The sequence below is a fragment of the Thalia democratica genome, chromosome 4 (genome assembly GCF_965202585.1).
Source record: "Thalia democratica chromosome 4, ktThaDemo2.hap1.1, whole genome shotgun sequence".
Lineage (NCBI taxonomy): Eukaryota > Metazoa > Chordata > Thaliacea > Salpida > Salpidae > Thalia > Thalia democratica.
This window is the reverse complement of record NC_139168.1, coordinates 45,628,236-45,729,535: the sequence shown is the minus strand read 5'-3', so window position 1 is coordinate 45,729,535 and position 101,300 is coordinate 45,628,236. Positions and strand designations below refer to the sequence as shown.

At 24.7% G+C, this 101,300-nt stretch overlaps 6 protein-coding genes across 7 annotated transcripts; all 6 read left to right on the top strand.

Annotated features, from left to right (window-relative positions):
* Window positions 1–10,973: 10,973 nt before the first annotated feature.
* On the top strand, window positions 10,974–11,775 carry LOC145834301 (tumor necrosis factor alpha-induced protein 8-like protein 3). The gene has a single exon (XM_082941698.1). The coding sequence runs from the start codon at window positions 10,995–10,997 to the stop codon at window positions 11,553–11,555; it is 561 nt and encodes a 186-aa protein (XP_082797824.1). The 5' UTR covers window positions 10,974–10,994; the 3' UTR covers window positions 11,556–11,775.
* Window positions 11,776–16,682: 4,907 nt separating this feature from the next.
* LOC145834152 (cilia- and flagella-associated protein 74-like) lies at window positions 16,683–51,798 on the top strand. Its single transcript, XM_082941514.1, has 36 exons — window positions 16,683–16,775; window positions 17,699–17,806; window positions 19,629–19,755; window positions 20,124–20,208; window positions 20,542–20,660; window positions 21,286–21,459; window positions 21,724–21,820; window positions 24,342–24,479; window positions 27,147–27,286; window positions 27,354–27,447; window positions 27,535–27,690; window positions 28,794–28,985; window positions 31,337–31,525; window positions 31,930–32,048; window positions 32,304–32,370; window positions 36,825–36,914; window positions 37,852–38,073; window positions 38,179–38,325; window positions 40,141–40,266; window positions 41,045–41,101; window positions 41,493–41,557; window positions 41,715–41,843; window positions 42,567–42,828; window positions 43,197–43,391; window positions 43,485–43,593; window positions 43,962–44,068; window positions 44,128–44,324; window positions 44,681–44,812; window positions 48,661–48,826; window positions 49,826–50,104; window positions 50,201–50,270; window positions 50,326–50,480; window positions 50,730–50,844; window positions 51,087–51,217; window positions 51,455–51,598; window positions 51,703–51,798. Exons 1-36 carry the CDS (start codon window positions 16,724–16,726, stop codon window positions 51,796–51,798), a joined length of 4,851 nt encoding a protein of 1,616 aa, XP_082797640.1. The 5' UTR covers window positions 16,683–16,723.
* A 13,520-nt stretch (window positions 51,799–65,318) lies between these two features.
* LOC145833863 (gamma-tubulin complex component 5-like) lies at window positions 65,319–68,403 on the top strand. The gene has a single exon (XM_082941094.1). It carries the CDS (start codon window positions 65,386–65,388, stop codon window positions 68,095–68,097), a length of 2,712 nt encoding a protein of 903 aa, XP_082797220.1. The 5' UTR covers window positions 65,319–65,385; the 3' UTR covers window positions 68,098–68,403.
* A 2,343-nt stretch (window positions 68,404–70,746) lies between these two features.
* Window positions 70,747–77,368, top strand: LOC145834367 (glucosamine-6-phosphate deaminase-like). The gene is given in 5 exon segments (XM_082941781.1): window positions 70,747–70,947; window positions 72,264–72,313; window positions 72,315–72,556; window positions 72,559–72,710; window positions 76,902–77,368. Coding segments are annotated over 5 exon segments (573 nt in total). The 5' UTR covers window positions 70,747–70,872; the 3' UTR covers window positions 76,956–77,368.
* A 7,028-nt stretch (window positions 77,369–84,396) lies between these two features.
* Window positions 84,397–85,945, top strand: LOC145834366 (zinc transporter Slc39a7-like). Its single transcript, XM_082941780.1, has one exon. The coding sequence runs from the start codon at window positions 84,415–84,417 to the stop codon at window positions 85,681–85,683; it is 1,269 nt and encodes a 422-aa protein (XP_082797906.1). The 5' UTR covers window positions 84,397–84,414; the 3' UTR covers window positions 85,684–85,945.
* A 128-nt stretch (window positions 85,946–86,073) lies between these two features.
* On the top strand, window positions 86,074–97,630 carry LOC145832924 (protein O-glucosyltransferase 2-like). 2 transcript variants are annotated; one of them, XM_082940125.1, is made up of 11 exons: window positions 86,074–86,249; window positions 89,820–90,028; window positions 90,944–91,140; window positions 91,333–91,410; window positions 93,150–93,374; window positions 93,838–94,017; window positions 95,722–95,837; window positions 96,061–96,154; window positions 96,705–96,794; window positions 97,003–97,113; window positions 97,191–97,630. In XM_082940125.1, the coding sequence occupies exons 1-11, from the start codon at window positions 86,086–86,088 to the stop codon at window positions 97,206–97,208; spliced, it is 1,482 nt and encodes a 493-aa protein (XP_082796251.1). In that variant the 5' UTR covers window positions 86,074–86,085; the 3' UTR covers window positions 97,209–97,630. The 2 variants fall into 2 exon arrangements, with proteins under 2 accessions (XP_082796251.1, XP_082796252.1); XM_082940126.1 differs by lacking the exon at window positions 86,074–86,249 and having other exon boundaries at window positions 89,820–89,939.
* The last annotated feature ends 3,670 nt before the right edge of the window (window positions 97,631–101,300 follow it).

The window sequence follows — 101,300 nt, the reverse complement described above, 5'->3', positions numbered from 1 at the left end:
ATCTATTCAAGTATGAGTTTTTAAAGTTTTTTAAAGTTTTATGAGTCAAATTTGTAAATAAATTTTAATCAGTAAATTAATTGTTAAATAAAGTGTTACTTTATAAGTATAACTATAATACATAGCCATTCAACAAGGTCCTCAACAACAATTTTTTTCTTACCAAGATTTGAAAACGGTAATGGTCATAAATCACTAGCTTATCAAGGTAGACAGTCCTACCTTTTAAGTTGAAAGACCAAAGCCATCTAGGAAGGTTCCAGGTTGAACTAAAGGATAATTTACAAAATGATCAACTAATTCAATAGAGTTTACAAAAGATGAACAGGAACATATTTATTTATTTATAAACAGTAGATTAGTACTCATTTATCTGAGTAGGTATTTACACTTTTTGATTATACTAATTGGGTTTTAATACCATTAGTCCAGTCTAGTTTATAGAAAGTTTTAATATGTTTTTAATTTTTTTTCTGTTTATAGTTTATTAGTGTAATAGTGAACAATTTAATATAATAGTGTACATTTTATCTGTGTAAAGAAATTTATTAATCTCTAAATATATTTTTGCCAGAAAAAATTGAAGTAATATACTTAAATTATGAGCTGAAATTACTGATTAAATTTAAAACTAGTAATAGATTGACTTATTTTATGATTACTATAGTTTTATATTTTATTTATAATTTTTATTTCTTTCAAAAAATACTTATTTACCAGTTTAAGTGCTTTTTTGTGTTTGTTTGTATTATTATTTTGGTTTAGTTAAACTCCTATATTTAGACATTTATTCAAGTTTGTAAAAACTGATAGTTGTTTAATTTAAGCAAAATTTCATCTTTATTTTTTTTTTGATTTTGTTGAATACAGCTTTATATTACTTTTAATTTTTTGAATATTGCAGCTTTATTTTATTTATTTATTATTATTATTGTTTTTTTCAAATGTTATATATTATATTATCATTACTTATTTTTTAATAAAATTTTAAATTTTATTTTCTTAAACCTACCTTATAACAACTTCAAATTTATTTAATAATTTAATCATTTTTTCCCTTTTTTAAAATCAAACAAAAGGTTAATTTATTTGTTGAAATTATTGATAATTTTAAAAACTATAAACATTTAAGATTGAAACTTTACCTTTTAACGTAGAATTCAATATAAACTTTATGTGTGTATAATGTTAGATACTACTATAAAAAAATTCTTTTTATTTTTATTGGATATTTTTTGTTAGAAAAACATTTAATGTTGTAGAGTTTAATAGTGTCATTTTTTAAAAGATTTTTTCGTTTTAGAGTTTAAATTTTGTAAAGTTTTAAATTTATTTATTTTTATTTTTTAGACCATTATAACTTTTATTAACGTTGGGTATGCAACTCGATGACCGAGGGGTCTTTTGTATATCCAGGTCCTTGAACCATAAAATGTGTGAGCAATTGTTTGTTTTTGTTCAATAAACCACTAGTATACAGTAAAAAAAGAATGTTTATCTGAAAACAAAAAGTGTTTTACAACTATAAATTCTTGTAGTTTTTGTAAAAAAAATTTTAACGTTATTTATAAACATTCTATTTAACCTTTTTTACGACTCTTATGTGTAAATTATAAGAGACTTTTTTAGATTATTTTTGATTAGATTAAATGATTATTAGATTTTTAGATTGTAAAATTAAAAAATGGCTCACTAAAATTTTTCAAGCAGAAAAACGTTATAGTCAATATCTCGTTTTTTGAAAAATTATGTCTAATGAATTATTATTTCAAATATAAACAAGAAATTAATTTTTATTGCATATGATCTTTACGTTTAAAGTCATAGACAAGTATGCTAATCTTTGAATATTTTACATTTATCATTTTTTTTTAAGTAAAACTCTAAAATTTGTTCGTTTTCTTTCATAAGATTTTTTATAAAATAAAACCTAAGTCGAAAAAAAAGAATTAAAGTAAAGTTCCTTTTTCTTAACTATCTTAAGTGTCTCTACACTTTTCAAAAAAGTTAAATGTATTGATGTTTTTATTTTAAGTAATTAATAAAATTTGATAAAACTTATCGATACTTTTTTACTATATTGTAATGTAATCTTTAAATCTGTTTTTTTATTACAGTATTTTTCTCATATAATATTTTTATATTTTATATTTTTTTTTAAGTATAGCTTTAAACTTATTACTTTTTTACAACTAAGTTAAGGAAATGCTGTTTGATACTATACGTATATTGCAATATTGAAAATTAAAAATTATAAAACTAAGCAATAGGGGGCGTATCACAGTTAAGTATTACAGTACGTGATAAGAAGTTAAAAGCAAAGTTCTGGTAAAGCAGTAATGTAGTAATCGTAACAAGCATAGTGATAACAACTTAATTATAAGGTTTAGTTAAGCTAGATTAAGAAAATTTTTAAGTACTTGTAAAGTTGAAGCTAAGCATACTTTTAATAGAAATAATTTTTGTATTTGTTAACTTGACTAGCATTAAACAATAATTATACAGGTTTTTTAGAGTTTTCCGTTGCATGAAAGGGTGTTTTATTTTTAATACTTTTAGATACATTTGTTTATTTTGAGTAAACTAAGTTACGTTTTCATGTCTCTTGGTAAAGAAATAAAAGTATTTTCAGTTGAATTATTATAGCGTCTGTTGATTTAACTTGATAAATAATAATTATGAAGCCTTCCGTCACCAGCAACTAAATTTTAAAGGAAACTGCCTAGATACTTTACGTCATGATGTTACGTCATAGTAACTACTTCCTATCACCGAAACTTGAAGGTTTATATTAAAGAATTTTTAATGAAACACTAGAATAAGTATAAACACTTTGAATTAAGAAAGCAGTTAAACTTTCAAGGTATTCAACTAGAATTAATGTAGTTTTTAATATATGTATTTGAAATGGTACAAAACTTATTAATTTTTATAGGAAAATATTTATAAATATAATAATACAAATACAATTGTTTATAAAACATAAATTTAATATAAAAATAAAAGTTAAGCTAAGATGAAGTTACATAACAATGAGATTAAAAATAAAGGTATAGTTTACGCTGAAAAATTATATGTTATTAATTTTAAATGTGAGTATTTTTAAATAAACTTAGATATCAGTTTCCAACAAACGTATCGTAAAATTTTCCTAAAATCGCAGCTATTTAATAGTATTTAATAAGAAAATATTTTATTAAGTTTATTTAAGATATCTTACTAAAAAGTTAATGAAATCTAAGAAGTATGATCAAAAAACTAAACGATATTATTATCAAACTATTAAACTAATAAACTAAAAATTAAGTCAATTTAGGCTTTTATTAAAGCTAATTCATTTAATCAAACTAATTTAGCGTGTTGTGTAAAGATAAATTTTCTTTGCAAAATTTAAATTTTTATTAATAATTTTGTTTAAATAGTCTTAACTGTATTTCTATTCTTCTATACGTTTTCATGAAAAAGTTAATCGTAATAACTTTTACATATATATGAAAAAATGGTTTTAATCATTCTCTAGTAATCGCTTCTGCATGAGTTTTATTGATTTGCGTTTTCACGATTTATAAAAACAACCTTTTAGACTTGTATTGGACTTGTAATCTCATTAATTAAGTTTTATAATATGAGAGGTAATAAGTTTTAGTTTTGTTTTGAGACTAACTATTGAAAAAACATATTTTCACAAATTTTTCAAACGTTTAAATTGATTTCTAACCTTCCGAAAAATATATTACAAAGCTATATTTAGATACTGCACGAAATTTATCAATTTAAAATTCGTTTTTTTTACGTCACTTAAAGCTACAGCTTTAACAGTTTACAATCTTTGTCGATATAAAAACAAATTGAAAATATTAGGTTTATGCATGAATAGAGAACGTTTGATAATTTTACTTTTAAAGTTTAAATATAATAATATAATAATATTATTGAAAGTAGAAGTCAAATTATTGGTGACAAATAAAGCATACAACTTTATGAAACAGAATCTACTACTTAAAGAATATTATTTATTTTTGACTAAACTCCAAAGTTTAACGCCTACTTTAAATATTATTATAAAACTCCTTATATTTTGGTTAGACTAATTGGTTTAAAAAGTATAGTCTCAGAAGGGATAAACAATATTTATTTTATTTTTACGGGAAAACTTTTTTCTTTAGTTAAATAATTGTCAGTCTAAAAAGTTTAACTTACCGGATACATTACAACATTATATGTTTAATCTAAATAAATGATTAATTTAAATTAATCTTTCTCTTTAATTGTTTGTTGTTGAAGTTTTATGTAAGATCCGTTTGTTTCTTTTTGCTATTTACATTCTCTTAGAAAAGATCCCGGAATTAATTTTAATTGTTATACAACTTATGACGTCATTATTTAAAACTATTTTTTATGATAAATGAAATACACTCAACGTTTTAAACAACTTTTATATATCTTTAAAAGTTCAATCAAAAAGTAACTTTTTTCTCTAGTTATCTATAATCATGAAAGAATGAAAAAAGTACAAGTACTAAAATAATGAATATTCTTGAAATATCTTGTTTTTCGATACTTTATCGAAAGTTAAAAAAAAATTTATTAATACAATATTAGATAATTTAAAAAACTTAAACATAAATTATAAAAGCTTTGTTTTAGAAAATCATACATTAAAAACAAATATCTATAAATTATTTTTATAACCTTATTTAAAAAAAAATTTTTTTCATTGTTTTATTTTTTTTTTCTGAAGGCAATCGATTCTATCAAATAAAAATAGTGTTTTGAGTCTAAAAAGGATTAATTCAAGCAATATTAAAAAAAAAAAATTCTTAGATTAACAACGTTATGTCCAATACTACTTCTAGGCTGATACATATTTTATCAAGAATAGGATTTATATATCAAAACTCAATTGTATAACATTTTGTGTCAATAATTTTTTACTCGATAGAATAAACAGTACTAAACAATTAATTAAAAAAGAAAATACTCAATAAGTTCTTATTGCTTACTTTTTTTAAAGAAACTTAGTTCGAAAGTAAGTTTTATGAATATTACATAAAAGTCACTGAAAAATACATGTTAGCTTCTTATGTTTTAATTGTAGTTAAATTTTGATAAAAATAAGAGTTCTTCCATACAAATTCTAACAACTTCCATTCTCATAGACAAAACTTTTAGATTAATAATTAATGATTTTACCAAGAACAAATTATTTTTGTTCAAAATACTTGTTAATTAAATATATATTCTTAATGATTAAGAATTTTTGAATATTTTTTACAAATAAAAATATAAAATAATGAAATTTTATTATCTTTAAAAAAGTTAAAAACAGAGCTGTACAGTGTACATTTATACGACTTTTTGATAGTAATACTAATTGGCTAAATTTAATTAAATTTTACAGCCACACTTTTAGTTTTGTATTATAACATTCGACAACAGTTTATATCATAACTTTTTTAAAAGCTCTATGGTAAATTAGTACCTACAATAGAACTTCATCACGAATCAATTTTAACTGATAAGTTTAAATGTTGAGTTAAAATTTTCTACTCGATTTTTTAATTTTAAGTTATTATTTCTTTCTTAGACGTCTAGTGTAAATTACAAAGCTTGTTTTAAAACATAATGTGTTTTAAATACGTCTTTTTTTTACTAATTTTATGAGCTCAAATACTTTTAAAGCTGATATACAAAACAAATGTTTAAAGCAGAGGTAATGTTTTCAATTATATATATATATTTATTTTTTACATTGAAGTATTTAAAACTTGCAAAACTTTTTAATAACATCTCATGAGACTCTATATATTTTTTACTACTAACGCTTAGAATTTAACTAAGCATTAATGTTATTAATATTTATACATTGAGTAAATAAATAAAAATATAATTTAATGTCCTGGAAAAACAAATTATAATTTATAATTTGTCCTGGACAAGACATTAAAAGGTACTCGTGGTGTGCGACTCAATAAACGAAAGGTTCTTCGTGCACCAGGTCGTGTGATTAAATACTTTAAGGGTTTTTTCGTTCAAAAAATTAGTAATAAGTTAATAATTATAAAAAATTCATGTGTGTTTATACAACTGTAAGCTATGTTGTATACTTTAATGAAAATGTTTTTGTTATGTTGTAATTGTACGTAGATCTTATTTACTACGTAATATAGTAGGAAAATTGTTGATGAAAATCTTAAATAATTGACGATATTTTTGAAAACAACTTAAAATATTTTTCTAAGATATTTGTTAAAACTTGACATTTAAATCTTCGTCGACTACAGCAGTATAAACGTACTTAAGTAAAAATAATTAACAAATATATTTTGTTTGACTGATTAAATTTTAATGTAATAAGGTTATTTTCAAAAGAAGTTTAAATTTGTGTTGATAATTGAATTTTTTTATCATTAATTTCTAATCAAGTTATTCAAAAAAAAATCTGTACCTTTTAGTACAAACTGAAAGTTTTTAACGTTTCAGTTTATATTGAAAATAAAAAAAATTGAGTTCGAGTTTGTAGCTGAATTTGTTTTTTATGCAGGTTCAAAAAATAGAACTTTATTGGAACTTTAAGCTAGAGTTTTTGACTACAACTTCTGAATGTTTTTATATAGTGTTATGAAATTTTAAATAAATAATAAAAACTAAGTTTTTCCTTCAATAAAAAGCTATATCAATTTTTAATTTTTTTAACCTTAAATTCGGCCTATTAATATGTTTTTAAAATAATCAGGTTTTTTTTTTGAAATTTTTATTGCTTTAATTCGTAAAATCAATTAAGAATAATTATATAAGCACGTTTAAAAACATGTAAATGTAAAAATTTAACAAGAAATTCGTTTATTGTTAATTAAATTTTTGTTTTAAAGTTTTTGAAACATAATTAGTAAGTTTACCGCGCTTTTTACAACTAAGTATAATACAGCTTATTTTCTCCAAAAAGACCAATTAGGCAAAAATTGTATTAAAATTTACTTTCTAGGTAATAAATAAGCTTTATTTAAACATAGGGTTGATCACGCCAATTCGACCATCAGACCACAAGTTTCGGTAGACTGAGACCGGTTTCGTCCTTATTAGGACTCATCAGTCAGTCACAACCGAAAAACTTGTAGTCGTCAATCTACAAACGGTTTATCATGCTTTCACATGAATCAACTATTTGCTAGCAATGATCAGTGACGTCAGCATTGTCATTTGCCGTGCAACGTTTAAAACATTGTCCACTAAGCAAGACATCTGGCACGCTCGTTTTAGTACGATCAACAAAAAACATCGGCGAAAGTTTTTTGTTGATCGTACTAAAACGAGCGTGCCAGATGTCTTGCTTAGTGGACAATGTTTTAAACGTTGCACGGCAAATGACAATGCTGACGTCACTGATCATTGCTAGCAAATAGTTGATTCATGTGAAAGCATGATAAACCGTTTGTAGATTGACGACTACAAGTTTTTCGGTTGTGACTGACTGATGAGTCCTAATAAGGACGAAACCGGTCTCAGTCTACCGAAACTTGTGGTCTGATGGTCGAATTGGCGTGATATTGTTTAACTTGAGCTTGTCTCACGGCAAACGAAAGTCCAGGCTTCTGCTCTGCTGACTTTCGCCGATGTTTTTTGTTAAGCTTTATTTAAATTAACTATAAGTTTAGCTTTTAGATTCAGCTAAAACATTTTTTTCGTATGTATATAAATTATTATTGAGAAGCTAAACTTGTAACTAAGATAAAAATGTCGTATTAAAAATGAACAGACTTAAGAACTAAATATAATAATAATAATTGTTATAAAACTTAAAAATATAAACAAATATAAAGATTTTAAAAAGTTATCTATAACATATATGACTTAAATTTAATTCCTATTTCTTAAATATTCCTAAAAAAACACATTTGAGAAATCGTAAATTAACTGTTTTCTTAAAAACTATTTTATTAATTAAAGTTTTTTATTTGCTTAATTATGATAAACTTGTGTCTTATTGCTTTCTAAAAATATTGTCGAACAGTTTTATCATCATAATATACATTAAGTATTTCGATTAACTAACTTAAATAGTTCAGTAAATAATATATTCTATTATGTTTGTGGACGTTTTTTGGGTAAAATTAGTCAATTTTGTAAACTGTTTTTTTTTCAGCTTATTTAAACTCTTAAAATATCTTAATGTAATTAAAACTAAATTAATTATAAAAAAAATGAAAAATAGTTTATTCAAAAAAACTCTAAGAAGCTTCTTTTACTTAAATCTTTTTCAAATTTTAAAAAACAATATGTTTTTTTAGTCTGTTTTATGCTTTGTAGCGTTGATAAAAAGGAAGTTCCTTATATAAAATCGGTACATAAGATCGGATTTTAAAGTCTTTCCTGGTATTTTATATATAAGCTGCTGTTAGAAATAAAATGAAAATTACTACAAGAATTAAACTGTTAACAATAGGTTTAGTGATTGTTTTTTAATCTTACTTATGTTATTAAAACTTTTTTTGAAATGGCTAACAATATATTTTTCGTGTACAGTTTTTTTAGTATTAAGTTGAAATTAATTAAAATTTTTGGTTAATACTAAAAGCTTAAAAACCAACATTTAATTATTTGAATATCTCTAACGTGGTGTATACTTGGTTCTAAATATTTTTAGCAACTGTACACATGAAAAAATGTGAGTAAAATTTATAAGCTAACTTTTTTAAGTAGCAAAGCAACATGTTTTTAGCAAAAAAGAGTTGTCTATTTTGAATTTTTAGCGTCCTTATTATTAAGTAGAAAACTTAATATGACATAGTAAATGCATGACTAATTTGACGTTATATAAGAAAACTTTTAACGAATGATTTTAAAATGTGTGAAAATAAATTTTGATTTACATTTAGATATTAAAGTACGTTAAATGTCGAGCTACTTTGTTATACTAATTTTTTTTTAATCATGTTTTTTGTGTTTGCATATTTCAAAAACCAAACTGGCGTCTAATTAGTATTATTTTGTTTTGCTTTATAGAAAAATTGATTACTTGTCTTTACAAAACTTTTTTTTTTTTGAGAAACTTTAATCTAATAATTTTTTTATTTTTCGTTGCTAGTAGAAAGTCGACTTTACTAAATAAACTTATTTTACTATGAGAATATTAGAAATATAATCAGACAAAATTTGTTTATATAGTTTAATTTATGTATGTTGTCTTATTCATTAATTTCAATATTAAATATCAAATTTAAATTTTATGTTTAGAATATGTCAGGATAATTCGTTTTAAATTTTATTTTCAAGCATAGGTATTGCGTTACAATGCTATTCTAACGTTATGATATCGTTCTACTACTGCGTAAATTTTATAGTATAATTTTTAAATTTGTATACAAATGGTCTTAATATTTTTGATCGTTGTATAAACGAAAACTTTGAGTAACTTATAATAAATATTGAAAAATATAAATAAATATTAAATATTAAAAATATAAATAAAAAAAAAAATAAAAAAAGCTCCTTAGCTAAAGTTTGTTTTATAAACTTACACATTTTACTTGACTTTTTTTTCAGTTAAATTTTGATAAAAAACTTTAAATAATTTTTGACATAAAATCGCAGTGTTTTTTTTTGTTTTGTTTTGTTTTAGTATATTCGAATAAGTTTATAAGAGTCTGTAAAAAAAGAGTTATTAATAAATTGTAACTAAAGTACTTTTTTTAATGTATGTTTAAACCTCAATTGACGAACATGCTAATAACTCTAAAAAACTATATCAAAAAGAAAAATTTTCAAATCTTAGTATTTTTTTAAATTTACTTGCTTTTTATGTACACAATTGTAAACTTTCTGAAAGGATTAAACAAAACTTATTTAAAAAATTATGGAATTTATTTTGAAAAAAGAACTATTTTATATATTATACATAATGGCTAAAAGTTTAACAAATTAGCTTGAGTATAATTATAGACGTTCAACAAAGTACAAACAAACAATTTATTTGTTTTTAATACCATTTGAAGTTCAATTTATTTTAATTTCAGTTTTGTTTATTTTAGTTTCTTAAAAAAATTTATATTTAGTCTAAAAGTTTTAAGGGTAATTTAGGTTTTAATTTTTGATAAATATTTTATAACATAAAAAAGTCACATGCATTTACTTTTAAGATAAATATATTCAAGTTAGAGCACAAACTCTTCACGAAACTGAAACGTATTTTTTTTCACGATAAATTACCAATTGAAATTAACAAACCTTAATAAAGAGCTCGAATTCTCTGGGGAAACAGTTAAGATTAATTTTTTTTTTTTTTTAAATACGCAGTATTTACATTTTAAAAGTACCTAAAAGTCCATTATAACCCAGTTATTTTGTTTTAATATTTAGCTACTTATTATATAATTTTCAAAATTTTAATACATAACTTCTTGATATTTTAGCAATTAAAAAAAAAAGAAAAAAAAAAGAAGTTATAAATTATAAATTGAATTTAGCACTTATTAGTATTAAGGTTCAGTAAAAGCTTACGTAACGAAAAATGACGTTAACAAAAGTGAAGAAGTAAAATCAAGTGTAAACTCGTAAAATACAAAACTGTTCTTATTAAAATAATGATGAATCATACTATAGAATTTAATTTTATCTTAATTAAATCATTATATTTTATGCTTTTCTGATGTATTAAAGTTAAAAAAAAACGTGTTTTTATTCATTCCATGAAGCTTTTCATGAAAAACTGATAAAAATTAAATATTTATTGCTCAACATTATTATCTAGTTTTTTTTCACAGTTAAAGTAACATTTCTAATTTTTTATGCTTTTAAATTTTATCTCACACATAATTTTTTGTGAGAAACTTAATAATTGCTACTTGCTAAATTTTTCTATATTAGATGAAACAACTTCTACTTAAAACCTCAAAGTTTATGAATGTAATAATTAATAATACTTGTCTTATTGTTTTTGGTTACTGAATTTATTAAACATTGTTTCAGGAGTTTTTTTAAATTTTATAAAGCAAAACATGGCAGAAGAAGTAAAGTCTAAAGATCTAGCAACACAGTTGCAAAAGAAAATACTCACTAAAATGGCATCTAAAAAGCTATCCAAACTGTTAATTGATGATAAGACAAGTTGTATTCTGGATGAGTTGTACAACATAGTTAAAGACAATGAAAGCAAAAAAAAAGCTAACAAAGTACTAAAAGACTTAATTAAGATTATAATCAAGATAGCAATTTTACAAAGAAATGACAAGTTTAATGATGAAGAAGCTAAAACCGCAAAACTTTTACAAGCTAAAACTAAGCTCACAGCATTGACTGTTATTAGTTTTTGTGAGGTAGAACACTCATACGATTCCCTTTTTCTAAGCAAACACATAACTGAGATGCGTGGTTATGTACACAAGTTGGTTGAATGCCACCTGAAAGGAAAGTCAAAAGAAAGCATAAACACAGTTTTTAATTTACTAGGAGATACAGATTTTTTAGACAAGCTGTTTAAGCCAGACGGAGCGTACAATACTCAATTTCAAAGTATATACTCTAATATCAAGGAACTTGTTGACACTGGAGTTCTCTAACTAAATCATACCTTAATTAAATGTTAAAATTTCCATTCATAGCTTTTGAATGCTGCTGCTGCAAAGAAAAAAATACGTTTTATTTAAATTTAATGGTTTTTTTGTGCACCTGATTCTCTTTATAGTTATATTAAAAACTTATTTTTAGAAATGTTGACTTTTTAGATTTTTAGCTAGTTTTCTAAATTTGTTAAAATGAACTTACCCTTTTTAAAATATTCTAAACAATAATTCGAACTAACCTTTGAAGGTAAAAGTTTTTTTTGCTAAAGACTTCATACTTCATTTACTTCATTTAGATAAAACAATATCAAATTCATGTAAATGGTATTTTGAATTTTAAAAGTTTTTAAAAAACTTTTATCCATTTAAAGCTTGTTTCAGGTGTAAAAGTGTTTAAAATCTGTTGATTTAGTTTTATCTCTAAACTAGAGCTACGATTGTTGAAATATATTACTGACTAATTTTTGATAGCTCAATTTTCCTAACTTAATAGCTCTTTTTAAATTCTATTATTTTACTGTAGCATGAACACTATTAAATGAAATAAATTAAGACAAGTTTTATAATTTTTTAACGTTTTAATTTTTCAACTAAGAAGAAGCTCAAAAAAAAGTTAATACAATAAATTTATACCACATAATAAAATAGAAGCTATTACGTTCATCAAAATAAACGATAGTCTATAACTTAAGCCTCAATAACTAATTTTTTTATCTACACGCTAAACTAACAGTAATTGACTTTATCTAAATTGAAAGTGCTACTTATATAAAATAATAAACTTTAAAAAATTTTAATATTTTTTTTTGTGATTTTTTCTTTTATTCCTGTAAAAGTTAAAGCTTATAATGTTGAAATTAACTGAAACTGTTTAGTTTTTTTATTTAATACAAAACACAACTAAACGTATATTTTAACGACATTAACTTTGTAAACTTTTTATTAAAGTTTGATATTTAAAAAAATCCGTTTTTTTAATAAATTTTTCGATTTTTAGACAAAAATTGTTGTATTTCATATAACCTAGTCTTTATTTTCAAATCCAAACTTTTATTTTTATATTTTTTCCCTAAATAAAAATTATCATTAAACGTATAAAAGCAACTTTGAAGAAAAAACTAGTTGTATTTAGTTTAAAATAAAAATTTAAAACACTTGTTATAAAACTTCACTAGAAAACATATATCATATTAGATGTAACAATACAGTTCATAATAGGGATCTCTTTAGTGTAATAACTGCTTGCAATATTATCTTGTTTAAGCTTATTGATCATCCAAATTACAAAGTATTAACTCATGGTCAGCTTAAAATTTGAATTTGACAATTATTAAAACACTATATTTGAAAGTGCGCAAATATGAATCGAATGTTTTCTTGTATGATTTTCGTTTATACCAGCGATGCTTAACCAAGGAAATCATACCCCTGGGGGTAAATTCTCTTGTTTTAAGGGATAATTTTTTTTGTGCTATAAGTTATGTAAGTTAGTTTTTATTAACTGTCTTTTTAATTTATAAATTTGTATTTTAACCGTGTTTTTTTAAATAAACTCTTTAAACTTAACTATTTTTTGTATTTAATAAGCTGATAGTTCAAAGGTCTAATTTTTTCCTCAAATTTAAACACTATTTTGTATACTGGGAGTAAATTTGATAATAACCTTCTGAAAAATGGTACTACATGAAAAGATTAACAACCGCTAGTTTATACTTTTAGAATCTTTATTAATGTTATACTAACAAAATTTGTATCTTTTGTTATTTCATTGCGAAGTTAAAGAGCTAAAAACTAAAAAAATAAAAACTAAAACTATAAAATAAATAAATTACTAAACACTTTTTTTTGATGATAACGCGTATTCAGTACAGTTAGTTTAAGATCAATATTAAATTTAATTCAATTTTCTGATCTTAAATAAACTTATAAAAAGTATTCTAATTTATCTCTATAAAATTATAGCTGCATTAGTTTAACAATAACACTGTTTTGTTTATATTTGTGTATAAACTTAAAAAAGATCCTTAACTTTAAGGAAAAAGTATAAAAAAATAATAAAGCTGAAATTGCATTAGGATTATATTCAAAAAAATGCATTAAACGGTAACAACACTACTGAATGATAATAAATGACATAATAAAATACTTTTTTACGATTCACAGTAGAATATCCCTTTTTTTATCTCTTTTTCTTAGGTTCCGCATTTTTAAAGCCAAAATCACTGCAGAAAGGCGATTTTTTCCTTTTTGGAAAGCCGGGTGTAAAAAAATTATATTTGGATGATATAATGTTACTTTGAAATTTTTATAACTTTAAAGTTAATTAGTTATAACTGTTATTCTTAATTGTTTATTTAACATTTATGCTTTTTTGTTTTGTTTTAGTGTCAAACTTTTTACTGTAATTTACTTGTATTTTAAAGTACTTTACGGATAAAAGTAATTTGAAATAAACCAGACAAAAGTAACAAGTAAATGTTCGAAAGAGTTAAATTTAAACTTAGTAGTTTATTAAAACGTATATAAAAAAAATATAATAAAATATATAATTTTATTAAAAACCATCCAACCAAAATACTTTAGAGCGGTTTAAAATGTTTTTATTCTTAAATTAGCACGATGCTCTAAAAAGCAGTATATAAACTTTTTTTTGTGTATTTATCAAATAGATTAAAGGGTTTTGAATTCGATCTTGCAATATATAAATACATAGTTTTTAAGACTCCTACGCCTACATACACCCATCAAGCCACATTTAAAAAACTCTAACAATATTAGATTGATTAAGTGTTTCATTGTATGACAAACAGCTTTAACTTAGTTTCAATAGCTATTTCATTTAGATATTATTTATTTTCTATTAATAGAAAAAATATAACTAAATAGTAAAAATCATACGTAATTATAATTAATTATATCCATTTTTTCTAGCTACACTACAGCTTTGTATTGTAACATAGTGTTTAATTTTTACCTATATTTACCACTGTAAGCAATTTTAATAGTAATGTAAGTACTATTTATGAATATTTTAAACTGTTTCACTAATCTAAGAGCAGAAAGTATGTCCGTTCAGTGTAGAAAGTTTACAAAGTATGAATGAAAACGATATTTAGCTGTGTTGTAACCAAAACTAAAACTTTATCATGTTTCAGATAGACAAATTGTTTTGAAAACACTTTAAAAAAATTATTTTAAACTGGGGAAATAATAAATTACTATAACAACTTGGTAGCTATTTAATTTTCATGGGCTGTGATAAAAATGCTACAAGTGAAAAAATCTTAATTATTATTTCCAATAAACATATTGAGCTTTCCTTAGTAACATCTATATTTGTTTAAACAAAAGTAAAATATTTAGTAAAAGCGTTTTATCTATAAAATTCACATATAAATTTTGTTTTCATTTAAATAATTAAGAAATAAACAATTAATGTGTTAAATAAAGTTGAATAAAATAAAAAAACTAAAACAAGGTAAAACAAAAAAAAAACATCTGTTTTTCATTACAAAAATGAAATGTTACTACTTTATTAATTTGTTAATGAAATGTTTTTAAATTATGCCTAGGTTTAAAAATAAAAAAATCAACACATTAAACACACACTTTCAATAGTTACACACAAAATAATACAGGCTAAATCACAGGGTGGACATTTTATTAAAAAACCTAGATATATATGAAAACACTGGAACTTGAAAAATTAGCAAAATTAATCAAAAACTTGATACTTTTTAAAGAGAATCTAAAAATGCTGGAGTTCTTGAAAAATCATGTAAAAGTTATTGAATTAATTTTTCTTTTAATATTAATTATAAAAAATTAGATAACAATAAGACTTAACTACTACATTTAAATAAAATAACTATATTCAGTGCTTTATTTCTTATGTAACACATTTAAAATAACCTGACAGTATCTTAAGTAATTAATACTATTAAATACAATCATTTACCTTTTATTTTATTTTCAACCAAAAAAGAATAATAAAACTTGTACAGTAAAAGACAGGGGAGAAAAACAAAAAACCTTTAAGAAGTTTCTAAAAACCCAATGACTACCCTGCTTTCATTTAATTAATACAGAAGAACATTTTGATAGTTAACCTAAGTTTTTAACTTCTGTTATTTAAAACGTTAATACTTTTTAAGCCTAAAGAAAGAAAAAATATAATGCTCACAACTTAGGTCAATGGATTGGTGTGGAGAAAGACCTTTTGGTCATCGAGCTTTGCACCATTTACTTGTAACTAACACTCTGAGCTAACTTTAAAACAATAATGAACAAATAAAAACATAAAAACTCAAATAGTAGTTATATAACATTAAAAAAAAAACTATTAGTATTAATTAAAATTGGTTTTTTTAAGTTTAAAAATGGTAAGCACCCTTTTTTAGCCCATTACTACCAATATTGACCTCTACAAGAGCAATAACAATAAATGCAACAAATATCTCAAAATTGAATAAGAGGGGAGAATTGGTAATGTCAGTATACATAAAATATTTAGTATAAACATAAAACTGAAAGAGCACCATGTATTTTTATATAGTGTCTATAAATATCTAGTATAGTATATGTTGTTGTAAGTAGGAAAAAATTTAAAGCTATTAAAAATTTGTTTAACTGTTTAATAGAATGGTAAACAATTCAGTTTTAATCAATAACATCCAGCACTAGTAGTTGATTGAGTTTCTTTAAACTACTTGAAATAAAGTCACTCCTTCTACTGAACAGCTAAACTTAGAAAATGAAATAACAAAACTTAACAAATATTCTGAAAATATAAAATAATAATAGAAGTATTTTAATTGAATTAAATAAACTGTTTGTAAACCTAAAACTAAATTTTAACAGATTAATTTAAATAACCAGAATAACTAAAATTTTTGAAATTTATACACTTAAATTTAGAATCTCAATCTTCTGAAACAGATAAACATTTATGATCTAGTAAAACAAAAAAAAACACCTGCTTGTTAAAAAAAGAAAAAGTATTTTTGACAATACACTTTTAAATTAATTATTATTTATTAATTGATTTTTAATACAACAAAAACTGAACAAAAGTTCTAATTACATTTTTTTATAAGAGTCTTCTAAAGATTAATTTTTTTTAAAGTTTAATTAGTTTTTAAATACTCAAACTGTTCTATTATAGTATGGATCACAAAGACTTTGAACAAATAAATGGCTCAAAATTGGTTATAAATTGTAAGTATTTTTTACTTATGTGTCTTGGAATTTTTCTTCAAAATAAAAATAAATTTTCAAACTTAATGTATTACATATTTACTACATTGGTGGTATGGTTAATAATTGTACTTAACCTAAATAAACTACTTTTAACAATCAGGGTACTGTAAAATTTCAATTGTAAAATTCCTCTTTTGAATGTATAAAACTGCATATTTTTGATTAAAAATTAAGCCTCTGCTATGTTCTCTAAGTTTATGTTATCTATAAAGTTCTATTTTGTACAATTATCTAACATTTATTTGAGTTTGTTTTTACAGTTATGTAGAAACCTAACTTAATATAACTCTCATTATTTAAATATCTAGATAATACAAAAATTAATAAATTGTACCTTTATTTGCTGCATTGAAATTAATTATATATTTAACAAAAACAAACTCAAGTAAATCAAAAAGTAGTAATTGTCACTATACTAACATATCTGTTTCAACAAAGTAATGTTTTAATTGAAGTTTTGTATTTTTGGTTTGTTTTTAAGAAATAAAAAATTTAAAAGGTTAACCAATAAAATAATGTTGGTGGTGTTTAGTAAATGTTTCTAAATTTATTTAACTTTTGTAAATTTTAAAGTCAAAACTGTACTTTTACTTTGTTTATCTGATAAAAAAGTTGGATGAAAGTTGTCTAAGACTTACAAAGACATTATTTTAGAAATAATACAAATTTGTGATACAAATTTCTTTTTGTGTTAGTTTTGGATTTTGTATTTGTTATGTTTTTCAACACTTCAGTCAGACTTTAATTTTTGCAAAATTTTTATGTATGTTAGTTCATTATTTTTATAACCACAAAATAATTTTTGAAAACTTGGTTTTTTAGATTATGTTAAAAAAACATAGTTTTGTTGTAAGTAATTGTAATTTTTTTTTAATGTTCAGATAATGATGAAAAGTCATACAGTGAAGAAGAATGTCATAAGAATAATGAAGATGAATATTCAGATCTTAACTCAAGCTCAGATGAAATAAGTGAAGTTTCTGAAAATGGTAAATCAAACTTAATTTTTATACATGCCTGTAGTTACTTGGTATATAAATTTTAGTTTTTATAATAGGTACAATTATGTAAATATGTGAGAACTATTGTGTTTAATTCTTGTTTCATATGTTAAGTGATAGAATCTAACTAATATTAAAAATAGTATAGCTGGTTCAATTACTCTTAGTACTGAAATATAATTTTTCTGTGTAAGTTCAACCATTTGTAATAGAGATTTATATGCTAAACTTTAATGGTTTGAAAAATATAAATATTGATTGAAAACAAAATTTAGATAAAATAACCTATGTACTTTTTATTAAACTTATAAAGGTTTGAAGAATTATGTCTAAGTATTATTAGATAATTAGCACTATATTGCACTGCATAACCATCATTGAAATTCCTAAAATAAAAAATTAAGTTTGTGTTTTTACTTTATGGGTACTTACAAACGGATGCTTTAGTACCAAAGTACTTTGAGGTTTAGTTAAACTGTTGCAGAAGTCCCTTGTGACCATTTTTACCTGACAAATTTCCAAAAAACTCAGGTTATAATATGTATTGTAAACAGTTGGTAATTCTTGTGTAGTGCAATTTAATGGTAATTATTTAAGGGCATAAGGGGGGAGGTAATAAAATTTATTTGTTCACAATGTGATCTTATTTTGTTAAGTTTTAACTATGCAACCAGTTGCTATTTACAGATTTAAAAAGTTCCAAATGGTTTTTGTGATATAGCCGATCAAAGTTGGAGGCTACAAGAGGTTCCTTATGGAGGCACAAATTAAAAAGGTTAAAAGAGACTGTTTTACAATAAATCTATCTTGATATACGTTTTTTGAGATAATTACTTTAAACTTTTAGTGTATATATATATAATAAACAATGAACTTCACTGCACAATCAATAACAACAACATCCAAGACCAACTATGACTGGTTTTGTCCTAGTTAGGACTCATCAGGCAGGCATAGTCGTGAGAAACCTCTGTTGAGGTCTAACCAAACAGGGTGAAGTAAAAAATAACTGAAGCGACCTTTTGTAGGTAACGTCAAAAAAATTGACACAGCCAAATATCCACAGCCCAATGTCTAAGACATTGTCAACTTAATGTGAACTTTTAGTCTCTGCGTTCGTTTTAATAATGTTGATCTTGAGGTGAAGTTTGTTTTAGTTTATTATCAACTTTAAACACATCTCAAATTTGTTGATGATGGCCAAAATAAATACTGGCTTAGACTTTCAGGAAATGTTCCTTGAAATATTTAGAAAATTCTGTAGCCACAAAGTTCAAAAAAAAATTATAACAAAAACAAAAATAAGAATTTCTTAGTTTTTTGTAATTAAATTTTTATCGTTGTTTGTTTTTTAATTTTGTTTATACATAGTTTTCTAAATATTGCAAGGAACATTTCCTGAAAGTTTAAGGTAATTATCTCAAAAAACGTAGGAGTATATAGACTTCCAGTCATTTGCTCTTTAAGTTTTCGCCTCCCATAAAAAACCTATTGTAGTCTTCGACTTTGACCGGCTATATCTCAAAAACTATTTTGAATTTTCAAAATATTTTTACAAGCAACTTGTAGCTTACTTAAAACTCTTACTTAAAACTCAACAAAATAAGATCAAATTACAAAAAAAAAAAGAGATTTACCTCCTCTACGCCCTTAAACTGTAAAATATATTTTAAATGAGCCAAAATTATATTGGCATTTATAATATTATTTGATTTGTTTTGTTTAACTATAACTATAATCAAATTTTCTGTTTACTGTTACTAAAGCCTATTGAAATAATTTTGTTTTACCAAAAGTATTGTAATATTAGAAAGTCAAGATGTATCAAGTATGCAAAAAATGATGAAAGATATTAACAAATTTATCATTCTAAGAAGTAAACTAGAGGAGTTAGAAGAAGAACAAGCGCGGAAAGTTTTTATGGTTGCAACTACAAGGTGTTTTTACTAAAATTCAATTATTAACACCGTATTTTTATCTTTCTAGTTGTCCTATACATTTGAAATTTGATTGTACTTGCAGTTTTAATAAATTTAACGTTGGTGCAATTAAGAAAATTAGATAGTCTAACTAAAGAAATACTAGTAGTAAACATATAGTATGTAATTAAAAACTATTTAAAAAACAAACAATATTATTAAACTACTATAAATTTTTAAGTAAATCATTAAAGATGATAGATTTAAATGGTTTGGTTAATTAGTTGTTTTTTTTACTTATAATATAGATTGCCACTTTTAAAACTTTTATCTGTTAAAACTTTATTTTGATGATGTAAGTATAACTTTTGTATATAATGTTTCAGAGAAGAACTATTGTCAAGTAAAACACGTCTGGAAGTTTTTTATAGTGAGCTACAAAATAACATGAGAGAATTAAAAATTTCAGAAGTTTGTTGTAATTGTTGTAAGCTAAAATATCTAAGATATTTTTTAAATGATATAAGCAATTGTTTTAGAAATGTTTTGTTGAATTACAAAGTATAATGTCAACTATTTAAATAAGCAACATAATGTAGTTTAAAATACATGTTTAAAGGACAAAATATGATTTTATGACCACATTCTTAGTTCAGGGGTTGTTTGTTTTATGATGAATTATCATAAAAATATTCGAAACTTTTATATTAGGGTTAAAAACATCGAGTTTGTTCAAATTTTCTGATAATGTCTTAAAACTAAAGTTTTTATCTATAATTGTATTAAGATAGTGAATGATTGTAGGAAAACAAAAACACAGCTAGAACAAGTTTGCTCAGAGCTCAAGAAAAAAGAATTAGAAAAGAAATAGTCCAAGAAAAAAAAATTCAAGAAAGTATTGACGCAGACTTAAATATTGCAGAGTAAGTAAATACTTAATTTGAGTTACTCTTGAATTACTACTCAAAAACAAGAGTAATAAGTATTTAGGTCTGTGGTGAAGCAATCTAACATTATAAATAATTGTTAGATACCTAAAATATTATAAAAAAGTTTTTTTTTTTTTGCCAGGATAGTTGGCTATTAGATTAAAAGTATCAAATATTCAAAAATTACTTGTTAATAGTTTCCTAATAAAGATCCTAACGAAACAAGTTTGTTGGAGTATACACCAATAACAATATGTTTAGTTATTAATTTTAGATTAAAAAATTACACAGTTGTGCTTTGAAAATCTTTTTAGTATTTAAAACTTAAAAAGACTACAAAATTTTTGAACATTTTTAAGTTCCACATACTTAAAGTTTAATGATCTAGTTCGCATTGCTTTTGAGAGTTTAAAAAATTTGATATAAATTAAGTTGCTAACACAATTGTTTTGATCTTTTAAATGAAAAATATCAAGAAAATAATAATTATCTTATAAAAATGAAAGACTCATCTTTTTTTGGTAAGAAATAGCAGTAAAAGTTTAGTTTTATTTTGAATAATTTTATTTTATTAGCTAAAAATTTCTTCTCAAAAAGTTATACATCAAATTAATTTTAGGCTTGAAGCACTTCGAGCTGACTTAAAACACGAAAAAATGATTAAGTTATCAGAGCAAGTAAGAGAAAAGGAAGAACATATATTAGTTGAAAAAGACAAGCTGACGGCAGAAAGGGACAGAAAACTTCAAAAGCAGATACAACAACGCGCTGACATGGTTCTCAATCAACAAAAGTAGTTATTTAAAAAACTAGTTATATGTCTTGCAAACATATTTTTTGTTTTTCATTCCCTTAAATTTAATAAACTTTATTTTATATAGAAATTTAAAATAAAATGTCTATTGGTAAAACAATACTTATATGTACTTAACATAAAAACTTCTAACAATAAAGTTATTGGTCTAACTTCTTGTCAATTATTTTATGCTTAAGTTCAAAATAAAATGTATGATTCTAAAAGTTTTTAAATAATTTAAATAATTATTTTTTATAAAAGGAGAAAACTTAAAGAAATAGAGGAGTATAACTATAACTTGATGATGTCAATCAAAAAAGCAGAGTTAGCCTACAAAAAAAACATACCTTTTATAAAAGTTTGTATTTTTGTTTTAATCTGTAGGAAAAGTAAAGTTTAATTAAGTTAATAATTGTTTTAATTCATTACTTAATAACTGTTTAATTAGACCAGACTGAAGTATTTTTTTAACATATTCTAGATCATGGTTTCCTAAAGTAGGTTTAATAGCCCCCTTAGGGGCCAGTTTGGAAATTTAGAGGGACATAAGCAGCAAAGGGGCCAATTGGGGATATGAGCAGTAAGGGGGTCATGGGCTTATAGTTTGAAACTTACACTAGATATTCTGGAGTTAATGATGAAGAGCATAAAAAAAGGTTTTAGGCGTATCTAATAATATATCATATCAATATTAATACTTCAGTATTTTTTAGAAATCTTTTTAAAGGGGGCCATAGCTTTTTTAATTTCTTTAAAGGGGGCCTTTTGAAAAAAAAAAGGAAACCCTGTTCTAGATCCAGATTATAGTAACATACCAGTTAGCACTTTTTTTTTATTGAATTATAAAATAGTAATTAGTATTAAATTTAGGGTAGTGGATAGTCAAACAAAACAAGCAACGTCCTATTTAAAGTTTATAGAGTTCAATCTTTGGTTCTAATCTGGTTCTAATCTAAATACTTTACGACTAAAATAAATTTTTGGCATTTGAGTTTTATACATTTCATGTTGATGATCTTCCATAAAAATATGTTAAATATTTTGACTCAAAATATTTTTTTTTACAATTGTATAGACTATAATTTAAGGAAAGTTTAACACTTATATTTTTGTCATATATTCAAACGTTAAACATAGACATGTGGCCTTAAGTTATTGATATGATAAGACTATTACTATAAATATTGATACAAATTATTTTTTTAATTCTAATCACTTCTAGTAACATTATACTCTTATAAAAACATTAACTTTCTTTTGTTTTGATGCTATACATTTATAAATCAAAATAACTGTTTCAGTACATTTATATGTGAAAAATAATAAGTTAAGGTAATTTAAGAGTTTATGAGCAATAACTTTTTAATTCTTTTTTTTAATCGTTTTAAGAAATATTTTTAAGTATGTTTTCTTTTCTTTTTAATAGTAAAATATTTTATATCATTTATTTAACTAAATTTGCTTTCTAGGTAAAGCGCAAAATGCAAGTATATTTAGGCCATAGGGTAATAGTTTTTTTCTTTATAAAAATTGACGTTGGCTTATCTGAAACCTTAAACTGTTTAATATTTTATACTTTTCACAGAACATAAAAGTTTAATTTTTTTAAGATATAGTTGGTTTTGTAAATGTTTTCGATACAAACGTATAAAACAGAAATATTTTAATGTATTGTCAATTTTTTTAGAATAAAAAAATAAAAATTCATTAAAAATCCGAAAACCTATAGTAAAAGAAGATTTTTTCTCAAAATAAAAAAATTCTTAAAAGTTGTACGTAAACGATTTTAAAAACAGTTAGAGTGAACTGCAAAAACTCGAAGAGAACTACGTATAAGTTTGGAAAAAAGTATACTTTTACTAAACTTAATATGTTTGCGTTTTCTTTAAATATCTTCTACAAGTAGTCTATTGATCTCTCTAAATTTTTTTCCTAATAATAAATGGTTTGAATTTTATTTAACCTGTGCAAAGTATTTGGTAACTAAAATAAATCTTACTTTACAAAATCAGATTGTTTAAAACATGTTGAAATCCTTATACCCTGTACCCTTAAAAATTTAATTCAGATATCTCACTTAATTTGCGAAAAGATGACATATGTACGTACGTAGTTCATGTAATCCGCATACAACGTTTCAGTTATCAAATAATATATGGAGATAATAAATATTGCTGCTGTTTTTTTGAGATTATTTTTATCAATTAAGATATGGTAGGCTATTTCATTGTTTCATATCAATCAAAAAAGCTTTATATCATACTGCAGCTTTGAGGATTTATATATTCTTAAAATACTTAAGTTTAGTTTTTTTTTAAGCAAGGTTTAAAATATTTACCGAGTAGTTCTGTTAGCGTTTTTTATTCTAGCTTTCTAACATTTGATCCTTAAAATTTTTATTGTTATCATTATACACATTATTTTTCTTTTAATACTAGTCTGATAGCGTATGTTTCCTATGAATGCTCCCGAAACTCTTTGAGGTTAACGTAACAAGATCGAAACCCAGTGCAGAACACATATACAAAAAAAACAACGAGTTAGATTGTATGAATGTTTGTGAATAAGCATATCAATAGATAATTTAGTTTCAAATAGTTGTTGATATTCTGTTGTTAACATTTTATTATTTTAATATTTTTTTTACTTAAATTTTTACTAATGATAGTAATTTTTTATTGACAACAAAAAAAAAGCGCTCAAAAATTTCCGTCTAGGGACCTGGTGTACGAAAAAATCTTTCAGTTATCAAGTATACACCATGGATACAGTTTAATGTCTTGTCCAGGACAGATTCTATAAACTAATATTTTACTGTTGCAATTTTTAGTTTTAAAAAATTGAAATAAATTTTTTTTTTGCATGACTTTTTCTAACAGGCCACTGCTCTCAAAGTGAAAACCAAACGAGAAGACCAAAAAACTCATGAGGAACAGCTAAAGTTGAATAAAATGAATGAGCTTATTAAATTGAAAACTAAAATAGATGAAGCAAGGGAAAATATTAAAGCTCTTAAAGTAATTTTTAGTTTAATATAAACCTAAATTTTCTCATGCTGATAATAAAAAAACTTATGCAGTGGTATTCAACATCATTGAAAAATGTGCACAGTACATTTATAAAAACAGTTATCTGCATAGAGATTGTCTGTTATGTATATTTTGAAAAGTTCAACTGTTTTTATATTTTAATTGTCTTTGTTGGTATATTACCAGGGTTGCCACTCGGTCAGGAAATCAGGAAAAGTCAGGAAAAATTTGAAAAAATTACAAAAGTCAGGAAAAGTCAGGAAAAAATGGGGGGTTTTGAAAAAAGTCAGGAAAAGTCAGGAAATTTGATAAAATAGAAAAAAAAAGTCAGACTTTGTCAGTTTAAATTTACGAAATTCCTTGTTTTCAAAGCCTTTAAGTGGTAAAAGTTAATTAAAAGTCCTTTAAAGTCAGAAAAAAGTTCCAAAATTTTCCTAAAATTTTACAAAAATATTTAGTTTTATTTCCAATGCCTTCAGCTGGTATAAATTAGTAAAATATCCTTTATAATACTGCAAAATTTTCTATTAACATATTTAACAAGTACCCTACTTGAACAAGCAGATTTTGTAAGCTTTTTAGTATTTATGATCTGTAGCAAGGACACTTCCATAGTGAAACTGTGATATATACACAAAAGTTTATCTAGCATAATTTTAGAATCAAAGAGTTTTTTGTTCAAGTAAACAATTGAGTTCTTTATAACTAAGCAGTTAGTTTAGTATTTGATGTAACAAGTTAATGTGTATACTTTACCTCTTTATAATTTTTTCAAATTTGTTTAAATTTTTTAAATAAGTTAAAAGAGAGGTATAATATGCCAAGATTAAATTTATTTATTATTTGTATTTTTTGGAGAGTAACTCAAGTTTTTAAAGTATATAAGAGTATATTTATTTGTTACAAATTTTATACTAAATGATAAGAGGAAATATTTTATACAACAGATATATAGTTTACTTTTTTATGTCTTTTTTTACAGTCACTTAAGTATATTCTTTTTTATTTTTTATTTAAGGATTTTATATTAAATATTGGGTGTATTTTATTGAACTAAGTGAACAATTTATATAAGTAAAACATGTTTTAAGTAAATACTTTTTATTACTAGATATTTTTAACTTATACGCTAAATTTTTATCACTAGATTTATTTTACAACTTATATGCTAAATCTGACTAAAGTTTACTTTTTTAGTTAAATAAATAGCTTATTACTGATAGAGAGTAAATTTATTTTTTGTATTAAGAGGTTAGATTAGATTTATTTGTACAGAAAACTAACACTTTATGTATTGGGTTTTTAAACTCAGACTAACCATTGTTATTTTTTTCAGATCAGTATTTAATTGTTTTTTTATATTTTAATTATGCCAAAGTTTACATATTTCAAGAATTCTTGGCTTTCTGAAAAAGATTTTTCTGAATGAAAGTTCCCTATTAATTTAAGGTTTTAATTTTAAAAGCTCCTTATATGTCGTTTCGTTCATTTAGATACATTTATACTAGGAAATTCTAAAAAATTGTGTTCTTTATTGTTTTAAGGTTTCAACTGTAAAAACTTGTTATTGTTTTAAGATTTTAGTTGTGAAAGTTCGTTATTAATTCAAGGTTTTAATTGTAAAAGTTCCTTATATGTCGTTTGTTTATCTAGATACATTTATGCTAGGATTTGCTAAAAAATTGTTTCGTTTTTCAGACAAGCTGTGTTTATAAGGTAAAAATAAAAGAATTTTGCTAATAGAGCTGTTTATTACAAACATCAATCATACACAGATGGTTTAAGTGATGTACTGGAAGTTTGATTATAGAATTCAGCAAAAAACTATTGTTTAAAACCTGTATTAAAGTTAGATTGGAAGTTTTATATAGTTTTAAGTGTTAGATTATGTATTTTAGAATAAGTCTAGTTTAAGAGTTTGATTTAGAAAAGTCAGGAAAACTTTGGTAAAAAGTCAGGAAAAAGTCAGGAAAAGTCAGGAAATTCTTCTCAGCTTTTTGAGTGGCAACCATGTATTACATACATATCAAAACACCTTTTGAAAACAGAATTTTGTATTTACTTAGAAGTTGTTTCTGTACCTTACCGCAACTTCTGTGCACCGTAAAATTAATAATATAAATATAAACTCTAACATGCCCAGATGCAAGTTTCGAGAATCACTGCACTAAGGTACTAGTGTTTTCTAGCTTGTTTCTCTGTAATGACTAATTTGCTTTATAACAAAATTAATAAACTTTTTCTAATTACAAGTATAAAGTAACTCAAAATTTATGTAAGGTAAGTAAAACAAAAGTATTAAACTTTATTAAACTGTAACAAACCATTAATGTTTGTGAGGTTTTACTGAACTGTTTACTAATGGAGAATTAATATAATATTTTACATACCTGCTTATTTATAATATTTAATGGACAAACATGTTTTATTAATTTGATCAACGTAGTTTTTTTGTATACGTACAATTGTAGTAAATATTATAACTTTATACTAATAATTTTTGTAGATTATTTCTTAAAAAACATTCTGTAGTAATATTCGTTGTCATATTTTTTATGTTACGACTATAAATTATTCCTTGAACAAATATAAATTAAGAAACTATTAACTTGATCAGTTTATTTGATAAATTTATTTGATAAATCTATTTTGAAGGCTCGCAAAGATGTTATTGAAAGCAAAAGAAAGGTTGCTGAGCTTGATGAAGTTAACAAAATTGTGAAAGAAACCGATGGAAATAAGCTTCTTTTATTAGCAAGAAATAAGATGGATCAAGATCTTGAGCAGAAAGTAAAGTAAGTAACTATAATCTTTGAATAATTCATTTTAAATTAAGTTCATAATAACTGATTACACTTCAAGAAAATTTGAAAAAGAACAAAAAAAAGCAAAAGTGAAAATAGTTGAAAAGCTGCTGAATGAACAAAGAAGTTATCAAAAAAGAAGAAAAGTGCAGGTAGCTTACTGAGTTTAAATAAAATTTACAGAAGAATTTCTTGGTATAATTATTAATGAAGTTCTTAATTATTTTGATGGTGTTCAGCCTTACTTGTTCGATGATACAAGACACGATTATTTACCTCCAAGGTATCAGTCAAAGATAAATGTAGAAAATGTTGACTTTAATGAAAATGGAGTTCCTGTACTAACTAAAAGAAGTCTCATCAAACTTAAACCAAAGTCTTCTTTATCTTCAACTGTGAGTAGCGTAAATAATTTAAATTATTTTAGTTTTTTATAAGCTAAAATGTTTGTAAAACTGTTATTATTAGTAATTGGACTCATTGATGTTTTTTTAACAAGTTTTTACTTTGTTGGTAGTAAGGAAAAAAATCTTTTTTTTATTGTTTTGTTTGCTCATCTAACAGTCAAGTAGATCGCTATGAAAGTTCAAATTGTTTTTTTAACTTAATGTGTAAACAATCCTAAAAACTTATAAAAAATAATAATATAACTTTAGATAAACACTTGTGTAAATGTTTATTCAAGAAAAATATATTAATAAAAAGTTTTTTATATTTTTCTTGAAGTTTTACAGTTGCAAACAAACTAGATAAATACTTAATGTCAAAAGTAAAAAGTTAATCACTAAACAATTAAAGTTTTTAAAAACAATACAGTTTTAATATATAAGTTATTTAAATAACATAGCCTTCCAAATTAAAATTAAAACTGATACCATAACACAAGACAAACACAAAAAAAGTAAGCTCTAAATTAGTTTGTTTTGTACTATATAAAAACAATTTGATATTGTTAAACAAGTTTAATTTTTTATAATTGTAATAGTTTTATCATTATACTAACAGTTTTCCAGTTTCATAAAACGAATATATTTATAAAACGAATTTATAAATAGCGTGTTTTAATTATTATTGTTGTCGTTTATTGTCGTATTTTTTAAATGTACTTTTTATTTAATTTTGTTTCAGGTAAAATTTATACTATCTTAAATGTTTTGTTTTAATAGTTTTGTTTTACAAACAACTTCAAATTCATAAGTATAATTCAACTCTAATTTAATCATTTTAAACATACTTTTATGCTTTATGACGTAAAAATTTTTAGCTAGGTTTTTCAAAATTACTGTTTATAACTAAATTTACACTATAATATTATCAGTTTTTAGCAAGTTTATTCTGATGATGAGCTAAAAGCTAAACGAAATTAATTAATAAACCTTTTTTAAATGAGTGACTTATGTTTAAATTTTTTAGTTAGAACGAACATAGTTTTAAACATAGTTTTTTATTTTATGTTCACTACGAGTCGTAAAAGCTTATTTAAAGAAATTTTATACAGAAATTTACAGAAAATGATGATACGTTAAAGCAACACGGTAAACTTCAGCCGATTGTCAGCAACACTGATGAAATTGATATTGAGTCACAAATGGACTCTTCAAGTAATATCATAAGTTCGAAAGACTCTATTGATGATGAAATTATTGTGAGACCTGAGTTTGAAGGAAATTGGGAAATAATTTGGAGCAAGGTTGGTTTTGAAACAAAATTTAAAGTAGTTCAGGGTTCGTGCGCGTCAGGCTAAATCAGTTTTTTTGAAAAAAAAGTTGAAAAACGTCAGGCTAAATCAGTTTTTTATTTAAAAATTTGAGAATCTCAGTTTTTCACAGTTCAAATGCATCAAATTTTTGATAGAAAAAGATTGAGAAATCTTCATAAGATCAAATTGAGATGTAAATTTATTTCTAAATAATGACTTAGTTATTTAAAACAAAATCAGTCAGTATTTGTAAAAATAAATGCTTAAAACCTTTTGTTGAATCTCTAAAAAAAATTTAAGAATCTTCATTATTTTGTTTTGAGTAGACTATATACGTCATAATTATAAAAATTCATAAAAAATATACAGTTCAAACATTACAGTTTAGTTCAACAACTTAGCTGTTTGTTTCAATTTTAATACTCATGTAAGCGTTACATTTTAAGTTATAATAAAACACAACAATGCACGTCGTTTTATTATAAATCTTCTGGTTATAATGTTTTTACTTAGTGCTTAATAAAATTGAACAAATGTGTTTAGTAATATATATTATATTTTTACGCTAGTAATAGATTAGTTATAACACTTATTTTAAAACTTATCACTGAATTTGTTATGTTAAGGGTATAGGGGGATGAGGTCAATCACCTTTTTCACAATTTTGTCTTATTTTATTGAGTTGTAACTAAGCTATGAGTTGCTTTTTGCAGATTTTTAAAGCTCAAAATACTTTTGAGATAAAGCTAGTTGAAGTCGGAAACTACAATAGTACTAATTAAGACCCCCCAATATCTAAAATGACTTCTTAAGGGGATTTTCCTTACTTTGAAAAAATGTCAGGCTAAATTGTTCCCAGTCAGGCTAAATGAAAAAAAATTCGCGCACGAACCCTGGTAATTACAGGATACTTTTTAAGTTTACGAGTATTGAGGTGTCAAAGTTTACAAATATTATGTCTATGCATAAATGTTATAACAAAAACGTAGTTATTAAGTTATTGAATATTTTAAAACTCCATTAATTTTCGATAATCTTTTGATTACATAAAAATTGTATTATCATGCTGGATACAAATAACTCGTTAACAAAATTTAAAATTAGTTCTTATATGTTTACCTTTAGGCCTTTTTTAGAAGTTTTTTGTTAATTTTTAAACTTAAGTTTAGGTTTTAAATACAAGATATTAAGCAAAAATATTTTGGTATAAGCTCTTAAAGAAACTATTTGAAGGATATGTTTCCTTCAATTTTTAAAAAGGTTTTCTAAATATTTTAGAAACTACTAAATTTTTTATTTACATTTTAGTTTAAGCTATTAGATTAAGCATTTTTATACTAAAAATAAAAAATAGAAGCGATTGATAAAGTTTAATTTCCTCAAAAAAAAAAAAACCTTAACTTTTAATTAATTTACGTATGCAAATATCCTAAAATTAAAACATTGACGACAAAAATTGTTTCATATCTTATTTAGTATTTATGTTTGACCTAAAAACTTGTATAATTTACACTTCGAAACTTTGTTAATGTTTTCTAGGTTAATTGCAGGTGTTCAAACATTTATTTTCAAAATGGTAAAGTTTGTTTAGTTGTGTAAAATACATTTTTATCGCTTTTTAAAATATGTAAAATGCAAGCACATCATGTTATTTCTGCACTGAAAAAAATATAGAATACTACATAATGGTTATTTTACTTTGAAACCCAGAAAACTTAGAAAATTTCAAATTTAGGCAAAAAGAAACTGAAATTTTGAAATGTTTGAAAAATATCCTTTCAAAAGCTTGAATTAGCAAAAAAAAAAACATTGAAAAACTTAAAATTTTGAACAGTTTATGTCAATAAAATATGTATATAGTGTGTTTAAATTAAACAAGATATAACTTCTATAAAAAGTAGATAGTATATATTTAATTAGAGTTGTATAACTAAGTTAAGTATTCAAAATTCAAAAGAGTAGCAAGAAAGAATTTAAAATGTTTAGAGTTTTAAAGAGTGGCAACCTCGATTTGAAAACACTTTTTATGTCTTTAGTTTGTTTTTGTATTTTTAGGGGATAAAAAGTCTTGTACTTAAAAAAGCTAGAATCAAATCAAAAAACTTGGAAGCTACACAAAAACATTAGAAAACCTGCAGGAGATTTCCAAAAAACCAGTTTGGCCACTCTTATACTGTTTTTGATTAATTAAGGTGTAAACTGTAGCAAAAACAATTTTTTTTTCTTTGCTTCCCATTTATGTCGTAATCAGGCTGGATTAAAGAAGATGCCTCAGTTTTTTAGTTTTATAAGTTAAAGTAATGTAATAAGAAATTGTTACGATAACAACCTAATATTTTCAGAGTACTACTGAGTCCTCCCATGAATCGATTGAATCTTCACAAAACGATGATTTGTCAATAAAAGAAAATAGTAGAAAAGTTATTTCAGTTGATAAAAATGCTATTAAAAAATCGCAAGTCGCAAGCTACAGGTCTTTTCCAAAAGGAAAACCACTGTTTGCATCCAAGCCCACCATTTGTAGTTTTGCGGTAACTTTTAGTTTTTACTATATGACTTTTTGTATTTTTCACCTCTGGTATTAACTATAGTTAATGAAAATGAGTCGAAGCATAAACTGGTTTATTCTTTTGATTGCCAGTTTTTAATTTTAACGTTTATTGTACTAAACTTTTTTAGTAAAAAATTTTTAAACTTTGTATGGTTTCTACTTAAGCAGTTTATAATTAGTTTTCTATTACTTCAACTTCTTTATAATCTTCCTGTTGTAGAAGGTTAGTCTTTAGGTTTTCAAACTTTTGATTACTTTTATTATACCATTTTTTCAGAAATCTCAAGACTTTGCTTATCTGTTTATTTAGAATTGTTATTTTGGCTTTAAGTGTTTTAGATTATTTACATCTGCACACTTATCATATTTTATCTTATTTACTAGGATATTGAAATTGGCCAAGTTTACACGAAGCAAATAGAAATAACCAATATTTCATACTCAATAACGTACATCAAATTTTTGGATATATCCGAACATTTAAAAGACTTCACATCTATTGAGTAAGATTAAGTAAAATTTTTTTTTATAAGATAAATAGTTTCTGTTTAGTTTGGCTAGTTTAATTTACTTTTAGTTTTGAGTTTTCTTAAAAATTTTTGAAAACTGTCTATAGGTTTAAAAACATCTTTTTAAACTGCATAAAAGTTTTTCTTTAAAACTATAATGCATTACTTGAGTAAAAAAAAATAAATGGAAAGTTTATAAGTTAAAGAAACTAAAAAATGCATCTATAAAGTTGTTATGTATTTTTTTAGTTTTAAGCCACCAGGAGCTATGTCTGCCGGAACCTCATGCTCGTTAACTATTACTTTCAAACCAATGGTTAGTCTTACTATTGGAACTTATCTTGTGCATACATTAGTCTTACTATGTGAACTTACCTTGTGTTTTACAACATATAAGAGTCTGTATATAAGAGTCAACATACAATTAAAATTTTTGCTAAATCTAGATCAGGGGTCGGTAGGCAGTTGGTGCTCGCGGGCCAAATTTCAAGTTTTAGAATCTTCGTGGGCCGCAGTTTTAGTTTTAGTGACATTTTTATAAGCTATTGGTTTTATTTTTATTCACTTACAAAAAAACTGATTTATTTTTATTTAATTTATTAACTTAAATTATTTTTAGCTACACATAGATGGTTTATTTGAGTTATACATATTTATTGGACTAAAATTTATATTAACTTATATACTTAAGTATTAATAAACTATTTACTATCTTGAACATTTAATAATTTTAACTTAATTGTTTTTTTTAGTTATTACCTAACGCTCTATAAAAACCAACCTTAAAAAAACATTTATGGGTAACTTTTATACATTTTTTACACAATCAACAACTTTTTCATGTTTTTTTAATATTAATTTTTGAAAACAATCTCCGCGTCTAAAATAACTTCCTTTTTTTCAAAAATATCAGTAATTTGAATTAATTAACTAAAAAATTCATATCTATTTGTTTGTAAAAAACTAAATATTTTTTTAAACATAGTTAATGCTTAAATACTTTATAAAATACTTTATTAATAATCAAACAGGGTTACGACTTTTAAAATCAAAAATGCCTGAGTTACATCAAATCAGCGTAAGTTTCAAAAGTTGAAAAAGTCAAAAACTGGAAAACTTTCTAACAATTAAGCTTAAACACGTAAAAAATCATCGTCATAAAATGTCCATAACATGTAGCTAGTCTAGAAAAAAAGAGTAAACTAATAGTAAGTTACAGTCTTAATAGCTATTATGAGAATTCGAAGATTTATTCAAAGAATTGAAAAAAAATCACTTACACCTGAGTTTTTTGAAATATCTTAAACAGATTTAATTTAATCTGAGCTTTTCTGATTTTCAAACTAGTCTGTTTATTTGACAACCCTGTTTAAAATACAACTCACAAAATAAAGTAACAACGAAGTTTAGTAACAGTAAAATAAATATATACAGAAAAAACACAAAAAATAACTATTATAAGGCAGCTTTGATAATTTTCTAAATTTTTTTTTTTTTATTTGTATAAAAATTTATTAAGCCATTATTGAAATAGAAATTTTTATACTTTATTGAGCATAGTAGTAAAATCATATTCTTTGTTTGTTCAATGAAAATGAAAAGACGTGTTTAGGAAGACTCTGAAGGCTATAAAACCGCATAAATCAAATTAGGACATTCATGGATATGTTTAAATGAGAGCACTGACACACAAATACTGCTCATCTAAGAATATTTATTCGAGATATTTTTACTAATTTTGACATAACCGAAGAATTTCTAAGTTTAGTTCCAGTGCAAAGTACAACAATAGGTAAAGGCATATTAAAATCAATGTTGCAATGCACCAATTTAATGGGTATTGATCTTAAAAAGATATTTTTTGTTACAAGCAATGTTGCTTTAGCAATTTTTGCTAAAAATGATGGTATAATGCAAGGATCGGCAGGCAGTTGGTACTCGCGGGCCAAATTTTAAGCTTCAAATTCTTCGCGGGCCGCAGTTTTAGTTTTTGTCACATTTTAATAATCTTTAGGTTTTAGTCACAATCAATAAAATATTCTTTTAGTTTTATTTAAGTACTTACTTTTATTCACTTTATTAACAAAAATGACTTTTAGCTATACACAGAAGGCTTTTTTAAATATTACATTTTAATTAAACTAACATTTACTCTGACTAACATACTTAAATCTAAAACTATTAACTATTTTAAAAACTTACTACACTTAATATTAGGTGGCAACCCTATGACAAAATACTAATGCTTTATTAACTAAAGAAAGACAAAAGCTTGATTTATTTTAAACTTCTAATAACTAATCAGTTGAAAACTGATTTTGTTCATTTCATTTAAGTGAAAATAATAAAATAGCCTGAATATTAAACTTCAAACTAATATAAGCTGACCTGATTTATACAAAATTTAACACAAGTCTGAGAATTTCTAAGTATATAATTACACTAAAACCTATGTTTTTTTTTTAAGTACTAAATTATTTAAACAGTTAAACAAAACATATATTATTTTTACATAATAGTATAGAAAAAAAATTGAAAAGGGCTAATCATAGAAATAAGTAGCTTATTTTTTATATTTTACTATGCTTTTCTTACTGATTTATTTTGTAAAAGCTCGTTTTTCCTGTGTGGTAACCATAACATATGTAAAATAAATAACATATCTGTTATTGTGCTGTTTTTAACCCTTAGAAAGAATGTAAACATAAAAACAGGCCATTAATACTCTTTTATTATATATTCTTGTTCTTAGTAAAATTAATTTCGTATACTTTTATTACAAAGCAGGGCATTGTTAAGTACAGCGTTGTTCTAAAAAATAAAGTTTAAGTGTATTATAATATGTATAAAATGCTATTCAAGTTTAAGAAAATTAGGGCTTACACTCTTTTATGGCAATAAATAATAATATAGTAACTAAAACATAGCTTGAACCAGCTTGGGTTTATTAAAATACTTCAAAAAAAGTTTTTAGGATTAAATGAAATTGCCTTTAAAGCCAGTGTGCGTTTTTTAAACTTAAATGTACAATTGGTATAAATATAATTTTAATTCATAGCACCTTCAGGACTTTAAGTTTTACATATAATTTAAACCAAAACTATAAATTTCCAAGACATACATCATAAATTTTCGTTGCCAATCTTCAAACCAAAAATGTTAGCCTGATGATCAAAGCCTAGTCTGAGATTTTAGAAAAAAAAAATTCAACTGATTTTTTTTAAATCAAGAAGTGCCATAATAAAACTTTCTTTAATTCGTCTTAAATTTGGCACAGGTGTTTATGTGACAATTGCCACATGTAAAAAATCCAACTAAAAACTCTAAGGTCGCATTTTTGGGCCCCATACAGTTTGCATCTGGGTGGTTTTTATAAAATATAATTCTGTCCAGATGAAAGTTTTTTCAAATCAGCTTTAATTTTACACAGGGTGTTTTTGTGGTATTTACAACTACAAAAAAATAGATGAAAACTCAAACGTAACCGTATTTATAAGCACCTTAGTGAGCATATTAGTGAGTTTGTTTAAAGTAAATAGAAAACTTATGTAGAAAAATCAAAACGACTTAAAATCAAAAAACAAACAATTTTACCTTATCTTATATTATTATTTTATTATGATATTTTAAATGTTTCTGCGTACATTTAAATATAATATATCGTGGAAATATCTATTTGAAAACTAGGTATAAATTACATGGTAAACAAAACACCTAAGTTTTAAAGAAATCAATTTTTAGTTCATTACTGTGCATTACTTTTGCACAAAATAGAAAACATTCGCATTTAGTTAATTTATTTAACATGCATTTCATAAATAACTTGCTGAATCCAGTTGCTGTTAAAACTTATTTTTAGCTCACCAGTTACTGTTGAAAGAAGGAAGTTATTATCTAAATTAAAAAAAATCTTTGCAAAAAAGCCAATCTGTCTTTTTTTAATTTTAAGTATATTAATTATGCTTTAGTTGCACTTAATCTAAATTAGGTATTATTTAAAACAATCGTTCCAACAATGAGCATCTATGTACATTGGTGTGTATAGAAATTAACTTAAAATGCACAGATAATTTATTTAGAAATTCAAAACCAAAACAAAATAAACTGTTATACCTGATGTTTTTTTATTATGTTGTTTGAAAAGTTTTTGTGTACACTCCAACATAATAAATAGTGATTAAACATCTATAAGAGATACATTACATTTAAAAAATACCTAAGTTTTTTTTAAATTAAATACCTAAGAATGATAAATTAGTTAATTACTGTCAATTACTTGTGTTCACCATAGAAAACATTTGCATTTAGTCTGCTTATTTAATAAGGTATACAAAAATAACTTACTGAATCCAAGTATTGTTAATACTTTGTTTTAGTTCATCAGTTGCTATTGTAGTAAGGAAGTTATTATCAAAACTGAGAAAAAACACTGCTAGAATGCTAATCTGTCTTTTTAACATTTTAAGCCTAAACAGTGAAAATTTCAATGGTGTGAAAATGTTATACATGGATTTAAAACGAAATTATACTAATTACAGCAAGTAATCGAAAATAAAAAACAACTTATAACATAGTTTTGTTCAGCGGGCAATATTTACATGCTCGCAGGCCGCAAACTTTTCTTTTGCGGGCCGCATTCAATTCAAAAAGTAAGCGTGCTCGCGAGCCGCAGTTTGCCGACCCCTGGTCTAGATGATGCGTTTTACATAGTTAAACTATAATTTAATGTTAGAATTAGACATAATAAAAAATAACTAAACAACTTAATAGATAAACAGAAACTTAGAAGGTGAGATATTGTTCAAAAGTGAAAATGGAATTTTTAAAATACCAATCAAATGTTCCATAAAAAAGTGTGACGTTAGTGGTTTTAAGAATTTTAAACACAATTTAGAAAATTTACAATAGTTTATATTGATATATATATAAACTGTTAGTTAAAAAAGAATCAAGTTTTTACTATATTGAACTATTTATACAAATATTTCTAATAAGTATGCAGTTCTCATAACTTTATGCTAGTTTGATATAGACTAAATTGAATACTTAATTAAATGTCTGAAATGCACATTTAAGTTTTTGAGTTTTATTTAGTTGTGATAAAGTATTTATCTACAAATAAACGTTACATACCATCACGAAAACTGTTAAACAGTTTAAGGCTTTAAAATCAATAGTCTTAGCTATAATAAATAAACAGCTAAATACTTGCTACTTGTGAAATATTTAAATTTTGTTCTTTTAATACTTTACACAAAACTCTGCAACTCAAAAGTTTGACCTCAATATACTAAAGCTGATAAAAAGTTTAAACTCTTAAGTACAAAATCTTAATTTTTATTTTTAAGGTTTCATTGTAGCTCTATTTAAAGAATTAAAATTGAAATGTAAAAAAATTGGAAATTTTAAACTTATATTAATATGGAATAAGTTATAAATAACAGAGCTTGGTTTTAAAATAAAAAATGTTACACTTATTTTTATAAGCTCCATATAAAATTTTAACGAGAAAATTAAATTTTTAATACATTAACTATTCACATTATTTAAATCAATCAAAATCCGGTCTGATCCGAATTAAGATAAATTAAGGTTTTCAGAACTAGTTTGCTAAACTACACTACCAATGTAACTTTTTTAGTTGGCGGGCCAGATTTACCATAAAATTTTTACGCAGGCCGGACTTATTAATTTTAGACATAGTATATTGATTACAAAAAAAATATAATAACTGAGTGTTTTGTTACAAGTTTTTAAAAGTAAATTTTACTAATATTACAAATAAGAAATATAATAGGTCAGAATTGATCCTCCAAGAATCGATTTCGGTAAAGAAACAGTTGGAGAAAAATCAAGGGCAAAAATAGTTTTAAGCAATAAAGGAGTGCTTTCTACAGAGTATGTTTTGTACAAATACCCAATGAATCCTTCAATTATCCCTACATTTTCCGATAGTGAAGTAAAAACAGCTCCTAAAAATAACACGAAGGAAGACCGCGGTAAACCGTCTACGGCTTCTGTAAGTATAACTTTTCTAGTGCTTTAGTAAATAGTGGTTAATAATAACTTTTTACAATATATTTACACTGCCTGCAAAGTTTGGACCGTTTTAATTTTAATTTAGACAGATAAGAACTCGTCTAATGAAGAATTAGTAGACAAAGTTGATTCAGAAACCTGTAACTCTGAATATTTAGATGCTTCAACAGACGAAGCAGTCAAAGGTTCTGAGATTTTTAGCGATGAAATCAATTTAGAAGGTTGCGTACCAGTAAGTTAACCTATGTCATAAAGTATATTAACAAGTTGTTTTGTTATAAGTATTTTACAAGTTTATAGTTTTATAAGTTGTGTGTCGGATAAAACAAAAATGTAAATACTTCAATCATTAAATTTAGTAGCTACTCCTTTTGTTATATTTTTTAAGTTACGTAAATTATATAAGAAACAAGTCAATTTATACGGCATTTTCTTTGCAAAACTATGCTTGGTTTTGTGACACGCCTACCGAACACAAACTATGAGTAGAGTTTAGTTGTAACCCAATTTAATTTTTCTAATGTTATTATTTTTGCTGTCAGAAAACCATGGTCGAGTCAATCAAAAGCAAGTACAAGTAACAAACAGATTATGTCTGTTGCTTCATGGTCTTGTGTATTTTCCTACTTTGCAACGATATGCAAGTTGATTCTTAACTAAACCTTTTGTCTTTCAACTGCTTTCACAGCTAATATATTTCTAAAGCTTGTATTAATGGTTTTACATGTTGATAAAAAGGACAATTGTTTCAACTCTAGTAGTAAAAGACTTGATTTATGCTTGGACTTATACTATTCCCAAAAACTTCATTAGTCAAGTTATTTTCTGGTATACTTCAAAAATGATTAGGCATTAATAAGCTGTCTGAGTTCATTATGCAAATGTCTCTCAAAGCTTTCACAACTTATTCTCAGAAATGGTGCTTTGTACTATATTAACTTGTTTTTAGATAGTTAATGACATAGAAAAAATTCAGCTAACATTTTCTAAAAATATATATGTTCCTTGTTAGAATTAGCTTCAATCTAAAATTCAAAAGTTATACTTGTGCATGTCGATTAAGCTTAATTAAATTATTATTGTTTCAAAACATAATAATTTATTTTAAAATTTATTTGTCCAAAATTTTTATGAACTTCATCATTATAGTTTATTGAACAACAAAAAAAACCGCTTAAAACATTTGGTCCTAGGACCTGGTGCACAAAGAAACTTTCGGTTATCGAGTCGCACACCACGGATACCTTTTAACGTCTTGTCCAGGAAAATCATCAATTTAAACAATTTTAAAATTTATTCAAGCATCAGATACCTTTACTAAAAAACTATTTATAACAACTGTCTAAAAAGAAACATCCAACTGTAGTTGTAAGTTATAGTATGTGAAAGAAAACTAGATTAAGCACACAGTTTTAGAATAGATATATTTTAAATTTACTTCTAAAACTATAGTGTCATAAAAAATAGTTCTACTTTCAAAACTGGTTATTATTTAAGTTTTCTTCAAATATCTAAAAATTTATCTATAATTATTAAGTGTTGAAAGGTAAGTTAGTTCAAAAATACTATATAATTCCTAGAAAAAGTTTGATTCGAAATATTTTTAGTGCGAGAATCATTTTTACTTATAAAGTCTTTTAATGATGGAAATCATTAAAAAATTTTTGAAGTGTTTTTTTCTATATACTTCAAAAGATTGTGAATTTATGTTTGTTTGTTTTATCCAGTAGTATAAGAATAGTTTTTTAAAATGCCTGTGGTAAAAAGATAGCATAAACAAAAAAACTTTTTGTGTAATGTTTTTTAACACAGTTTTTTTTTCAAAGCTTTTTTTTTAAATTTAATTCATAGATAGTGCGTGTCGACAGATAAATAAAACTTTAAAGATTTAAAGCATGTATGTGATAGTGTAAATCAATGTAAAGTCTCTTCTTGTTAACATTAAATATTTTATTTATTACTTAACATGTATTTTTCTATATCCTTGTTTAGTTTTTGTTTAAACTGCACAACTCAAACTAACTCATATCTTTAATTTTATGTTTAGTATCACAAAGGAGTGTTGCATCACAATACAACATCAACTGTACATTTTGAATTTACACCAACAGTCGCTGGAATACACCATAAAGCTAGATTTATTTTGCATTTCGAAGATAAGAATACAAACGATGTATGATATATTTTTTGTAAATATTTGTTAATAATCATTTTAATTCATTAGCTATTTTTAAATATCTAATTTTTATTGACTGTAAAAATTGATATTTAATTAATATTAAAGATCAGGATATTAAAAACATTTTTTTTACTGACATAAGTAATTCAACTTTGTAAGCTAGTTCACTTAATTTGTATCACTCGTTTAGTGTAACTTGATTTTAATATGACTTTGAAAATAAAAACAAATAGTAACTGGTTTAAAGTAGTGATAGATATAAGGCAGAAAAAAATATCACAAATAACTTAGTAGCAAATTAATACTAACTTATATGTTATACACCTTTAAATACACAAAAAGAAATTAAAAGTAAGTTGGATAAAATTAAAAGAGTTTATTGTGATACTTATACTAAAAATAAAACTATTATAAAATCCATAAGTAAAGTTCCCGCAGTTTAAGTCCTTTAAAACCTTATAAGGAAATAATACAGTTTTTAGATAACATATAATAAAAACTTGAAACATTATATTAACTACAAAACTCTTAGTATAATTCTATAATATGAATTTTTATGATAATTAAAGTTTAACGTATATAACTTTTTTTTAATGAACTTTCGGTCATCAAGCTACACATTACATGTTTACAATGATTATTTCTTTTAAAGTTATTTTTTAGCTAATAAAAAGCCTAAACTTAAAGAAAAAAAAGTTACCATTGTTTATTCAGTAATATGTTTACAAAAAGTTATGTATAAATTGAATTCTAAGCTAAATACTTTTTCTAGATTACGGTCGAAGCAACTGGATATTCAAATGATGTTCCAGTTTGGGTTGAACGAAAAGTTTAATTTTGATAAATTTTACGACAATAAGGAAACATTTTTATGTTATAAAATTAAATAGGAGGAGTAGAATCTGTTTTTCTTTAAAAAACATTCATTTTTGTAGTAACTTATAAGCAGTAAATATCTTGTACTTTAAATAAAATTATCATTTACTGTTTATAAAGTTGATATACGAACACCAACAATTTATAAAATGAATAAGTTTTAAACTTTGTTTAAAATATTCAATGTTTTTGAATTGAAAATAAAATTAGGAGCTCAAAGTTAACAGTTTTTTATAGATATTTATGGTTTGTAGGTGTTAACAAGTTTTTGAAAATTTTGATTATAACTATTGCTCTTATTTTATTAAAACTCAATAAACTAGTTTATAATTTACTTTTTTCAGGAAATAGATATGCGAATTTGTACTTACGACCGACTTTACCAAGATAAGATAGTGATAAACAATAGGTTAGTATTTTGCTTTCGTTTTTAGTTTACTTTTATTAGTTTTTTAGTTTGTTTAGGTTTATACTTCAATTGTTAAGATTCTAACTTTTTTAACAAGTGTACATCTCATACTGATATTTTTATATTAAATCTCAAATACTTCTTTTTTCTCTTTTAGAGCAAATACAGCGTTAAAACTTGTGCTTCAAGTTCCAAAATACATGAAGAATCATATGGAAGTACTACCGAAAAATGGCTACATTCAGGCAAAATCTACTTTCACAGCTCAACTAAAATTTCTGCCAAGGTAAATATGTATCAAATACGAACAATTAAAGTTATATTTAGAAGTACAGTAGTCTTCCTTTGCACTTTAAACAAAACACAAAGGTTGTACGAAACGTACTCAACAGGAAGTGTGCATCTCATAAAGGCGTACTCAACAGGAATATTATAACTTAAACTTGAAAAAAATTATTTCGGTTGTTTTAATGTAGTTACAACTACTTCATTAAAAATTTAAAACAAGTTTTTCAATTAGTTTCCAAATTCAACTAACTTAAGAGAAATTTATTAAATTTAGTAGTTTTCATTTCCTTGGTGTATAAGTTTTGATATTTAAAGAAAAATTATTTTTTTAGTTTTACCTGACCCATAATTCTAGTATTTAATTTTTTTATAGTATAAATAAATCTTTCTATACTTGAAGAAATGTTTTACTGTTTAACTATTTTGTTCAGAAAATTTACCAAGAAAAACTTTAAAAACAAACATTTATAGTTACGTTTTTTTCACTTTATCTTTAAACTAAGGCTTAAAAGAAATAGTTTAGTGTTCGATTAGTTAGTTAGCTTTCATATAGTTAACTTTAAATTATGTAAATTTATCAAATCAGTTAATATTAGAAGAAAAAAGAGTAAAGCTTTTATTTGAGTTTCTTGGTACACTATCGAGGTTGTAATGTTTTCCATGATTTAATAAACCAAAGAGAAAATTTATTTATAACGTAACAAAAACAAACAATGTTCAGAAAGAGCCTCCAGCACGATGCGCCGAAATACTTTGATCACAGCTTGGGTGTTTTGCAAGTACCGATGAAAATTCAGGTTTCCCAGCAGAGATTAACAGTCGATTACGTTGTAAATGCAGTTCTAACGCCATCCGAGTTGTGCATAAGTGAAAAAGTTTTACAGTTTGGAACTTGCTGCGTTTGCGAGAACGTGTTTAAGCATTTAGAAATTAAGAATACGTCAATTTTACCTCAGTTGTTCGGTTTCGTTGATCTACCCGAGGTAATAACTCCTTTTATTTTTGCATAGTTTTATTTATTTGAATTCTTTTAAATGTACATGAAATTTAGCATTATACACACGTGTGCACCACAATCTTTTTCTGTTTTCATTTTTGGTAACAAGAAGTGTCATGCAATCAGTTTCACTTAGTGTCTTAAAAGTTTATTTTTATGAAACCCTACGCTTATACAATAAAAATACCGAAAGTAAACTTAACAGTCAATTAGGAACAAATTTGTATTTTTTGTTTCAATGCTTCTTATATTAAGAAATATTTCAGCCAAGCAATATATTTTTGACATTTTTATTTGCTTGTCTACTTAAATGTTATTTTAGAAATTAATTCAAGCACTTTGTATAATTGACAGTTTATAGAAGTTCAGCCTAACGACGGTTTTGGAAAAATTTTACCCAAAGAAACGTTGAAGTTAGATGTTATTTTCAAAGCTCAAAAAGCTTGCAACTACGATGTCACAGTGTCACTGAAAAACGAGTTTGGACAAAAATGGGATTTACGTGTTTTGGCTACTGGAGTCTTACCACCTTTGACCTTAAGTCACCAAGTTTGAATTTTTATGTTATTGTTTCAACAAAATTTAGAATACTCATGTTTTGTGCTTTGAGAGTATAACTTTAATATTTTAGTGCACTTGCAGGTTGTTAAGTTTGCAGCAACTGCTCTTTACGATAAAAGAAGTGAGAAAATAGAAATTATGAATACGCATCTTGATGCTAACGAATTTAGTCATTCAGTACCCAGAATAGGTCACAATTTTTTGATAAAAAGTATTTACAAACTTAACTTTACTGCAAAACACACTCAAGTAATTAAGTTTTGATAATAAGAAATTTCAAGAACAATACTCATGCTTTGTATAAAATTCTTCGCGGCAGTATAACATTATATTGTTTTAAAAGAATGGTTTGTTAGAGTGTTCATCTTGTTTTTAAAAGAAATAGCAAATGAAAACGGACAGTGTTTGTAAACTCCTGCATGTTTTATTATTACTACCTGACTGTGCGTTATTTTCTAGACATATACAAATTTTTTATAGTAATAACTTACATTAAACATATTTCTTTAATTTCTTTACGTTTAAAGATTTTTTCTTAATTATCAAAATGTTTTCTAGGGATGGGTGAAATTTTTCCGGTGGGACCAACAAGTTTCAATTTTATTGTTCCCAAGGACGCTCCGTTTCACCTGTACCCACAAGTTGGCACTGTCTACCCGGGACAGGTTTGAAATTTAGTTGTAGTTTACACAACAAATAAACTTTATTATACTTTAAATTTAAGCGTTGCCTAGTGAGCATTGAGTTTGCTCCCAAGCTTTTAGAGAAAGACATTAGAGATGAAATAAGAAAAATAAGAGAAAGCAAACTTGCAAAAAAATTAGAGAAGCTGCAGAGTAGAACAGGTTCCGAATATGATGATACTGTCACTGAAAGCTCATCGACAGAAATCCTTACAGACTACACAATCTTGGATAAAAAGTATTTGTTACAGTTTTTAAGTTTTTAATTTTCTTACATGAATCAAGTTTTTTAGTGTATGTTCTAGAACAATGCTTCTGAACCTTTTTCTAGTGGCGCAACCCTTTTCCAAAGTTCAACTTTTCCGCGGAACCCCTAATTTTAAGTTTACATAAAATGTTTAATTAAATAAATGTTCTTTTTTAAATTTCGAAAAGCTTCGCGGAACCCCATTTCAGAATCACTGTTCTAGAATATATTCAATTTTGTTGAGTCATGTTATATTTAATTTTACGTTTATATATACTTAACTTTAAAGATGCTTTATACAGAACGTGCTTAATATGCAATTAATACTTAAGTTTTGAAAATTTTAGTTCAGACGAATACGTAAATGCAACCACTTCGCTGATCCAGAGTTACCATGGTAACATGCGCACATACTCAATATCTTGCCACATAGCAAGCGGTGAATGCACTTTGAAATCGGAACAAAAAATTTCATACAAGTTAGTTTTTGTACTCGCTTGAAAGCTAGTGTTTTTTTTTTTTAATTGTGACAAATGACAAGAAAATAATAATGACATTTTATGTGCAAAACTAAAAAAAAGAATGAAAAGACTAAATGACAGACTACACCAGGGTTTCCCAAACTCATTTACTAAATCGCCCCCTTTTCAGTAACTTGAAAAAAAAATCGCCCCCCACGATTTTACAAAGTAGTTTTTCTTTTGAGTACAAACTTTTGAGCTAAAAAAAGTTGTGTTCGAAATGTAATTTAGTCTTGTACTTCTTATGCACGCACTTTTGTGTTCAAAGTAGTTTACAGGGCTTAAGAAAATAATTTACAGTTTTTTTCTTAGAAGCCCAGTAAAGTTTATTAAAATACTTAATTATTAAAAAGCCTTGAGTAATCTGTAATCAATCCTGTTTAAATATGATCTATTCTGAAACTATTGAAACTTTTAGGTCAGTGGTGGACAATTTTTGTATTCAGCAATTCATATTTACTAAAAAATAATTTCTATTTTCAACTCGTTAGAAAATGTAATTGCGGGCTGCATGATTTAGAAAAATTACAAATAAGAAAATTAAAAAACTCGAGCAAAATTGTAATAAAATGATTTAGTATTATTGTGATCTAGGAAATACTTTTGTGAACTGAAAACGAAATAAAAGCGTATATCAAAATATTAGATATCAAAAACTAAATTTTATTTATTTTGCACAAGTAGTTTTCAATTTACTTAGCGGGTCGAAATTCGACTGGATCTGCGACTGGATCTGAGCCGTCACTACCCACCTGAAATCTTAACTTAAACCTGACATTTTAATAATATCTCATATAACAAATTTCGGACAGTTAGAAGTTAATACAAAGTAACTTATTTAAGCCGCACAAAATACTTAAATTACTTTATAAATAGGCTTTTTTAAAGTATCTATACCAGAGATTAAAAAACTATAAAAGAATTAACAGTTTATTTTACACATAATGAAATATATATTAAAATATTATTTCTGATCTAGTTAAAGGAAGTTTGACCGACTGGTTGATTATCTCACATGAAAAGTGGTTTCATCAACAGCTTCAGTTAATGCAGTAAATTTACTAATTTCAATGCTAAGATATATTGTAAGCAAGTTAGTTGTAAAGTTAAAAATTTAATTTCTAACTTTTTAAACTATTTGTTTTGTAGTAGAATACCATGAAATAGCATTTGACTTGGAATAATCTTTAGGGAACTAAACCTTAATTCTAACAATTTTTTTTCTTTATTTAAATTCGAAAAAAAAATCCAATGTTTTACAGTTAATTCTGTGAACAGAAAGTAATCAATTAAAAAAAACTTTTAACTAGGTTTAAGTTTTGTTTTGTAACTGTAGCAGTCTTTTTGATGGCTTATTTAATTCTGTTTAAAAAGTTTTTTTTTCTAGCTATTAGCCTACAATAATTTAACAGAGGAAAATAGTGAAAAACTAAAAGCTAGTGTTGAAGTATTAAAATAAACTAAGTATATTTTAATTGCTAATATATATTGAATTCAGATAAAACAAAAAGTTTTATTAATACAAAAAGCTTGTATTAATAGTTTAAAACTCCTTATATTATAATAAACTTTTGAACAATAATAAATCAAGTTAGAAAATAAAATTGTGTTTAAGAAACTTTTAAATGAAAAAGTAGAAGTCATTTCAAATAGAAACCTCAAATTTATACTCTTTTAAAACCAAAAAAATCTTTTTAGAAATAAAAACTTTAATGGTTGTCAAAATATTACAATCAGATAATAGTTTTATAGTGATATAAGTTGTACACAGATTAAACTAGTAATAACAAAAACCTGTCAAATAAAGGTCTTTCAAACAAATATTTTAATCACTATGCTATAAAAACTTTTACTGTAATGTAAAACAACGAACATCAACTACAAAATTAACCAGGTCAAAATAAAATTATTAAAATCTTTAAAACATAAACCATTTAATAAACCGCTTGAGTTCGCACTTTGAAAAAAATCTAAGAAATTTATTACCATATTTTATTTTACGAAATGACAAATTTCAATATGTTATACGCAATGATGTTATGAATAAACATGGAATCCACTAAAACATAAAACAAACTTTCATTAAAAAAAAAGATCTATATAAGCTATTAAATATTATATATATTTTGTTTTATTAATATTTAGTTAGTAATAGACTTTACTTTAGTTAAATTTAAGAAAATATAAATTTGCACTTTTTTTTGGGTAAAAAGTGCGAACTCAAGAGGAAGTCTACCGTAAATAATATTTATTAGGCATTATGCAAACCTGTTGTAGAATGAATAGCTTAATAAAGTTGTTATTATAAAAAGACTACTTAAATACAATACAAACCAGCTTAAATAAGAAATACTTCAAAAGATCAAATAAAATTAAAAAACTTTCATAAAATAATGTCTGCTACTGAAGTCTAATATAATGTGAAGGATGAGGAATATGACTGCTTGCAAGTTTTTCTAATCTGATTCTTAATAAGTAAAATAGAGCCTTAAGTCACCTCCTTTATAAATATCTAGAATAGACCTTTTGCTCAAGATGTTGATAACTGAACTGAAAGCTTTCTCAACAACATAGCTAGAAGGAAAAGTTATAAACAACAATCTAAATTCCTCTAAAATGATTGGATACTTTTGCCTTAGTTTTTGTTGAGTCCAAAAGCTTTCATATCGTTTTTTGGAAGAATTTACTTTAAGTTCAAGGTCAGTTTGTAAGTCTGAGAAGGTTTCCTGTAAGTCGTATACTTCAAAAGTATTTGCCTCGAAGGGATCCATACTTTTATCTATATAATAGCTTTTATGTGTCAAATCTAAATTTTACTACTTAATATGTTAAAATTGTTAAAAATTCCAGATTTTTTCCAGGTTTTTTTTTGCTTAAATTGTCAAATTCTAGGTTTTTCCAGGTTTCTAGGTAAATTGGCAACCCTGTATAGTTTTATTTCTTAGTCTAACTTAGTGACTTTTCAAAAAGCAACTTGAAATATCATGAGGTGATAGTTAGTAATAAATAACATAGATTTTTACAAACAATTTATAACCCCAAATAACATATATGTCAGGTTATAAAATAGTGAGAGGGATTCCAATCGTCTATGATATATGTAATTGTTAAATATGGAAATATATAAATGAAAATATAATATTTACTATAAAGTAGGAGTCATAAGCACAAGATTTTTTTTCTTTTTTTTTTCATAAATAAAATAAACTTTTTTGTTTAAGTTTTACCTCAGGGTCAAATAATTAATAGCAAGCTAAAAATAGTAAAATAGCAAGAAAAAAAGTAAAAATCTTATGACAACCCAAAATTTTAAAATCTCCCCCTTTTCGCCCCCTTACTAGTTATCGCCCACCCTTTCGCCCCCTTACTAGATATCGCCCCCCAAAATACTAAAATCGCCCCCAGGGGGACGATTTCGCCCACTTTGGGAAACCCTGGACTACACGAATGGCCGACATTAGATCATAAAACAATATTTTTCAATACTTAAATTAAAAAAGTTAGACTTTCAACAGAAATCTGTTGTATTTTTTTTATTTTAAGATTTAAATGACCCATCCCTGAATAGTAAAAGTTATTTTTAGTCTAAGTGACATGTTTCTTATTATCTATTTTTCTGTTTATTTCTAGAACTTAATTTGTTTGTTTCCGTGCATTTCTTTTACTACTTCTTATTCTTTTCGTTTAAACAGCTTAACATTAAAACGTAAGTTTGTCGACAAAATTCTAGCTTAGATAAAGTACGACCTTGAGGTAGTACAACTTTTTTTCAAAAAAGGTAGAAGTTTTATCTTAGTTTTTGATAGCGCTGCCAACACAATATTCTTGCAAGTTGTTTGTCCAACAGTGCGACCCCCGGTGGTGGTTCTGTCGAACGGAGGACGCGACAAAGTTGACTTCGGTCAAGTTTCAACTGGCCTGAAGAGCATCAACAACATTACTCTGTTGAATATTTCTCAACATAATTTACAAGTATGGTTTTAACTTTGACAATTTTGAAACAATCAGTTCTGATGTCACCTATTTCTTAGTTGCTTGCTAAAGTTTTTATTATTTTATTTGAATTTACAAATGTTTATGTTAATAGTTTTTTGAAAACATTAACAAAAAGTATTTTAAGTATTTAAACTAAAAAATTTAGATCGTTAAGTTTTATAAAAACAAAAACAGTGTAAAGTAACTCTTTATAAATACTATATAAGTCCAATATATATTAGTCAGCATACTTATTTAATGATTTAGCTCTATAGTTTTTTGAATCTAGCTTTTAAACATATTTGAAGCTTCTTATATTAAAGTCTGTTTAAACAACTTAACATGATTAAGCTTAACTAAGAATGCTGATACACATTAAAAGTTAATTATGTTTTTCATAGTTATTTTTAATTTTATTGATTCAAATAAGTTAACTTACTAATAAAACAAAATAAAGCACTTTAATATTTTTACACTTTATAAAGAGCAGATTTTATACGTTATCTTATTAAAAAAGTAAAAACTGATTATTTTTTTAACTTTTCTTAAAGCTGGTTTTAAAACTTGTATTAATACTCTGTATGCAAGCAATGTAAAGAAGTTCACCTCTATAAAAATGTTTACTTACCAAAAAAACTGTATCTCAACTATGGTTGTTAAAGAATAAAATGAAAATAAATTTTTATAATAAACCTGCCTGATCAACTTAAAAATTTTAAAGTTGATTTTAGTTTATTTCTACTAAAAATAATTTAAGAAAACATGGTATAAACGACTATTTTTTAATCCAAAGTGTCATATACACCTTTAAAATATTTAGTAACTACAATAGTCACATTATACTATGTGAAAGTATTAAACTTGACAACTTTATTGTTTCTATAAATTAAAGTTTTTTTTATTACTTTATTAATGTCTGTAGAATAACTATCTATAATTTAAAATATTTTCTTTAAAGACCTTAAACTTGTTGTACTTAACTTTTCATTAAAACAGCTGAAGACTTCGTTACTAAATCATTCTGGACCGTTTAACATTGTCAATGCGTTCAAGCAAATTAGTCCCGGCGAAACCCACGCCATAAAAGCTTCTTTTTGTCCCGATAAACATGACAAGTACCAGGAAAAACTTCAAATTTACTCCAAAAACGCAAAGCTCGAATTGACTCTTGCAGGTGAGGGAGTTTTCCCTAGTTTGAAACTTGACCCTGACGTACAGCAGTTTGAGTTCAGCAATCCGGTGGCTAAAGGAGATAAGGCGGTGCAAAATTTTAACGTTAGTCTAGCATAAAAGTATTTTCTGTTTGTATTTTAACAATATTTTTAAAGTTGTTTATTTTAAAGTTTGTTAATTACAATATATTTTTAACAGCTTATAAACCAGTCATCTCTATCAATAGACTACGAAATAATAATGAAATCAGCAGAAGAAGGCTTCCGCAGTATGTCCTATTTTAATATATATTTGTACTTATACTTAAATAATTTATTCTACAGCAAATGGGAATGTTAACGGAACAGTAATATTCGATTGCGTTCCAGCTTCAGGCAGCATTCTTCCAGGAAGTTGTGTTCAAATTGCGGTTACCTTTCAGCCGGATCACGCTAACAACCGATTTGTTGATAAAATGAAAATTCTACTCTTTGAAAATGTAGTTATTAGCGTACTTTATTAAAAAACTTTTATATAAAAAAAATATTTAGAAAATGTATATACATGTTTTAATACAATAGTTTTGTATTACAACAGACTTTTTTATAAGTGCTGTTCAATTGAGTTTACATCTTCTACAATCAGTAATTATTAAACTAAAAGTCCTTTTTTAAGTATACACGAAATAAGAACAACTTTTAAAAAACATAGTGAACTCCGAACTATTAACTATATTAACTCAAAACAGATGGTCAGTCACGAGATAGAGTTATTAGGAAAGTGTTCGAACCACATGATGTATCTTGAAAATGGTGATCTCATAAATTCATGCAAACAGACATTTTTAACAAAACAATTTTTAGGTAGTTGTTGTTTTGAAATAAAAAAATCATAATACTGTGTACATAAGTAAAATAAAAAGATATTTTTATTGTTTAAATGATTGTAATAACAGTATTTTTTTTTAACAAGACATACTTGAACTGATATATTTTATAAGTAATTCCACATTTAATTTTACTTCACTTAATTTTTTAGTAATATTAAATTAAATTTTGATAAAACTATAATGTATTACGTCGAAATTTTTAGTGATAAATTTCAGATAAAAACCAGGCACATACTGAGCAAGTTCTACTCACGTTTATTAGCAAAGTTGTGAATAATGAACTAATGTCTGATACAAGAAGCTTAAAAGTTTATTGTTTGAAAAGCTCAAAGTTTCCTAGTAAAAAGGTGTATTAAAATAAAACTTATAGTAAATCTTTTTTTTTTGTGAGTTTTAATGTCTTGAATTTTCTGAAGCAATTATTTTCAAACGAGTTAGACTTCGTATTTATTTAGTTTTCTAAAACTTCAAAAATGCATAATGATGTTTATTTGTTAGTAGTGAAAGCTTAAGGTATTAAAATGTGTTGTCACATTTTGTTCAAAAAAGTTTGCTTATACTTAACAATTTTTTTTAAATATTAGGGTATAGACTTTCTCGTAGAAAATTGTTTAGACGCTCAGTCAAAAGGGTTTCAGTTTGAAGTTCTGAAGTCGAATATCGAACTTGGAGGTTTCAAAAATTTAAACATAACCTGGTTACCAAACAATAGCGAAAATTCAGAAAAGGTTTAAATTTTTTGTACTGTTAAAGTTTTTTGTACTTTGAAATAATTATAATTAAGGTGTGATATCAGTTTTTATACAGCTTAACTTACTATCTACAATTTTAGAACTTGGATCCGGTTCATTGTTCGTTTCATTTGGTAGTAAGGGGGGATATAATAAAGCGTTATGACGTAACACTAGTTGGAATGTTCAAAGTTTAAATACAGTTGTTTTTAATTAAATTTTTACGTGAACATGTTATAAAACATATTTTTGAATTTTTTTTTTTAATTTTTGTTGTTTTATGAATAAATGAATTTATAGGAATGTTATTTTAGAAAAGTTACGTTTTTAAACTGTAAACGAGTAAAAATTTTTAAGTCAAGATTTTTTTTAAACATTTTTCTTAGTTCAAAGATCAGACTTAGTGATTATTTACACGTGACGGAATAGTTGCCAACTTAATACTCGGTTGAAATCACAACGCAACTATATAAAATTATATGTAAATTTTATTAAGTAAAAATACGGTTACTCGAGGATAAAATTAAGATGTTACAACTCAAATATTTTATCTATCAAACACCATAGAATACAACATAACCTATATATTTATAAAATCAGTTATTTAATTATTTTAATCTAAAACAAATACATACTAACTCCTAAAACAGTTCGTTTCGCAAAAACTTGCTCTTTAAACATTTAGAGCGAGAAAAAGCAATAAAAATGCTTTAAATTTTTGAGATATCATTATTTTGCAAAGTAAACTTTTTTAATTATTTTGAAAATTTATTTAGTAATAATTATTTTTTACTGTGATATATTTTTATAAATGAATTTTGGTTTAAAAATATTAACTTTAAAATCTTACTTTACATGTGTCACTTTAGCACGAGTCATCATTTTTATAACACTTCACTTTTACACAAGTGACACTTTTACACGGTTGAGTTTTGTAAAAATAAGGCTAAAATTGTTGACGAAAAGTAATAAAATTAAATTGCAAAACATTAGAATGCATTTAAATAAACCGGTTTGAAAATCTAACTATGTACTAATTGAAACTGGATTTAAATAGATACTAAATTTGACATATATTTAAAATAAAACTTCAATAAAAACTAACTTTTACTAAATATAAATTAAGACTAATTTAAGCTGATTTATAAATAAAACAAAATTAAGATTGAATTTGTTGTAAAAAAATTAGCAAGATTTAGGGCACAGATTCTTGAGATTTATTATGGTTACTTTCAGACTAAGTTTTTAAATTAAAAATTCATAATTTACCTACCGCTAGGTCCGAAAATCCCGTTAGATATGTAGGATTTTAAACGCAGTTTTTTTTTAAGCAAGTGTAACAACATTATAACTTTTCAAGACAGTTTAATTACTGGAAATAAAAATAATACAACAATTTTATTTTAATTAAAATGTAATAGCAAAATATTTAGCTATACTTAAAACATTTTTAATATTGTTACTTGTCAAAAAACAACAAAATTAATTTTTCAACAAATTTCGTCTAGTATTTTTAAATGTACTAAAAGTTTTAAATAAAGTGTAAAACTATGAATATAAGACTGAAGTACATTTTAAAATTGTTATAATAGATTAATATTTTCTAAAATAAAGAGTAACTGAAACTACTACACTGTTAAACTAATTTAAGATAAAAACGAACATTATAAACTTAGATACGAACATTATATATTGTTTTCAATATTTATTAAATAATATCACATTGTTTTTCCAAAGAATATAATAGATACTTATTAGAATTTTTTAGGTATAATAGTTGTTAAGTAATTAATAATTTTCAAATATAATAATATGTTTAAAAAAAGTTGTCCATTTTACTAAAGACATCGGTGTTTTTTAAATTATGTTAGTTTGAATTCATATCTTGATCGGTACGAACAAAATAAAACTAAAAAGCATTCGTTTAGTGCAATGAAAAATGTATAGAAAGATTCCGTTGAGCTTTTTTTCTATTTTCCGTAGTTGTAATTTATATTGGATGTAAAGAATCGCTTAAAGATATAAATCCATTTTTCATGACACTTGTTCTTGAAATATAGATGGTGTTGTAGTTAAAGTGTCAAAATTATGCTCTACAGTTATAAAACCCGCTTGATTCTTTAATAGCTCATTTGTATACACTTAAAAGAAAAATCATGTCAGTTCTAGATTACTTTAACCATACGAGCTCACTGAGTGAAAAGTGTTGTTTAATTTTTAACTTTCTAATGTACTCCCAGGGCCTTTCTTTAATATTTTGAACTTTTTTTTTATGTTTGTAATAAATTATTGAAAAAAGTAAAAATTAACTTAATAGAATAACAATTAACAACTTTGTCCAAAAGAATGCTGTTGTTGTTAGTCATGCAGTTAAGCTAATTATATATTATTTTTAACTTAAATTATAATGCTGTAATAGTTAGGAGGCGATTTGATCACAACCAATCTTGCAACTAAAGTAAAAGAAGAGCAGATTAAACTATTTGTGAAATACTTCATGACAAAAAAAGCTGTATACTGTTCTCACAAGATAAAACAAACAGTAACTAGCAGAAATAATGGCCCTAAAATGTTTAGATGCTTAGAACCAAATTATCAAAAACTAAACTCTTACTTAAAATCTTTAAACTGAACATTTTTAGAAATGTTCCATTAGCTTTTTAAGATTGTTCCAAAAATTTTTAAACCGAATTTCAAGCTGACACTTACAATTAAGCGGCTTTCGTAAAGCAAATATATGTTTTAAAAGAAAAGCAGTACAATTTTTTTTTCTTGCATACCGAAAAAATATAAAGAAATTAAAAACAAAACAGTTATTACCAAGCATTTAAAACAATTAATAATTGAAATAATTAAAAGTATTTCAATGTAGAGTTATGGTTTATGGCTTCATGGATGTAGTCGACAGTGTTGGGTTAGCAACGTAAGGTCCGTGGGCTAAATCTCGCCCGAAACATACTTTTAGCTTGGAAAAACTTCTACAAAGCAAGAAAAAACGAAGCTTGTTTAATGGCACGTTTAAAAAAAAATATATTTCGTGTTTAGTTTATACAGAGTATTAAAAACTAAAAGATTAATTCTTAACAATTTCTTGTGTAAAGAACCAGAAAAACTATACAGCTCAGAAATAAATGTCAAGTGAATTATAAACCAAACTATTTATTCACAAAGCTTTTATCGTTTATTTGACATTATAAACGGCTGTTAAAAACAAAAAATTAAAACATAGACAAAACTAATAAATATACAAAATTAAATATGTTAAGCTTTAATTATCTACAAAACAAAACTTTTTTTCCATACTAAACAACAAAACATTTAACTTAATACTTAAAATAAATTTAAATACTTCTTCAAGGAAATCTAAGATTTAAGCTTATAAACATTGATAAAAGTACAAATGTACATTTTATATACATGAAAAATAACAAAAAATGCATCATCTTACTAAAATGTACTTTTACTATTATACCACTCTATAAACCACTGTGTTGTGTTTTATCTAAGTTAAAACTTGATTTAAGTTTATTTATGCTAAAATGTTCCCTTTTTTTTAATACTATTTGTATTTTAATTTGTATTTAAATTTTTAAATAGCAAATCTTTCCATCCATTGAACACATTTAAAGGAATAATTACTGGAAAAGAGAAAAGAATGGAAAGAAAAGAAGGTTACTATGAGCGTTTGAAAAAAATCAATACCAAATGTATTGCATCCAATTTCGACCCTAAAATTAACAGAAGACTATTTTGAGAAAATTTATAGGCAAAAAGAAAATGACAACATACCAAATAAAGAAAAAAGTAAGAATAAAAGTATCTATTGGTTTTCTCAGTTTAATAAGGTCTCAAAACTCACCAAAGAGGAATCAAAATTATTTCCATTAGGTAAAACTTTATTTACAAAACCAGCAAATTTAAGTCAACTTCTGAACAGTTATAATCAAATTGCTAAAAAAAAAAAACAATAAAAGACTATTTCTAGCAAAAATGTAAAATATACGCACTTCGTGAAAATCATAGCCAACATAAAAGTATAGTTTTAGATAAAGATTCAGAAGATATCTCAGATGAATGTGCATTATACACTGGACAATCTTAACATTAATGACAAATACGAAGTTGCTATTTTGGAACAACCAAGTTTAAAGAATCTAGACTATAGTATAGAGAACAATTTTGCATAAATAAACTTAAATCAAGTATTAACTTAGCTTCAATACTATACACTGTATTATAGAGGGTGTAAAAGCAAAAGTAAATTTTAGTAAGATGATGAATTTTTTGTAATTTTTCATATATAAACATTTTATTGTATGTACATTTGTACTTTTACTAATGTTTATAAGCTTGAATTTTTGATTTCCTTGAAGTAGTATTCATATTTATTAACGTGTTAAATGAAATATTTTGTTGTTCATTATAGTAAAATAGTTTTTGGTTGTATAGATACGTAAAGCTTAATTTATTTTTATTTTTAGTAGGTTTGCCAACGTTTTTTATTTTATTTTTTGTTTTTAACAGCCGTTTACTAAATTGATAATGTTAGATAAATGATGAAAGCTTTGTGAATAAAAATTTTGGTTTATATTTCATTTGACAGTTTAATTCTGAGCTATATAGCCTTTCTTATTGAATAAAAATGTTTAACTGTCTAAAATAATAGATAATTGGCATTGTTCTGACCCCAGATTTACGACTTACTTATTTTCCTATCACTTAAAAAAAAAATTAATTTTACAATTTAATTTTTCAAATATAAACGACCCTAAAAACTTTTTTTTCGATTAACCTGCCAAAGACTTTTTGTTTTTAATTTGGCCCGCTGACTGTAAAAACTGTCCACGCTTAATATAGAAAATAGTAGTTAAAATTTGTTGGGACAGTTGACACAAAACTAAAGGTGAAATTTTAAACCAAATTCTAGCCATCACAAAAAAAAACATAGACGTTTTATTTTCTAACAAGTTGAAAACTTTAGTTTTTTAAGCGCACTTAAATAAAAATACCATAGTGCACTTTGAAAAGGGTATGCTTTAAAGCCAAACTCTCATTATGCTTGCCAAAAATTTATTTTCTAAAGTTTAGCTGTTTAAAATGTTACTTATACTCTTTTTTTATGTAGTAGCTCTGTAAAAAAGTCGTATATCTCAACAAAAAAAAAATATAGGCGCTACGCTAGTCGATAGATTGAAAGTTAGGAGAAAATATTAAAATACCTGAACTTATTTTGTTTGGCAAGCAGGGCTTTAAGCTTCTCTAAGGGCTATTAACACTGTATAGTTAGCAAGTTTTTATTTTCTTTACCTTATTTTAGGTATGTTTGAGTAAATTTTGATTTGTTTTTGACTAATTGCATGTATGTCTTAGTAAATTTAAATAAAAATTTGTTATATACATAAAATTCCCTAAAAATATCATGTAGTATTTTAATTTAAATAACAAGAATTAAATACGTTATTGATTTATGCGAGTTTAAAACTGCGATAAATATAGTTGTGCAATTGACTATATTTTAATGTACATAATGTTTATCACAACCTTAATAAACTTTTTTTTTTCCTATCTTTTTCATTCAAGGACTGACTTCAATGACTTGAAAAATAAATATGTCTAATTACAGTTGTGTGTTTTATATCATATTTTTATAGATAAATTTACTTTACTAAATGTTTTCAAACAAATAATCTGTAAATTAAATAAAGATCAGTATAAAAAATATGATTATAAAAGTATATTTTTTATGTTAGAATTATTAAACGTTTAGTTACAAAGATAGACTTATAAATTTAAATTATTAAAAATGTTATACTCGTTGAATACCTAAAAGTATATTAAAATAAAAAGAGTAGGTGCAGCTGAAAGAAATAGGCATGTAGTTTTTTTTTGTTAAATGTGACTTAAAACGTTTAAATATGTTTTGAATTTTTTTTTTTTTCTAAGTTGGCTTGACAAAATCAAATTTTTTTCCAACAAAAAAATTATTTTATAAAAATTTAAAAATTCAAGTTTTTTTATTGGTAAAATAACATTGTTAGTTTAAATAAACAATGTTCTTTAGTAGTACTGTTTACTAATTTAACATTTTAGTTCTGGTGAATTAAAAAAAAAAATCCCTCTAGTAAATTATGAAAACGATTTAAATCCCAAACAAACCAACGAGCATAAAGTTATTGTTATAGGAAAATTTATTAATTTTTCAAAAAACATAAAACTTTAATGTCAATTATTTTCCTTATCTTAAAAGCTATCTAAAAAAATTTTTTTTTATTATAGAGAACGCACCTTTGCCTTTAATTTAAAAAAAAAATTATTTAATTTGGGGTTGGAATTATTTCATGGGGTCCCTCCAAAAATAAAGGTTTTTTTTCGTTTTTTTTCATCAAATGGTATTAGAACCAAAAATAAATATTTTTTTTTAATTTTTTTTTTTGATTTCCCTTAGTTTGCATGTTATTAAAACTAGTAAATAGTTATTTTATAAATAATGTTAATATCTTTTACGATTTGGCCGAAAATCAAAATGTAGTATATTACACTATCATTTGCCTTGGCCATTTCCTAGATAAAAAATTGATAAAAGGAAAAAAAAAGTTAATAAGAATGTGATTTACATCAAACTAAATTAAAATAAAATAATTTAATTAAATTTGTTGTATATTCACATTATTATTAACTTTTTTTTTCCTTTTATCAATTTTTTATCTAGGAAATGGCCAAGGCAAATGATAGTGTAATATACTACATTTTGATTTTCGGCCAAATCGTAAAAGATATTAACATTATTTATAAAATAACTATTTACTAGTTTTAATAACATACAAACTAAGGGAAATCAAAAAAAAAAATTAAAAAAAAATATTTATTTTTGGTTCTAATACCATTTGATGAAAAAAAACGAAAAAAAACCTTTATTTTTGGAGGGACCCCATGAAATAATTCCAACCCCAAATTAAATAATTTTTTTTTTAAATTAAAGGCAAAGGTGCGTTCTCTATAATAAAAAAAAATTTTTTTAGATAGCTTTTAAGATAAGGAAAATAATTGACATTAAAGTTTTATGTTTTTTGAAAAATTAATAAATTTTCCTATAACAATAACTTTATGCTCGTAACAAACCATTGTAGTAATTTAAATTGATAGGAAACTACATACTTACAATTCACTAAACTAGCTTTAATCTGTTCATGTATATAAACAATTTCATTGAAAAAATCTTATATAAGAAATATTGCATAGGAATTTTTTCACTGGACAAAATTAGATTGGACAGAATAAGATAAAGTGCTCTAACATAAACAATTCAAATTTTGCATTCCTATTTTTAAATGTACAGTCTAGTGTACGCTTTTTTTTCTAACTATTGTATTAAAAAGTTACTACTTACTTAAGATTATTACTCTGAACTGTACCTTAAAAAAGCATATTTGCTTATTCGAATATAGGCCATTACCCAAAGCACTCTAACACAAACAATTCTTAATAAAAACTGTTTAGATTTTGCAGACATGTAATTAGATGTACAATCAAATATAAGCTTGTTCTTATTGTTTTTTTATTAATGTATTAAAAATTTCACAACTATTTGTAATTTATCTCAAAAAACACCCATATTAGTCCAGTCTAATTTTTTACAATAAAAAAACAACTAAAGAGTTTATTTTACTTTAATCACAAGTTGATGTCTTTTGTTATTTATTTTTAACCTTATCTAGTTTAAAACTTAATTTATTGTGAAATTATATCTGTTTTCTCTTCATTCTGTAAGTTTATTGTTTTATCTAGTTGTTAAAAATTTTTATTTTGTTTTTGTCTTTGTTTTTTTTTGTGTGTGACAATATTATCTAATTGTAAGTCAATAATACTTCAATAGTAGATTAACAAGAAGTTAGCAGTATGAAAGTATAAGTATAAAAGCGTATTACATAATTTTTTAGAGCAATTTTCTTGCAAACGTTTAAGTACTTTTTATTTATTTTTAAGATCTAAAAATTTACTTATGACTTCTTCAGAGTCTAAACTTGCGGTAGGATGTATTTTTGACGATTTAAAGATTTTTAGTAATTATAAAAACACTTAAAAAAAAAAACAACTCATACAACTGATTTGCGTAGGCTAATCGAATGAATTTTGGTTTTTGCAATTTTCTTGCAAACTTTCAAGTACTTTATATTTATTTTTAAGATCTAAAAATTTACTTATGGCTTCTTCAGAGTCTAAACTTGCGGTAGGATGTATTTTTGACGATTTAAAGATTTTTAGTAATTATAAAAACACTTAAAAAAAAAAAACAACTCATACAACTGATTTGCGTAGGCTAATCGAATGAATTTTGGTTTTTGCAATTTTCTTGCAAACTTTCAAGTACTTTATATTTATTTTTAAGATCTAAAAATTTACTTATGGCTTCTTCAGAGTCTAAACTTGCGGTAGGATGTATTTTTGACGATTTAAAGATTTTTAGTAATTATAAAAACACTTAAAAAAAAAAAAACAACTCATACAACTGATTTGCGTAGGCTAATCGAATGAATTTTGGTTTTTGCAATTTTCTTGCAAACTTTCAAGTACTTTATATTAATTTTTAAGATCTAAAAATTTACTTATGGCTTCTTCAGACTTCAGAGTCTAAACTTGCGGTAGGATTTATTTTTGACGATTTAAAGATTTTTAGTAATTATAAAAACACTTAAAAAAAAAAAACAACTCATACAACTGATTTGCGTAACACAAACCAGGGTGTCCAAAAATTTAATAACTAACCACTTATATTAAACTAAAACTACGCAAAATTGATGTTAGTCAAAGTTATATGCCTTAAAATTACAACCAAAAAAGATTTTACTATTTAACAAAGTCAATAAATCTAGCCTGAGATTTAAGAAATAATTACTAACTAGCCTGTAAAAATGAAAACATTATTATAAAGTAACAGTAGCTATTTTATCTATACTTTGTTCTCCTAAAATTAAAGTTATTAAAAGTTGTTTATTTATTTTAATATCTCAGTGTTTCCGAATTTATTAACGGCATATTTGACAGCCATATTTTTTTTTTGCTTTATATCAATGCTTCTCTTATGCTTTATGCATATACAATATATAGAAGACAAATACCTAATCAAACAAATTTTAACGTTACATCAGTAATTGAAACTGTGATTACATCAAAAAGATTGCAACATTACATCAGTAATTTCTAGTCTGCACTTAATTTTCTCCTTATCTTAACTGTAATAATGTTGCATCAGTAAAACACGTGACCATGAGAGCTTTCTCTGAAACGCTAGAATGAACTATGATTCTAGCTCAAAACTTTTCATCAGATCTAAACAACAATCGAGTGCAACGTGAAATCCTGTTACGATTCCGTAAATTTTATAACAATCGTATGTTTTATTATAAGTTTTAAGCACTAGTGATTATTAAAATGATATTAGTGTATATACAGCAAAGTTTTAAACAAAGTTTATTACTTGATAAGAACTTACTTAAAATGTAATGATTGAGTATTTTTTTACCATTAAAAGGATTTTGGTCGTCGAGAGCTACGTTATTGTACATATGTCCAGATGACTAAGAAAGTTTGAAACCTGTATAAAAATAAAAAAAAATAAATAAAAAGTACTTGAAAGTTTGCAAGAAAATTGCAAAAACCAAAATTCATTCGATTAGCCTACGCAAATCAGTTGTATGAGTTGTTTTTTTTTTTTAAGTGTTTTTATAATTACTAAAAATCTTTAAATCGTCAAAAATACATCCTACCGCAAGTTTAGACTCTGAAGAAGCCATAAGTAAATTTTTAGATCTTAAAAATAAATATAAAGTACTTGAAAGTTTGCAAGAAAATTGCAAAAACCAAAATTCATTCGATTAGCCTACGCAAATCAGTTGTATGAGTTGTTTTTTTTTTTTAAGTGTTTTTATAATTACTAAAAATCTTTAAATCGTCAAAAATACATCCTACCGCAAGTTTAGACTCTGAAGAAGCCATAAGTAAATTTTTAGATCTTAAAAATAAATATGAAGTACTTGAAAGTTTGCAAGAAAATTGCAAAAACCAAAATTCATTTGATTAGCCTACGCAAATCAGTTGTATGAGTTGTTTTTTTTTTTTTAAGTGTTTTTATAATTACTAAAAATCTTTAAATCGTCAAAAATAAATCCTACCGCAAGTTTAGACTCTGAAGAAGCCATAAGTAAATTTTTAGATCTTAAAAATTAATATAAAGTACTTGAAAGTTTGCAAGAAAATTGCAAAAACCAAAATTCATTCGATTAGCCTACGCAAATCAGTTGTATGAGTTGTTTTTTTTTTTAAGTGTTTTTATAATTACTAAAAATCTTTAAATCGTCAAAAATACATCCTACCGCAAGTTTAGACTCTGAAGAAGCCATAAGTAAATTTTTAGATCTTAAAAATTAATATAAAGTACTTGAAAGTTTGCAAGAAAATTGCAAAAACCAAAATTCATTCGATTAGCCTACGCAAATCAGTTGTATGAGTTGTTTTTTTTTTTTTAAGTGTTTTTATAATTACTAAAAATCTTTAAATCGTCAAAAATACATCCTACCGCAAGTTTAGACTCTGAAGAAGTCATAAGTAAATTTTTAGATCTTAAAAATTAATATAAAGTACTTGAAAGTTTGCAAGAAAATTGCAAAAACCAAAATTCATTCGATTAGCCTACGCAAATCAGTTGTATGAGTTGTTTTTTTTTTTTTAAGTGTTTTTATAATTACTAAAAATCTTTAAATCGTCAAAAATACATCCTACCGCAAGTTTAGACTCTGAAGAAGCCATAAGTAAATTTTTAGATCTTAAAAATAAATATAAAGTACTTGAAAGTTTGCAAGAAAATTGCAAAAACCAAAATTCATTCGATTAGCCTACGCAAATCAGTTGTATGAGTTGTTTTTTTTTTTAAGTGTTTTTATAATTACTAAAAATCTTTAAATCGTCAAAAATACATCCTACCGCAAGTTTAGACTCTGAAGAAGCCATAAGTAAATTTTTAGATCTTAAAAATTAATATAAAGTACTTGAAAGTTTGCAAGAAAATTGCAAAAACCAAAATTCATTCGATTAGCCTACGCAAATCAGTTGTATGAGTTGTTTTTTTTTTTTAAGTGTTTTTATAATTACTAAAAATCTTTAAATCGTCAAAAATACATCCTACCGCAAGTTTAGACTCTGAAGAAGCCATAAGTAAATTTTTAGATCTTAAAAATAAATATAAAGTACTTGAAAGTTTGCAAGAAAATTGCAAAAACCAAAATTCATTCGATTAGCCTACGCAAATCAGTTGTATGAGTTGTTTTTTTTTTTAAGTGTTTTTATAATTACTAAAAATCTTTAAATCGTCAAAAATACATCCTACCGCAAGTTTAGACTCTGAAGAAGCCATAAGTAAATTTTTAGATCTTAAAAATTAATATAAAGTACTTGAAAGTTTGCAAGAAAATTGCAAAAACCAAAATTCATTCGATTAGCCTACGCAAATCAGTTGTATGAGTTGTTTTTTTTTTTTAAGTGTTTTTATAATTACTAAAAATCTTTAAATCGTCAAAAATACATCCTACCGCAAGTTTAGACTCTGAAGAAGCCATAAGTAAATTTTTAGATCTTAAAAATAAATATAAAGTACTTGAAAGTTTGCAAGAAAATTGCAAAAACCAAAATTCATTCGATTAGCCTACGCAAATCAGTTGTATGAGTTGTTTTTTTTTTTAAGTGTTTTTATAATTACTAAAAATCTTTAAATCGTCAAAAATACATCCTACCGCAAGTTTAGACTCTGAAGAAGCCATAAGTAAATTTTTAGATCTTAAAAATTAATATAAAGTACTTGAAAGTTTGCAAGAAAATTGCAAAAACCAAAATTCATTCGATTAGCCTACGCAAATCAGTTGTATGAGTTGTTTTTTTTTTTAAGTGTTTTTATAATTACTAAAAATCTTTAAATCGTCAAAAATACATCCTACCGCAAGTTTAGACTCTGAAGAAGCCATAAGTAAATTTTTAGATCTTAAAAATTAATATAAAGTACTTGAAAGTTTGCAAGAAAATTGCAAAAACCAAAATTCATTCGATTAGCCTACGCAAATCAGTTGTATGAGTTGTTTTTTTTTTTAAGTGTTTTTATAATTACTAAAAATCTTTAAATCGTCAAAAATACATCCTACCGCAAGTTTAGACTCTGAAGAAGTCATAAGTAAATTTTTAGATCTTAAAAATAAATAAAAAGTACTTAAACGTTTGCAAGAAAATTGCTCTAAAAAATTATGTAATACGCTTTTATACTTATACTTTCATACTGCTAACTTCTTGTTAATCAATAGTAGAACAACCTCTCTCACTTTGTAGTTTTTTCTCTCATATTTGAAGAAGTTAAGGATTTTAAATAATTTTTTACAATGCATTTAATTTTGGTATAGAGAATATGTGCTGATTTAAATGTGTAAAGTTTAGATGTATTTAATTCGTTCAAAATCTTAAAAACTAAAAATGCTAAAGAATAGTTTATATTCATGAATATTTTGGTTGTAAAGTTTGAGTTTTTTTAGTTTGTGCCTTGTAGAGGTTTTATGTTTGTTTTAACACTGTAATTTGTTTTTTTTCTTTTTATGTTAGTGGCTTTAAGTTTAAGTGGCTTATGTTTTAATGCCTAGGTCCTTTGTTTGACAATAAACTTCAATAATAATAATATAATTGACCCGGACATCAAAACCTAAGCCACTTAAACTGAAATACACATAACTAAGAGACAAAAAATAAGACAGAAACTTCATATTGTTTAGAACAAAAACAAAAACTAAGTTTGAAATTTTTAGACTAACATCAAAAGCAGAGTTTTCAACACACAAAGTTATACTTGCTAACTTATTTAGCTTTGATGTAGAATGTTTTTTTAATCTTGTCTTTTCACCTCCTAAAAAGAACTTTCATTACTAACACTTTCAATGTTATGTGAGTCCAGCAATAGCAGAAACAGTTACATGATTTTCTATTTTAGCATCAACTTCCAGCCTTTAACTAATAAAAAACCTTCTCTGCAAAATTTAGATAAAACGTACTTAGGCGCTCAAGTCAATCATTTCAGTAATTCTGGTGCAAAACTCAGCAGCTGAGTTTATCACACACTTCTACATCAAAATAGGGTTCTGGGTTACTTATATATAATTTTTTTTATAATAAATATTAATTATTATCTTAAAAAGCATACTAATTTTAAGCCTTAGAGTTTATAAGTTCTAGAATGTAACATATTTTTAAGTATTCAGAGATTTTTTATTTTATATACTACCAACTTTCACTGAAATGGCTCATCAGTCCTAAAATAATTTAATGGTTTATACACTATTGTTTTTTTTTTAATTTATTCTTTAAACTTTTTTATTATTCTACGTTTTTGTATTACTTGTTGATCATTGCAAAAATTGTCAAGTGTTTGTTTAGGCTCATTTTAATATGTTGTTAAACCTGAATCACACAAGTAAACTAATTTATAAGAAAACATAATTTTGCTAAAAAATTAATTTAATTTTAAACTTAACATTACTAAATAATGAAAACACTAAAAAGTTTTAATGATTGGTATAAATTACATTCTTTCACAGATTTTTATTTACAAAATGTCTTTAAACCTTAATACTAACTTCCAAAAAAAACTTAATTCTGTTACAGCTGACTTAATTGACAGCCTAACTAGTTTTAAAAAGGAAAGCAACAATTACAAATTATGTGAAGAATTTGCCCTTTCACAATTTTTTCATCATCGCTTTATGAGCATTGATAACACTTTTGTAATGCAAGAAGTATCAGGCTTAATAGAGAAATTTGAGCTACACTCTGAGTATGAAAAATCTGACATGTTAAAAAAGTATCATGAGAAGTTTATGTCCCTTAACTTGACTCATACTAGCTTTTCTGGAAGCAATGTACATTATTGTATGATTTATTTGCTACTTGGTTTAAGCCAGAACCCTTTAGAAACAGCTTACACTTCTTCAAATAATAAATCTAAAGCTCTGATTGAAAATGATGAAATAAATTGGGTAAAATATCTTAAAGATGGCTTAGATTTACCACCCAAATGGGAGTCGTCTAGTGAAGAAGAGTTTACAGATGAAGAAAATGAAAAAACTGCTATCCAAGTTAAAGCTTGTTCTCCATCTAGGGAGCAAAAAGAGAAATTTATAAAAGATGTTATTTCAACTGATTACTGTAAAAAATCTGATTTGCTGAAAAATTTAGTTCCGTGTTATTGGAAAAACAGTTATAGAACTTATGATAATTCTGAATTCCATAGAATTAAAGATATTGCATCCTTAGAACCATATATTCCAGATATTGAGAAAGTAACTACAACTGAGTATTATGTGATAAGAGAGTCAATATGGCTATTAAATGGATTAAAGCCTTTACATGTTTTTCAAATAGAAAATGATAAATACTGCTTTAACAAAAATGTGTTTTTGACTCATCTTACATCTGAAGGACTGAAAGAAGAATTGCAGTCTGTTATAGACTGTGCTAATAATCGAAAATTAGTTGATGACTTTTTAGAGTCTACTTTATCTTCTTCATGCTTGACTTATCAAGCATTTGCTTTATCTTTACAAAATTTCTTAAATAATTTTTCAAAGTACCTGCAAAAAAAAGAGTCAAAAGTTTTACAAATGAAAGAAAGTTATCTTTTAAGGCAGTTCTTGTCTGAAGTAAGTGGTTTTACTAAACTTCTGAATTATGTATCTGAAATATGCAATGTAACTGTTTTAAAACTAGATTTCAAAGAAAAAAACATTCTTGAAGAAAAAGTGAAGTATCTATTAAATAGCTTGTACAATGCCTTGGTTGATGATCAATTGACAAATTTAGATGGTGATGAATACTCTGCTGAAAATATTTTATTAAACTTGTGGATTCAGACACTAAAGCCTTATATAGACTTTATTGATAATTGGATTATGACAGGTGAATTGGTTGACAAATTCAATGAGTTTTCTCTAAAAACAGTAAAAGAACAAGAAATTAGTTTTTTTTGGCAAAACTCAGTAACTGTCAATCTATCTGTTTTAGACTCAAGTTTTCAATGGTTACTTAATTCTTTTAGTCAGATTCTCGCTGCTGGTAAGTCTATGAAAATACTTAAAATGCTATATGAAAAGTCTTATGATGATAAGCAGGAAATTTCTACACATTTAAAAAATTTACACAACAGTAGCAGAGTATCTATATTTGACAAGTGGTTAAAAAATTTACTTGATAACAATTCTATAAAAATTAAAACTGAAAATGAGCAGGAAAGTAGTTTATCTGTCTTAAAAGTAACAGAGTTTGAGAAAAGTAATTTTAAAAAACTACTAAACTTTTCTTTCAGCAACCTTGTTCAGGAGCCTTTATTGAATCAAAATCAAGTTGTATATGAGTGTGATAAAAGTTCGATTGTTCTTCTAAAATACCTGCATCATCAACTCTCTCATTTTATTATTGCTAAATCTTTACAATCAAGTGTTCATTTGCTACAGATTTTTCAGGAAAGATTTGGTTTAAATAAAGCATTTGATCAATTTCAGAACTTTAATTTTATGGGTTGGGGTGATGTTATGCATCATTTTTCAAGTGAAGTATTCAATCAATTTACTAGTAGCTCTTACAGCAAAAACACATTTCGGGTAGAAGACTTTTTGTCGTTAAACATAATTATGCAAGACTCATTAGAAGGAAAGTACTTTGAAGGAAACATTAATGTTGTTGTAGTGTGTGAACCTGAGGATAAAATAACCAAAGAAGAAATAAAATCAAACCCTTTAAGCTTTGTCAACAAGAAAGTAATAATAGGCACTGATTGTATTGAACTAGAACACAATATAAGATGGCCTTTAACTTTAGTGTTCAGTAAAAAAAGTCAAGAACAGTACAATCAGATATTTCATTATCTTATGAAAATAAAACACTCAATATATAGTTTAGAATCTCTAAAAGTTTCTCAAATTTACAAAGAAGCTCTTCAGTATCCAACAGACCAGCTTGAAGGGGACAGTATGTCAATACACAATAAACTGCATAAGTTTTCTCTTCTTCGAGCAAAAATGCTACATCTCTTGAAAAATTGGCAGTCATTTGTGATGACAAGTGTTGTTGAATCAGAAAAGCAAAAGTTTCAAGAACAGCGCAAAAGCGCAAAAACAATAGATGAAATAATAAAACAACATGATGTATTTTTACAAAAAATTTTCACCTTATGCTTGCTGAATAATAATACAAAAGGTGATAAGCTAGTACAAGGTAGTTTATTGAAAATAATGACTTTGAGTGTAGCATTCAGTAGGAGCTGGCAGCGTGGTTGCCATGTGGTTGATGATGTCACATTAAGAAGGCACGAAAAAGAATTCAATGAGTGCAGTGATTTTCTAAAAGGTATTCTAAAAACTGTAGCCAAGAGAAGATCAATCCCAATATTTGAAACACTTGCATATTCAGTTTTAAGTTAAACATTTTGATATATTTTACAAAGTATCTTGAACCAATACCTACAAACTAGTTTTAGTTGTTAAAGTTTATTCATTAGATAAAATTTGACTAATTTTAAAAGTATAGTGAAAGTGGAAAATAACTATATAATGTTTGTTTTAATATTTTTTTGAATAAATAAATAATTTGCAATCATTAATTTGCATCATGATAAAAGGAAAAATTTAAGATTATTTTTAGCTTTTAAGGGAAAAATTGTTTAAATACAGCATTTTAAACACTACATAGAAATTTATGAAAATAAAGTGTTAAAACTTAAATATTATAGACGCAAACTTATTTGTAATGCAAAGTGTTTTCAAAAATTATAGCAATGTATTTTTAGTGTTATAAAACATGTATACTTTAGATTAAAAAGTTAAGCTTTAAAATGTTCGAACTACGATTATAGTTTTAATATATAGTTGACATTCTTAGTTTGTTTAATTGTATATATAAATATATATTGTTTTATTTTTATTCTATACTTACTATTATCACTGTGCTTTTCACATAAACGTTGTAAAACATTTTTAGATCAAGAAACAATAGTGGTTTACAAACGCTTTTAAACTTTAATATTGATTTACAGAGTACAAAAGTTTTAGTTTAAAATGTAGTATGCATGCAATTTATGGATATATACTGAAGAAGCTTAGTCAAAAATAATTGTTCATTTTTATATAATAGATCTAAATCATTTTTTTTAAATATTTATTAAAAAACAAAAGAAAACGTTTTTTGCTTTAAGTTGACTAGGTTCTACTTTGATTTCATGACATTGAGTCAAACATTATGTAAAATTACTAAGACTTATGAGTTGGTTATAATTTAGAGTTTGATATTTTGAACGAAGTAAAGGTATTTTATCAATTAAATATTTCAGTTACTACCTACCAGTTCTAAAATACTTAGCCTTAAGCATTAAGTTTTATTTAAGCTGTACAAATACAGCTACTGCTAGCGCTCCTTTGTACAGGATTTTACATTCAGTAAGAAAAAAATTAATTTAACAAACGCAAATTTCACACCAGCTGTCTTGTAATATAAATATCATGAATAAGTTTACATATTCAATACACCGTGCATTTTCAAGCCTTGTGTGTTTAGATAACTATCTTTCTAAAAAAGTAACTTTTTAAAAATTTAACAAACTAAATGACAGACTGTTTTTTTTTTATAACTAAATGAGGTAATGACATTCGAATTTTTTTTTCTAGTTTAATAAATATATTAACTTTTGCTAGTTTTTTTTTTGCTTTAAAGAGCAGATAGTCAAATGTTATGGATGAGTTAGTTTTTGAAACCCATTCTACAAAACAAGTTTGTGTATTTATTAGGCCTTTAAAATGATGTTTTTATTAATAGAACTGAATTTAATTATATAACTTAAATTTGTAGTTATATCTCTTTTTAATAAAAGTTTCACATGTAAATTGTTTTAATTACAGAACATTAACTATACTAAAGCTTACAATAGAAAATTGGCAGTAGAAAATGGAAACTAAAATTTCCTTGAAGATATTATAAATACATAAACAAATGAAAAGCAATAAAGATTTTTTTGTAGTTTTTTAACTTATGTATCTTTTTTTTTTGCAAGTACGTTAATGTTTTATCATATATGTCTAATCCTGCTTTTAGTAAAGTATAATACAGGGTCGCCACTTTACCTAGAATCCTGGAAAACCTGGAATTTGACAATTTAGGCAGAAAAACCTGGAATTTGGGAAATTTTGGAAAAAAAAATTGGAATTTTTGAACAAAAATCACTAAAAAAACCTGGAATTTTAACAATTTTCAGTAGTAAAATTTTGATTTGACTCAAAAAATCTATCATATAAATAAAAATTTTTGTCATCAAAAAAAATTTTATTAAAAAACATATTTAAAGTAGCTTTACAGTATCTTTTCAATGTTTTAATACTATTTAGCACAGGTTCTTACCTTAAACTTAACTTTAAACTAAAAATAAACCCAAAAATATGTACTTTCAAAAACCTGGAAGAAATTTTGAAAAAAGAGTGGCAACCCTGATAATATGAAACAACTGAATGTAAGTTTACCAAAGAAGCACATCTTTTCAGAATTTTTTTTTCCTTCAAAAATTGCGACTAAATTCCACTATTAATTTTTTTTTTATAAGGTAAGATCATTCTTTTAAGTTTTTTTTTGCTAAGAACCTGGAGATACCTGAAATTTGATAAAATTCGTAAAAAAACCTGCAATTTGAAAAATAAAACTAGAAAATTTTGGAATTTTGAACAATATTTACATTTAAAATAACAAAACTTGGACTAGGTGCAAAAAATATGTGATATACAATTTTTTTTTGTATTATTTAGAATTTTTTCTAATAAAGAACTCATTTAAAGTAGCATTACAGTATCTTTAAAATACTTATACACCGTTGAAGACCTTAAGTTTTATTTTACCCTAAAAACATAAATACTAGAGTACTTGTTCTTTCAAAAACCTGGAATTTAGAAAACCTGTAGTTTTTTTTAATATTTGGCACCCTGTTTTAAACTTCGTTTAATACTTAAAAAGCATATAACAACCAAGATAAAATTTGTCTACATCATAGTTTTAAGTTATGATAAAAAATCAGAACTATTTTTTAGAATTAACATGCATTTTTATAATAAGCTTGTATAGTGTATACAAAGCATTTTGTATATAAGTTAGTTATTGTTATAATAGAGGTGGTTTTAAAAGAAGCATACAAAGATATTAGTGAGTGGGCAGCTAAATTTATGTGCATGCACATCAACGAACACAGCTGTAATCCTAACAACTATTTTGTGCTTGGTCTTCCTACTGGTGAGTCTGTAACAAAATGTAGATTTTGTTGTTTTTAAATGACCGCCAGGGGGCGTTAGACGATTGTTTATCAAATCAACACACAATAAAACTTTAGCATTGTTTGTTATTTTGCTCAGTTAAGCCATAAGACCGTGCGAGACGCACACGAATTTATTATAAGAACTTTTTTATTGTTTTCGTTTTATAAGATCTTGATGCTAATTTGCATTATCATATTATATTGTGCTTAATTTAGCCATCGTTGTGCATGAAGCACGATATATATTAAGACTCTATATTATTAGTAGTATTTTTAGTAAGACCTATTTTGTGTTTAAGATTGTGTCACTCAGACACTTTAAGAACATCATTAAGACATTTCTATTTGTAGAACTTTGTGTTAATTTGTTGTGTTTTTAATCGCAGTTTTATTCAACTGATTTATTAGCTGCATTATCACTTCTAATTCTACTTCCTAATTTTCACATTAACATCACGTTTTCAATAAACTCACTTCATTAAAGAAATTATATATATTAAGTTTATTACATACTTATTAATTGCTAAGTTAAACCTAATGAGTAAGGTAAACTCAGTAAAAACCTCAAGAGCTAAACGCGCTAAGCGTTTAGCACAAAAAAGGGGACTTCCCCTAATTAAAGGTAGTTCCTACCTCAGGCCCTCTAGGACTACAAGTCAATATAACATTTATGCATCAATTTATTTGTGAAAACTAGTTTCGAATGGTTAAATATTTGATAAAAAATGTTAAATACAAGTTTGTACTTGATCTAGTATTTAAGTAAGCATATAAACTTTTAAATACGTGTAAAGCAGTACAAACTAGAAAAAGTTGTTTTTTTTGTTTCAATTATTTATTTTTAATTTTGTTACAAAAACTAGATCAAAAAGTTAAAGTTTATAACAATTAGTTGTAGAATACCAAAGTTTGAGTTCTTTTTCAGAATCTATAAGTGTTTATGCTTAATAAATGTATAATTAATTACTTTATATATATTTTTTTTTTAAAGCTAAAAATAATATCCTTGCTTAAAGTTTCTAGTTTTCTAATTTTAGTGATTAACCTAAGATTTATAGTTCACAAGTTTGTATATACACTTTTTAGTATTAATTTTCATACAAGTCTTGTAAAGATTTTAAAACCTCTAACTTGAATGGAACTTTTAAACTATATTTGAATTAAACTGAATTAAACTAGAGTTTAAGTATTTTTAACTCTACTGATTACAATTATTTCACATGATTTGTTTTTATTATTAAAAGTATACAATTTTTCAATTTTTATTGGTAATTAAGTTTAGTTTATGAACTTTTCTGACAGGCAGTAACTCCAATAGGAACTTACAACAACCTTATTGTTAATCACAAAAAAAAAAGTCAGTTTCAAATATTTCAAAACATTTAATATGGACGAATATGTACGGCTGGCACGCGACCATCCACAAAGCTACAGCGCTTTCGTGTGAGGCCACCTCATCTCTCATGTTGACATTGAAGAGAAAAATGTTCACATTCTTGTTGGAACGTAAAAAGACTAGAAAACTGAATGCAAGAAGTTGAAGATGGAAGAAGCGAGAGGCATGGATATTTTTATTGGTGGTGTCAGGTAGGACGGCGTCTTGCATTCAACGAGCCTGGATCCAGCTTGACCTTTTTGACCAAGATGAAAAAATTGGCAAGAGAGACGATTAAAGCTAACTCACGGTTTTTCCATGGTGATGTAACAAAAATTTCGAAGAAAGCACTTACGGTGATGAGTGCAAGAAAGGTTTAAATTAACATATTGCTTTTATAGGTTTTGAATGTAGTTTTCATAGATTTTTATATTCTAGTTTGAAAGTAAATGTCTAATAAGTTTAGTTAGCTAATAACTTTCTAGTTTTTTTATTTAGTCAAACTTTCGTTCAATTTTGTGCATTTGAAGTTTAGTATTTTTCCTTTGTCTATAACATTATTCTACTATAAAAAATATGCTAAATTTTCGTATGGAACTCTATTTAAATAAAACTTTTTTTGAAGCACATAGCTTAGTAAATTTTTTTTTTGCCAAAAAAATTGTACATTTTTTGAGCCCAACAAGATTTTACTTTCTTAGCTTTTTTTAAATTTATACTTAAATATTAGTAAAATTTTAGGTTATAAACGTGTTTACTAGCATTTTTAATGTTAATAGTTGTTAATAACTAGGATATGATTGAATAATCTGGAACTTTTACTTAAATATATCTTCTAAAATGGCTATTTTCTTATAATGCATTTGATTAAAAACATTTTAAGAACTTACCAACTTTTTATGTTTACGAAAATAATAGTTTTAAGTTATACATCATAAGTAAAAAAATTTAAATAAAATTGTATATGTGTTGTGTATACAAAGTATTTTTTCTACTTTGTTCCTTGCCAACCAAAGGTTAAAATTGTCTTGCAAGACAAGTTTATTTTTAGGTGGGCAGGGAACAAATTAGTTTAAATCAAAAGATTTATTGGGGTAATATGAAACATTATGTCGTAAATATTATAAGGAATTGAACGTTGTACCTTATTTGATTTAAACTTATAAAGGGGGGCTAAGACACATAAAATATAAAGAGCAAAGCCATAGAGTTCAATAGATACTTGAAAGCACAAACTAATAATACAAAAATGCCAATTTTATTATAAATATGTCTCCTCCGGTTTTTTATTAATTGAATATTTTGTTAAATCAAAACTTACAATATTAAAGATTTTTGAAATTTTTTGACAGTTCTAAAATCCGTAAACAAATGAATGTGCGTAACCAAACGAGTGCGTAGATTCGCGAGAGGTGATTGTATGTACAAAACAATAAAATTTCCAAAAACAAAATATTTTATGATCTTTTCTAGGAGCCTAATCTTTTTTAAAACTTTGAAACTAAAATATATTACTAAAAGGTTCTATAATTGGTAGGCTGAGCAGTTTAAACTAATTTAGAAGGTTACATCATTTCATCTGTTTACAAGCTAAACAAAATCAACAAATTTTATGAAAAAATTCAGTCTAAAATTGTAAAATTTAGAACCGTTTCGGACTAGTATTAGTAAACATTATTAACAATTAATACTTTAAAGCATTTATATTTAAACTTTCTTTTAGCTTGCTACGTTTATGGTTTATTTTTATAAATTCTCAATTAGATAGTTAACATCAAAATTTGTGTTAATCAAATAAAAAATGTAATAAATAAAATAGTATTTTTAATTAAAAAACTCAGCCTAGATTAAGTATATTTGTAAATGTTTAGATATCTTTGTATCTGTAGTATATAACGTTATTTTTTTTATGCTATTTAACTGACTTAATTGTACTAAAAAAAAGACTTTGCATTTAGATAAAAGAATGGTAGTTTTTTTTTTGAAACCAGAAAAATAATTTTAAATATACGTGAGAACACTAAAAATAATTAGTGATGTACCGGACTCACTATCCGGGTCCGGCCGGATATTGCCATTTTTGTCTGATATCCGGATCCGGCCGGATACTAATTTGAAAAAAAATTCCGGTTCCGGCCGGATTCTAATTTGAAAAAAAAATTCCGGGTCCGGCCGGATCCTAACAGAGATCCGGCCGGACCCGGACCTAGTTAGTAAAAAAGAGCATACTGAAAAGTATTTTTTCAAAAACAAACCCTGTGTAAATTAATAAGAGTCATTTTCGTCAGTTAAAATTAAACACCTACCGTGATTGGCTCATTTTGTACACGTGACTAATTTAAATTTGTTTACATTTAAACTATGAAATAAACATTTAAGAAATGCAACTCTTTACATATGTTGTGAAATTGAAAACTTTGGAATGAATACTTGCATTATTTATTGTTTAAAGTTGAGCTCACAGAATATTTAGAGTTAATACGGTTGAATGTACGAGCCAATGAGAATCATATGACGAATTGTTTCATACTAAATACTGATGCAACAAAAGATCAGAGCATGACAGGCAGTTTATATGTAAGCAGTTACTTAGTTTGGTGTGCAGCTTGAAGCAACAAAATATCTTGAACTTTTTTTAGAATGCTAATTGTAATAGTGTTTTGTTTTAAAAGTGAATATTTCAACTGGTGTTTAATTGTTTAAATATTTAAGCCAGGTTTAGTTTAATAGTTTATTTAAAAATTTACAGTTTCTTGTTTACGAAAGGTTTTATTTAATTTTTAGTTTATTGTTTTAAGTCTTTTGATATAGATTCAAATAGCTTACAGTTTTTAAAGTGTAACCAAAGTAATTAATAATTTTGTATATGCTAGTATTTCTTGTTGTGTTTTATATAAAAGATTCATCACTCAAAACTGTCGTGTCTGATTATAAAAAATAGTCTAAGTTAGAATTTAGTATTTGTTAGATATTAATTAAATAAGGTAGGATTTAATTATGATTGGTAGTACATACTAAAAATTTAAGTGTACCACAATCAGTTGAAAACTTTGCTACCAAATTGTCAACCTTTGCAAGCTGTTCTACTGATTATTAGATTAAAAGATTTTTTTCATTTTTTAAAAACCTCATTCTGACTCAGGTTTGTTTATACTCTTTCTAGCTAGTTTTATTGACTTAAACAGTGGCAACCCTGCTAGTTTGAATTTTTTTGGGAATTTTAGAAAATCTTGGACTGCCTCAGGCTAGTTTATTTTTTTATAAAAACTCAGGCTAGTTTTCTTTTAGATTTTCAATGAGTTTGAGCTGATCCAGTTTTCAATATTTTGTAATTTTCTAGTGTATTTTGTTGAAGAACTTGATTTCAGATTTTTAATTGTAAACTATACCTAAATTTGTAAACCTTGTGGCTAGCTGTTCTACTTATTATTAGATTAAAGTTCTTTTATTTCAGTTTTTAAAAACCTCATTCTGACTCAGGCTAGTTTATACTAGTTATGCACCGGATTCACTATCCGGGTCCGGCCGGATATTGCCATTTTTGTCTGATATCCGGATCCGGCCGGATTCTAATTCGAAAAAAAAGTCCGGATCCGGTTCCGGCCGGATTCTAATTTAAAAATAAAGTCCGGTTCCGGCCGGATTCTGATTTGAAAAAAAAGTCCGGATCCGGTTCCGGCCGGATTCTGATTTGAAAAAAAAGTCCGGGTCCGGCCGGACCTGAAATTGTGGGTCCGGTACATCACTAAAAATAATTGAAGCTTTATTGCATCCATATTGAAATTTAACAAAGCTTTTTCTTCAATTAACGATGATTATAAACATTGGTTTACCAACATTCATATTTTTTTTGTTGAGTAATATTTTTTTGTTACATAATACATCTAGTTAATAAGCTTTGGTATGTTTTAAACTAACGACTAATTAATTAACTGGAAAATAGTAAAACTTATAGAATACTCTAAAGCTTAGTATATTCATCAAGAGTTTGCATGTAACATTATTAAGTGTCTATTCTCAGTATACTGATGTAGCTAGAATATTTATGCTAGTTTCTTATGAAAATAAATTTAACATTTTTTTTCTTTACGTACACTTGAAATAAAAATTAATTAAAGGTATTTTGTTTACTACTAATTAGAAATATTTAACCTGGATATTTATTTATATCTTTTTGTTACTAAAGTAGAACCTTTTAAAAGATGAGATTTTTTCTTATTGAATGAATGAGATTTTAAATATGGAGATATTCATACGTATATCTAATTATAGTTTAGTTAATAGTTTAATATTAAGACTAAATAAGTTTTCAAATCTTTTAAGAGTAATAATAGAACTGATTTTTTTAAAGTTAAAGGTTGTTTGTTTTTTATGCTATACATTAAAGGTTTATATTTACACTAAAAACTTTTTTATAAATTTAATTTAAAGAATTCAAATTCATAAAGGATAATTTTGATATTAGGACTATTGTATGCATCATGTCAAAATATTATTTGTAGGGTTAGGCAAAAAACTGCATTGAAACTAGTTTATTTTTCAAGAAAACTATTTTTCCTTTAAAGGTCATGATACTGGGAGTGGTGAAAACAAGTCGCTTGCCCTCCACAAAGCAGTAGAATGTGGTGACAAAGGTGTTACAAAGTTACCAAAATGTTATTTTTGTGTGCGGATTAGCCTGCCATAGTGGAACTGAAAGTAAAAACTGTGTAGTGTTTCAAGGATCTGATGTAGTTTTAATAAAGCGATTTCATTTCTATTGCAACATATAATTTTTGTCATTTTTATGTTATATAGTTGACATGTTTATTTTATAGATTACTAATAGTTTTAATTTTTTGTCCTATCATTTATTTCGACCACTATTATGTATTTCTTTCATACTGATGCTATTAGATTTTTGAAATAGAGTCGAATGTCTTACTAAAATCACATTTGATAAAAAAAAATCAATCCTTGTAAATTTTTACACAAAATTATTGCCTTCAAATGTTTCAGTTGCACGTTATTTTTTTCTAATTTCCTTGGTTAAAAAAAAAAAAAACTTTAACTTCTAGACAGAAAAAAACCGTAAAAACTATATAAGTTTGTAAATTTCAATTTAATTTGCTACTTATTGGTATGCTAGCTGTTAAGTAAATTTGGATAAAAGTTTTAAAGCCCAAATTCTATATAAAATTTTATATTGACATAATAGTAACTAAAACTTATAAAAACAATGTTTGTCTGTAACATAGTAAAGTTTACACGAGGAAAAATTTATGAGTACTGGATAAGCAAATTCTTGCCGACTTTTTTAATATTTAAATTTTTGTAATTTTATGTTTTAAAAGCTTTTCTTTTTAATGTTTTGTTCTAATTTTTTACTTAATTTACGAAAAACAATGATGAAAAACTTAAGACACACTTATTTTTTTCTAAATTTTAATTATATTCAGTAATTTAGTTTTGTGTGATTTTAAGTATTTATTTGCATCAATTTGTAATTTTTCATAGCACTTGATATTTTATTGCAATTCATTATTTTAACATATCTATAACTTATTAATATATTTTAATCTAAAAAAGCAATGAACGTTTTCAATTATTTTAACATTTGGAAAAACAGTATTAATGAAGATTTATTGCATTTTTTTTGTTTAATACATACATTTTCTTTCAATAAAACTAAAACATGTTGTTTTAGTTTATAAATGTTAGTTGTTATAACAATATAGTCCTGGACAAGACGTTAAAAGATATCCATGGTGTGCGACTTCGATAACCGAAAGGTTCTTTGACCAAATATTTTGAGCGTCTTTTTTTATCGTTTAATAAAAAATACATATAATAGTTGAATATTGTTATTCAAAAATTTTTGGTTTTTGTTTTTATTTCTCGTAAAATAAAGTTTAAGTAAACATGAAAATTATATTAAAACAAAATAAAAGTTATTGCGGTTTATATTTTCAGTGAAGTGAAAAATTGGTTAATTTTTATTCTTATCTAATTAAAATAATTAGATATACGATTTAAAAAGTTGGCGCTTTCTTTAATTTTTTTCTTAAGATGTTTTTTCAATATTAATTTTAAAACTCTAAATTTTCTAGATACTTTGTTTTTCAGCAAGGGTTTAGTTTAGAATGCAACTTGTACTTAAGTTTAGGACAAATAATCAGTTTTTTTACGTTAAACTTTACTTAAGTTAATAATTATTTTAAAGCAAGTTTTCGATAAGTATTAATAGCTGACAAGGTTTATTATATTATTTTTGAAAATTAAAGCTATTGTAGGATAGGTTTTATTATCATCATTATTATATAAATTTATCATACATTTTTCTGTACAATTATAAAACACTTTAAAACTAGTTAGCCACTAAAGAACAGCTCTGTGTAGATTTTTGTGTATATGACCATGACAGGGTTTTTACACGTCAGACTAAATACTTTTTTTTTTAATTATTTGCAAAATGTCAATTAAAACTTATTTATTTACAAAATATAGTTTAATTTTTATGTTAAGTAGGTTGTGAGTTAGTTATTTCAAAATAATCATTCAGTTTACGTACTCTTAGTTTTACTAAAGTTAAAAAAATATTGGCAACATGTCAAAGGTTGTCAGTACAAATGCCTTAAAAATGTATAAAATATTAACTTAGTAGTAATGTTGTTTGTCATCGCCAGCGAGATGTTTTACTAATAAGTATTGAGCAGAACTGCAAGGCTATCAACATAAACTCATATGATATTCTGCGATTGGACGAAATCAGATTGCATAATATCACATTATTTGTTGTTGATAGCTGATTAAATTAATTTTTTTTAAAGAAATATGAATTTTTTAATTTAGAATCAAGTAGTGAATTGTTTTTTAAATAAACATTTGGTTTTTGTAGACAAAAAGTAGAGATTTGCCAATTTCGAACTTTTCATTTAAAGTATTAAAAACTATATCAGTGAGAGGAGAGTATAAGAATGTAAGTGAACCAGTGTTGCTACAATTAAAGTTTGTTTTTTTTTATTTTAAGATTGAGATTGCAGCTTTGAAAGTTAAATATGTCTGTTAGAGTTAGATGTAAATTTAAATTCCGAACACTTAAAATTTATTTTTATAAAATTTTTCTGGGATTGTATCTAATTTAAAAATGCATAAAAATCATATAAGTTAAGACTACGCCGTTACAACTAAATTAAGAGACTACGTTGCTTCATGTGGTTTAAGGTCTAACTAGAACTGACCAACAAACGTTATAAAAATCTTCAGTCTGAAATTGTTAATTTTAGCGTAGGAACCAAGCCATGATTTCTATAATGCAGTAAAAAATTTTAATCGCCAATCTAAAACACTGAATTAGCCTACTAGAAAAAGAAATCAGTATTCTTTCATCTGAGTTTTTCTTTTTATTTACTAAAAAACTCTGTGTTTACAGTGAAAATTTGTATCTAAAAATTTAAGTTAAAAAAAAAATTACTAACCAACTTTTAATTAATAAAATATTTTATTTAAGCTCCTCAAACTTAATGAAATAAAACAAAAAACTATGTTAAGTGTAGTAAAATCCATTTAATAAAAACGAAAAAAAAAACTGTGCAGCTTACATCTAAAGATATGAGGATTAATAGAAATAAAAAGTTTATAAAAAGCCCTTGATAAAGCTTATAAATTAAAGAAACGAATAATATAATCTACAATAGTATCATTTATAGTTGTAATATGATGACAAAATTGTCTAAAGTTAATGTTTAAAAATTAACTATAAAAATATTATTTTGGATCATATTTACAAAAAAAAAAACTTTTTTTTGAAATATTTTAATTTTTTTATTTTGTGTAAAATTAAACGATCATACATTTTTACATGTTTTTTCTAACTTAATTTTATAATAAAGTGTAATACTCATTATATATAATATACTAAAACTAACTGACCGTTGTGCTAAAAGTATTCTATTATAAACTTTGAAAATAATAAAAATGTTCTGAAATGCTAAACGTGAAACCATAAAAATATTTATGAAAAGTTTCTAAAAACCACTTATTTTAAATAATTTAACATAATATCAACTCATAACTTAAAAAAGATACAAGTAAATTAAGTTTTCTGTACATTTTGTACATTATAGAATTTTTTTTTAGTTTTTGAAAAACTTATAATTGTTTTACTTCAAGTTATTCGAACCTTTTTATTGTAAATAAGACAAGTGTTTATCAAATTCAAAACTTTCATGACATAATCATAAAGATTTGTGAATTTAAAAAAATAATTAAACAAAAAAATTTCTGTTATAAAAATTCGGCAACCATTATTTGCATATAAAAAACTTCTTTAGTTTCGAAATATTCCCTTCTTAAGATAAAATTCAAATATTTTTAAAATTAAAAGGTATTTTTGCAACTAGAACAACATTAAGAAAAAACCTATTTTTATGTAATAAAATGACTCAAGTTTTACTTAATTAGCTTTAAAAGTAGGAAAAACGTTAGTAAAAGGTAATGGTTTTCATAATTGATCAGTAAAATAAAGTATTCTTTAAAACAAAACATAATTTTGTTTTAAAATTAGCTAAAATCTAAAATTTTGTAATAAAAAAACTAATAACATTTGTTACAAAAGCAATTTAGACTTAATTATTTTAAAAGTAAAAATAATTCGTATCTAGGTAATTATTTTATATTTATTTTGAACCAGTCTTGTCATTAACATCATTTTAACAACTTTATATAATTTATTTTGGAGACAAAAAAAAGATTTTTCTAGTATCAATAATTAGTATGTAGTTCTATTATTTTTTAAATGCAGCTTTTTTTTTTGTTTTATGTAAATACTATTAAAATTAAAATTGAATTTCTTTCAATTTTAAACTTCTAATTTTTTACTGTATGTAAAGGAAAATCAATGACTGATGCACTATTATTTAAAACTAATCAAAACAGATTGTATTTACATATAAGTATTCGCAGTCAAACTATTTATTTAATTGTCCATAAAAAGTTACTTATTTTAAAAATGATGATTATGTTATGTTTTAAATACTTTTATAACAAAAACACTTTAGTTAGTACTTAAACTTTTTTTTTGTTATTTTAATTTTGCTTCATACCGCATAAATTATATTATTTTTTTATCCTGTAAAATAAATAAGTAAACTATTTTTTTTTATAATTTCATTATTTATTATTTATTTTTCTTTTATTGTATTTTTTTATAGTGTATAATGTATATCATCTGATGCAACTAATTATGAATTGTTTACGTCATTTTGTATATTTACAACACTATAATACTTTCTATTTATAGATTTAGTTAAAGATAAACTTATATAGTAAAAACTCAGTAGTAATCAAAACAGATATCAAATAAGAAAACAGTAGTAATAAAAACAGCAGTTGCGCTAAAAAAAAAGGCAGTACTAAATTCATGTTAGTTTTTAAGACAATAGAAAAAAAAGTGCAGATAGTTAATTTTATAAATTCGGCTAATCTTAGTAGTGTAATGTGAATAATTTTTTATACTGACAGACATAAATGCAAAATTTAGTCAAAAAGGCAAAAAGTTCTAACAAAAGGTACAGAAAGACAAAAAAGTCAAAAATATTGCAGTTTTGCCGATAACTTTTTAATTCAATAGTAATAAAAAAAATTAACATAATTGGATAAAATGAATATCTAATTTAAAACTGACATTGTAATTTTTTACAGAATAACCATAGTTTTGTTATAAATAAAAGAGAAACTAAAATAACTTCAGCTAAACTGTAATCTAAATGTGTTTTAAAACTCTTTAAGATACGTCTTTAAGTTCTTAAATTTGACCTTAAAAATGTATGTGATTAAATGATATTAAGCCTATCTACAAGTAAAATAACAATTAGCTTTAAATTTTATTATGGGTATATTTGTTCTTAGTTGACAATAGTATAAAGAATCTTATTTTGTTTAAACCAAATAAAAAAATGTATAGAAACTTATAAAAATAAGTATATTATGCTAATACTATAAAAAATTAGTTTGGGTTAGTATGTTCAATATAGCTTTATAGTTATCGTTTAAAATTTAAATGATGTTCATAAGTGATTCATGACTTAAATTAGTTTAATCAGTAAAAATCTGATCTTTATATTTTTCTAAGATAAAAAGTATTATTGCAATGTTATTTTTTTTTAGCTTTGCTAAAGCCAATTGTGTAAGCCAATATTTAAAACTTAAATTAATTCCAACTCAAACCATCAGGAACAAGGAAAGTTTTATATAAAGTCCAAAATATACAGCTGAAGTCATACGTATTAAATTGTACTAGATATAAAACAGCAATCTTAGCTAATTGCATTTTTTGGGATGAGAAAATTTGAAAGAGCTCAGTAGATGGAGCTTTATGATAGTGAGAAAGCCAATCAAAATTGCAAACTTTAAAATTGATCGTTTTTAAAACTAATTTAATTTTTTTATTCAATAAAATTCATAACAAAAATAAGCTTTCCTAACAAACAAAAAATAGCTGCTAAATATTATATGGTAATTGGTCAATGAACCTGCTATGTAAAAAGTCCTTTCAGTAGTAGAGCTACAAACTACTCATGTACTTGAACTGTTTTGAGCTGTATATTTTAGTAATATTATTTTTACGCTACAAAACTTTATTTTTTTTGTAATTTACTACAGTTATATGCTCAATTTAGCATAAGAAAAGAGTCAAATACAAGAAAGGTGCAAGTTTTTTCAATAGTTGTTACAATTGACTTATTTTTAACCTTTTTTTGAATTTAAATAAAAAAATTTAACTGATTTTATTTAAATCTAAATTATAAAAAAAAAAATATTTGTTGTCATATCAAAATAAACAAAACTGTTGCTGATGCTTAGTGATGAAATTAGTAAACACATTCTGCAAAAAACATCTAATGTTACATTTGATGAACTAAAACATTAGTATTTTTGATTACATGAGCTAGCTTTTAAATTTATAATAAAATTGAAGATAATATATTATGATCCCATATATAGTTCTGATTTTTTTACTGTTTTAAATTATCAGCAACAGTTTTGTTTATTTGAATTTGACAATAATTAAGTTAGTATTAAATTAGTATTAAATCTTAGTTTATATATTAAGATCTCATATATAAAATATTTTTAATTTAAATCTTAAAATGCCCTTGATCTGTATATTCTTAAGTTTTATGTATTCCAATTTTACTTAAATTAATCATTATTACTTTTATTTTTATAATAAGTATTTTGTATTCTTAGTACAATATTTTTAGAAATGTTTTACATGTTTTATAATCATTAAGTTAGTTTGAATAAGTATAAGTTGATTAACTAGAAGACCTTTTAGTTAAGGTAAATGTGAAATTGTACCTTTTTCAAATAATTGGTTTATTTTTAATACTTTTTAAAAGTTTTATTATAGTGTTCTAAAAGTAAAAGTTTTAATTTAATAATTTGGTTTTTTCTTTATTTACCTTATTTTAATTAAATTTAATTATGTTTTATAGGAAATATGCAGAATACATTTATATATGCTGAAGAATCACATTTTTCATATAAGTAAGAACAAAGTCATAGTAATATAAACATTATTACTTCTACTGTCTTTGAAAAAATGAACAGATTCCTACTTTTTGTTTCACAAGTACTTCGTTTTATTAACATTTTAAAAAGCATTTTTAAGTGAAAAACAGCTCATTCAAATAAAATTTGTTCATTTTTTTCAAAGACAGTAGAAGTAATATTGTGTTTATTACAATAATTTCCTTCTTACTAAAAATTTAATTGTTTACTGTCTGAACAAAGAGGTTAGCATTGTCTTTGACTCTGGAGATAAAAACTATTTAAAATTTAAAATTTATTTAATTATCACAAATAATTTGGAAAGTTATTACATAAAAAAGGACATGTGTATTTAGCATATAAACTCAATATTTTAATACTTTTAATTTATATCCAACAACACACAGTTCTAATTTTTAAATCTTATATGTTGTGTGATTCTTGTTTGTAAGAATAAAAAGAATTAATGTTTAAATTTAAAAATAAAACAAACACACTAAAACTTAATCTCTAACATTTAACAGAAATTTTTTATTAAGCTTTGCAATGAAGTGTCTTTTTTTGGCTTCGCTTGTACTACTAATAACTTTTGCTCATAGTCATAGTGAAGAAGAAATTCAAAGAGGAAAAGAAAAATGGTTTAAGAAACCAGAAAATATTGGTACAGGTCATGATCACCATGGGCACAATCATCATGGACACAATCATCACGGACATGATCATGACGGACATGATCACCATGGACATGGTCACCACCATAAACATGATCACGGAGCAGATCATCATCATAGCAAAAATAAATTAAAAAACAGAAGTTTTACTCAAACTATTGATATGTGGTGGCAAGCAATTGGAGCTACTTTGGCAATCAGTGCATTTCCATTTTTTATATTACATTTTGTACCTCTTGAAAATAATGCAGCTGCATATCAGCCAATGTTAAAAGTGCTTCTTAGCTTTGCCTCTGGTGGTTTGCTAGGTGATGCGTTTCTTCACTTGATTCCACACGCAATATCTCCTCATTCACACGGAGAAGAAGATGGACATCATCACCATCATCATCATGAAGAATCACATGATCATGGTGCCTCTACAATGGTTGGTATGTGGGTTATGGCTGGGATATTAGCATTTCTCTGTGTAGAAAAAGTTGTAAGACTTCTTCAAGGAGGTGAAGGACATTGTCATCATCATGAGTCACCAGCTACTGAAAGCAAAACTCAAAATTTGACCAAATCTTCAGAAAAAAAATCTGAAACAAGTGTCAGAAAAAGAAAACCTGAAGAAAAGGCCTCTGGTGACGAAGTTAAAAGTGAAGAAAAGGCAAAAGAAGAGCAAGTAAAAGATGAAATACCTCAAATGGCAGTATCTGGATACCTGAATTTAGCAGCTGATTTTTTTCATAATTTCACTGATGGCTTAGCTATAGGAGCATCATTTTTAGGAGGTCAAAAACTTGGCATGATTACAACTCTTACTATTCTCTTTCATGAAGTTCCCCATGAAATAGGAGATTTTGCTATTTTAGTTCAATCAGGCTGTGATAAAAAGAAAGCAATGTGGCTTCAGTTGTCCACTGCTACTGGTGCAATGTTGGGATGTATTATTGGATTACTTGCAGAAAATGTTGGTGAAGTAGCAACTTCATGGATCTTACCATTTACTGCTGGAGGTTTTATTTACATTGCCACTGTTTCTGTAATCCCTGAGTTGTTGAAGGATGCTTCTGATTTTAAGCAAACCTGTAAAGAAATTTTTGCTATGCTCTTTGGTATTTTTATGATGGTCATTATTGCATTTTTGGAAGAGCACTAAACAAGTTTTAAAAACATTTTCAAAAAAAAAAACTGTATATTTGAGGTTTTGATCTTATTTTATTCAAATTTTGAACTGTTTTCTTTAACAAAATTTCCTTTGGGTTTTAAAATTTTATTCTTATTTTCATAGTTTAATTCAATTTGTTGAGAAAAACTTTAAACAATATTTTTTTTTTTCAATTTAAAACATTTTTTATTAACTGTATACTTTTATCTACTCACTCTATTGCATATTATTTTTTGGAAAATAAATGACAATACACATAGTTGCTTAATTCGTAATTAAAGTTTTATCTCAAAAGTACATTTTTGTTTTTTATATTTTATATTACATGTATCAATTTTTTAATATGTATATATAAATGTTATCATACACCAAGGTAATATTTAAACATTTATAATGAAATTTAAACTACTAGTATTGATAGTACATGCGTTTCGTTTTGGTCTAAGTGAAGAAGCTAGCCCAGAGAACTGCTTTATTTGGGGTCCAGGATTAGTAAGTAAAGCTAACCTTCCTGTTAGATATTTTTACATTCAAGCAAGAGACCAAAGTAATAACTTGTTAGTACTTATGGCTTATCTTGATAATGTATTTGATTGTTATATTGAACATGTACATTTAAGCCCATTTGTTTTTTTTTATAATGTACTTAAAAAAATAAGTTAAATAACTTGAGACATTTTAGTGTTTTTATATTTCTGGGCCAAAAATATGAAACTATAAGTGTTTGTGATCTGTAGTTTTACTTTTAATTTCAAACCCCAGAATATATTTTGCAAGTTTAATTTTTTGTTTTGTGCATTTTACTTTTATTTAGAAACATTTTCATTAGACAACTAGGAACTTTTATAACTTATGTTTTTATTAGATTAATGTTAAACCATAGTTAAAAACTTTTCTTATAAATTAAATGCCAAAGTTTTATTTCCTTGTACTAGTTACTCAGTATATATATTATTATTTATACTAATACTTAAAATTATTATTAGTTTAACAGAGTTTACTTAGCTGTTAATGAACAGATAATTACTAACTTAGAATCAAAATCAAAATTTTTCAACTGCTTCTATACTAGTGGTAATATGTTTTATGTCATTAGTAATTTAAGCATGTTATTAGTAGTTTGAATTAATTTAAATTATTTAAATTGTAATTATTTGTAGGTATTTTAAATTAATCAAAATAATAGGGTTGCCAAAAAACCAGGAATCCTGGAAAAACCTGGAGTTTGAGAAATTTTAAAAAAAACCTTAAATTTTGAATATCTTCAACTCTTAATAGTAAAATTTCGGTTTGAAAAAAAAATATATTAGATAGATTTTTTTTTGTCATCATCAGAAATTTTTTTATCAAAAAATACATTCAAAGAAGCTTTAAGATATTTTTTTAATGTCGTTAAACTATTTAACACAGTCGTTATTACATCAAACTTGATTTTAAACTAAAAATAGACCCTAAAACGTGTAATTTAAAAAACCTGAAAGGAATTTTTAAAACCTGGAAAAAATTTGCCAAAAACATTTCCAACCCTGAAATAACAACATTATATGTATTATTTTTAATGAATAAATGAACACTCAAATTTTTTCTTTCCAATATATTTGTCAAATTCTCTTCAGGGAAATTACAATTGAAACAATTCAATAAAACACAACAAGTGTATATACAAAATTTTACAAATTAATTAACTAATCGATTAAGTAAACTTAAATATAATCAACAAAAATGTATATGTATTAGCTTGGTTTCAAACATATTTTTTTTACTTAAAACTTTTGTTCGTTTGTAAGAAAATAAAAAAAATATCTTTTCAAATGTTATATATATTAGCAAATAAAAGTAAAATGGGTAGTTTGTTTTTGCGCCTAGACTATAATTCACTCTTAAATATAAGATAGCTGAGTTAAAATAACATTTTGTTATTTTTTTTTGAGATTTTTGTAGATAAAAGCTAGTTTTTCTTTACCTTAAGTTTAAGTTATGGTGTTATTTAAAAAAAAAAATCACTAGTTTTCCTTGTTACATATACTTATTATAAATCAATTTACAAAGATTAAAAAAAAACGTTACTCATAATTTTTCTCTAATTTAAAAAAGTTCTTCTATTTCCCATGATTTAATTGGTTTTTAACTTCTGTGCGAAGTTTGTTTTTTATAAATAAAATAACACAAACTTAAGTAGAAAATTGTTAGTAAATTGATAAGCTACAACAAAATGTTTTGGTTATGTATAAGTATTTTTTAGTTGTGTTAATAAAATCTAACAACTTCTTTTAAAAAGTTTAATTACATCAAGGCCTTATGATGAGGTCAACACAACTTTTTTTTATAATTTAAGTTTAACAATTATATGTTTAAATAAACGATATGAAGATTATGTTGCTATTTATATAATAATTATTTTAATTTTTTAGATTATGTCAATTTTATAAAACTTGAAACTTTACTGAGGTTTATCTCTTCTAAGGTTATTAAGCTAAAACCTTTAAACTACTATAAAATTTTCATTGATGATTTATAAATATTTATAAATTTAAATAAAATGAAAGTATACTATTTTATATAGTATTTTGTTGTCAAAAATATAAGTTTGTTCTCTTTTTTACTAAAATAGTTTTATTAATTTTTTCCTTTACCCTTAATAAAATTCCCATATTCAATTTTAAATTTTGAGTTTTTTTGAATGTTTGTAGTAGTTTAAACAATATCTAGTTCCTAAGTATTAGTAAAGTAAAATTAAAGTATTAGTAAAGTATTAGTCTGTACTTAATAAGATTAAATCGTAAAAATGAATAATTCGACTTTCTTACTGTATCAAACTGCAATGTGTACAATTTCAAAGTTTACATTATAAGGAACAAATATTACATTGCTATTTATAAATCCTTTACTTAATTTAAACTGCCGTTTTATATGTTTTTGACGATATAAGTTTGATTATTTAAAAATTAAAGAACGGAATGTTTTTTGTTTCTAATCCTTAATTTGCTTTTTTTTTTATAAAAAATGCTTCGTTTATTTGAAAGTTTTACAATACTTTTTAAAATTACACTTAATTTTTGTTTTAGCTAATGTTCCTTGTAATTTTAAATGAATTGAAAAAAATAATATAAAAGTGTATCGATTAGAAGGTACATAAACTAGCTTTACTTAGTTTATAGTTTTTATACAGTATAAGTTTTTTAAAACAACTAATTTTTTTTTATTAAAGCAAATGTTGGTATAAAAAGTAAACAATAGTTTCATATAACCTATTTTTATGATATATTTTTGAATGAGTTGTAAATATTACCAGTAGCTTTATTTTTAATAAATTTTTGCTAGAATCTAGAAACTTTCTTTTTAACAGTACTTTTTTTTTAATACAAAGTTTAGGTTAAACCAGTCAAACATTTAACAAATATTCTTTTTAAGGGTAAAATATTTTGAAAAATCCCTTAGTTTTTAAAGTAAAAGTAAGAATAGGTTTAAACAAAGTTCTAACTTCCCGATAAGTCCCTATAAATTTGCAATGTTTTGAAAAATTGAAAATTATGTGAAAATCCCTATAAATTTCGTTTTTTTGCTTAGTGGCTGAAATTTGAAAGCCAAAACAGCGATATTGCGTTGTGGAAAAACACCTAAAAAATATTTTTTTTTTAATCAAAATCCTCTTAATCTCAGTACGAAACTGTGACTCTTTGTGGCTAGTTAAAGGATAAAAATGTTTTCTTTTTATATTTAATAGAATTTATCAAAATTTTGGTTGTTTAACTAAAATTAGAGCTCAAAAACCCTCAAATTTTCGTAAATTTCTTATTAAGACTGTGGTAATTAACGGCTATGACATATTTTACTTCACGTACCTTAAAAATATGTTCGTAATGTTAAAAATTCATTGTTTCTTTTTGATAACTACCCTATAAATTTGCTATATTTTATCGATTTCCCTATAATTTTTTTTTGTAATTTTAGTGGGAACTCTGCTTAGAATATGTTAAATTTGGAAATATAAGTTTAGAAAAAAGTAATTATGTATAATTAAAGTATCTAAATACTTTATAAATAGTTGATTAAAAGATTATATATTAAAATTAATTTTATTTGTTACAATTGTCAAAACACTTATATATTTTTTCAAAATCCCACAGAATAACACATGATCTTGGAAAGGATTATTTTCAAATTAAAGTTGAAAACCCATATGGAGGTATTAGAGTAAGAGTTTGGAAGCAATTACTTAACTTACACAACGGAACTTACATAGCAAGGTACAGATGTTATGGTTATGCCGGTCCTTTGAAAGTTTCTATAACTTTAAATGAAAAACATGTTGCTGATTCTCCTTATCTGATTGAAAGTATGAACATCAATGTATTTTCTTAACACAAATGACTTACGAGCATTTGAATTTACAGCTAATAGTTTTACTAACATGTTAATAAACTAAATGGTAATTTAAAGATTACATTACATGTAAGTTTTTCAGTAGTAGTTATTAAGTTGATGTCACATAGATACTACTTTTAATGTTTAAAATTTGTTATACAATCGAATAAAAATGTAAATTTGTATGTTTGGAAGTGAGCAACTTGTCTAGTCGGCAGGCCAGATTTAGAATAAAATAATTTAGTTCGCTGCTTATTTTTTAGAAGTTGTACCGTAAAATTTAACAAAGATTTAATTAAATGATTATTTGATAGAACTTCTGTGTGCTGAAAGTAAACTTAGTTATACATATACAAATGTTTTTAGAAAAAAACTAAATTTTATTAAGTTTGCACAATTTGTTTTTAAGCTAAAAAGTATGTTGCAAATTTGAGATTTCTGTTAACAGGCTGTAAATTTACTACCTCTGTTTTAAAGCACAGAGACTTTTATTTTATAGAAACTTAAAAAACAAAGATATTGTTCTCTTAAATGTTTTTTTTTACTATATTTGTATCATATGGTTAAATTTTACCAATTGAAATATATAAATGTTGTTATAGCTGAAATAATTAGTAAAACTATCAAGAAATTAGAAATAGTTGTGAATAAACTTACTTAAGAAATACAATTTTTTATTTTACTTCACAGTTTCTACAAAATTAAAGTTTGTTCAATTTATATATCTAAATTTAATTGTCATGTACAAACCTATAAGATATAAATAAGTTAGTTATAAATATATATTAAGTAAAATCAATAAAACATGAAAAGTGTAAACTTCTATGGTTTTGATGTATTTTTTGTACTCTTGTGATAAACTATTTTTAGCTCAGTTTTACTTTAGACATGTCAAGTGATGACTGCAACTGTCCTGAGCGTTTAGAAGAATGGATGAACGCTCTTCAATGTCCAAAATCTTTTCCACAGATTAAAATTGACTTACAGCCACATAAGGATATATACTTACAAGGTCTTAGAGATCGCATGGTTAAGCGATTTCCTAGACATTCTTTCTGCCACTATATCATAAAGAATAACGAGGTTTTATATTAAATATAGTAGTTGGTAAATTGATTGTACTAAATAAATTAATAGTAGAAAAATTTTGCGAATGGTTTTAGAATTCAAATAATTTTTTAGTTAAATTTAGTATTTATTCGACTTAATAATGCTAATTATTGAAATATTTTAAGTTATTTATAAGTCATAGGTTATGATTTATTGTTTTTATAGATTTATCGTGAATGTTTTGGTAAAACAACTGATTTCAAAATATTTGTAGACGAAGTACTGCTGTCAATAACAAAAAAGGTAGTTTTTTTTATATAGTAATTCTATCACAAACGTTTTAAGTATATAGTACCCTAACTTAAATTATTATTTTAAGTATTATTAGTATTAAATTTAAGTTATCTTTTGGAGCTTATAACAAAAATATAATAACAAAATTAGTTTTACATAATATTAATTTAGTATGACTAAAATAACCCAGAATCATAGTACATCATGGTAATTGAAAATTTAAGCAAATAATTAAAGAATTTGATTAAAAAAAAATTTATTCACAAAAATTTTTCTCCAAAAAGTTGTTAAAAAGCCTTGTATATTTATTTAAAATTTTTCATTTAACATTATTAAATAAACTGTGAATTTATAAAGGTAAAAAATAAATTAAGTAGTCCAATAAAATAATTTATAAACTCATCTCTACATAGAAAAAGAGGTTTTCGGTTCAAAGCTTTATAAAGTTTTCAGAATTTTAAAGTTTTTTGTTTTAACAAGTGATGTACCTAATCCACAAATTAGGATCCGGCCCAATCCAGATTTGTTTTTGAAGTCAAGATTTGGGCGGAACTGACTGCATTTATAAAAATTAGTATCTGGCCAAATCCTTATATTAATGAAAAAAGGCTGGATCCAGATCTGGATCTCATTTTAAATCAATATCGGGATCCAGTTAATTTAAAACTTATAAACTTTTTAGTGTGTTAAACTACACTTTAGATTTTTATTTTTATTCATTTATCATAGGAGTGGGAAACTTTTCTATTTATAGGAAATATTTAAAACAGTAGCCTTATAATAAATAAACTTGACAAACAATTTCCGTTTATTAATCATTAAGTAGATGCAGACATCTTACCATTTTTAACCTAAAACCTTATTCATAATTTTCTAATATCTTTATATTTAATGTGTTGTTTAATTTTTTATGCAAATTTTTACTTAATTTGTAAATGTTCAAAAATTTTTTGTTTAAAAATTTATCACATTTAATTAAACTGTTTTTTTTAATAGTTAACATGAAAAGCTCTTCTAATACTACCTTCAGGTCTATTTAAAAAAGGTCTATTATGTTAAAGTACTATTAAGTGTTAAATCAGTTAAAAAATTTTTATTCAAAATAACCTAGAATTTTGATGTGACAACATTATATCATGAATAGTACTATTAAACCTTATATGAAAACTAGTTTTAAATATTAGTTTACTAGTATTTAATTTAAACATTTTAATAACTAACACAGTTGTATATTTATAAAACTTCTTAAACTTATAAATTTAATATGATAAAAAGCATCAGTAAACCACTACAAAAACTAAATATGTTTTTGTCATTAAAGTTTCAATTAAGATTAAAAATATATTTAGATTATTTGTGAAACATTTAATACCATAAAGTTTCAAAATAGTATTAATTCTCTTCATTAAATACACTCCATAGAGGCGTAAGAAATACCATACAACAGTTTTTAACTTAAAGTCTTAATTAAATCATTAAAATTTTTGTATAAGATGATGTTTAATGTCTATTTAAAAAAAAATTCCCCTTTTTTATTAAAAAGACCTATTTTTTAGTTAAATTACCTGTTTTTAACCATTTTAATCCTTAGATTATGTTATATTTTAAATTTATCAACTTATTGATTTTAAATTTATGTTACTAAAACCAGTAAAAGTAATACTTAGATTTAAACAACCGGTTTTTTTTTCTATATTGCTTTAATTTTGTATAGTTGTTTAAGTCAGTGAATTAATTTATTATAATAGACAGTTTTGCCGGATGTAGAGTTGTATTGGAACTTGGGGGACTGGCCGCTAGAACATAAAACCAAAAACCCACTTCCTATGATAAGTTGGTGTGGATCTCAGTCAACTTCAGACATTATTCTACCAACATACGACTTAACTGGCAGTGTACTCAATATGATGGGTCGTGTTTCTCTTGATATTTTTAGTGTACAAGCTAATGACGCTCCTAAATGGGAAAATAAGGTTTTCATAAAAGTTCTTAATTATTTTCTGTGTTTAAGACTTATTCAACAATGTTGTTTTAAAATTTTTAGAGCTATTACATCACTAAAAATATGATAAAAGTATATATTTAGTTTACATCAAAGTACATGTTTAAATTAAAAATATACTGAAAACTATTGCTTAAAAAAATCAATCTTTTAAATGAATCGACAACAATTCATTAGAAAATTAATAATACTATGTTTTTTATGCTTATAAAGTAATTAAACAGGTGTTTACTTAACTTCTCTCAAAATTATATTTTTTCCTTAAATCAAATTTTTTTATACTAAGTATTGTAGTAGGTCACTTTAATCTTTAATAACTGTTATAGAGTATTTTAGAAACTTTTACAACAATTATCCTATAAAGTTGTTTTTATGTTTTAGTTTTGTTGGCTAAACATTAGTTTATTAAATTTATGATTTCCCAATTTACACAGAAAGAAGTTGGCTTTTTCAGAGGAAGAGATAGCAGGAAAGAACGGCTAGATTTATGTGAAATCAGTTTAAAATACCCTGATCTTGTTGATAGTGCCATAACAAACTATTTCTTTTTTAAAATGGACGAACAAAAATATGGCAAAAAAGTGAAGCACATAAGCTTTTTTGATTTCTTTAAGGTTTATTAGAAAATAACTTTATTATTGTTTAAGGGCATAGAAGGGGGGGTCCACCTTGATTTTTACATGTTGATCTTATTTTATACAGTTTTATCTGAACTATCAGACACTTTTAACCGCTTGAAAAAATTCAAAGTATTTTTTGAGATATAAACGATCAAGGTTGGTGACCTCAATAGGTTCCTAATGGAAGGTGCAAACTAAAAATGCGAAAAAAGACCATTTCACTAAAAATCTATCTTCTCCTTCATTTTTTAAGCAATCTCCTTCAAATTTTTACAGAAAGTGTATTATTAAATTTAAAAAAAATTGAATGCAGGAATTTTCTTTTATTTGAAAAATAAAATTTATATAAAAAAAAACACCTATTTTTTTTTTATCTAAAATTTTATTTTTAAATATTTTCCAAATTCCAAATTAAAAGTCTTCTAAATTACAAAAGGAACGTTTCCTGAAAGTTTGAGGTCTCTAGCTCAAAAAATACAGAAGAAGATAGGTTTTTAATGATTTTTTAAGTTTCCGGAGAATTGATGTTGAAAAATTTGCGGTTCATACGTTTGTATCGGAAACTTTTTAAAAAAATTACAATATCTCAAAAGTTAAAAAACATTTTTTAATTCTATAAATACTGGCTTGTAGGTTGTACTTTAAGCTTTTATATAAGATACAATGTTATTTTTAGTAAAAAAAAAATGTCGGACCCCCCTATGCCCTTAATATAGTTAAATGTTTGCAAAACATTAAAGATAAGTATGACTAAGTTGATAATAGTTTTAATAACTTAACTTTGATGATTTTGTTCAACCTTTGTAAAGCTATATTAATTAATTTATGAATTAACACATTATCGTTAGTATTATTCTTACTTATTCACTGTTTCTTTAAAAACTTAAACTGTGCAATTAAAAATTTAGAGTTACTTAACTAATAAAGACTGAAACTAATTATAACTTCACATAGCTTTCAACAAAAACACGTTGTTCTATAATTCAAATATACATATAACTAGACTAATGTTTAACACAATAACATTCTTAACGGACAGTAACTTGAAAAAAATATTAGTGCTAACTTGTAAACGTAAATAAATATTTCAAATTGGTATTAATTACGTTATATTGTTTTACAGTAAATTACATTATAAAGTAATATTAATTTAAGTAGTTTTTGTGGTGTTTAATAATTTTAATTATCACATATGATATAAACAATAGTATCGTACATACAAATTTTAGTTGACACATAATTTCTATAACACTTGCTCTACTAAATTGTTGTTCTAGAAATAGACTTTGCATTTAATTTAAATGTTAATTTTTTTGTAACATTATATCATCCTTTTTTAAACTGATCGCTGTAATTAATTTTAAGCAGAATTACAACTGCTTTTACAGCACTAATAAATAAAGCAAAACTCTTTAGTTACTATTATTCTATGAAAAATTTTTTGTAATGTTTATTGTTTCAATGATAAACAATTTTTTTTTACTCTAACAGCTAATTTAAAAAAGCTAATTATCAAAGTTTAAAAAAAATTATATACAACAAAATCACATATATTTAAAAAATCATATTTAAATTTTATTTTTTTTCTAAGTTAAGAGTTTTTGTCTTTATACTTTTTGACGAGTTTTAAAAGTCTTCAGTTTATTTCACTTTATTTGCTCCAATTTTTAAATTAAACAATTTATTTTTCAATTTCAGAATAAATACCAATTAAATATTGACGGTACAGTCGCAGCTTACCGGCTTCCCTATCTTATGCTTGCTGACTCTCTTGTATTCAAGCAAAATTCTCATTATTATGAGCATTTTTACAGGTTCTTAAAAGTGTTTAACGTGCTTAATTGGTTTAACATACGAATTATAAACAACTTTAAATTTTATAGGTTTATAAAATAACGCTTTGCATTCATGACAAATTTAAATATAGACTAACTAAGTTATTTTTAATGAAAACATTTAAAGTTAAATTTTCGTTAAACTAACTTAAAAGTACAAAAATTCCAAACTTATTTAAAACTCTGACTGTTGTTAAAAAAGGCAGTTGAAACCAAATGTTCACTACATTCCAATTGATTCAAACTTGAGTAATGTTGTTGATAAAATAAAGTGGGCTAAAGAAAACGATGCTGAGGTAAGACTTGTTTTCATTAGAAAAAATAGAATGGGTTTCAAAAGCTATCAGTATGTGAACTAATTTTTTTATCTGGTTTTATCAGTATATTTTAATTTATGTATTTTTAATTTAAATTTTTGTTGCAACTGGTATACATTATGTTTTGTTTTAAGTAAGGCTCTTATTTTATAGATTAGTAACATAGTTAAAGTTTATTACTTTTCTCTTTATTTAACTCTGTTATTTGAAGTTGTTTGTATAATAGCTATTTGCTTTATAAAATATTGATACTATGGTGATTACGTAATGAAGTCACGATAAAACTTTAATAATTCTGTTATTTCAATATAAATTTTGACGCTGTTTAAATGAAGTAAAAAATTACTGATTGATTAAGTATAGCTCCTTTTACTAGCTTAGAAGTGTAAAAAATGTAGAACTCCACTTGTTCTCCACAACATATTTAGGCACCTTAGTAAAATTTAATTTTATTTTTACTTAAAATGTTGACTCTTGTAAGGAATTTTTAGAAAAAACTATTGTTTTAATATTTAACTTGCTAATACAGGCTCGCAAAGTACAATCTTCTGGTCAAAAGAAAGCTCGTGAACTTCTGACACCTGTGAATATATTTTGCTATCACGCTATTTTGTTCAAAGTTTGTTGATTTATATGTTTAGGATTTATTAAAATTAAAACAAGTAAGTATTTTAAAAAATATTATAGTGTTTTTTTTTATGATTAATTTTCATCATTTTTATCAATTAAGTTGTTTAAGATTTTGATGATATAATTCCAATATTTTACCAAGTTTTTACCAATAAAAAATAGTATTTATACTCCAACTAACAAAGCTTGTTTTATAGGAATTAGCAAAGCGTCAGCATGGAAACGTCACAGTGCTTGAGAATATGGAAAAAGTCGCTCACAAAGAAAACAAGCCTAATTGCAACTGTGAAAAGCACATCAGAAATATAGTAAGTTTATCGGAGATTAAAAATAAATCAGTTCTAGTCAAATTTTATTTCGATTATATAAATTGATTTTTAAACAGGTAAAAGAAGAGTTATAAATCAAGTGAAAAAGATTTTTTTAAAAATCATATATGCAATCCTGTACACATTTAAGAAATAGATAAATCATAGTTTTCACACTTACAAGTTTTTTCATTATAGAATAGTTGTTACACAAATAAATTAGTGCATTTATTTTTGATATTATTTTATTGTTATTTTAAAATTATTGTTTTTATGCCTTATTATTTTTTTTTATAAAAAAGAACTTGTTAGAAACTTGCAGTTAATTAAATTCTGAATTTGAATATTTTTATTGAGATTATTACAAGTTAGTTTTAATTTTCATTAAAGAGAGCTTTCAACTTTACTTGATTCATTTTTCATTTTATAGTTTACTGTTTTTTTATTTAAATGAGATGTTAATTATAAAATAATACTTTTGTAGAAGCTCTTAAATACTCTTTTTATCTTTATTTTATTCGTGTATCTTGTTTTAATTAACTATTAATTTTAGCCTTTGAAAGAAATTGCATATTTTATAAAGGTGTAACAAACAATTCTTGGGTTTTATGTTACAAAAGTAATTTTGTTCAAAATATATTCAAAATTATACTTTATGTTTAAATACCCTTTACTTAGTATATGTTATCTTTCTTAGTTTGTATTTTTGTTAGAACTTTTTGTTTTTATATAAATAAACTATAATAATTTCAAAATTGAGTGAAAAACAACTTATTTATAGTCTATTGTTGAAAGTAAATGCTAATCGGGTAAATAACTTTAATTTTAGGACAACTACTTTAAATCTTGTGAAACCAGTTTGATAGAGTAGCTCTTTTTAAAATATACTTATTATCTATACTATCTTATTCTAATATTTCTCATTAACCTTTTCTGTGTTATCTCTAGATGTCTCTGTACTGAAAACTAGCTGCGTTTTTAAGTTTAAAAAAAGTCTTTAGTTTTTATAGCAACTTTTAATTTTTACGCTGTAATTATAAAAATAAGAAATTGTCAGATAAAGATAAAAAGCTATTGTTTTAAGCTATTATTTTAGTATTTTTTAACAGTAGATTAGTATTAATTAAAAATTAATTATGAAAGTAGTTATTTGCCGCATATATATTTCCAAAAAAAAAAACGGAAAAAATATATATTGGAAATTTTTAAATGAAATCTAACCAAAAAGTAATTCGTTTTTACATTTCTTATAATTTTTGGTTTACTTTAGTCTATTGTAGGCAAAAAAAACTTTTTATTTTGCGTCAAAATATTTTATCTATACGTAGTTTGAATCAAAATATTTAATTTTTTAATTCATTAGTTTTCTTACAACAAAACTACTAACATTGTTGCATAATTGTGTACTTTAAAATAGTAGTATATTAGAACTAATCAAAAAACTACAAAACATAATTTTCAAGAATAGAACATTTTACAAAATATATCAATTTTAATAAGCTTTTATTATTAATCAAGTTTACTTGGACAGGATTAATTTTTGAAAAACAAATGCTCTTATTATTTTTCTTTTATTAATATTTATAGTAATTTTAATTCTGTATTTTTCATTTAGTATCGTGTTTTCTGTTTACTATCATTTCAAACCCGATCATTTTTAACCATTTGGAAAAGATCCGCTTAGAAAAGTCGGCTCCCCTTGTTTTTATATTTATTAAAATTTATTTTAACAAGTATTTTATGTTTTCAATGTGTTTATATAAAACTGGTTATTAAATTAAGTTATTATCGTTTTACGACAATGTCATATACGCAGTGACGTTTCAACTTGAAATGTTACACAACTAAAGTTTATTAACACCTATAACTACTTAGTTTCACATAGAAATTGATTACTCTTTATAAATATTTTTTGACTAAAGTTTGTAGAACTGCCAATTTAATAATTAATTATTTTTTCAATTTCTTAAACATATTGTAGCGCTAGCTAAGCTGAAAAATTAAATTTAAAAAAAAATTGCAACTGCATAGATACACCAAGTTTTCTAGATTGGGTTTTGTTAGAATACTTATGTTATTGTTTCTCTTAAGCTAATATTAGTATATTTAATTATTTTACTTCAGGGGTCGGCACGTTTTATAAATAGCGAATCTAATTTTATAAAAAATGCTCGCGGGCAGCAGTTATTTAAAATAGTTGTAGTAGTATTATACTAGTATATATATATAGAGTTCAATACATATTTATGTGTTTTAATGTTGAATAACCTTGCTTATTTTCTTATAAGCCTAATTGTTAGTATTTGATAAATGTTTACTAGTATATGTATATAATTTTCTTTGTTTAGAAAAAAATTACGATTGTAAAATTTTATTAAGTCTAAAGAAGATGAAGATATATGTTTAATTTAAGTTTATAATCTTTGGAAAAAATAATCTAATTCTTGAAAACTAAAACATGTTAATATGGTTGAGATTCTTTTTTTTTGGACATGTTTTGTTTATTGTTTTTTTTATGGTCATTTAAAGTTTTTAAGTAATTGAATAGTTTTATTCCTCATGTAAACTAGAATTGAAGATATTTCTTTTATTATTTCTTGTAAATATTTTAAACAACATTTTTTTTTTGTCTGTAATTTTTTTTTTTGCTACAAAGATTTTTATTTACAAATGTAAAATTTACAGCTTGAAAATCATGGTCAACATTTTTATTTGTTTTTTTTGAGGACATAGTTTTTAACTGTTGAAATCTATACTTTTGCTTTTTTAGAACCTAATTAAAAGTTAATATTACTTAGTTCATATTTTTAGATTAGATTTTAGTTGGAAATGTGTTACTCATAAAGATTAATTAGGTAATTGTTGCATTTATTTTAGTTTTTTTGACTTGTTTTTAAAAATATTTATTTTAAGATTATTTCTCTTTAAAGTTTAAATGTTGTTCTTAAAGTTCTTTTTAAAGCTCAGTATAGAATTAAACATGTGGTATATGAATTAATAACCTAGAGGTCTTTTCGTTCACCCAGGTCCTTAGACCAAAATTTTTTTTAGAGCATTGTCTTCTTTTTCGTCTGTATTCAACAAACTTACCAAATCAGTATTCACAAAAATACTACTCTATAGTAAAAATTTGATAAATTATCATTGTTAAAGCACTGGTAGTTACAAATTACAAAATTAAAGTTCTAAATGTAAGATTTTACCACAAAAACTACTTTTATTAGTTCCAAAAATATGTTTTAACTAAAGAAAAAATCGCATACCGTAGGCTTTTGCGGCACATTTGGTCCGCAGCTTTCCGACTCATATTTTAGACATTGTTTGTATGTTTTGTTATTTTAAGTAAAACGTTATTACCTTTCTTATTAAGTTGGTTTGCTTTTTGATAAATGTCACATAGTTTAATTGAAGTTATTTTTTCAATTGTAGTATAAACAAACTCTTATTTGGAACTTGAACTTTAGTAATTTTTATTTTATTTATATGTGCTAATCAAAGGTATCGGATGTTAGGATGTTAACTTCACAGTGTTTGTCTATGATCTACCAACATTTTTTTCTATTTTTAAACTTGGAGTTTCGGTTTTTAGTTTTGATTAATTTTTTTTAGTTGTAGCGTGGGCATACAAGTTACAGTTGTAGAAATATTAAAGTTATTTTATTAAAAGAAAGTTTCTTTTTGAAATGTGACTAGAAGACCGAAAGTAATTTGCACACGGTCCAAGACTACAATTCTGGCATTTCTATTTTCGTGTTCAAAAAAATATATATTTATGAACTCTGTTACCCTAAAAAAGTATTTAATAATAAGTTTAAGTTTTTTCATATTAAAAGTATTTTAAACACGATTATAGGTAACTGTACAGTGTAGACTTCAAAAGATACTTGAAGTAAATATTTCTGTTCATTTTTACAAAAAACTTTAAAAATATAAAACACCAAAGAAAAAGGCACAATTCGTCACAGTTAAAATTATTAGCTAAAAGCCCTTGGTAAAACTAATACCAATACAAAGAAATATAAACATGTAGTATTTGTTCGGTTAAGCCTCAGTTGGTAAAGCTTCAACATTATTTAAATTAATGAATCTCAACCACAATGCTAACTTAAAAAGCAGTTTTTGATATTATTTTATTATTACGTATAATTTTTCCAGAAGCATAAAAAAAACTTGATCAGTTTTAGAAG

Bases quoted from the DNA above. Each gene is read 5' to 3' on its own strand.
- LOC145833863 (XM_082941094.1), top strand. From the start codon at position 65,386: ATGAGCATTGATAACACTTTTGTAATGCAAGAAGTATCAGGCTTAATA.
- LOC145834301 (XM_082941698.1), top strand. From the start codon at position 10,995: ATGGCAGAAGAAGTAAAGTCTAAAGATCTAGCAACACAGTTGCAAAAG.
- LOC145834366 (XM_082941780.1), top strand. From the start codon at position 84,415: ATGAAGTGTCTTTTTTTGGCTTCGCTTGTACTACTAATAACTTTTGCT.
- LOC145834152 (XM_082941514.1), top strand. From the start codon at position 16,724: ATGGATCACAAAGACTTTGAACAAATAAATGGCTCAAAATTGGTTATA. The intron at 32,371-36,824 runs GTTAGTCTTACT...ACAACTTAATAG, and splicing joins CTATTACTTTCAAACCAATG to ATAAACAGAAACTTAGAAGG. The intron at 44,813-48,660 runs GTTAGTTTTTGT...AGTTTTTGATAG, and splicing joins GAACAAAAAATTTCATACAA to CGCTGCCAACACAATATTCT.
- LOC145832924 (XM_082940125.1), top strand. From the start codon at position 86,086: ATGAAATTTAAACTACTAGTATTGATAGTACATGCGTTTCGTTTTGGT. The intron at 94,018-95,721 runs GTTTATTAGAAA...TTTCAATTTCAG, and splicing joins GCTTTTTTGATTTCTTTAAG to AATAAATACCAATTAAATAT. The intron at 96,155-96,704 runs GTAAGACTTGTT...TTGCTAATACAG, and splicing joins CTAAAGAAAACGATGCTGAG to GCTCGCAAAGTACAATCTTC.